This window comes from Rhinoderma darwinii, unplaced genomic scaffold, assembly GCF_050947455.1.
Source record: "Rhinoderma darwinii isolate aRhiDar2 unplaced genomic scaffold, aRhiDar2.hap1 Scaffold_514, whole genome shotgun sequence".
NCBI classification, from domain to species: domain Eukaryota; kingdom Metazoa; phylum Chordata; class Amphibia; order Anura; family Rhinodermatidae; genus Rhinoderma; species Rhinoderma darwinii.
This window is the reverse complement of record NW_027464062.1, coordinates 169141-305006: the sequence shown is the minus strand read 5'-3', so window position 1 is coordinate 305006 and position 135866 is coordinate 169141. Positions and strand designations below refer to the sequence as shown.

The following is a 135866-nucleotide window of genomic DNA, read 5'->3' as shown; positions in this document are numbered from 1 at the left end:
GTTATTGACTGTACTTTGGCCAACTGCTACTCCGTTATAGCAGAGCGGCCTAGTGGGTTCACATACCCCACAGGTGTGACAGACTGTTGACCCAGGAATTCTATGTGGACTACTTTACATAGTTACATAGTTACATAGTTAGTACGGCTGAAAAAAGACACATGTCCATCAAGTTCAACCAAGGGAAGGGAAAAGGGAAGGAAAAATTTCTACACATAGGAGCTAATATTTTTTTGTTCTAGGAAATTATCTAACCCTTTTTTAAAGCCATCTACTGTCCCTGCTGTGACCAGCTCCTGGGGTAGACTATTCCATAAATTCACCGTTCTTACTGTAAAGAAGCCTTGTCGCCTCTGCAGCTTGAACCTTTTTTTCTCCAGACGGAGGGAGTGCCCCCTTGTTTTTTGAGCGGGTTTTACAAGGAACAGGATATCACCATATTTTTTGTATGTGCCATTAATATATTTATATAAGTTAATCATGTCCCCCCTTAGTCGTCTTTTTTCAAGGCTAAATAGGTTTAATTCTTTCAATCTTTCCTCATAACTTAAATTCTCCATGCCCCTTATTAGCTTCGTTGCTCTTCTTTGTATTTTTTCCAACTCCAGGGCATCCTTTCTATGAACTGGAGCCCAGAACTGAACTGCATATTCTAGATGAGGCCTCACTAATGCTTTGTAAAGTGGCATTATTACATCCCTGTCCCGCGAGTCCATGCCTCTTTTAATACACGACAATATCCTGCTGGCCTTTGAAGCAGCTGATTGACACTGCATGCTGTTATTGAGTTTATGATTTACAAGTACACCCAGATCCTTCTCAACAAGTGAATCCGCCAGTGTAGCGCCCCCTAGGACATATGATGCATGCAGGTTGTTGGTACCCAGATGCATAACTTTACATTTATCTACATTAAACTTCATTTAATGGACTTTGTGTCCTCTGCTGGGGCAGTTCCTTGAAAGATGGATGCAATCCACGGCGGTAGATAGTTTGATATGGACAGTTGTCATTCGTGTGTTGGTTCTGGACTGTTTATTTTGTTATCTAGTTAGTTGCTCCTGGTTTTAGTTATTAGTTAGGGACTCGCAAGAGAATGAGGACCGTTGACGTGGGTTGCGAGCTCATGTATTTCTACCAAAATCTATATATATATATATTTCTTCTTTGTTCTTAACTTTATGCTTTGTTTTTTGCTAAAGGTATTGTGTGCAGAAATACATACCAATACCTCATGACATAAGTGATACGAGAGCTTTTATTATATAAAAAATTTGGAACACAATAAAAGATGCAATAAGAGATGATCAAATAAACTGTAAATAAAATGCACGTACACTATGATTAAAATTTTTTACTGCGTAGTGTAATTTTCATGTCTACATACATTCGGCATACAGTACACAACCATACATTCCATGTAAAACGCACGTACCCATACAGTCCACATAAAGCATACATAGTGTCACGATGGCTGTGTGGACCCACTGGGTCGTACTGCTGCAGCGGGATAGCAGCTGGCCAACGGGATAACAAGTCAATGTCTATAGTTCGAATAAGGGTACCTGTGGAATTTCAGAGAGTAGCGATGGTTAGGCTCGGATGGGACCTTGGCAGCAAGCAGACACCAGGCGTGGTGTAACACAGCAGGCGTAGTATACAGCACAGCACAACTCCAACTCTAAGGCACAAGAACAAGGTAGCACGGGATACAGGATACAGGTAGCAGGTACAGGAACACTGGGAACCGGAAAACACTAAGGCACTATTTACAAAGACTAACATGGGTAAACACAAAAACGCTGAGGCAATGAAGGAAGGAGCAGGGCCCTTCTTATAGTTCAGGGTGATCATGGGCTAATTTCACATACTGTTCAGGTGCGCGCGCTGGCCCTTTAAGGCTGGGCACGAGCGTGCGCGCGCACCCTATGGGACACAGCAGAGTGAAGTGGAAGTGAGCGCTGGCGTCTCCTGAGCAGATGCGGACCAGCGCTCACAGATCCATGGCTGCGGCCGTCGGAGGGCGAGTAATCTCGACGGTCCGTGGCCATGGGCGCTACAGTATCCCCCCTCTTCTTGGGGCCAGAGCGGGAGAGAAACTTCTTCACGAGAGTAGAAGCATTGAGGTTCTCCTTCGGCTCCCAGGACCTCTCTTCTGGACCAAACCCCCTCCAATCCACCAAGTAAAAGGCTTTTCCTCTTATCCTCTTAAAGTCCAAGATCTCCTTGACCTCAAATACATACGGCAGGACCACAGGCTTCAGAAGAGACACGTGAAAGGATTTGGGGATTCGGAGTGTAGCAGGCAACCTAAGCTTATAAGAGACCAGGTTGATCTGCTGGAGGATCTCAAAGGGTCAGAGGAACCTGGGAGCAAACTTGTATGACGCCACCCTCAGCCGGATATTTCTTGAGGACAGCCAGACCTTGGTACCCGGAAGAAACTGAGGCGGCTCTCTTCTCCTCGTGTCTGACTTTCGCTTCATGCGATTGACCGCCAGCAGAATAGAAGACCAGGTTTGCTGCCAGATCTGTAGAAAGTCCCGGAATGCAGAGTCAGCTGCAGGCACCTGGGACGTAGCAGAAACATGGAGTGGAATTTGTGGATTGGCCGTAAACAATAAATAATGGTTTGGAGGCGGTGGACTCGCTTGTGTGGTTGTTGTAGGAGAACTCAGCCCAGGGAAGTAGCTGTACTGTCATGTCCATGGCTGCGGGCCGTCAGGTTTACTCACCTCCTGACGGCTGCAGCCATGGGTCTGCGAGCTCTGGCCCCAGTCTCCTCCTCAGGAGACGCAATCGCTCACTTCCACTCACTTTGGCCGTGTCCCGTAGGGTGTGATCGTGCCCGCTCTTAAAGGGGCAGCGCGCGCACCGGACTTTAATATGAAATTAGCCCACGAGTGCCCTGGACTATAAGAAGGGCCCAGCCCCTTGCTTCCATGCCTGAGCGTTGTTTGTCGTAGCCTAGTTTTTCTAAGCAAATGGTCTCCTAGTGTTTTCCAGTTCCCATGGTTTCCTGTATCCTGTATCCGTGCTATCCTGGTCAAGTGCCAAGCTGAGCTGTAGTCGTGCTGTGCTGTATTCCACGCCTGTCCTACTACTCCACGCCTGATGTCTACCTGTTGCCTTGTCCAAGCCGAGCCTGTCTTACTACTGTCCGAGCTGCCACAGGTACCCTATACGAACTATAGACTTTGACCTGCACGCTGTTGGCCAGCTGCCACACCGCCAAGGCGGTACGCCCCAGTGGGGCCACGGACCCTATGTGACAGTACGCTCAAGCCATGTACCCCGCTGGTAGATCCAAGACAAAGATGGCGTCACAAGAGATGCGGACGGATATGCTAGACCTCCGGTCTTGACAGGACCAACTGCTCCAGGCCTTGAACATTCTCGCACGTTGGCAGGAGGCACAAGCTGCCGTTCCTCCTACTACACCTGACAGAGTTTATCCTCAGACTAAACCTACTGGCAGTGTTGAACCTCGTTCGGCCTGTATTCAAGGGCATTTTCGTCTGATGGCGCAAGGGTCACTTTCATCATCTCTCTTCTTACTGGCAATGCCCTTGCATGGACGAATCCTATCTGGGAGAGACAAGGACCAGAGACCCGTGACTTCCAGGTGTTCCTACGGAGATTTTCCACGGTGTTTGAGGAGCCTGGACGAGTCTCCTATGCAGTGGCTTCCTTGATGACCCTAGGCCAATGAGAGATCTCCGTGGGTGAGTACGCCATCCACTTCCGCACCCTGGCGGGAGAACTGTTGTGGAACAATGAGGCCCTGGTGGCTAAATTCTGGCATGGACTGTCTCCTAAAATTAAGGACGAACTTGCCACTCAAGACCTGCCATCTACCCTGGATGACCTCATCCTTCTGGCCGCCCGGATTGATAGAAGGCTCCGAGAACGGCTCCAAGAGGTTCGTCGGGAGGCAGGTCTTCCTAGTCCAGTCCCTACCTTGCTGCAACCCCTGCTTTCCTCAGATGCCGATCCTCCTAAGGAGTCTGTGAGGATGGACCAATGTAAGATATCTACCCAGGAGAGACAATGCAGACGCACTTCGGGACTGTCTTTATTGCGGCCTCGGAGGCCATCTTGTGCGTCTGTGTCCCCAAAGCCTAGAGTTGGTAGGGGAGACAACCTTGGGCAAAGAAGGACTCCCGTCTAAATTGTCCATACCCGTGACCATAGTTTCTGGTGAGAAAACGCATCACGTCTCTGCGTATCTGGATCCGCTGCTAATTTCATTTGTAGAGACCCGGTGGACCGTTTTCAATTACCTACTACCCCTCTGGTGAGACCATTGGTGGTTGCATCGGTAAATGGACTACCTCTGCCAGACCCAGTTATAGCTGTGACCAAGCCACTGAGGCTCCAAGTAGGGGCCCTCCACTCTGAACTTCTATCGTTTTATGTCCTATCCAAGGCCGTTAACCCCGTGCTGCTGGGCCTACCTTGGCTCCGACTACATGGCCCAGTCCTGGACTGGAACTCTGGAGAGGTTCTCCAGTGGGGCCCCCGAGTGTCACAGCCATTGCCTGGTGCAGATTAGTTAGGCTCAGCCTCCTCTGTCTCAGTTATTGTCAGGATTGCCTGGTCATTATGCTGCATTTTCGACGTCTTCAGCAAAAGGGAGGCGGAGACACTGCCCGCACACCGGGCGTATGACTGTCCCATCGAGCTGGTTTCTGGTGCATCCCTTCCCCGTGGTAGGGTATATCCTCTCTCCTTGCCAGAGAGTCTGTCCATGTCCGCCTATGTTAAAGAGAACTTGGAGAGGGGCTTCATACGGAAGTCTTCTTCCCCGGCAGGCGTCGGGTTCTTCTTCGTCAAAAAGAAGGATGGCGCCCTGCGTCCTTGTATTGACTACCGAGATCTCAACCAGATCACGGTGAAAAATAAGTATCCTCTGCCATTGATCTCAGAACTGTTTGATCGTATACGTGGTGCCAAGATTTTTTCCAAACTAGACCTGCGTGGGGCTTACAACCTAATCTGGATTCGCCGGGGTGACGAATGGAAGACTGCATTTAACACCCGTGATGGACACTATGAATATCTAGTAATGCCCTTCGGCCTGTGTAATGCTCCCGCGGTCTTCTAGGAGTTTGTTAATTACATTTTCCGTGACCTCCTCTATGTTTGTGTTGTGGTCTATCTTGATGACATCTTGATTTTGTTCTCCAGATCCTATGACGCATCAGAGACATGTCCGTCAAGTTTTGCCTGGGTAAAGGGAAAATCGTCTATACGCCAAGTTGGAGAAGTGCATGTTTTCTCTACCCTTCCTGGGTTACATTGTCTCGAATAGAGGTCTCAAGATGGATCCTGAAAAGGTAAAGTCCTTCCGGGAATGGCCACGCCCTCAAGGCTTGAAGGCCATACAGCGCTTTCTGGGATTCGCCAATTTTTACAGATAGTTTATTCCAAACTTCTCCTCACTGACATCTCCTATCTCTAACCTAAGAAGGGCATGAACGCCAAGGTGTGGACTCCTGAGGCCACATTCAATAGCCTCAAGAGTGCCTTCACTTCAGCCTCTATCCTCCATCACCCAGATGTTTCTCTACAGTTCTGGTTGGAGGTGGACGCATCCTCTGTCGGTGCTGGTGCACTCCTGTTCCAGAGAGGTTCCAAGGGCAAGTCAATGGGATGTGGATATTTCTCCAAGTTCTTCTCTTCCGCAGAACGCAACTACTCGATTGGGTATCGGGCGTTACTGGCCATCAAATTGGCCCTGGAGGAGTGGAGACATCTATTAGAGGGCGCAGCTCACCCCATCCTGATTTTTACGGACCGCAAGAACCTCACCTACCTTCAGACGGCCCAACGGCTGAACGCTCGTCAGGCCAGGTGGTCGCTGTTCTTTACCAGGTTCCAGTTTGAGCTCCATTATCGCCCGACCGACAAGAATGTGAGGGCCGATGCCTTGTCCAGGTCTTTCGAGACACCATGGAAATTCCACAGAACATTTTTGATCCGTCTTGTATGGTCTCTGTCAATCCCATGCAAGTTGGGGACATTCCCACAGGGAGGACTTTTGTGCGCCTGGCTGACAGAGGGAGAATCCTCCACTGGGGACACTCCTCTAGACTGGCAGGTCATGCGGGGACCAGTAAGACCCGGAATCTGATTGCCCGTCATTTCTGGTGGCCCACACTGCCCAAGGACATTATGGACTTTGTTTCTTCCTGCTCAGTGTGTGCAGCTAACAAGGTCGCTCATTCCAGACCTGCTGGCCTGCTCCAGCCATTGCCTGTGCCTGATGCTCTCTGCCAGCATATAGTTATGGACTTTATCACTGACCTGCCTCTCTCTGCTGAATGCAGTACTGTCTGGGTGATGGTGGATCGATTTTCATCCAACACATCTTCCGCCTGCACGGCTTGCCGCAGCATATTGTATCTGATTGGGGGGTTCAGTTCACCTTGAGTTCTGGAGAGCCCTCTGCGGACTCCTAGGTGTAACGTTGGACTTTTCCTTGGCCTACCATCCTCAGTCCAATGGTCAGGTCAAGAGGATCAATCAGATCTTGGAGAACCACTTACGCCCCTTCATCTCCAAGCAGCATGATGACTGGGTGCAGTTGCTCCCGTGGGCTGAATTCTCTTACAATAATCACACCAGTGAGTCCAAACAGAAGACACCGTTCTTTATTGTCTATGGCCAACACCCACGAACTCCTCTCCTAGTGCCTGATACGTCTGAGGTACCAGCTGCTGACACGGCTTTTAGGGACTTTCTGCAGATCTGGCAGCAGACTCGATCCTCCATCCTGCTGGCGGTCGACCGCATGAAACGGAAGGCGGACACAAGGAGAAAAGAACCTCCTCAGCTTCTTCCTTGCATGAAGGTCAGTCTGTCCTCCAGGAATATTCGACTGAGGGTGCCGTCGTACAAATTTGCTCCCAGGTTCCTCGGCCCCTTCGAGATCCTGCAGCAGATTAACCCTGTCGCCTACAAGCTTCGGCTGCCTCCTACCCTACCAACTCCTTCCATGTCTCTCTCCTGAAACCAGTGGTTCTGAATCGCTTTACCAAGACTCCTAGTCCTGCGGTTGCCTCCAGTGGCCCTTCAGACACCTTCGAGGTTAAGGAGATCTTGGACACCAAGAGAGTGAGAGGAAAGACTTTTTATTTGGTGGATTGGAGGGGGTTTGGTCCTGAAGAGAGGTCCTTGGAGCCAGAGGAGAACTTCAATACTCTTACCCTTCTGAAGAAGTTTCTCTCCCGCTCTGGCCCCAAGTAGAGGGGGTGTAAGAGGGGGGATACTGTCATGTCCATGGCTGCGGGTCGTCAGGTTCACTCACCTCCTGACAGCCGCAGCCACGGGTCTGCGAGCGCTGGCCACAGTCTCCTCCTCAGGAGACGCCAGCGCTCACTTCCACTCACCACGGCCGGGTCTCGTAGGGTGCGCGCGTACCTGCTCTTAAAGGGGCAGCACGCACCGGACTTTAATATGAAATCAGCCTATGAGTGCTCTGGACTATAAGAAGGCCCCAGCCCCTTGCTTCCATGCCTGAGCGTCGTTTGTCGTATCCTAGGTTTGTCTAAGCAAATGGTCTCCTAGTGTTTTCTAGTTCCCAGTGTTCCCTGTATCCTGTATCTGTGCTATCCTGGTCAAGTGCCGTACTGAGCTGTAGTCGTGCTGTGCTGTATTCCACGCCTGTCCTACTACTCCACGCCTGACGTCTACCTGCTGCCTAGTCCCAGCCGAGCCTGTTTTACTACTGTCCGAGCTGCCACAGGTACCCTATACGAACTATAGACTGTGACCTGCGCCCTGTTGGCCAGCTGCATTACCACCAAGGCGGTACGGTATGGCCCAGTAGATCCACGAACCCTACGTGACATGAACCCAGTCATCCTGCTGCCTGGAGATGAAATATCATAGATAGTTCTAAATGATCTGATTGATCCTCTTGACTTGGCCATTGGACTGAGGATGGTAGGCTGAGGAAAAGTCCAACGTTACACCTAGGAGTCCGCAGAGGGCTCTCCAGAACTCAAGGTGAACTGAACCCCCCGATCAGACACAATATGCTGTGGCAAGCCGTGCAGGCGGAAGATGTGTTGGATGAAAAGCTTGGCCAGTTGAGCAGAAGAAAGACGGGTAAGAGGAACGAAGTGGGCCATCTTCGAAAATCGATCCACCACCACCCAGACAGTACTGCATTCAGCAGAGAGAGGCATGTCAGTGATAAAGTCCATAACAATATGCTGCCAGAGAGCATCGGGCACAGGCAATGGCTGGAGCAGGCCAGCAGGTCTGGAGTGGGCGACCTTGTTAGCTGCACACACTGAGCAGGAAGAAACAAAGTCCATAATGTCCTTGGGTAGTGTGGGCAATCAGATTCCGGGTCCCCGCATGACCTGCCAGTCTAGAGGAGTGTCCCCAGTGGAGGATTCTCCCTCTGTCAGCCAGGCGCACAAAAGTCCTCCCTGGAGGAATGTCCCCAACTTGCAGGGGATTGACAGAGACCATGCAAGACGGATCAACAATGTTCTGTGGAATTTCCATGGTGTCTCGAAAGACCTGGACAAGGCATCGGTCCTCACATTCTTGTCGGTCGGGCGATAATGGAGCTCAAACTGGAACCTGGTAAAAAACAGCGACCACCTGGCCTGACGACCGTTCAGCCGTTGGGTCGTCTGAAGATAGGTGAGGTTCTTGCGGTCCGTAAAAATCAGGATGGGGTGAGCTGCGCCCTCTAATAGATGTCTCCACTCCTCCAGGGCCAATTTGATGGCAAGTAACGCCCGATCCCCAATCGAGTAGTTGCGTTCTGCGGAAGAGAAGAGCTTGGAGAAATATCCACATACCATTGACTTGCCCTTGGAACCTCTCTGGAGTTTATAGAGGGCTCTTCTTAGAATTTTGAGGTAAACTGAACCCCCCGATACGACACGATATGCAGAGGTAAGCCATGCAGGCGGAAGAGGTGTTGGATGTAGAGGTTGGCTAGTTGAGAAGCAGGAGGTAGGCCCGTCAGTGGAACAAAGTGAGCCATTTTCGGGAAGCGGTCCACCACCACCCAGACCGTATTGCATCCAGCAGAGGACGGAAGGTCTGTGACGTGGCCATTCCAGGATGGCCTTTACATTCTCAGGGTCCATCTTGACGCCTTGATCCGAGATGATGTAGCCCAGGAAGGGGAGATAATACTTCTTAAACACGCACTTCACCAGCTGGGCATACAGGCGATTCTCCCTTAGTCGCAGCAAACCTTAACGGACATGCCTCTGATGAGATGTCGGATCTGGGGAAAAAAATCAAAATGTCATCGAGGTGGACCACAACACAGACATAGAGATCTCGGAAGATGTAATTGACGAATTCCTGGAAGACCGCGGGAGCGTTACAGAGACTCGAAGGGCATCACCAGGTATTCGTAGTGCCCGTCTCGAGTGTTAAACGCCATCTTCCACTCATCACATTGATAAATTCAAATTAAATTGTAAGCCCCACGCAAGTCTAGTTTGGAGAAGATCTTGGCTTCTCGTATGCGGTCAAACAGTTCAGAAAGAAGTGGCAACGGATATTTATTTTTGACCGTGACTTGATTGAGGCCACGGTAATCAATGCAAGGTCGAAGAGATCCTGTAAAGGATCTGCCAGGCACAACTTCTGTGGATACGCCCATAGGTAATCAGTCTGCACCTGAGTCTCAGTCTCTGAGACTGACTCCATCTTCCACCACTCAGGATGGCAGGCTTAGGAGTGGGAGAGCCTATCGCAGCCTGGCCAGACGGAGCTAGCTCCCGCCCTCTGTCTATTTATACCTGCCTTTCCTGTTCCTCCTTTGCTTGTGATTCTTCTCGTGTGGTTTCCTGGCCCAGCTACAGCTTCTAACTATTTGATCCTTCTCCATACTGACCCTGGCTTACTGACTACTCCCCTGCTCTGCGTTTGGTACCTCGTGCACTCCTGGTTTGACTCGGCTCGTTCACCACTCTTGTTGCTCACGGTGTTGCGGTGGGCAACTGCCCCATTTCCCTTAGCTTTGTGTACCCTTGTCTGTTTGTCTCGTGCACTTACTGAGCGTAGGGACCGCCGCCCAGTTGTACCCCGTCACCTAGGGCGGGTCGTTGCAAGTAGGCAGGGACAGAGTGGCGGGTAGATTAGGGCTCACTTGTCCGTTTCCCTACCCCTATCATTACATAATCACAAGCCCATATACCTAGTCTACCCTGGTCCCTGACTCTACTATGGACCCCCTTGAGACCCTGGCCCAGCAAATGCAGGGTCTCTCCCTACAGGTCCAGGCCCTGGCTCAGAGGGTCAACCAGCCTGACGCTACCATGGTAGTGCCCCTCACCTCACCTCTTGAACCCCACCTCAAGTTGCCTGACCGATTCCCAGGGGACCGGAGGACTTTTCTCTCCTTTCGGGAGAGTTGTAGGCTCTACTTCCGCTTAAAGCCTCACTCCTCAGGTTCTGAGAGCCAGCGGGTGGGTATAATTATGTCCCGGCTCCAGGAAGGGCCCCAAGAGTGGGCCTTCTCCTTGGCTCCTGACGCCCCTGAACTTTCCTCCGTTGATCGTTTCTTTTCTGCTCTCTGACTCATTTATGACGAGACTGACAGGACTGCCTTTGCCGAGAGTCAGCTGGTGACCTTACGTCAGGGTAAGAGACCTGTTGAGGAGTATTGTTCTGACTTTAGGAAGTGGTGCGTAGCTTCTCGGTGGAATGACCCTGCCTTAAGGTGCCAGTTTAGGTTGGGTCTGTCGAACGCCCTGAAAGACCTGCTAGTTAGCTATCTCTCTTCTGACTCCCTAGACCAGGTTATGGCTTTAGCGGTACGACTTGACCGACGTCTCAGGGAACGACAACTTGAACGTTTTTGTGTTTTCCCCTCTGACTCCCCCATGATGCCTCCCGAGGTCCCGTTGCTTCGCTCTTCCACGGAAGACTCGGAGGTACCTATGCAACTCGGGGCCTCCGTGTCCCCCCGACAACGTAGAGAGTTCTGCAGGAAGAATGGTCTCTGCTTCTATTGTGGGGATGACAAGCATCAAGTGAACACCTGTCCTAGGCGTAAGAATAAGCAGCCGGAAAACTTCCGCGCCTAAGTGATCATCGGGGAGGTCACTTGGGCGCACAGGTATTTCCCGTAAATATGAAACCTAATAAAATCTTGCTTCCCTTTCAGGTCTCTTTTGATGGTAGGTCTGCTACCGGCAGTGCCTTCGTGGATTCAGGGTCTTCTGCTAATATCATGTCTGTGGAATTTGCTATGTCTCTAGCTATGCCTTTGATTGATTTGCCTAAACCTGTCCCGGTAGTGGGTATCGACTCCACTCCTCTTGCTAATGGTTATTTTACACAGCATACCCCTGTTTTTTAGCTCCTTGTTGGCTCCATGCATTTGGAGCAGTGCTCTGTACTGTTGATGCAGGGATTATCGTCCGATTTGGTTTTAGGCTTCCCTGGTTGCAGTTGCATAATCCCACGTTTGACTGGAATACTGTTAATTCTATTTCTCCCCCTGAGGAGGTGAACACGCTACCTGAGTTTGTTCAGGACTTCGCTGATGTTTTCTCTAAGGAGGCCTCCGAAGTGTTTCCTCCTCATAGAGAATACGATTGCGCTATCGAATTGGTTCCAGGAGCTAAGCTCCCTAAGGGTAGGATATTTAATCTTTCCTGTCCCGAACGTGAAGCCATGAGAGAGTATATCCAGGAATGCCTGGCCAAGGGTTACATTCGCCCCTCTACTTCTCCGGTAGGTGCTGGCTTCTACTTCGTAGGGAAGGACGGTGGTCTTAGGCCATGCATTGACTACCGTAACTTGAATAAGGTCACTGTAAGGAACCAGTATCCCCTTCCTTTGATTCCTGATCTCTTTAATCAGGTTCAGGGGGCCCAATGGTTCTCTAAGTTTGATCTACGGGGGGCGTATAACCTTATCCGCATCAAAGAGGGGGATGAGTGGAAGACTGCATTTAACCTGCCCGAGGGTCATTTTGAATACCTCGTCATGCCCTTTGGGTTGTGTAATGCTCCTGCGGTCTTCCAGAATTTCATAAATGAGATTTTAAGAGATTACTTGGGGGTATTTCTTGTAGTGTACCTTGATGACATACTGGTGTTTTCCAAGGACTTGTCCTCCCACATTGAGCATGTCAGGAAGGTGCTCCAGGTCCTTCGGGAAAACAAACTGTTTGCGAAAACCGAAAAATGTGTGTTTGGGGTACAGGAGATACCATTTTTGGGTCAAATCCTCACTCCTCATGAATTCTGCATGGACCCCGCCAAGGTCCAGGCTGTGGCGGAATGGGTCCAACCTGCCTCCCTGAAGGCGTTACAGTGTTTCTTGGGGTTCGCTAATTATTACAGGAGATTTATTGCTAACTTCTTGGTCATCGCTAAGCCTCTTACGGACCTCACTCGCAAAGGTGCTGATCTCCTCCACTGGCCTCCTGAGGCTGTCCAGGCTTTTGAGGTCCTTAAGAAGTGCTTTATCTCGGCCCCGGTGCTGGTTCAGCCCAACCAAATGGAGCCATTTATCGTGGAAGTTGACGCATCCGAGGTGGGAGTGGGGGCTGTCTTGTCCCAGGGTACCAGGTCCCTCACCCATCTCCGTCCCTGTGCCTACTTCTCCAGGAAGTTTTCGCCCACTGAGAGTAACTATGATATTGGCAACCGCGAACTCTTAGCCATTAAATGGGCATTTGAAGAGTGGCACCACTTCCTGGAGGGGGCTAGGCACCAGGTAACGGTCCTTACCGACCACAAGAATCTGGTTTTCCTAGAATCTGCCCGGAGGCTAAACCCGAGACAAGCTCGATGGGCGCTATTTTTTACCAGATTCAACTTTTTGGTTACCTATAGGGCTGGGTCTAAAAATATTAAGGCCGATGCACTGTCGCGTAGCTTCATGGCCAGCCCTCCTTCGGAGGAAGATCCTGCTTGTATTTTGCCTCCTGGTATAATCATTTCTTCTATTGATTCTGATTTAGACTCTGAAATTGCGGCTGATCAAGGTTCAGCTCCCGGGAACCTTCCTGAGGACAAGCTGTTTGTTCCCCTGCAATTCCGGCTAAGGGTACTTAGGGAAAATCATGACTCCGCACTATCTGGTCATCCAGGCGTCCTGGGTACCAAACACCTAATTGCCAGAAACTATTGGTGGCCTGGTTTGCCTAAAGACGTTAAGGCCTACGTCGCCGCTTGTGAGGTTTGTGCTAGGTCCAAGACTCCCAGGTCCTGACCAGCAGGCTTACTACGTTCTTTGCCCATTCCCCAGAGACCTTGGACCCATATCTCCATGGATTTTATCACCGATTTGCCTCCATCTCAAGGCAAGTCGGTGGTGTGGGTTGTAGTAGACCGCTTCAGTTAAATGTGCCACTTTGTGCCCCTCAAGAAACTATCCAATGCCAAGACGTTAGCTACCTTGTTTGTCAAACACATCCTGCGCCTCCATGGGGTTCCTGTCAATATTGTTTCGGACAGAGGGGTACAATTTGTTTCATTGTTTTAGAGAGCCTTCTGTAAAAAGTTGGAGATTGATCTGTCCTTCTCCTCTGCCTTCCATCCTGAAACTAATGGCCAAACTGAGAGAACTAATTAATCTCTAGAACAATATTTAAGGTGTTTTATCTCTGACTGTCAATATGAGTGGGTCTCATTCATTCCCCTCGCTGAATTTTCCCTGAATATCCGGGTCAGTAACTCGTCAGGGGTCTCCCCCTTTTTCTGTAATTTTGGGTTTAATCCACGGTTCTCCTCCGTTTCACCTGGTAGTTCCAACAATCCCGAGGTAGAGGTCGTTCATCGGGAACTGTGCACAGTCTGGGCCCAGGTTCAGAAGAACCTAGGGGCGTCCCAGAGCGTACAAAAAACTCAGGCTGATAGAAGACGTTCTTCTAACCCCTTGTTTATGGTCGGGGATCTGGTGTGGTTATCGTCTAGGAACTTGCACCTTATGGTCCCGTCCAAGAAGTTTGCTCCCCGGTTTATTGGGCCGTATAAGGTCATTGAAGTCCTCAATCCTGTCTCCTTCCGACTGGAGTTGCCCCCATCTTTTCGTATACACGACGTGTTTCATGCCTCCCTCCTTAAACGCTGCTCCCCGTCCTTGGCTCCCTCGAGGAAACCTCCTGTTCCCATTCTCACCCCTGAGGGGGTGGAATTCGAGGTGGCCAAGATTGTGGACAGCAAGATGGTCCAAGGCTCCCTCCAGTACCTGGTCCATTGGAGAGGATACGGGCCTGAGGAGAGGACTTGGGTACCCGCCCGGGATGTTCACGCTGGGGTATTGGTCAGGAAGTTCCACCTTCGTTTCCCCAATAAACCAGGTCCACTTAGAAAGGGTCCGGTGGCCCCTCATAAAAGGGGGGGTACTGTAAAGGATCTGCCAGGCACAACTTCTGTGGATACGCCCATAGGTAATCAGTCTGCACCTGAGTCTCAGTCTCTGAGACTGACTCCATCTTCCACCACTCAGGATGGCAGGCTTAGGAGTGGGAGAGCCTATCACAGCCTATCACAGCCTGGCCAGACGGAGCTAGCTCCCGCCCTCTGTCTATTTATACCTGCCTTTCCTGTTCCTCCTTTGCTTGTGATTCTTCTCGTGTGGTTTCCTGGCCCAGCTACAGCTTCTAACTATTTGATCCTTCTCCATACTGACCCTGGCTTACTGACTACTCTCCTGCTCTGCGTTTGGTACCTCGTGCACTCCTGGTTTGACTCGGCTCGTTCAACTGCCCCCTTTCCCTTACCTTTGTGTACCCTTGTCTGTTTGTCTCGTGCACTTACTGAGCGTAGGGACTGCCGCCCAGTTGTACCCCGTCGCCTAGGGCGGGTCGTTGCAAGTAGGCAGGGACAGAGTGGCGGGTAGATTAGGGCTCACTTGTCTGTTTCCCTACCCCTATCATTACAGATCCATCTTTTTTCTTGACAAAAAAGAACCCGGCCTCGGCCAGGGGAGGAGGACTTTTGTATGAAACCCCTCTCCAGATTCTCCTTGATGTAGGTCAACATGGAGTCTCTGGCAAGGAGAAAGGGTATACCCGACCACGGAAACAGGGCGATTTTTGTTACATAAAACGTTTATTTATTTTTCTAAATCATTTTTTTTTTACACTTACTTGGGGACTTGAAGATCTGATCTTCTGATCCCTTATACAATACACTGTACTACTTATGTAGTACAGTTCATTTTTCAACTGACAGTTAGCCTATTAGGTCCTTCCTTTGGGCAGGTCCTAATAGGCTTCCGTACATGGCCGACCAGGAAGCCATCTGATCTTCTGATTCCCGGTACAATACACTGCACTAGCCATTCCTAGGCTTCCTGGTTGCCATAGCAACAATCGGCACTCCGCGATTGCTCGTGGGGGACCGACCGGGTACAGAGGGAGCCCCAAATTAGGCCTAGCAACATCATATTGTGTGGCGGTTGGAGGTATGCTATGTCCCACAGGTATCTGGGGGACGTAACATAGCCCCATCTGTCTAAATTAGGCCTAGCAACATCAAATTGTGTGACGGATGGAGGTATGCTATGTCCCACAGCTATGTGGGGGACATAGCTTAGCCCCATGTGTCTAAATTATCCCTAGCTACACCCCTACCACAATTGTGTGATGGTTGGAAATATGCTATGTCCCACAGGTATCTGGATGACATAGCAAATGTTTTACAAAATTACAAAGTGATATACCTACGGCCCAATCTCCATCACATCACTTAGGAACCGAAGGTGCTTAGTGTACATGTAGGGCTTCTTCTTGGATCGCCCATCGCTGCTCCGACCCTTCACCATTAGTTCCCGTCTGTACTGTATCTTCCTTTTACGTCTGAAAAGACAGACTGTTTTCAGGAGAAAACAGCTGCGTCGTTTCAGACATAAAAGCTCCTCCTCGCATTTTGCGAGGCGTCTTTGACGCCTGTAATCTTGAGCTGCTCTTCATTGACTTCAATGAAGAATGGCTCAAATTACGTTGCAAAGAAGTGTCCTGCACTTCTTTGCCGAGGCAGTCATTTTACGCGTCGTCGTTTGACAGCTGTCAAACGACGACGCGTAAATGACAGGTCGTCTGCACAGTACGTCGGCAAACCCATTCAAATTATACGCCTCGTTTACGTCTGAAAATAGGTCATGTGAACCCACCCTTAGGATCGTGTCCTTGTAGTCCTCCCTTCGCTTGTCCCATATTGCTGGTTGGTGTTGGATACTCTGGATGAGGGTCTCTACCTGTAATCTCGTCAAAGACATCTTTCCTGCTCTCGTTTGAATAATCTGGCTCTGGTCTGCACCTTGGGGAATCCCCTGACGTTGCAACGGTTCCTTAATTACGGATGCACATCCGTAGCTGTCCGCAATTGCGGAAGCGCCCATAGACTTCTATAAAGAGTCTGTGCCGCAATTGCAGACAAAAATAGGACATGTTCTATCATTTGCGGATCATTTCTATGGCAGGGACGCACATCCGTAAATATATGGAAAGGTGTCCATGGTCCATAGAAATTAATTTGTTCGCAATTTCATGCGTAATTATGGATGAAAACTACGGTTGTGTGCATGGGGCCTTAGTCGATTGTGGTAAAATCTTAAAAAATAGACCACAACTTCAATGGCAAAGTCATAAGTAACCGATGTTTCTGATCAATGTTTTCCGAACAAGCTGATACTGCTGCGTCAGTGTGACAGGAAAGAATAAGATATGGGAGTTGGAATTTTGGAATGATAAAAAGAAGGAAATATCCCTCTAGTACTGGCACTGCATTATGCTGACTATAGCTTTTCTGTATGTTTACAGCTAAAACTGACAGGACACATCCCTATTAGCTGCACAGGAGACCAGTGACTTCTAGCTGGGTGATAAAAGACGTCCATTCTCTCCTCACACGAGCCTGGTTAAAGTGCAACCTGGCCCAACAGCGCCCTCCATCTGTTACAGATCGCACTTACATGACCACGCCCACCCCTTCTCCCTTGCGCAGCTCCGGCATGGCAAAAAAAGGAGTGGACAACACGCATGCGTAGTTGCTTGTGTTTTCCCCCCTCCTGCTGCTACTCCCAACAGCGGTGGTTGCTGTGGTACCGGGCGGAGGGAAGTAGGCGGAAACCCTCCGGAAAGACACCGGTAAACAAATTCCCTGGCGCAGGGGGTGAGCGGCACGTACGGGCATGATGGACCGGCTGACCGAGTTGTCAGCGGTAAGTTTTGGAGTGAAGCCCGCTATGAAGTAACGGTTCTGGGAGTGCTGTGTAATGGAAGTGCCTGGGAGACATTTGTTGATATTGTCGCTATTATGTCCGCGCACTGGGTTCCATGATCTATTGACTAGTGCGGCTATGCAGCTTGTATGTGGTGTTATCTTTTACAGCAATAAGTAGTGGTCCCCCCCCCCCCCCCTCACTGAACAATGGGGGGGGGGGGGTGTCACCTCTATAATGTGACTTTATAACTGAACTAGTCTGCACCCGGTTGTCTCAGGTCTCCGCTGCTCTACCACGTTGTTGGGAGACTTGTTTGATATTCTGCATTTACATATACAAAGTCCATGTGTAGCCCGATGTGTGTGACGTAGATGTGACTGTCCCAGGATCTTCTTATCGGAGATCTGAACAGGGCGGAGGAGGCAGCGGTTATGTGATGGATTTCTAGTCTTATTATATTCCAGATGACGTGACTGGAATAGCTTCACATGAATCTGGGAGAACGCTCCATGTTCCAGCATCTGCCGAAAATGAGGTGTGGCTGGTGCTACATTTCCCAAACCTAGTCTAATAGTGGAATGTGCTGCTTGTGAACATGCAGGGGTTTGTGATTCTCTTCAATAGGCTGTGGACTATTACTAATAATATGTAGTTTTTATAATTTCATCCTCATTACTTCCATCCTATGTATATCTGCAGCTTGCTGCAGGAAAGTCTTCTGACGTTCTAGAGCAGACATGGGCAAACTACGGCCCGCGGGCCACATACGGCCCGTTAGGCTTTTTAATCCGGCCCGCCGAACTTGTCCAAATCATAGTAAAAACCTCCTTTTTTTTCCCCTTTCCCTGCAATGCCCACGTTTTCCCAATAGATGGCGCACTCAAAACACATTGACCGTTGTCCTTAACGCCGAAGGACGGATATATCCGTCCTCAGCAGCTGCTAGTTCGCGCAGGAGGACGGATATATCCGTCCTGTGATGGCGCGGGTACTGCCAGTGTACCCACGCGATCAGCGGCAGGAGAACGGCTGTTATACACAGCCTGGCTCCTGCTGCAACTGCCGGAATCGAAGCGCTCCGATTCCGGCAGTTTAACCCATTAAATGCCGCTGTCAATAGTGACAGCGGCATCTAATGTGTTTGACAGAGGGAGGGAGCTCCCTCTGTCACCCGATCGGCGCCCCCGCAAACAAAACGCGGGTCGTCGTCGGGTTTCCATGACAGCCGGGGGTCTAACAAAGACCCCCAGGTCTGTCTTCCGCAACTGCCTGTTTGGCGATGCCGGAGGCATGACCTAACAGGTTGCCTGTCAGTTTTACACTGACAGGCAATAATGCTTTGGTATACTAAGTATACCAAAGCATTATATATGCGATCGGCACATCGCATAGTGAAGTCCCCTGGTGGGACTTAAAAAAAAAATGTCAATCAGTTAAATAAAGTTTGTTGAAAAAAAATAAAATAATTACAGTCAAAATCAAATAAAACTACTTTTTTTGCCCAAAAAGTGGTTTTATTCAGTAAAAGTGTCAAAACAAATAACACATACACATATATGGTATCCCCGCGATCGTGACAACTTGACCAATAAAATGAACACATTAATGAAACCGCCGGATGTACGGCGTCCAAAAAACCCGCAAAAAACAACGGCAAAATTCTCTCTTTTCTCCCATTCCCCCCATAAAAAATAAAATAAAAGTTAATCTATAAGTCCTATGTACCCCAAAATAGTACTAATGAAAACTACGCATTGGCCCGCAAAAATCAAGCCCACATACGGTCACATCGACGGAAAAATAAAAAAATGACGGCTCTTGGAACGCGGCGATGCAAAAACAAGTAATTTTTTTCTAAAAGGGTTTTTATTGTGCAAACATAGGAAAACATATAAAACCTTTACATATTTGGTATCCTCGTAATCGTGCCGACCCGTAGAATAAAGGTAACATGTTATTTATGCTGCATAGTAAAGGGCATAAATTTATAACGTGAAAATTAATGCTGGAATAGCTGCTTATTTTCAATTCTCTCCTAAAATAAAGTTAATAAAAGTTAATCAATATATTGTAAGCATCTAAAAATGGTGCAATTACAAAATACAACTCGTCCCGCAAAAAACAAGCCCTTATACGGCTATGTCGACGTAATAAAAAAAAAGTTACGACTCTTGGAATGCGACCATGAAAAAACAAAAAATAATCCTTGGTCATTAACGTGCAAAATGGCCCGGTCATTAAGGGGTTAATGTGGCGCGTATTTCTCTTTATTTCACTTTAATTTTCACTTCGTTTCACGTCACCATTAAGCCCTTCGGTTTTCAAAGAGTACAATATCAGCCGTCACTTTGCCACGAAGCATGCAAACTATGCTAGCAAGCAGTCAACACAAGAACGGGCGGCTACTGCTCAGAGGTTGGCAGCTAATTTACAGAGTCAACAGAACTTTTTTCTTGATAAATCACAGTGCGTATGTTATTTTAATCTATTTACATTTCCTCCTCCCAGTATCTGCGAAATAGTATGTAAATGCCATATCTTGCATATTCCTTGAGACAAATTTATTAACTGATAAGGGCTATTTTTCACATTTGAAAGACAGTTAATAAATTGGGTTGTAGTGTTCTTACTGTGCTATGAGGTTTGCACACACTCCATTTAATGCTTTAGTATATCCGGCCCAAACACTCCCTCCAAATGCTCCTGGCCCGGCCCCTCTGTCAAATTTTAGAACCCATTGTGGCCCGCGAGTCAAAAAGTTTGCCCACCCCTGTTCTAGAGCGATGGTATTATTGGGGGTCTGGGCGCTGAGACCACAACCATTCGCTGTTCCTGTACCCTCTTCTGCTGTCATTCTAGTCTTTGGCCTGACCTCATCTCCTACCAGTAATGCAGATGGGAACCAAAGTGGCACAGCGCTGTCCGTAACACTACAACCCCATTATTTCTATAGGATAGTGGGAGTGAGCGCTCGGACCTCCACTAATGCTATCTTCTGACATGTCCATATGATAACTTAGAAGATTATTACCAACGTTCACTTATATTGTGTTTACAGATGAGAGAAAAAAATAAAGTAAGATATATATATATATATATATATATATATATATATATATATATTTTACACTAACACTCTAGTATGTATCCAGCCAATTTTCATTTTTTCCTTTGACAGAAATGGAAACTGACCTGAGTTGAGTAAAGAAGGAAATATTTTGCTAGAGGAAATTGTTTCCTTCTTCCCTCTTGTAGGAACCAAACCTTTTTTTTGGCGGGAGATGGAGAAAGGAGTTACTTGTCGAAAGCGGTCTGCTGATAATCTAATGTTCATGGCGACCGCTGACAGTGGATGAGGATTGGGCATATAGACTTTCAACATGCCTGATCCTTTCTTGTGTCGGGCAGTGGCTTGTCTCCCTATAAACATGCATGTTTAGGCCAGGGCTATAGCTAGACTTTGTAGAGCTACTGATTTTGGTTTTAGCTATTGAGTTGCAGTCAAAATCAATACATTGAGTTACATGCAGTCTTGGACTGCAGCTGTCACTCAATAGTTAAAATCAATCAATAGCACTACAAAAAATCTCGGTGTAGCACTGGCTTTGTGGGAGGTCAGGGGAGACAGCTATATTATGTGTATAGCCGCATATTTTTTGTATAAACCAATCAGCCATAACACAAAAAAAAACCCGCTTATAGGCGAAGTAAATAACGTTAATTTTCTCGTTACAATGGCACCTGTCAAGGGGAGGGATATATTGAGATTCAGACGTTGCAATTGAAACCACATTAAAAAACTGCATACGGTTTACTGTGTTTTTAGATGAGTTTGCGGTTTTTACTGGTGAAACATGTTAAATAAACGTTTTCACCTTTAAAAAAACTTTATTATGTTAATACATATCGACTTTACCGCACTGCATGAATAAGCTGTGCAAATCTTCTTTCTCCCCCACCCCTCCCAATAGACTTCTATGGACAGTTGTAATCTGATCTCTAGGTGAAGCTTAGAATTCGTCTCCTCTCTGCTCTAGGGATTCTATGAGTGAATTCTTAGTGAGTGAACAGTTAGGGTATGTTCACACGGGTCGGATATACTGCATAAAATACACAGCGTATTCAACCTAGAACCTGCAGGGAATTCCGGATGAAAAACCGCACCGATTTGTGGTTCAGGTTTTCGTCCGGAGCAACCATTGCAGAAAACAGAGCTCAAATAATAATAATAAAAAAAAAAAAAGCAGATACTTAACTTCGCTTGCGTTGCCATAGCGATGCATCCCTCTGTTTTCCGTTCATCCCAGAAGGCCAGGCTGCACAGAAAACAGGAGCCATCACTACAGTGAATCCAAAAGGGGGGGGGGGGGTAGGTTTAGAATTTTTTTTTATTAAATTGAAAAAAAATAGAAGGGTTTTCTATTACATTTGCAATTTTTTGCGGCAGAATTGCAGCTTTTCTACAGCAAAGATCTCAACACACTTGCTATTTCTTGCGGCTTTTACCTCCCTGTTGAATTAAATTGGTAAAAACTGCAACAAAAGTGCAACGATTCTACAACATGAATTCTCAGCAGATTTTTTTGCTGAGAAAATCTGTAGCGGAAAATCCACAGCTAATCCGCTCAGTGTGAACATACCCTTCATAAAACGGGGGTACGACGACTCATAATTGGAATTAGAGGCATCTTTCTCTAATAAAGCCTCGTTCACATCTGCGTGGAGGCTCCATTAGGGGCCTCCGATTCAGATCTGGCCAAGATTACCGGAGACTATAGCGCGGCGTGCTGTTCTATCGTCTCTGGTAAAATCACGGACTTGCCAACGCAGAACGAAACACACTGACGCAGGTGTGAACATAGGCTTATATAGATTACAAAGTTTCTTATCTTCGCTTGTACTATTGGTTTATGGAGAGTTGTTTTATAATCAGAAGTACAGGGTAGTGCAGCTTCCTATTGCTATGCCTGCACTGTCACTGGTTCCTGTATTTGTGCTGTTTCTGGGTAGCTGCAGCCTACCAGCACCTATTACTAACTAGAATTGCTGATAATTAATTTAAAATTATCTGTAATTCTAGTTAATAATAGTTGCTGGTTAACACTCAGCCTCCCTGACGTGATTCACCGACTAGAGGCGTTGTCGACTGTTTAGGGGCTAATGGCTTGATGAAAGACTCATTAATGTGCGTGTGGAGCAAAAGCTACTGTAACACCAATTGCTGAAAAAGTTAATGCTGTCTATGATAGAAAGCTGTCCGAACACCCCATGCATCGCAGTTTGGGGCTTCTTAGCCGCAGACTGGCCAAACTATCCATGCTGACCCCTATCTGCCGTCAAAAGTGCATACAATATGCCCAGGAGCATCAGAACTGTACCATGGCGCAATGAAAAAAGATTTCCCTGTTTTAACTGGTTCCCGACCGCTGGCTGTGTTTTTACGGGTTCTACGAGCCATAGACTTAGACTTTTTACGGCTCGGGTTTTAACTTGCTGCCCGCGCGATCGGGCAGCTGAATGTCGGGTCTCCGGCTGTCAGTGACTGCCGGGGACCCTGAGGAGAGGATAGAAGCAGCTTTCGCTGATTCTGCCTTCTCCAATGTCTTTTTACACAGCGCTCAATGAACGCTGTGTATATGAATAGAGACAGCAGCAGCGGCGCTGTCTCTATTCCTCCCGGTGATCATGTGACTGGTCACATGATCGCCGGGTGCCGTTACTGACAGACTGCTGCTGGGTCTAACTAGACCCAGCACAGCTCTATTAGTGACAATCGTCACTATGAGAGGGCTGATTTCCCCTGGGGCTGCTGTGCAGCTCCAGTTACAGTGGAAAAACATGGTGTAAAAGAAAGAGAAAATATATATATAAAGTTCCACAAAGGTCTTTTTTGACCTTTTGAGGGACAGACCATAGTAATAAAAAAATTTAAGTAAAGTGCAAACAAAATTAATAATAAATACACATAAAATACTCACCCCAAAAAAAAACATTCCCCCCCGCCAATCATTGTCGTAACGCTAGCGCTGACCCAATTACCCTAATATAGACATGTAATATATTAAAATTTACGGTAGACAATGACTATCACAAATAAAAGGTATATTTTAGGGTAAAACTATGTTATTACCAAAAAAAATAGCTGAAACATAAAAAAGTTTATTTTTTTTACTATTATTTTCAAACTTTATGAATAAAAATTCTAAAATCGCGAAAAAGGTGTGTATAAAAACGATAAAAAAAGAAACCTGCATGGTCTACGGAAAAAAACGTCGCAAAAATCACGTCGTTAGCCCAACAAATAAAAAAGTTCTAGCCATTTAACTAACACGTGCTAAAAAGGGCTAAAGGCGCAAAATAGCCCGGTCCTGAACTGGTTAATAAATAAGACATAATTTTACAACATATGGACAGCCTGTTGTGTGTGTCTCGTTTACCTGGGGAAGTGATGGCACCAGGATGCACTGGGTAAGCTGGCGGAGGCAGTGTAATGCTTCTGGCAATGATCTTCTGGGAATCCTAGGGTCTTGGCGTTCATCTAGATGTTGTTTTGACGTGTACCACCTACCTAAACATTATTGCAGAAGTACACCCAGTCATGGCAACGGTATACCCTAATCGCAGTGTCCTCTTTCAGAAGGATAATGCTCCCTGCCACAAAGCAAAAATTGTTCAGTAAGGGTATGTTAACATGGCCTAATTTCAGCCGTTTTTCGGCCAGTAAACGCCCAGAAAAACGGATAAAAATACGGAAAAATTGGAAAAATGGCGATTCTTTTCCACTGGGCGTTTCCTTACGCGCCGTTTGTAAAACGCCCCGCAAAAAAAAAAAAAGTGCATGGCACTTCTTGAGCCGTTTTTGGAGCAGTTTTTCATTCTCAATAGAAAAACGGCCGTAAAAAAACGCATCAAAAAACGCTTGATGCATAAAAAAAAAAAGCTGAAAATCAGAGGCTGTTTTTCCTTGAAAACAGCTCCGCATTTTACAGCCGCTTTTAGTTTGCTGTGTGAACATACCCTAATGGTTTGAGGAACATGAGAAAGATTTCAATTTGTTGAACACAATATTAGGCCTTATTTAGACGAACGTTGAATATGTCCGGGTGACAGCAGTTCATTTAATGGCCGTCACACGGACGTATTCAACGTTCGTCTAAGTAAGGCCTAATATTGTACGCATGTATTTCAATGGGGCCGTTTACACGGCCATTGTTTCAACGGGCCATGTGAAGGGTCCGTTGAAAAATACAACATGTCCTTATTTTCTTCCATTGTCACAGGTCCCTCCATAGACTCCAGTCTATGGGGACCCGTGAAAATGGGACCCGCGCAACGTGGAAGTGAAAAACTGCTGTTTTTTTATGTCTGCGTTTCCCCACATTCATCCGAATAAGGCCTTAGGGTATGTTCACACGCAGAGTTTTTAGGTGTATTTCGGGGCATAAACACCTGAAAACACTGCGTGTGAACATACCATAAGGCCGGGTTCCCACGTAGCGTAAACGCTTTGGAATTTCCACAACGGAGTTCTGTGTGGAAATTCCGCAGCATTTACAGGAGCAGCAAAGTGGAAGAGATTAAGAAAATCTCATGCACACGCTGCGAGGAAAAACTGCAGCATAAACGTTAATAAATTGGCCTGCGGTGCGGAATTTAATTCCACAGCATGTCTATTTATGCTGCTTTTCTGTTGATTTTCTGTTGCGGGCTTTGCCCTTTGAATTCAATGGGGACTTTTGCGGCATATTCGCAGCAATTAGGCCGCAAAAATTGCAACCACGGAAAATAAAAATCATACTTACCCAGAACGCCTTCCTGCAGTCTGGCCTCCAGAGATGACGTTGCATCCCATGAGACCACTGCAGCGAATCGCAGACTGCAGCGGTAGTCACATGGGATGATACATCATCCCAGAAGACCGGCCTGGATGATGTCAGAGGCCGGCCTCCTGGGATGGTGTTACATCCCATGTGACGGCAGCTGCCACCAATCACAGGCTGCAGGGGTCACATGGGCTGCAGCGTCATCCAGGGAGGCCAGACCGGACTGCGATGGAGGGACGCGTCGCCTTAACAACGACCTACGTGAGTATTAGCATTTTTTACCGCTGCTTTCCGCAGAGAAAACTCCACCTGAAGAAACGCACCACAATGTAGTGCGGTTTTCGGACGGAATGTATTGCGGGTTCCAGGTCGTACGCTGCATGATTTTTACGCAGCGTATGTCCTAAAATCTCCACTCCAAAAACCAAATTGCGCCCTTGCCTCAGGAGAAATTACGTAACCAATTTTGGGGTGCCTTTTCTCCTGTAATCCTCGTAAAAATAAAAAATGTTGAGCTAAAACTTCATCTTATTAGAAAAAATGTAGTTTAAAATGTTCACGGCCCAATTCTATTGAAATCTATAGAACAGTTGTGGGGTCAAAATACACCCTTAATTTTATTCCTTAGGGGTAAAGTTTCGAAAATGGGGTCACATCTGGGGAATTTCTACTGTACTGGTACCTCGGGATGCTCTGCAAATGCGACATCGCTCCCAAAAACCAATTCAGCAAAATATGCGCTTTAAAATACCAAATGGCGCGTCTTCCGTTCTGAGCCCTGTACTGTGTCAAAACCACACATGAGGTATTTACGTACTTCGGAGAAAGTGCTTTACAGATGTTGGGGTGCTTTTTCTCTATTTGTTGAGAAAATTAAAAATTTTGAGCTAAAGCTACTTCTTATTAGGAAAAATTTTAATTTTTCTTTTTCACATCCCAATTCTAATAAAATCTATAGAACTGTGGGGTCAAAATGCTCACTACACCCCTAGATGAATTCCTCGTGAGGTGTAGTTTCCAAAATGGGGTATGTTTTAAGGTGTTTCCTGTTTTTTTGGCACCACAAGACCTAACACAGTGCCTAAAATATATTCTAATAATAAGGGTATGTTCACACGCCCTATTTACGGATGTAATTTGGGCGCTTTACGCCTCGAATTACGTCCGAAAATACGGCTCCAAACCGCCTGCAAACATCTGCCCATTGAAATCAATGGGGTTACGATGTTCTGTGCACACAGGCTACTTTTTTAACGCGCCGCTGTCAAAAGACGGCGCGTAAAAAGACGGCCGCCTCAAAGTAGTGCATGTCACTTCTTGGGACGTAATTGGAGCCGTTTTTCATGGACTCCATTGAAAAACAGCTCCAATTACGTCCGTAATGGACGCCGCGAAAAACTCGAGTATGAGCAATTACATCTGAAATTCAGGAGCTGTTTTCGCCTGAAAACAGCTCCGTAATTTCAGACGTATATTACGTTTGCGTGTGAACATACCCTAAGAAGGCCCCAAAATCCTGAGGTGCTCCTTTGCTTCTGAGGCCTGTGTTTCAGTCCAGTAGCACACTAAGGCCACATGCGGGAGGTTTCTAAAAACTGCAGAATTTGGGCAATAAGTACCGTATTTTCCGGACTATAAGGCGCACATAAAATGTTGAGAATTTCTCAGAAATAGAAAGTGCGCCTTATAATCCGGTGCGCCTTATATATGAACCCGACAGTAAAGAGAGGGGTTCATACAGGATCCTTTACCTCTATCGTGGGCGGCAGGGGTCGGCGGCGGCATACCACAGCACACACCATGCTCCTCCCCCCCGTGCGCCTATGAATTTATTCTTCACTTGGGTTTTTACAGTATCCATAAATGGATTGAGCATTACGGCCACCGTAGTCAGGAGCCACACTGAGTGATACTTACAGCTCTGTAGGATCCTTGCAATATATCTTTGCTTTAGCGTTAACTATACCCACTACCCCAAAAAATGCCTCCTGTTAAGAGACATGCTTATGATGCAGGTTTCAAGCTTAAAGCTATAAGTTATGCAGTAGAGCATGGAAATAGGGCAGCTGCAAGAGAATTCAACATTAATGAATCCATGGTGCGTAAGTGGAGAAAACAAGAAGATGCCCTCCGCCAAGTAAAGAAGACCAAACTGAGTTTCCGAGGAAACAAAGCAAGGTGGCCACAGTTGGAGGACAAAATAGAACAGTGGGTTATGGAACAGAGAAACGCAGGTAGAAGCGTCTCCACTGTCTCTATTCGACTCAAAGCCACTGCTTTAGCACGTGACATGGAGATCAAGGACTTTCGAGGAGGTCCTTCATGGTGCTTTCGTTTCATGCAAAGGCGTCATCTCTCCATTCGCACCAGAACTACTGTGTGCCAGCAATTACCAAAGGATTATGAAGAGAAGCTGGCCATTTTCCGCACCTACTGCATAACCAAGATAAATGAAAAGAATATCCAGCCAGAACACATTATTAACATGGATGAGGTTCCCCTCACTTTCGATATCCCCGTAAACCGTACTGTTGAGAAAACAGGGACCAGTACGATATCTATACGTACCACAGGAAATGAGAAGTCATCTTTCACTGTAGTTCTCGCTTGTCAGGCTAATGGCCAGAAACTACCACCCATGGTAATTTTCAAGAGGAAGACTTTGCCTAAAGAAAATTTTCCTGCTGGTGTCATCATTAAGGCTAACCCAAAGGGCTGGATGGATGAGGAGAAGATGAGTGAGTGGCTGAGGGAGGTCTACGTCAAGAGACCGGGTGGCTTTTTTCACAAATCCCCATCCCTATTGGTCTGTGACTCGATGCGCGCCCACTTGACCGATACTGTCAAAGCCCAAGTGAAGAAAACTAATTCGGAGCTTGCTGTCATCCCTGGTGAATTAACCAAAGAGCTCCAGCCGCTAGATATCAGCATCAACAGGTCATTTAAAGTTAAATTGCGAGCTGCATGGGAGCATTGGATGACAGAAGGTGACCACACATTCACCAAAACAGGGAGGCAACGCCGTGCGAGTTATGCCACTATGTGCCAGTGGATCGTGGATGCCTGGAAGAATGTATCAGTCTCCAGTGTCATCCGAGCTTTCAGGAAGGCTGGAATCACCACTGAAGAGCCTAGCAGCAGCAACGAGACCGACTCGGATAATGAAGAGGAGGACCCCATGCTTGATGCCGAAATCGCCCAACTGTTCAACTCCGACACTGAAGATGACGGATTTGATGGATTTCTGGTGGAGGAATGAACTGAAAAAGTACGGTAAGGGTATGTGCACACACACTAATTACGTCCGTAATTGACGGACGTATTTCGGCCGCAAGTCCCGGACCGAACACAGTGCAAGGAGCCGGGCTCCTAGCATCATACTTATGTACGACGCTAGGAGTCCCTGCCTCGCTGCAGGACAACTGTCCCGTAGTATAATCATGTTTACAGTACGGGACAGTTGTCCTGCAGCGAGGCAGGGACTCCTAGCGTCGTACATAAGTATGATGCTAGGAGCCCGGCTCCTTGCACTGTTCGGTCCGGGACTTGCGGCCGAAATACGTCCGTCAATTACGGACGTAATTAGTGTGTGTGCACATACCCTTAACGTTTTGATTTGCAATTACAGCTGAACCAGTTGCAAGTTATTGTTAAAAAGTGTAATAAATTTTGACTTGCAGTCTGAGCAATGGTTTATTTAACGGTAATGTGCTGCGCCTTATAATCCAGTGCGCCTTATATATGAAACATGATTGCTTACAAGGCGCTCATAGAAAGTGCGCCTTATAATCCGGTGCGCCTTATAGTCCGGAAAATACGGTACTGAGTTGCGTTTTTCTGGTAGCACTTGAGGTGTTATAGAAAGAAATTAATTCAAATTGAATATCTGCAAAAAAAACACATTTTTTTAATTTCTTCAATTTGCTTCCATTCCTGTGGAACGTCTAAAGGGTTAAGAAACTTTCTAAATGCTGTTTTGTACACTTTGAGGGATGCCGTTTTTAAAATGGGGTATCCCAAAATAAAGGCCCCTTAAAACCAATTCAGAACTGAACTGTACTCTGTAAAAATAGCCTTTTGAATTTTTCTTGAAAATGTGAGAAATTGCTGCTAAAGTTCTAAGTCTTGTAACGTCCTAGAAAAATAAAAATACTTTAAAAAAACGATGCAAACATAAAGTAGACATATGGGAAATATTAACGATTTTGTGTGGTATTACTATCTGTCTTACAAGCCAATACATTTAGGCCTCATGCACACGACCGTGACTCATCCAGACGAGTGACACCCACGAGCCCCCGCAAATCGCGGGCCGTGCACATGGCCGCGTCCATTATTTCCTATGAGCCTGGACCGCAGAACGCGGCCGTAATAAGACATGTCCGTTCTTTCTGCGGTCCAGGCTCATGGGCCATGCAAGGACTGTGAGAACCACGGTCGTGTGCATGGGCCCATAGGAATGAATGGGGTCGCAATTCTCTCGTTGATTTTCGGGGGAATTGCGGCCGCAAAAGCACTTTTGTGTACGTGGGGCCTTACATTTTAGAAAAATGCAAATGTAATAAAAATTATTATTTATTTTTTACAAATAAGCCATGAATTTATCGACCAAATTTTACCCCTGATGCAAAGTACAATTTGTCACAAGCCAACAGTCTCAGAATCGCTTGGATAGGTAAAAGCATTCCCAGTTATTACCACATAAAGTAACACGTCAGATTTGAAGAATGGAGCTCTGTCATTTAGCCCAAAAGTGGCTACGGCGGGAAAGGGTTAAACCTAAGCCATGTGAACATACCCTGAAACATATGCCCAGTAAACCTACCAGGCTAAGGCCGCCTTCACCCTTTTTTTTTTTTTCTCTTCTGCGCTTTTAAATGCATTAAAAGAATCTCATGCGCTTCAAGCGATTTTAATGGCGTTTTTTTACAGCCGTTTTTCGTGTTGCTATTTTTCACTTTTTCTTCTGTGCCTGTTTTTTTTTTTGTCCTGTTTCAAATCTTACAGAGGAGTCTATGGAAAAAAGCCACTAACCCCAAAACCGCTACAAACCGGAAACTTGTGTATGTAGGCTTTCTCATTTGTTACCATAGGCTTCAAAATAGCATCAGGACGCAGTATATTTGGGCAAAAGAGAAAAAAAACTAGCAAAGAAACACAACTGAAAACACACGTTAATGCTTTGTGTGAATCCAGCATTAAAATGACAGCACTTGCTAATGCCTAGTTCTGGGGAACCCCTGAGCGAGGCCCGGGGAACCCCTGAACAAGGCCCAAGAAACCCCAGGGTTCCAGGGAAACACTGCTATACAGTATATCATGTCTTTAATGCACACAGAACAATAGTGACAAGACAAGTTTTCCTGGACTCAGCAGTGTTAGTCTCTGCCCAGAACAAACCTTGGAGTAATTTGTACCATGAGCGATGGAAATAATAGCCTAATACTGTTATTTGATTGTACAGTAATTCTTTGCTGTTCTTTCCAGCTGTATAAATTTTGAATGCTGCAGATTGTGGAAGAAAATGTTTTACGGCTCAGACACTTATCTACCAAGACTCCTCTGCCTGCTGGAGAACAAAGTTCTGTCTCTCTGTTCCCAGAGTGTGGGGGGAAGGGCAGTAATCGATCCTGTTTCACTCCTAGACTGTAGGATTCCTCTTTGGGAGGCACTGATCTCTCTTCAGATGTCACTGAATGTAGCATGTGGTGTAACGTGTGAATCAAAAGGAAAGTGTAAATATACAATGGACTTTTTTTTTTTTTTTTTGCCTTTTATTTTATTTTTAAAAACATATTGTTTATACGCCTGTAAAAAATATAGAGACACTGTTTTAACGGGGCGTTATAAGAGCTGAGCTGCAGTACTAGACACAGCTGCATGAAGTGGTTGCTGAACTGCAGTGAAAGGGCGATGGAGCTTCAGCAAGCATTGAGGCCCTTTCATTCTGCTAAAGACCTAAATTACTCAGCAAAATATTACATAGTTAGGCCTAGTTCACATCTGCATTGGGGACCTAACATATATAGTAACTAGTACGGTTGAAAAAAGACAAATATCCATCAAGTCCAACCAAGGGATGGGAAAAGGGAAGGGAAAAATTTCTACACATAGGAGGATATTATCTAAGCCTTTTTTAACCCCTTAAAGAGGCTCTGTCACCACATTATAAGTGCCCTATCTCCTACATAAGGAGATTGGCGCTATAATGTAGGTGACAGCAGTTCTTTTTATTTAATAAAACAATCTGTTTTCACCACTTTATTAGCGATTTTAGATTTATGCTAATGAGTTTCTTAATGCCCAAGTGGGCGTATTTTTACTTTAGACCAAGTGGGCGTTGCACAGAGGAGTGTATGACGCTGACCAATCAGTCATGCACTCCTCTTCATTCATTTAGGCAGCGCATAGGGATCCTTTTAGATCAGTATGTGCTGTCTTATACTAACACATTAACCGCTTCCCGACCGCCCACTGTATATTCACGTCGGCAGTTGCTGGGCTCTGTGCAGCGCCGACGTGAATTCACGGTGGGTGTTAAAAGCACGATCCGGGTGTCTCAGAGTAGCGCTGACACCCGGATCGCGCTGTTAACCGCTGCCTCTGGTCCCGGAGACTCGACCGAGACCTAATTGGTTCAGGTCCCGGTCATGTGATCGCAGGGAAAGCTTGTTGTAGCAACGAACTGGAAAGTTTGTTGCTACAACAAACTTTCCCGGGGACCGATTGCGGGTGCTGCAGTCGGTTATAAGGCAGAACCGGGGGCCATGCACGGCAGCCTATGAGAACCAGCCGGAGGCCGGTCCTCATAAGCTTCCTGTCAGTGTGACTCTCAGCGTCACACTGACAGTTTATAATACGTTACACTACCTATGTAGTGCAATGTATTATAGCAGCCATCAGTGCTGCAGGTCTTCAAGTAAAAAGTAAAAAATAAAGTAATAAAAATGTTTATAAAAGTGTAAAAACAAGTTACAAAAACAAAAATGCTTTTTTTCCTATAATAAGTCTTTTATTATAGGAAAAAAATGAAAATGTTAAAAAAAAAAAGTACACATATTTGGTATCACCGCGTTCGTAACGACCCAAACTATAATATTATTTTTCCCGCACGGTGAACAGCACAAAAAAAAATAATTAAAAAACAATGTCAGAATCACTATTTTTTTGGTCATCAACCCTCCAAAAATATAGAATAAAAAGTGATCAAAAAGTCGCACGTACCCCAAAATAGTACCAATAAAAACTACAACCCGTCCCGCAAAAAACAAGCCCTTACACAGCTTTTTTGACTGAAAAATAAAAAAGTTATGACTCTCAGAATATGGTGACACAAAAAATAAATAATTTTATCAGAGATTTTATTGCGCAAATGCCACAAAACATAAAAAAAACTATATACATCTGGTATCGCCGTAATCGTATCGACTCGCATAATAAAGTAAAATGTAATTTATAGCGTACGGTGAAAAGTGTAAACTAAAAAAACATTGTTAGAATTTACTTTTTTGTCACTTTGCTTGCCCAAAAAAATCTAATAAAAAGTGATAAAAAAAATCACATGTACCCTAAAATGGTACCAATGAAAACTACAGATTGTCCCGCAACAAATTAGTCCTTGCACGGCTCCGGTGAAGAAAAAAGAAAAAAAGTTCTGGCTCTCAGAATATACCGACAGAAATTGTGCAGTTACCAAGCAAAATCTGCGCTCCAAAAGCCAAATGGCGCTCCCTCCCTTCTGAGCTCCACAGCGTGCCCAAACACCAGCTTACGTCCACATATATGATATTTTATATCCGGGAGAACCCGCTCAACATTGTATGAGGTATTTGTCTTCAGTGGCACAAACTGGGCACAACATATTGTATGGCATATCAGTGGAAAATTTTAATTTTCACTTTGCACCATCCGCTGCGCATTAACGCCTTCGCGCACCACGACTTAATAGCGTGTCGTGGTGTGGGGGGTTCTATATGGAGCAGGCTCATGCGCTGCGCCCGCTCCATATTCTGCAGGTGTCCGCTGTGTATTACAGCTGACACCCGGGACTAATGGACAGGAACAGCGATCGCGCTGTTACAGGAGCCTATAAAAATGATATTATACTGCAATACATTAGTACTGCAGTGTATTGTACCAGCGACCTAATGATCGCTCGTTCCAGTCCCCTAAAGGGACTTTTGGGAGGTTTCCACTGTTTTGGTACCTCAGGGGCTTTGCAAATGCGACATGACACCCGAAAACCATTCCAGCTAAATTTGAGCTCCAAAAGCCAAATATTGGTCCTTCCCTTCTGAGTCTTGCCGTGGGTCCAAACAGCAGTTTATTACCACATATGGCGTATTGCTGTAATCAGGGCAAATTGCTTTACAAATTTTGGGGTGATTTTTCTCCTTTATTCATTGTAAAAATGAAACATTAATATGTTTTTTCAGAAAAAAGTAGATTTTCATTTTCATGGCCTAATGCCACTAGATTCAGCAAAAAAACTGTGGGGTCAAAATGCTAACTATACCCCTAGAAACATTCCTTGAGGGGTGTAGTCTACAAAATGGGGTCACTTTTGGGGGTTTCCACCATTTTTCTCCCTCCAGGGTGTTTCAAACGCGACATGGCACTGAAAACCAATCCAGCAAAATCTGCGCTTCAAAATCCAAATGGCGCTCCCTCCCTTCTGAGCTCTGCCGTGGGTCCAAACAGCAGTTTAGTACCACATATGGGGTATTGCTGTAATCGGGAGAAGTAGCTTTACAAGTTTTGGGGTGTTTTTTATTCTTTATTCCTTGCAAATATTTTTTTTTTTAATATTTTTTCAGAAAAAAAGTAGATTTTCACTTTCACAGGCAAACTCCAATAAATATAGCAGAAGGCCTGTGGGGTCAAGATGCTAACTATACCCCTAGAAAAAATCCTTGAGGGGTGCAGTTTCCAAAACCATGTCACTTTTGGGGGATTTCCACTGTTTTGGCACTTTAAAACCTCTTCAAACCTGACATTGTGCCTAAAATATATTCTAAAAAAAGGAGGCCACAAAATCCACTAGGTGCTCCTTTTGAATTGCAGCAAAAAAAATAAAATTTGTCAATTTCCCCTCTACATTGCTTTAATTCCTGTGAAACACCTAAAGGGTTAAGAAACTTTCTGAATGCTGTTTTGAATACTTTGAGGGGTGCAGTTTTTAATATGGGGTGATTTATGGGGTCTATCTAGTACATAAGGCCCTCAAAGCCGCTTTAGAACTGAACTGGTCCCTGTAAAAATCGCCTTTTGAAATTTTCTTGAAAATGTGAGAAATTGCTGCTAAAGTACTAAGCCTTGTAACGTCCTAGAAAAATAAAATAATGTTCAAAAAACTATGCAAATATAAAGTAGACATATGGCATATGTGAAATAGTAATACCACACAAAATAGTTACTATCTGTTTTACAAGCAGATACATTTAAAATTAGAAAAATCATAATTTTTTTCACATTTTCTCTAAATTTGGGTGTTTTTCATAAATAAGCAATGAATTTATTGACCAAATTTTTCCACTAATATAACGTACAATATGTCACGAGAAAACAATCTCAGAATCGCTTGGATAGGCAAAAGCATTCCGGAGCGCATTCCGGAGTTATTACCACATAAAGTAACACATGTCAGATTTGAAAAAATGGGGCTGGTCCTGAAGGCCAAAATGAGCTCGGTCTTGAAAGGGTTAAGGCTGGGTTCATACGACCTATTTTCAGACGTAATGGAGGCGTTTTACGCCTCGAATTACGTCTGAAAAAACGTCTACAATACGTCTGCAAACATCTGCCCATTACTTTCAATGGGCTTTACGATGTACTGTGCCGACGACCTGTCATTTTACGCGTCGCTGTCAAGACGGCACGTAAAAATACAGCCTTGTCAAAAGAAGTGCAGGACACTTCTTGGGACGTAATTGGAGCCGTTTTTCATTGACTCTATTGAAAACAGCTCCAAAAACGCCTCAAGAAACGCCTCAAAAGAAGCTCCAAATTTCATTTTCAGCTTAAAAAACGCCTGAAAATCAGAGGCTGTTTTCTCTGAAATACGCTTCGTATTTTCAGACGTTTTTGTTAAGCGTGTGAACGTACCCTTACAATAGTGAAGTGTTAAGACCGTGAATAGACATTCCACGGGATGTCTATTCACAATCCCTGCACTTCGTTACTCTGTCTGTGGTAGTTACAGCAGAGGAAGCGTAAATAAAAAGCATTACTGTCACCTAGATCATAGCACCCATCTCCTTCTGTAGGAGATAGGGCACTTATAATGTGGTGACGCAGCCTGTTTTGGCCTTCAGGACACAGCCAATTTTTCAAATCTGACATGTTTCACTTTGTGTGGTAATAACTTTGGAATGCTTTTATCTATCCAAGCGATTAGGAGATTGTTTTCTCGTGACACATTGGACTTTATGTTACTGGCAAAATTTGCTCGATACATTCAGTATTTAAATGTGAAAAACACCAAAATTTAGCGAAAAAATTGCCAAAATTAGCACTTTTCTAAATTTAAACGTGTCTGCTTGTAAGACAGATAGTAATACCACACAAAATTGTTGCTAATTAACATATCCCATATGTCTACTTTAGATTGGCATTGTTTTTTGAACATCCTTTTATTTTTCTAGGACGTTACAAGGCTTAGAACTTTAGCAGCAATTTCTCACATGTTCAAGAAAATTTCAAAAGGCTATTTTTACAAGGACCAGTTCAGTTGTGATGCGGATTTTTGGGCTTTATATATTAGAAACCCCCGATAAGTCACCCCATTTTAAAAACGTTACCCCTCAAAGTATTCAAAACAGCATTTAGAAAGATTCTTAACCCTTTAGACATTTTACAGGAATTAAGTCAAAGTAGATGTGAAATTTTTTTTTTTTTTTTTTGCAGAAATTCATTTTTCATCAATTTTTTTTTTTTTGTAACACAAAGTTTTACCAGAGAAACGCAACTCAATATCTATTGCCCAGATTCTGCAGTTTTTAGAAATACCCCACATGTGGCCCTAGTGTGATAATGGACTGAAGCACAGGCCTCAGAAGCAAAGGAGCACCCAGAGGATTTTGGGGCCTCCTTTTTATTATAAAATATTTTAGGCACCATGTCAGGTTTGAAAGGCTCTTGCGGTGCCAAAACAGTATAAATCCCCCAATTTTGGAAACAATACCCCTTGAGGAAATTATCTAGGGGTATAATGAGCATTTTGACCCCGCAGGTTTTTTGCAGAAATTATTGGAAGTAGGCCGTGAAAATGAAAATCTACATTCTTTCAAAGAAAATGTAGGTTTAGCTAATTTTTTCTAATTTCTACAAGAACTAAAGGCGAAAATGCACCACTACATTTGTAAAGCCATTTCTCCCGAGTAAAAAAATACCCCGCATGTGGTCATAAACGGCTGTTTGGACACACGGCAGGGCTTAGAAGGGAAAGAGCGCCATTTGGCTTTTGGAGCTCAAGTTTAGCAGGAATGGTTTGCCGAGACCACGTCTCAGTTGCAAAGCCCCTAAGGGACCAAAACCGTGAAAACGCCAAAAAAGTGATTCCATTTAGGAAACTACACCCCTTGAAGAATCCATCTAGGGGTGTAGTGAGCATTTTGACCCCACAGGGGTTTCATAGATTTTATTAAAATTGGGCAGTGAAAATAAAAAAAATCCTTTTTTTTGCCAATAAGACGTAGCTTTAGCTCAAAATTTTTCATTTTCTCAACAAATATAGGAATAAAAGAACCCCAACATTTGTAAAGCAACTTCTCTGGAGTACGGCAATACCCCATATGTTGACATAAACTGCTGTTTGGGCACAGAGTAGGGCTCAGAAGGGAAGGAGCGCCATTTGTCTTTTGGAGTACACATTTTGCTGGATTGGTTTCTTGGGCGCTATGTCGCATTTGCAAGTCCCTGTGGGACCAAAACAGTGGATCCCCCCAGAAGTGACCCAATTTTGGAAACTCCACCCCTAAAGGTATTCACCTAGGGGTGTAGTGAGCATATTAACCCCACAGGTGATTGGCAGAAATTGGTGTGCACTCGATGTTGCAGAGTGAAAATGGGATTTTTTCCATAGATATGCCAATATCTGGTGCCCAGCTTGTGCCACCATAACAAGACCGCTCTTTAATTATTATGCTGTTTCCCGGTTTTAGAAACACCCTACATGCGGCCCTAATCTGTTGCCTGGACATTCGACCAGGCTCAGGAGTGAAAGAGTAAAATTAAGGCCTAATTTGGCAATTTACAAAGTATTGGATCACAATTGCAGAGGCTCTGATGTGAAATAATAAAAGAAACTTCTAAGTGACCCCATTTTGGAAACTGCACTCCTCAAGGCATTTATTAAGGGGTGTAGTGAGCATTTTCACCCCACAGGTCTTTTCCATGAATGATTGCGCTACGGAAGGTGCAAAGTAAAAATTTCAATTTTTCCCTAGATATGCTATTTCAGTGGCAAATATGTCGTGCCCAGCTTATGTCACTGGAAACACCCCAAAAATTGTTAAAAGGGTTCTCCCGGGTATGGCGATGCCATTTATGTGGAAGTAAACTGCTGTTTGGGCACACTGTAGGGTTCAGAAGGGATGTAGCGCCATTTGGCTTTTGGAGCGTGGATTTTGCTTGGTAGTAGTATTGTTTGGCGTCTTACTGGTGTTTCCGTTTAGAATGTGGGGGTACATGTAAGCCGGGCGGAGTATATAAGGGGCATAGTCAGGTGGTATAATAATGGGGTAAAAAAAACAATAAAATAATCCCATAGATGTGTGTTACGCTGTGACACAATCCTTTCTGCACAGGCTGGTGTCTCACTAATAAATGGTCCTTACTTATTCCCCTTTTGGTCCACACTCTGCACCTTTGCAGTTTGGGGAATTTTGCTGGGAAAGTGTTGTCCTGGTATAATACGGGCACCCTCGCTTCCAGCAGATATGTTTGGGCCCTCCGCTTCCGGGTTCCCTAATTTTAGGGGCCTTGATAATTCGCCACTTGAAACAGAAGAAATGTTCCCCTCGGGTCGGCACATCTGCATATTTTTTCTTTCCTGATTTATTGGAGCCTTCACTAATTTTATTTTTTCATAGACGTAGTGGTATGAGGGCTGTTTTTTTTTTGTGGGACGAGCTGTAGTTTTTATTGGTAGCATTTTGGGGTACATGTGACTTTTTGATCACTTGTTATCCTTTTTTTTTTTTTGGAAGGCAAGCTGACCAAAAAACAGCAATTCAGGCATATTTTCTTTAGTTCTTTTTATACAGCGTTCACCACGCATTATAAATTACATGTTACCTTTATTCTGCGGGTCAGTCCGATTCTGGCGATACCTAATTTATAGAACTTTTTTATGTTTTATAACTTTTTGCACAATAAAATAACTTTTGTGAAGAGAATGGATTTTCTGTCGCCAAGTTGTGAGAGCCATAACGGTTTTAATTTTTTCGTCGACAGAGCTGTATGAGGGCTTGATTTTTGTGAGACTAGTTATAGGTACCATTTTTGGGTACATGTGACTTTTTGATCACTTTTTTTATTTCAATTTTTGGAAGACAAAGTGACCAAAAAAATAGCAATTATGTCCGTATCTTTTAGATTGTTTTTTTTTTACGGTGTTCACTGTGCGGATTAAATAACATAATATTTTTATAGTTCAGGTCGTTACGGTTGCAGCGATACCAAATATGTATGGCTTTATTATTTTTTCCAATAATGACTTGATAAGGGAAAAACGGTGATTGTGTTTTATGTTATTACTTATGTTATTACTTATGTTATTACTTATGTTATTACTTATGTTATTACTTATGTTATTACTTATTACAACTTTTATTGTATTTTTTACAACTTTTATTTTTTACTTTTTTTTACACTTTTCTTTAGTCCCACTAGGGGACTTGAAGGTCCAACTGTTCGTTTGATGTTTTAATACATTGCACTACCTATGTAGTGCAATGTATTAGAACTGTCAGTTGTTCACTGACGGCAAGCCGATCAGGCTCCGCCTCCGGACGGGGCCTAATGTGCTTCCGTAATGGCAGATAGGAAGCAATTGTTAGGCCTCCTGTTGCCATAGTAGCAGTTGCCAGCCTTGCCATCGCATGGCAGGCTGCTGATTTCATACAAACCACATTGATGCAGCGATTGCATTGAAGGGGTTAATGGCAGGAATCTGAGCTCGCTCCGGTTCCTGCCTTTACAGTGGGATATCTGCTGTAACATACAGCGGACACCCACTGCTGATGACGCCGGCTCAGCTTCTGAGCCGGAAGCTGAGCCGGCGCCATCTTGCCGATGGTACCGGAAGCCTTTTGGGCCCCGCCGACGACGGGGCATAGGAGGATTTCGTTGCTGGCAAACCGGGAGGTAAGTATTAGGCCTCTGATCGCCTTTGCAGCCACCTGCAACCCAGCGATCACGTTGCTGGTGTGCCGGTGTCTATAAACTCTTCATATGCTGCGATCTCTCTTGAATGTAGCATGTGAGGGGTTAATCTGTCGGATCGAAGGCTAGCTCCGGTCCTGGCCGATACCTCAGGGTGCCAGCTGTAACATACAGCTGTCACCCGGCGGTGATGTCGCTGGCTCAGCTCCATCTCCTTCGCGTACAGTTACGTGGAATTGCGGAAAAACACCAGCTCCCATCACGTAACTGTCCGTGAAAATGCGGGAAGGGGTTAAAGCCATGTACTGTCCCTGCTTTGACCAGCTCCTGCGGTAGATTATTCCATAGATTCACAGTAAAGACTTGTCGCCTCCTGCAGATGGAACCTTTTTTTCTCAAGACGGCGGGAGTGCCCCCTTGTTTTTTTTAAGGGGGTTTTTCACCATATTTTTTTGTATGTGCCATTAATATATTTATATAAGTTAATCATGTCGTCCCATCCCCCGTCCCCCCCCCCCCCCCCCTTAGTTGCCTTTTTTTTTCAGGGCTAAATAGGTTTAATTCTTTTAATCTTTCCTCATAACTTACATTCTCCATGCTGCTTATTAGCTTTGTTGCTCTTCTATATTGCTGCGTGACCTCTTCATTGAAAAGACACTCACTGGTGGTTTAGGGGATATCCCTAGTCAGACATGACTAATTCAACTCAAAGCTGTGCTAGCACTATGATGGCCGCAGGGAAAGGGGCAGAGTAGCCTTCCAACAGTCAAATTATGTTATCAGCATGGCTTAAGTAAGGATCTATGGTATATCCTACTCGACCCTCGTTGATTCGGAGAATGAGTATCTAAACACTTGTCATTTATCAGCCACTGAATACTCCATACACTTCAACGGAGAGGTGTGGGCAGCTGTCTCACTGGAAGTCTGTGGGAATTAAAGAATTAGCCGAATGTGGCCACCTCTTAGTTTAAAATTCATGGAGAATGCGGCATCTGTAAATTGGCGAACGGGGGTCACTGGACTTCAGTTCATCTAAAGGCATCCACGGTGTGCCCCTTTAAAGGGAATCTAGTCAGAGAATAACCTATTGGTTAAATCAAGTTTTTATGTTCATATTTCAAGAAATTTTGGTGATTGAAGTTTTTTTTTTTTTTTTTTTAAGTTTCCATGTGATTTATATTAAAAAATAATCCTAAATTCTTGCAGTATTCACTCTGGCCACTGAGCCTTACAATAGACCAGGGGTTAGCAACCTTTGGCACTCCAGCTGTTGTGGAACAATTCCCAGCATGCCCTGTCAGCGTTTCTTGCAATAGACTGACACTTCCTGTTCTATAGAGATCACTTCTCAGCAGTCCTCTAATTATCATCACAGGCAGGATTACAATAAAAGGTAAGGCTAAGTTCACATTAGCGTTTTCTCCCATTTAGGTCACTTCTGTCAGAGGAAGAGATGATAAATCCAAACGGGAAGCATCGCTTCTGTTTGGAATTACTATTGATCTCAATGGTAATTCTTTTGTTTCAGTTGGATTCTATTTGCGTCCGTTCCGCTAGATTTCAGGTTTTTTTTCACGGAAACAAAGGTTCTGCAGACTTCACTTTTGCTTCCATGAAAAAAAATCTGACCTAGCGGAACGGAGGCAAACAGAATCCAACTGAAGCAAAAGAATATCCATTTGAAATCAATGGTGAATCAAACGGAAGCGATGCTTTCCATTTGGATTTTCGTCATCTCTTCTTCTGACAGAGACCTAAACGGGAGACAATGGTACTGTGAACCTTGCCTAACACCTATATAGATGACACCGAATCCACCATTGACAATAGATGATGGACATAGCTCCACTCCTTTCCTGCACAATGTCCTCTGCACAGGTCACAGAGCATGCCTAGAAAACTCTTCTATAGAAATCAATGGACCCCCTCCTGTTCACCGATTCCTATGGTCCATGTGGCTGCTGTAAACATATCTCTAAATGCTGTTAAGGCTTCATGCACACGACCATATTTTTTTTTTATCCGTAATTGCGGATAAAAATATTGATCCATTAATTTCTGTCGACCACAGACACCTTTCCGTGTATTTATGGTTGTGTGTCCCGGCCGTAGAAATGAACTGCAAAAAATAGGACATGTTTACCGACCGTGCTCCTATACTTTTTAATGTGAGCACGACCCGCAAATGCGGATGGTAGTCCGCAGCCCAGCTGTGCAGCATGTAATGACCGTAAATACTGCACGGCCGTGCGCATGAGGCCTAACTGTTGCTCAGGCAAAACGGCTGCCCTTGTGATCCTGTACAGAGAATAAAATAAGATCTACAATTAGAAAAGAAAAATACACAAAAAAATAACTAAATGAATGTCTCACTAGCTGGTTTTAACTCCTTCCCTCTTTAGCCACTTTTGACCTTCCTGACAGAGCCTCATTTTTCAAATCTGACATGTTTCACTTTATGTGGTAATAACTACGGAATGCTTTCATCTATCCAAGCGATTCTGAGATTGTTTTCTCGTGACACATTGCACTTTAAGTTACTGGCAAAATTTGCTCAATATGTTCAGTATTTAATTGTGAAAAACACCAAAATGTAGCGAAAAATTGCAATAATTAGCATTTTTCTCAATTTAAATGTATCTGCTTGTAAGACAGGCAGTTATAATACACAAAATTCTTGCTAATTAACATCCCCCATGTGTCTACTTTAGATTGGCATCGTTTTTTGAACATCCTTTTATTTTTCTATGACATCACAAGGCTTAGAACTTTAGCAGCAATTTCTCACATTTTCAAGAAAATTTCAAAAGGCTATTTTTACAGGGGTCAGGTCAGTTGTGAAGTTGCTTTGAGGGCCTTATATATTAGAAACCCCCAAAAAGTCACCCCATTTTAAAAACTTCACCCCTCAAAGTATTCAAAACAGCATTTAGAAAATGTCTTAACCCTTTACACATTTCACAGGAATTAAAGCAAAGTAGAGGTGAAATTTGCAAATTTCATATTTTTTTGCAGAAATACATTTTTAATACAATTTTTTTTTTTTTATAACACAGAAGGTTTTACCAGAGAAATGCAACTCAATATTTGTTGCCCAGTTTCTGCAGTTTTAGGAAATATCCCACCTGTGGCTCTAGCGTGCTAATGGACTGAAGCACCGGCATCCGAAGCAAAGGATCAACCTAGTGGATTTTGGAGCCTTATTATTGTTAGAATATATTTTAGGCACCATGTCAGGTTTGAAGGGCTCTTGCGGTGCCAAAACAGTGAAAATCCCCCAAAAGTGACCCCATCTGGGAAACTACACACCTCAAGGAAATTATCTAGAGGTGTAGTGAGCATTTTGACCGCACAGGTTTTTTACAGAAATTATTGGAAGTAGGCCGTGAAAATTAAAATCTAAATTTTTTCAAAGAAAATGTAGGTTTAGCTAATTTTTTATCATTTCCACAAGGACTGAAGGAGAAAAAGCACCGCAAAATTTGTAAAGCAATTTCTGCCGAGTAAAACAATACCCCACATGTGGTAATAACCGGCTGTTTGAACACACGGCGAGGCTTCGAAGGGAAAGAGCGCCATTTGGCTTTTGGAGATCACATTTAGCAGGAATGATTTCCGGAGGCCATGTCACATTTGCAAAGCCCCTGAGGGGACCAAACAATGAAAACGCCCAAAAAGTGACTCCATTTAGGAAACTATACCTCTTGAGGAATTCATCTAGGGGTGTAGTGAGCGTTTTGACCCCACAGATGTTTCATAGAACTTATTAGAATTGGGCAGTGAAAATAAAAACAATCCTTTTTCTTCAATAAGACGTAGCTTTAGCGCAAATTTTTTCATTTTCTCAAATAAAGGAAAAAAAGAAACCAACATTTGTAAAGCAATTTCTCCCGAGTACGGCAATACCCCATATGTGGTCATAAACTGCTATTTGGGCAAACGGCAGGGCTCAGAAGGGAAGGACCGCCATTTGGAGTGCAGATGTTGCTGGATTGGTTTCTGGGCGCCTGTGGGCCCAAAACAGTGGAAACCCCCCAGAAGTGACCCCATTTTGTAAACTACACCCCTCAATGCATTTACCAAGGGGTGTAGTAAGCATTTTAACCCTGCAGGTGTTTTGTAGAAATTAGTGTGCACTCGATGTTGATGTTGCAGAGTGAAAATGGGATTTTTTTCCATAGATATGCCAATATGTGGTGCCCGGCTTGTGCCACCATAACAAGACAGCTCTCTAATTATTATGCGGTGTTTCCCGGTTTTAGACACACCCTACATGTGGCCCTAATCTTTTGCCTGGAGATATGACAGGGCTCAGGAGTGAAGAGTACCATGCGGAGTGGAGGCCTAATTTGGCGATTTACAAAGTATTGGTTCACAACTGCAGAGGCTCAGATGTGAAATAATAAAAAGAAACCCCTGAGAAGTGACCCCATTATGGAAACTGCACCCCTCAAGGCATTTATGAAGGGGTTTAGTGAGCATTTTCACCCCACAGGTCTTTTCCATAAATGAATGCACTGCGGATGGTGCAAATGAAAAATTGATAGTTTTCCCTAGATATACCATTCAGTGGCATATATGTCATGCCCAGCTTATGACGCTGGAGACACACACCCCAAAAATTGTTAAAAGGGTTCTCCCGGGTATGACGATGCCATATATGTTGAAGGAAACTGCTGTTTGGGCACGCTGTAGGGTTCAGAGCCGAGGGAGCACCATTTGGCTTTTGGAGAGCGGATTTTGCTTGGTACTATATTTGTTTGAGTATTGCTGGTGTTTCCATTTATAATGTGGGGGTACATGTAAGCGGGGCGGAGTATATAAGGGGCATAGTCAGGTGGTATAATAAAGGAGTAATAAAAAAAAATCCATTGATGTGTGTTACGCTGTGAAGCAATCCTTTCTGCACAGGCCGGTGTCGCACTGATAAATGGTGTCATTTCTTATCCCCCTTTTGGTCCACACTCTGCACCTTTGTAGTTTGGGGAATTTTGCTGGGAAGTATTGTCCTGGTATAATACGGGCACTGTCGCTTCCAGCGGATATGTTTGGGCTCTCCCCTTCCTGGTTCCCTAATTTTAGGTCCTTGATAAATCGCCTCTTGAAACAGAAGAAATGTTCCCCTCGGGCACAACTGCATATTTTTTTATTTCCTGACTTATTGGAGACATAACTATTTTTTTTTTTTTTCATAGACGTAGCGGTATGGGGCTGGTTTGTTTCGGCACGAGCTGTAGTTATTATTGGTACCATTTTGGGGTACATGCATCTTTTTGATCACCTTTTTATCCTATTTTTTGGGATGCCAGGTAAACGATAAAACGCAATTCTGGCACAGATTTTTTCTTTTTTTTTATACAGCGTTCACCATGCGTTATAAATTACATGTTAACTTTATTCTGCGGGTCAGTACGATTCCGGCGATACCTATTTTATAGGACTTTTTTATGTTTTACAACTTTTTGCACAATAAAATTACTTTTGTAAAAATGTATTTTTTCTGTCGCCAAATTGTGAGAACCATAACTTTTTAATTTTTTTGTCGACGGAGGTGTATGAGGGCTTGTTTTTTGCGGGACGAGCTATAGTTTTTATAGGTACCATTTTTGGATACGTGCGACTTTTTGATCACTTTTTATTCTAATATTTGTAGGGCAAAGTGACCAAAAAACAGAAACTCTGGTAAAGTTTTTTTACGTTTTTTTTTTAAGCTGTTCATCGCGTGCAATAAATAATATAATATTTTGATACCTCAGGTCATTACGGTCGTGGCGATACCAAATACATATGGTTTATTATTATTTTTCAATAATAAAGGACTTGATAAGAGTAAAAGGGGGATTGTTTTATTTGATTACTTGAAACTTTTATTGTTTTCAAAGTTTTATTTTTTGCACTTTTTTTATACTTTTTTTACACTTTTTTTATACTTTTTTTACACTTTTTCTCAAGTCTCACTAGGGGACTTGAAGGTCTAACGGTCAGATTTTTTTTTTTCCTAATACCTTGCACTACCTATGTAGTGCAATGTATTAGATCTGTCAGTCATTCACTGACAGCAAGCCGATTAGGCTTCGCCTCCCGGCGGGGCCTAAATCGGCTTCCGTAATGGCAGAGCAGGAGACCATTGTGTCTCCTGTTGCCATAGCAGCAGTCGCCAGTCCTGATTGCCTGACAGGGCTGGCGATCTGCTAGTAACCGCTACGATGCAGCAATCGCTTTCGATTGCTGCATCGAAGGGGTTAATGGCAGGGATCGGAGCTAGCTCCGGTTCCTGCCGTTACAGGTGGATGTCAGCTGTACAGTGCAGCTGACTTCCACCGCTGATGATGCCGGATCAGGTCCTGACCCGGCGCCATCTTGCCGGCAGCTACGGAAGCCGATCAGGCTCCGCCGCCGGGCGGATCTTGACCGGCTACGGTGCTAGGCAGACCGGGAGGCCAGCATTAGGCCTCCGGTTGCCATTGCAGCCACTGGAACCCCGGCAATTTCATTGCTGGGGTTCCGATGAGCTGCAAACACCTTAAGTGCAGCGATCGTGTTTGAGCGCTGCACTTAAGGGGTTAATGGCGGGGATCGAAGCTAATTTCGGTCCCCGCCGTTACAGTCGGATGTCAGCTGTAAGATACAGCTGAGATCCGACGATGATGGCACCGGCTCAGCTTCTGAGCCGGTGCCAAACATTTGGCGTAAATATACGACATTTTGCGGGAAGCACTGGCTTTCCATGACGTATATTTACGGCAAATGTCGGGAAGGGGTTAATTAGTAAAAAAGGGGAATTTACTTTTTATAGGTTTTGCTGATTTAACACGATTCACTAACACACTTTGGAACGCTCACTTATCTATATCAGGTGTTTCGTTTTTGTTTTTTGTTAAATTTTAACCATACCTCAACTGCAACATGTGAATGCTACAATGTCAATTTGCGGTTTTTGCAAAAACCGCAAGTTGACTGGTGTGTGAACACAGCCTAAGGCTGGATTTACACGAGCGTGTGCGTTTTGCGCGCGCAAAAGGTACTTAACAGCTCCGTGTGTCAGACGTGTATTATGCGTGGCTGCGTGATTTTCGCGCAGCTGCCATCATTTTGAGGGCGGATTTACATGAACTCGATATACGTCCGTGCCACTCGCGTGTTTTTCACGCGGACCTATGCAAGTCTATGGGGCAGTGCAGACTGTCAGTGATTTTTTGCGTAGCGTGAGTCCGCTGCGTAAAACTCACGACAGGTCCTATATTTCTGCGTTTTTCGCGCATCACGCACCTATTGAAGTCAATGGCTGCGTGAAAATCACGCGCACCACACGGTAGCACTTCCGTGGGACGCGCGTTTATCGCACAACAGCAGTCAAAAGTATGTTTGGAAAGAGAAAAACACCACGTGCTTTTCTGTTTACAAACCTCCAAACGGAGTGTCATATTGATGGCGGCTGCGCGAAAATCACGCAGCCGCACATCCTATCCGATGACACACGGAGCTGTTAAGTGCCTTTTGCGCACGCAAAACACTGCGTTTTTTGCGTGCGCAGAAACGCACACGCGCGTGAAAATCCACCCTAACACTCTGTATGTTTGTAAACAGAAAAGCATGTCTGTTTTCATTCATACTTTTTACTGCTGATGCATGATTTTCACGCACCCATTGACTTCAATGGGTGCGTGATGCGCGAACAATGCACAAATATCGGACATGTCGTGAGTTTTACGCAGTGGACGCACGCTGCGTGAAACTCACGGACAGTCTGCATGGCCCCATAGACTAGCATAGGTCCGTGCGAGGCGCGTGAAAATCACGCACGTTGCACGGACGTATTACACGTTCGTCTAAATAAGCCCTAATGAATATAGTTTTTTTTGCATGTGCAGCAATATCTTCGCTGCTCATTGTGGGGGTTCTACCTATTGGTCCTCCACCAACCATACATTTATGGCATAAGCTATGCCATGAAAGACGGTGAAAACATTGAAAATGTTCACTGCAGAATAAAACCATTTTCTGTGATTATTCATGAATTCCAATGTATGACATACTAGTCCTCAATTAGAATATCATCAAAAAATTAATTTATTTCAGTAATTCAATTGAAAAAGTGAAACTCCTATATTATATAGATTCATTACACACAGAGTGATCTAGTTCCAGCATTTTTTTACTTTTAACACCTTCCCGACCGCCCACTGTCTTTTGACGTCAGGCGGTGCGGGTGCTTAATCTACAAAGACGTCTTTTGGCGTCGCTGCAGATCAGGCTGATGAGCGCTCGTGAGAGCGCTCATCCTCTAAGCAGGAGCTGTAACTAACAGCTCCTGATCTTAGAGCAGCCTCCTGAACACAGCTGGGGTCGGCAAACATTCGGACCCCAGCTGTTTAACCCTCTGATTACTGCGGTCCGTGACCGCGGCATGATCAAAGAGAATTCCCCTCTTTGATTGCATCACCGGGATTCCAGTGATGCGATCAAACACTGGGGAATCCCTCTGCAGTCAGCCTTGGGGACCTACAAAGGACCCCAGGGCTGTCTGTTCCGTGTGCCTGCTGTTCGGGCACACTATGTGCTGCCCGATCAGCAGCCTGTGTCATAGTGACACAGTGTAATGTATTGGCGTACAGAAGTATGCTAATACATTACAAGTAAAAAATAAAGTTATAAATAAAGTTATCCCTTGATGGGATTTAAATAAATAAATAAAACCATTCAATAAATGAAAAAAGTCCCAAAAAGAGTCTTTATTTTGCATTAAATACATTTTATTGCCCCTACACTAAATAAAAACAAAAAACCTACGCATATTAGGTATCTACACGACCGTAATAACCTGAAGAATTAATCGAATGGGTTATTTAGCGTAAAACGTGAACGGGATGAAAAATAAACAAAAAAAACTATTCCGAGAATCGCTTTTTCCTATATTCACGCTGTAAAATTTTTTTTTTTTACCCCCAAACTGTGGGAAAAAAATATATACTGTTTCTCTCGCATAAAACAAGGCCTCATACAGCCACGTAAGTGAAAAAATAAAAAAGTTATGGCTGCTGAAATGCAGAGAGGCAAAAACAGAAAAATTGAGCTGGTCATTAATGTCTTTTCAGGCCCGGTCATTAAGGGGTTAATGTTGATAATTATGGAACAGTTAATGAAAACCCAACATTTTCTCTCAGAAAATTTTAATATTGGGTAAAAGTTGAAGATTGTAGACTCATAGTGTCACACTCTAATGAGCTGATCAACACAAAACGCCTGCAAAGGTTTCCTAAGCCTTTAAATGGTGCACTAGCAACACGGATAACCGCAGCCTTGAAAGGATTGTCAAGAAAAGGCCATTCAAGAATCTGGGGGAGATTCACAATGAGTGAACTGTGGCTGGTGTCAGTGCTTCAAGAGCCACCACCCACAGACGTATCCAGGACATGGGCTACAACTGTCGCATTCCTTGTGTGAAGTCACTCATGACCCAGAGACCACATCAGAAGCATCTTACATGGGCTAAGGAGAAAAAGGACTGGTCTGTTGCTGAGTGGTCCAAAGTCCTGTTTTCAGATCAAAGTAAATTTTGCATTTCATTTGGAAATCTTGGTCCCAGAGTCTGGAGGAAGAGTGGAGAGGCATCAATCCAAGTGTCTTGCGTTCCAGTGTGAAGTTTCCACAGTCAGTGATGGTTTGGGGTGCCATGTTATCTGCTGGTGTTGGTCCACTGTGTTATATCAAGTCCAGAGTCAATGCAGCCATCTAACAGGAAATTTTCGAGCACTTCATTCTTTCATCTGCTGACAAGCTTTATGGAAATGCTGATTTCATTTTCCAGCAGGACTTGGCACCTGCCCACACTGCCAAATTACCAATAACTGGTTTAATAACCACAGTATCACTGAGCTTGATTGGCCAGCAAACTCGCCCGACCTAAACCCCATAGAGAAACTATGGTGTATTGTCAAGAGGAAGATGAGACACCAGACCCAACAATGCAGGCGAGCTGAAGGCCGCTACCAAAGCAACCTGGGCTTCCATAACACCTCAGCAGTGCCACAGGCTGATCGCCTCCATGCCACGCCGCATTGATGCAGTAATTCATGCAAAAGGAGCCCGACCAAGTAATGTACATACTCTTCTTTAGGCCAACGTTTCGGTGTTAATTTTTTTTTTTAAAATTGGTCTTATTTAATATTCTAATTTTCTGAGTGACTAAATTTGGGGTTTTCATTAACTGTTAGGCTGGGTTCACATGACCATGTTACGTCCGTAATGGACGGAAGGTATTTTGGCCGCAAGTCCCGGACCGAACACAGTGCAGGGAGCCGGGCTCCTAGCATCATAGTTATGTACGATGCTAGGAGTCCCTGCCTCTCCATGGAACTACTGTCCCATACTGAAAACATGATTACAGTACGGGACAGTTGTCCGGCAGCGAGGCAGGGACTCCTAGCATCGTACGTAACTATGATTTCTAGGAGCCCGGCTCCCTGCACTGTGTTCGGTCCGGGACTTGCGGCCGAAATACGTTCCGTCCTTTACGGACGTAACATGCTCGTGTGAATCCAGCCTTAGCCATAATCATCAACATTAAAAGAAAAAAATGCTGGAAATAGATCACTGTGTGTAATGAATCTCTGTAATATAGGAGTTTCACTTTTTTAATTGAATTACTGAAATTAACTTTTTGATTTAATTCATTGAGAAGGACTAGTATATTTTCTTATCTCTGTGTGAGCTAGAGTTCCTTCACATTCTGATGTCCTTTTATATTAATAACTTAAATTACATGCAGTATCTAGTTTCATCTTTGTGATTTCTGGCACATGAGTAAAATATAGGCAGTTATCGCCCGTGTTTACCACCTTTAAAATGGGCACCGATCGACACTACATCTTGACGATCAGCGCTAGTTTGCTCTCCAAGTGGAGCAATGATTGTTAGTATGGGAATGAACGATTGTTACTATGATGGTTCGTCCCCATGCATTTGCATCATGTCGGCAGCACATCTCCCTGGTGATGATCGGTATGAATGCTCGTTCACCCAATAATTGGCCTGTGTATAACCCCTTAAGGACGCAGCCTAGTTTGGGCCTTAAGGCTCAGAGCCCATTTTTTTAAATCTGACATATTTCACTTTATGTGGTAATAACGTCGGATTTCTTAAACCTATCCAAGCGATTCTGAGATTTTCTCGTGAGACATTGGGCTTTATGTTAGTGGTAAAATTTGGTCGATATATTCAGTGTTTATTTGTGAAAAATTGCAAAATTTAGAGAAAAATTTGAAAAAATAGAATTTTTCCGAATTTAAATGCATGTGCTTGTAAAACAGACGGTTATACCACCCAAAATAGTTACTAGTTCACATTTCCCATAAGTCTACTTTAGATCTGCATAGTTTTTAGAGCATTATTTTATTTTTCTTGGACGTTACAAGGCTTAGAACATAAACTGCAATTTCTCATATTTTTAAGAAAATTTCAAAAGCCCTTTTTTTTAAGGTACCTGTTCAGTTCTGAAGGGGCTTTGAGGGGCCTATGTATTAGAAACCCCCCATAAAACACCCCATTTTAAAAACTAGACCCCTCAAAGTATTCAAAATAGCATTTAGAAAGTTTTTTAACCCTTCAGCCATTTCACAGGAATTAAAGCAACGTGGAGGTGAAATTTGCAAATTTCATTTTTCTTGCTGAATTTCAATTTTATTCTATTTTTTTTTTCTGTAACAAAGAAGGTTTTACCAGAGAAACACTACTAAATATGTATTGCAGTTTTTAGAAATGTCCCACATGTGGCTCTAGTGCGCTCGTGGACTAAAACACAAGCCCTAGAAGCACCTAGTGCATTTTGGTGCTTCTTTTTTATTAGCATATATTTTAGGCAGCATGCCAGGTTTGGAGAGGTGTTGAGGTGCCAAAACAGTAGGAATCCCCCCCAAAACTGACCATTTTGGAAACTGCACCCCTCAAGGAATTCACTTATGGTTATTGTTACCATTTTGACCACGTAGTTTTTTCACAGCGCGTATTTGAATTGGGCTGTGAAATTAAGAGTGACAATTTTTCCAATAAGATGTCATTTTTGATCAGAATTTCTTATTTTCACAGGCAACAAAATGCCCCATTTTGTTGCCCAATTTGTCCTGAGTGCGGCAATACCCCATTTGTGGTGATAAACTGCCGTTTGGGCCCATGGGAGGGCTCAGAAGGAAAGGAGCGCTATGTGTTCTTAGGAGTCCAGATTTTGCTGGATTGGTTTTCGGGTGCCATGTCGCATTTGCAGAGCCTCAGAGGTATCAAAGCAATGGAAACCCACCAAAAGTGACCCCATTTTGGAAACAAAACCCCTCAAGGAATTTATGGGTGTTGTGACCATTTAGACACCACAGTTTTTTCACAGAACTTATTTGAATTGGGCTGTGAATGAAAAAAAAAACAACTTTTTTCCAATAAGATGTAGTTTTGGCTCAAAATGTCTTATTTTCACAAGGATTAAAATACCCCATTTTGTTGCCCAATTTGTCCTGAGTGCAGTAATACCCTATTTGTGGTGATAAACTGCCGTTTTGGCCCATGGGAGGGCTCAGAAGGAAAAGACCACCATGTGGCCTACTGGGAATTTTCTGGTGCTAAGTCATGTGTTCAGAAGCCCCTGAGGTATCAGTACAGTTGAAACCCATGAGAAGTGACCCCTTTTTAAAAACGACACCCCTTAAGGAATTAATCTAGAGGTGTAGTGAGCATTTTGACCCCACAGGTATTGTGTAAAAGATAATGTGCAGCAATTGGTGCAGAGTGAAATTTGCAATTTTCTATACATATATGCCAATTCAGTGTCCGATATATTGTGCCCAGTATGCGCCACCGGAGATATACACCTCATAAACTGTAATGTTGGTTCTCCCGGGTACGGCAATACCCTACATGTGGCTGTTATCAGCTTCCTGGGCACGCAGCAGGGCCCAGAGGGGAAAGATGAGGAGGGGTAAGCTGTGCGAAGTGGATCAGAGCGAGTAAAACTGGGGTAATTTAAAAATAAAGGGATGGATGATAAATTTTAAAACACTCTTTCATACAGAGCCCTGGTTTTTCGGGACACGCGTCACATTGGTATATGGTGTCCTTCCTTATCCCCCTCTTATAGCAGACTTTGCACCTCTTTTGACTTTTTCCCTTCTTGCCAGTTTGGGGAACTTCTCCTAAAAAGTGTTGCCCTGGTACGATGCCTGTGGCCTCGCTTCCAGAAGTACTGTAGGGCTTCAGGACTTGATCTGACAAGTCCACCCCTCCCATGTACCTATTGTAGTCCAGGATGCAGTCTGGTTTGGGGGTCTCTGTACTGGTACCTCGTACAGGTACATGGGTACTGGTGTGGCATCTCCCTTGTCTTGTACTTAACACACACTATGTTGCTGCTAGAATGTGCCCTTCTCTCACCCCTTCTTGTTTGCCCAAGCAGAGTCTTAGGGAGGCCTGTCAGATTTCTTCTAGCAGTGCCGCATGCCGCAGGACTTCTGGAAGCGAGGCAGTTGAAGAGTGGGACGCTGGTATAACAATTATCCAGGTAGAGGTGGTAACCCTGGTCCAGCAGTGGGTGCAACAAATCCCACACAATTTTTGTATTAACTCCCAGTAAGGGGGGGCATTCTGGGGGCTGAATACTGCTGTCCTTCCCTTCATATATCCTAAATTTGTAGGTATACCCTGATGCACTCTGGCACAACTTATACATCTTCACGCCATACCTTGCCCTCCTACCCGGCAGGTACTGGTGGAATTGAACCCTCCCTTTAAAATGTACCAAGGACTCATCAATAGAAATACACTTCTCTGGGGTGTATGCTTGGAAAACCGGGCACTGAAACGGTCTAAATGGTTTCTCCGTTTATACAAACTGTCAAAACTGGGGTCATCTCGGGGTGGGCACGGCTCATTATGAGTATAATGTAAGAAGCGAAGTATTGCCTCATTTTTATTTTATTTTTTAGTTTCCAGCTCAGTTCTGAAGTTGCTTTGAGGGGCCCATATATTAGACACCCTTATCAAACACCCCATTTCAGAAACTAGACCCCTCAAAGTATTCACAACAGCATTTAGAAAGTTTATTAACCCTTTAGGTGTTTCACAGGAATTTTAGAGAATAGAGGTGACATTTAATTAATTTAATTTATTAGGCACCATGTCCGGTTTGAAGAGGTCTTGTGGTGCTAAAACAGTGGAAACCCCCCAAAAGTGACCCCTTTTTGGAAACTAGAGACCTTGAGGAATTCATTGTAGTTTTCATGGGGTGCATGCGACTTTTTGATCAGTTTTTATTCTATTTTTAAGAGGCGTGGTGACTAAAAAACAGCAATTTTACTATTGTGTTTTTTTATTCTATTTTTTTTTTACAGCGTTCACCGTGCGCTATAAATGACATATTCACTTTATTCTGCGGGGCGATACGATTACGGCGATACCAGATGTTTATAGTTTTATTTTATGTCTTATGGCGTTTGCACAATAAAATACATTTTGTAAAGTATAATTTATTTTTTGTGTTACCTTATTCTAAGAGCCAGAACTGTTTTATTTTTCCATCAGGAAAGTCGTGCGAGGACTTATTTTTTGCGTAACGAACTGTAGTTTCGATCAGTACCATTTTTAGGTACATGCGACTTTTTGATCTCTTTTTATTCCATTTTTTGGGAGATGAAGTGACCAAACAATTGTGATTGTGGTTCGGTTTATTATTTTATTTTACGGCGTTCACCGCGCGGGATAAATAACGACATAGTTTTGTAGTTCAGGACGTTACGGACGCGGCAATATCAATTATGTATAGTTTATTTATTTATATATTTTTATTAATAATAAGGGAAAAAGGGGGATTTTTACTTTTAGCACTTTTAAAACTTTTATTTTCTTATTTTTACACAACCTTTTTTTTTTTAACTTTTTTACACTTTTTTTTTTTACTTGGGGACATGAGGGCAGGAGGCTCTGATCGCTATTCTAATACACTGCACTACATACGTAGTGCAGTGTATTAGAGCTGTCAGCTGTTCGCTGACAGCAAGCCTAGTGGGTCCTGACTTTGTCAGGACCCACTAGGCTTCCGTCGATGGCGAAGCCAGAGTCCATTGTTAGGATTCTGGTTGCCATAGTAGCCATCGCGGCCCGCTATCGTGTAGCAGGCCGGCGATGGCAGCTTAACCCCTAAGAAGCTGCGATCGCTATTGAACGCGGCTTCTAAGGGGTTAATCGGCGGGGACCACCGCGATCGGTCCCTGCACACTAAGCTGTGATAGCCTGCTGTCGGAAACAGCAGTTATCACAGCTCAAGCACGCGCCGGGGAAAGATGGTGCCGTGTTAACGCGAACAATGCGCTCAGCACGACGTAATAGTACTGACCTGAGCGCGAAGTGGTTAAGGGCTTTAATATAGTTGGTGTATTGGTAAGAGGGCAAAAGGTATGAGATAACAGGGATAAGACATGACAGGGAGCCAGGGCTGCTTGTACTGAGCTGATTTAGTAATACTCCTGACTCCCCTATACACATGCAAGCTGGGCTGAGTCTGCATGTGTTTTCAATAAGCTGCTGTCAGATACCTGTGGGAACAAAGGATCGGGCATGTTGCAATCCAACATGCCCTATCCTTCTCCCTTCTGTCGGAGGAGAATTCGGACACACCCATATACAATATATAGTCGACCGGTCCATCAAGGGATATGCTATCACTTTATAAGCTGACAATACCCGTTTAATTAAAAATAAGTTTCATGAGGAAGGAATAAAGCCACTAGGTCAAATTTTTCAAGTGTTTTTTTTACTTTTTTTTTGTTTTTTAAAAAATAGGACCGATGTTATTGCACCTGCGCGATGTTAAATATTGTGAAATTAATTGAGAGTTTGAATTAACACTATATATTGGCATAAACCCACCCCTTTTGAGTTATAGGACAAGAGGCATTGCAGTTTTGGCCCACAACAGTGTGTGGGAGGTGTGTGTGTGGGGGGGGGGAGGGAGGTGTGTGTGGAGGCGTGTGTGGCTTTGTGATTTATTTTTTATTTTTTTGCTTTGACAACAAATCTCTACAACTGTTTATTTGGTTTAAAAATCTTTAAACCCTAAGGGCCTGTTCACACGGAGTATTTTGTCTAGCTTTTTGGAGCGGAAACCGCGCCGCAAAAAGTCAAAAACCGTCCGAAAATGGCATCCGTTGATTTCAATGGCAGGCGGGGGCGGTTTTCTCCTGCGAGCGGTAAAACCACCTCGCGGGAGAAATAAGGGACATGCCATATCTTTGCGCGTTTACGCCTCTGACCTCCCATTGACATCAATGGGAGGCAGAGAGAGCGTATTTCGCTGAGTTTTTTGCCCGTAGCACTCAATGGGCGCGAGCGAAAATCGCTGCAAACGACGTGCAGGAAGGACAAAATCTGCCTCAAAATCCCAAACTGAATTTTGAGGCAGAATTTTCCTCCTGCAAAAAACACAGCCTAAGGCCTCAGGCACACAAACGTATTTTTTTCCTCCCGTAAATACGGGTACTTTGTCACTCGTATTCGACCCGTATTCCACCAGTATTTACGGACCCGTGCCCATTGTCACCAGTATTCCACCCGTATTTATGGACCTGTTTTCTCTACAAAATTGCATTGCACTAATCGGCAGCCCCTTCTCTATCAGTGGTGGATAGAGAGAAGGGGCAGCTATTTCGGGCAGAGTTTCCGCAGCGATTGTAAGTAAAAGAAGTTCATACGTACCCCGGCCGTTGTCTTGGTGACGCGTCCCTCTTTTGACATCCAGTCCGACATCCCTGGATGACGCTGTAGTCCATGTGACCGCTGCAGCCTGTGATTGGCTGCAGCGGTCACATGGGATGAAACATCATCCCGGTAGGCCGGACTGGAGGAAGAAGCAGGTAAGTTAACTTTTAATACTTTTAACTCCAGCGGTAGTCACTGTCCTGGGTGCTGAAAGAGTTACTGCCGATCAGTTAACTCTTTCAGCACCCTGGACAATGAATATCCCTGACGTCGCCTAGCAACGCTCCCGTAATTACGGGTGCACACACGTAGCCACCCATAATTTATTTTTTTTTTGTTGTATTTTTTTTTTTACAAGAAGTCACCAAAAACTATCATTACTGTCCATTTTTTTTTTTTTTATTCATTTTTTTTGTCACCATATTCTGAGAGCCATAAGTTATTTTTTTTCAGTCAGATGCTCTGTTAGGCCCCGTGCACACGACTGTAAAAACAACTCTGTAATTGCGGACCGCAATACGGTCTGCAATTACGGACTCGCCCGGTTCTATTGGCCGCTGACACCTTTCTGTAGCACTACGGATAGTTGTCCGTGCCGTAGAAACGTGCCGGGAATTCTGGAGCATGTCCTACTTTTCGATTTTTACGGGCCGTGCTCCCATAGTTTGTATGGGAGCACGGCCCAAAAATGCTGCCCGCTGCCGGCTGTGCTCACAATCGCGGGCCGTGATTACGGGTACGGCCATGTGCATGAGGCCTAAGGGCTTATTTTTTGCGGGACCGGTTGTAGTTTTTATATGATTTAGGCTGGATTCACACGAACGTGTATTGCGGCAGTGCGGGCCGCGTGGTTTTCACGCGCCACGCACAGACCAATACAAGTCTATGGGGCAGTACAGACAGTCCGTGCTTTTTGCGCATCGTTTGTCTGCTGCGCAAAAAACGCGACACGGTCAATATCTCCGCGTATGGGTGCGTGAAAACATGCATGCCGCACGGAAGCATTTCCGTGCGAACTGCTTGTTTCGCGCACCAGCTGTCAAAAGGATGAATGTAAACCGAAAAGCACCACGTGCTTTTCTGTTTACAAACATCCGAATGGCGTGTCATAATGATGGCGGCTGCGTGAAAAGCATGCAGCCGCGCATCATATGATGCCTCACGGAGCAGGTAAGTGGCTTTTGCGCAGGCAAAACGCTGCGTGTATTGCGTGCGCAAAAATGCCACGCACGTCTGAATCAGCCCTTATAGTTTGGGTCGTTACGGACGCGGCGATAACAAATATGTGTGTTGTGTTTTTGTTTTTTTAACGGTTTTATTTTTTTCCTATAATAAAAGCCTTATTATAGGAAAAAAAGGTGGTGTTTGTTTTTATTAACTTTGAAACTTCTTTTCATTTTGCTTTTCTTTTTTCTTTTTTTTTTTTTAATGCAACTTATTTATTACTTTTTTTCAACTTTTTTTTTTTTTTTTTTTTGTCCTACTAGGGGACTCGAAGGCCTGCATTTCTGATCTTTACTCTAATTCCTTTCACTACCCACGTAGTTGGTCAGTCATTCACTGACAGCAAGCCTATTCGGTCTCCGCCTCCGATTGCCATAGTAACGATCGGCATCCTCACGATCACATCATGTTAATGCCGATCACCACAAACCACTGAGATGCCATGATCGCTTTTGATTGTGGCATCTAAGGGGTTAATGGCAGAGATCGGAGCTAGCTACGTTACCTGCCGTTACTGCATGAGGTAATCTGCATCTGACACCCGCTGGCGATGGTGCGGACTCGGCTTCTGAGCCCGCATCAGCAATACAACGTACCAGTACGTTGTGTTGTGCAAAGTACTAGTATGTTGGATGTTGTTAAGGGGTTAATAAAGATTTCCCTTAATAGCAGCCTTTGTTTTTCACCGACTAATTTCACATTGTCAGAATTTTTTATTTTTTTTTGCTTGACAAAAAAATCGAATAAAAAGTGATGAAAAAACACATGTACCCTAAAATTGTACCAATGAAAACTACAGATTGTAACTCGACGAATAAGCCCTCACAAAGCTCCGGTGAAGAAAAAAAGTTCTGGCTCTCAGAATATAGCGACAGAAATTGTGCAGAGCGTTCTAAAAGCGGATAAGATTGGGCACCATTTATCAGTGCCACACTGGCCACATATCGATGAATAATTTTTTTTTTTACCACATTATTATACCCTCTTATGCCCAGCTTACATCCATTAGGTGCTCCTTTGCTTCGGAGGCCTGTGTTTGTCTATTAGCCCACTAGGGCCACATGTGGGATGTTTCTAAAAACTGCAGAATCTGGGCAATAAATATTGAGTTGTGTTTCTCTGGTAAAACCTTCTGTATTACAGAAAAAAATGTATTACAAATGAATTTAGCCCAAAAAAATTAAATTTGTAAATTACCCTTCCTACTTTGCTTTAATTCCTGTGAAATGCCTAAAGGGTTAAAAAATACTTTCTGAATGTGGTTTTGAATACTTTGAGGGGTGCAGTTTTTAAAATGTGGTTTTATGGGGGTTTGTATTTGTATGGACCCCTCAAAGCCACTGCATAACTGAACTGGCCCTTGAAAAATAGCCTTTTGAAATTTTCTTGAAAATGTGAGAAATTGCTGCTAAAGTCCTGAGCCTCGTAACGTCCAAGAAAAATAAAATATTGTTAAAAGAATTATGCAAATATAAAGTAGACGTATGGAATATGTGAAATAGTAACTATTTTGCATGGTATTACTATCTGTTTTACAAGCAGCTACATTTAAAGTTAGAAAAATCATAATTTTTGCAAATGGTCTTTTACATTTTGGTGTTTTTCACAAATAAGCAATGAATTTATTGACAAATTTTTTCCGCTAACAAAGTACAATATGTCATGAGAAAACAATCTCCAAATCGCTTGGATAGGCAAAAGCATTCCAGAGTTATTACCACTTAACATGACACCTGTCAGATTTGAAAAAATGCGGCTGGTCCTGAAAGCCAAAATGAGCTTGGTCCTGAAAGGGTTAAGAAACTTTCTGAATGCGGTTTTGAATACTTTGAGGGGTGCAGTTTTTAAAATTGGGTGGTTCATTGGGACTTTCTAATAAGGCCTTCAAAGCCACTTCAGAACTGTACTGGTCCATAACAAAAAATATTTTTTTTTAATTAATTTTCTTGAAAATGTGAAAAATGCTGCTAAAGTTTTAATGTCCTAAAAAAATTTAAAGGATGTTCAAAAAATGATGCAAACATAAAGTAGACCTATGGGAAATGTGAATGGTTTTTACTATCTGTCTTACAAGCAGATACATTTAAATTTAGAAAAATGCTAATTTTTGCAAATTTTTCTTTTTTTCTTTTTTTTTTTCACAAAAAAAAAAAATACTGAATTTATCGACCACATTTTTCCACTAACATAAAGTACAATATGTCACAAGAAAACAATCTCTGACTCACTTGGATAGGTAAAAGCATTCCAAAGTTATTACGACATATTGTAACACATGTCAGATTTGCAAAAATCGTCGGTGCCCTCAAGGCCAAAGCGGGCTTAGTTCTGAAGGGATCAAGCGGGCTCACAGGCTGTGCCTGCTCCGTACCCTGTGGTTGTCAACTGTTTATTATAGCTGACACCCTTGTCAAATGGCTAGGATTGGACATAACTCTGATCCCACATGTTTAACCACTTAGATGCTTAAAGAGGCTCTGTCACCAGATTTTGCAACCCCTATCTGCTATTGCAGCAGATAGGCGCTGCAATGTAGATTACAGTAACGTTTTTATTTTTAAAAAACGAGCATTTTTGGCCAAGTTATGACCATTTTTGTATTTATGCAAATGAGGCTTGCAAAAGTCCAAGTGGGCGTGTATTATGTGCGTACATCGGGGCGTTTTTACTACTTTTACTAGCTGGGCGTTCTGACGAGAAGTATCAGCCACTTCTCTTCAGAACGCCCAGCTTCTGGCAGTGCAGACACACAGCGTGTTCTCGAGAGATCACGCTGTGACGTCACTCACTTCCTGCCCCAGGTCCTGCATCGTGTCGGACGAGCGAGGACACATCGGCACCAGAGGCTACAGTTGATTCTGCAGCAGCATCGGCGTTTGCAGGTAAGTCGATGTAGCTACTTACCTGCAAACGCTGAGCTGCTGCAGAATCAACGTTAGCCTCTGGTGTCGATGTGTCCTCGCTCGTCTGACACGATGCAGGACCTGTGAGTGACGACACAGCGTGATCTCTCGAGAACACGCTGTGTGTCTGCACTGCCAGAAGCTGGGCGTTCTGAAGAGAAGTGGATGATACTTCTCGTCAGAACGCCCAGCTAGTAAAAGTAGTAAAAACGCCCCGATGTACACACATAATACACACCCACTTGGACTTTTGCAAGCCTCATTTGCATAAATACAAAAATGGTCATAACTTGGCCAAAAATGCTCGTTTTTTAAAAATAAAAACATTACTGTACTCTACATTGCAGCGCCGATCTGCTGCAATAGCAGATAGGGGTTGCAAAATCTGGTGACAGAGCCTCTTTAAGTCAATAGTGACATCTAAGCCATTTGACAGGGGGGGAGGACAATGGGTTTCATGGCAGCCGAAGTCAGGGCTTAATAGGAAACCGTTGAAAATACCATACACTGCAATACATAGGTATTGCAGTGTATGGTATCAGCAACCTAAAGATCGCATGTTCAAGTCCCCCTAGGGGGAATAATTTTTTTTTATTTTTTTCAAATAAACGTGAAAATGTATTGAGTTTTTTTTTTACCAGATTATGGTGACGCCAAACTTGTTTTTTTTGTAACAAATTGTTTTTATTTTTAAAAAGTAGAAAAACAGAAACATAACTATATAAATTTGATATCACCGTAATCACATTGAACTGCAGAATAAGGGTATGTTCACATGGGCTATTTTCAGCCGTTTTTCTGGCCGTAAACGTCCTGAAAACAGGACCTACAGGCCTACAAACATCTGCCCATTGATTTCAATGGGAAATACGGCGTTCTGTTCCGACGGGGCCTTTTTTTACGCCTTACTTTCAGAAAATGGTGCGTAAGGCGACGCCCCGCGAAAAGAAGTTCATGTCACTTCTTGAGCTGGTTTTAACATTGTTTTTCATTGACTCAATAGAAAGACCGCTTCAAAAAATGGCCGCGAAAAACGTTAGTTTGATTAAAAAACGTCTGAAAATCAGGAGCCGGTTTCCCTTGAAAACAGCTCTGTATTTTTAGCCGTGTTTTGTTAACCATGTGAACGTACCCAAAAGGTTAATATGTCATTTTTAGCACGCAGTAAAAGCAACCCCCCCCCCCTTAAAAAAAAAAACAATTGAGAATTTTGTCCATTTCACCCCATAAAATAATTTAAAAAAGTTTCTCCGTACATTATATGGAACATTAAATTCTCCCATTAGAGAATACAACTCCTCTTGCAAAAAAACAAGCCTTCATATGACTGTTGACAAAAAGATAGAAAAGCTATGGCTCCTGGAAGACTGGCAGCGAAAAAGTAAAAAAACGAAAATAGGCTTTTGTAGTCAAGTGGTTAAGGAACGAGCATTTATTTTTTTTATTTATTTTTAACCCCTTGCATTCTGGGCCCTAATGACTAAGCCATTTTTTACGTTTTTCCATTGTCACATTCGAAGAGCTATAACTTTTTTTTTTTTTTTTTGCGTCGACATAGCTGTATAAGGACTTGTTTTTTGCGGGACAAGATGTACATTTTAATAGCACCATTTTGGGTTACATATAATTTATTGATTACGTTTTATTAACTATTTTGGGGGGATAGAAGAAAACCTGAAATTTCACCACTCTGCGCCCTAAATCTACGTCGTTTACCGTGTGGTATAAATAACACTAACTTTATTCAACGGGTTGTTACGATTGCAACAATACTAAATTTGTATAGATTTTGTATGTTTTACTACTTACACAGTAAACACTTTTTTTCAAAATTATTTGTTCTTGCGTCTCCATATTTGAAGAGCCATAACTGTTTTATTGTTCCGCCGATGCAGTTGTATGAGAGCTTTTTTTTTTTTGAGAGACGACTTGTAGTTTTTATTGGTACCATTTGAGAGTAGATTCGACTTTTTGATCACTTTTTATCAATTTTTTTTTAAGTCCGGATTAACAGAAAACAGCAATTTTTCCATTGTTTTTTATTTTATTTTTTACGCCGTTCACCGTGTGGGTTAAATAATGTAACCGCTTTATAGTTGGGGTCGTTACGGACGCTGCGATACCAAATATGTGTAACTTTTTTGCTTTATTGTGGGTTTTTTTTAATAGTAAAGCATTTTGTAAGGGGAAAAAGTGGGTTTTTTATTATTTTTTTCACTTTTTTTTTAAATTAACTTTATTCAACTTTTTTTTACTTTTATACTAGTCCCACTAGGGGACTTCACTATGCGATCATACGATCGCTATTATAATATACTGCAATACTTTTGTATTGCAGTGTATTACTGCCTGTCTGTTTAAAACGGACAGGCATCTGCTAGGACATGCCTCTGGCATGACCTAGCAGGCCTTTATTAGGCCCCCGGCTGCCATCGGAGACACAGACACTCGGCGATTTTATCACCGGGTGACTGTGGGGGAGAGAGGGAACTCCCTCCCTCTCTCCATAACCACTCAGACGCGGTGCTCGCTATTCAGCACCGCATCTGAGGGGTTGAACGGGTGAGATTAATACTTATTTCGATCTCACCCGGTCGAGCAGGGATCCCCCCAGCCCTCAGCTACTTCTGGCAGCTGAGAGCAGGGAGATTTCAGGGCTCCCTGCTCTGTTTACTTTATTCTAATGCAGCGCCGTGGAATGGCGGCGCTGTAGAATAAAGCCCATTAGTGGCCGCCGTGAAAAGGCTTATCGGCGGTCATTAAGGGGTTAATCTTTTCACTACAAGTGCCATAACATTTATTTTATTTATTTTTCTTTGAAGTAGCCATATAATGCCTTGCACCATTAATAAATATAAGTTATTGATTGGGTACCCAGAGTTGACAATTATCACCTATCCACAGGATGGGGTGTAATTGTCTGATTGCTGGGACCTCCAGCGAGAATGGGGGTCCTGAACACCCCCCTCGTTTCATTCAATCGCAGTGAGGAGAACTTTGAATGAAGCAACGGTCGAGCATGCGCGCCGTCGCTCGATTTAAAGTTTATGGGACTAGCGGAATCAGCGGAGTATAGTACTCGGGTGTCTGTCAGTCCCATAGACATTAGATGAAGCGGAGGTCGAATTTGCGCCTGCCGCTCAATTAAATCTCCACATTAAGGGAGTGCAGTAAGGAAGAACTGGGGGTTTGGGTCCCCATTTGCTGTGATGGGTAAGGGTCCCAGCAGCGGAGCCCCCAGCAATCAGACCATTCTCGCCTACGGTGCTTCACGGAGGCTCCATTCGGTGGCATTAAAGGCCTTGGCCATGAAAAAGAATAAATAGGATGTCGAGTTGCCACCACCCACATCGATATTAACACATACCTTATATGCACATATCTGCTATTAGTTAAGCCAGGTATGATGGAGCTATTGAGGCCCACATGAGATTTCCATAATGCCTGCATCTAACTAAAATCTGTATAGGAAATGTTTTACAAACATTTCAAAATCTCAGTACTGCTTTGGGCCTTTAACTTCAATTGTATAGATGAGGTTAGAGTTGTTGTTCAACGTTTTTGTGTATGATAATTTGACTTTATACAGTCTGATTTTCTTCGGGTTGGTCTCCTGTAATATCTGCATAAGGTGTTAAAAAAAAGCAGGTTTTTTTTTGTACTTCGCTAGTTCTACAACAAACCTGGTGTAGGATTTAGAACTAAAAATAACTGTACAAACCTAGTATAAGACAAAATATTTCAATTTTTCTGCAAATTTTTGGTAATTAAAGGGTTAATGTTTTATGAAAATCTACATGGTGTTTTATATGGCATCTTCTGAGATATTTTTTTCCATTTTGGCGTTCTCCGTTCCTCATGGAATAAATCACCACCTCAGCAATTGTGACGGTATAAGATTTTCCATGTCTTCTTATCTTTTCATACACCAATACTCAAAGGTATTTTCTTTCTGTCATGATTTCCACTTTGCTGACTAAGTTAGATTCAGTATTTAGCTTGCACAGACACGACTTGCATCTGTATTTCCTAGTGACACATTTAGATGAGGCCTTGGGGGGGGGGGCGGGGAAGTACATTCTATTTAGTAGTGTGTGTGTGTGTATGTGTGTATATATAATATATATATATATACACACACACACACTACCGTTCAAAAGTTTGGGGTCACCCAGACAATTTTGTGTTTTCCATGAAAACTCATCCTTATATTTATCAAATAAGTTGCAAAATGACTCGAAAATATAGTCAAGACATTGACAAGGTTAGAAATAATGATTTTTATTTGAAATAATAATTTTCTCCTTCAAACTTTGCTTTCGTCAAAGAATGCTCCATTTGCAGCAATTCCAGCATTGCAGACCTTTGGCATTCTAGCTGTTAATTTGCTGAGGTAATCGGGAGAAATTTCACCCCCATGCTTCCAGAAGCCCCTCCCACAAGTTGGATTGGCTTGATGGGCACTTCTTGCGTACCATACGGTCAAGCTGCTCCCACAACAGCTCTATAGGGTTGAGATCTGGTGACTGCGCTGGCCACTCCATTACAGATAGAATACCAGCTGCCTGCTTCTTCCCTAAATAGTTCTTGCATAATTTGGAGGTGTGCTTTGGGTCATTGTCCTGTTGTAGGATGAAATTGGCTCCAATCAAGCGCTGTCCACAGGGTATGGCATGGCGTTGCAAAATGGAGTGATAGCCTTCCTTATTCAAAATCCCTTTTACCTTGTACAAATCTCCCACTTTACCAGCACCAAAGCAACCCCAGACCATCACATTACCTCCACCATGCTTAACAGATGGTGTCAGGCACTCTTCCAGCATCTTTTCAGTTGTTCTGTGTCTCACAAATGTTCTTCTGTGTGATCCAAACACCTCAAACTTCGATTCGTCTGTCCATAACACTTTTTTCCAATCTTCCTCTGTCCAATGTCTGTGTGCTTTTGCCCATATTCATCTTTTCCTTTTATTATCCAGTCTCAGATATAGCTTTTTCTTTGCCACTCTGCCCTGAAGGCCAGCATTCCGGAGTCGCCTCTTCACTGTAGAGGTTGACACTGGCGTTTTGCGGGTACTATTTAATGAAGCTGCCAGTTGAGGACCTGTGAGGTGTCTATTTCTCAAACTAGAGACTCTAATGTACTTGTCTTGTTGCTCAGTTGTGCAGCGGGGCCTCCCACTTCTCTTTCTACTCTGGTTAGAGCCTGTTTGTGCTGTCCTCTGAAGGGAGTAGTACACACCGTTGCAGGAAATCTTCAGTTTCTTGGCAATTTCTCGCATGGAATAGCCTTAATTTCTAAGAACAAGAATTGACTGTCGAGTTTCACATGAAAGCTCTCTTTTTCTAGCCATTTTGAGAGTTTAATCGAACCCACAAATGTAATGCTCCAGATTCTCAACTAGCTCAAAGGAAGGTCAGTTTTATAGCTCCTCTAAACAGCAAAACTGTTTACAGCAGTGCTAACATAATTGCACAAGGGTTTTCAAGTGTTTTCTAATCATCCATTAGCCTTCTAACACAGTTAGCAAACACAATGTACCATTAGAACACTGGAGTGATGGTTGCTGGAAATGGGCCTCTATACACCTAGGTAGATATTGCATTAAAAACCAGACGTTTGCAGCTAGAATAGTCATTTAGCACATTAACAATGTATAGAGTGTATTTCTGATTAATGTTATCTTCATTGAAAAAAAAACGGTGCGTTTCTTTCAAAAATAAGGAAATTTCTAAGTGACCCTAAACTTTTGAACGGTTGTTTGTGTGTGTGTGTGTGTATATATATATATATATATATATATATATATATATATATATATATATATAAAATATATATATATAGAGTGTGTGTGTGTGTGTGTATATATATATATAATTTTTTTTTTTTAAAGCGCTACAGTCTCAGGATAAGAGGACACAAGTGGCAAGCTTATGAACAATTAGGTTCCTGCTGGAATTTTATGTACTATAGTCACTTGAGACACAGCCTTTATAGTACCTCGGTATGATGTTTTCAGCTTTTTTATGTTTTGTTTTTTTACACAGGCTAAAGCATCTGAAGAAGATGGGGACTCAGTTGTTATTGAGAAGGAACAGTTTATGGATGACTTTTTCCATCAGGTAAGAAGAGCTTTTATCTTTAATCCTATGGTTGTATTAAAAATTTTTCAATATATTTGCCAATGGTAATACTTCCTGTGCATGGATCAATTCATGCTGCTGTAGATTGGTGGGGGACCAGGCAAGCATCGCCACAAGAGCGCCAGGGGATTAGTAAGGTGAGTACACTATTTTTTTTTCTTTGTTTTTTTAACAATTATCCACAACACAAGATTTCATTGAGGATTTCTTCTTTCTCATTGAATTTTATGAACAGTGCCCGCAACAAGTCCGTGCTTATTCGGTGTCAAATTGACGTGCAGCGGATTTTACATTTTTGTGAATGAGATTTGTTAAAATCTGATCCACATGACTGGTACTGTAATCTGCTGAGAATGTTCCATGTGCAAATCCACATGGAAAATCTGCTTAATTTCTTCTATGTATGATTTACCTGTATTGCTGGGCTTCCAGTTTTTCTTGACCGCATGTATGGCGTGGTCTGCATCCCATATATATGATTAGGATCCACTTCACAACGGATATGTCAGGACTGTCACGGCTCTGGTAATAGCGGGAGCCGTGACACTGTGTCAACGGAACCTTAACCCTTTCGCTGTTGCGACAGAGTTCATTCTTTTGACATATGCAAATTAAAATTGAGTATACCCCATATATTTTATAAAAATAGACGCCTTACTCGTACAAAATATGTACCAGATTGTAAAATAATTCTTGTCTTTATTCCATTAAAATTTGCCAATACGTCAAGCCTTTATTGGTAACTTTTGATGGAATAAAGACGAGGGTTGTTTTACAATCTGGTGCAGTAAATATACATTTTGTGGACTTTGATTTCTGGGATACCGTGAAGCCTGGAGCCAATTTTGCACAGAAAAAAACCACGAGGGGTGCTGAGGATTATTTTCTAATTGTCTTCAAACGTGCACATTGTAAAAATGCCACCCAGCACTTTACACTCATGAGTGACTTTATGCAATTTTGCATCAAGACATAACATTTTGTGGAAAATTCTCAAAAGAAGTCATGTTTGTGGCTAAAAGTTTGACCCAAGTAGAGCCTGAGATGCACAATACCTTATACTAGGGCTGAGCGATAATCAAAATCACTATTAATTGAACATGTAAACTCTATTACAATTCATTTTTAGGCTAAATGGTATTTACCTATGATGCACGTTGTATACAGGGATCATGGCCTGGTATATACGGGGATAATGGGGGGCCCCTGCATATTACCCCCATCATCCTGGAAACCGGAAAAAAAACGAAATTCATATGATGACCTCTTATCTGCGCTGAATTTCATTTTTTTAATATTAATTGTCCAGTCCTACCTCCTACCACTAAAAAGTACTCTTCCCCGGGTAAGCAACGCACCCGCACCCAGCCAGTCCACATGATGTAAAAGAAAACGTAATTAATCAGATCAGGCTCTTTCATTGCTATATTGACCAGTTCTTATGCTCACTGTATGATGCCCATTGTAGGCGATTTCGGCAGATGACAGGGGTCCGCATGGGCACTCTGACACGTCTGCGATTATGCAGGCCCAAACGCAGCAAGCTGCAATACTGTGTTCTGATACCTTTCTATTTTAGCCAGCATTAACTTTTTCAGCTTTTTTTTTTTTCCAACAGTAGATCTTCTGTGACATCAGACCAGATGGGCTAGCCTTTGTTCCCCACGCACATCAATAAGCCTGTGGTGCCCCTCAACCCTGTTGACCACTTTCCCTTCCTTGCACCACTTTTGGTAGGGCAGGGCGATTATGATCAAAATCACAATTAATTGAACATGTAACCTCTATTACGATTAATAAACAGTTTTTAGGCCACACAGCTTTTTGCGTTCCACGCCATTTAATTAATATAGATCCCCTGAGCCTGCTGTATATTACTGTATATGATATCTCCGACACGGCCCCTCACACAGTATAATGTCCCTATAGCTGCCCTCAGCGCAGTATAATGCCCCAATAGTGCCTACTAAAAATAATAAAATACATATTCACCTAACCCCGTTCCAATGACGAGTGGTCGGAGATCCCTCTGCACCTCCGGTCTTTATGGCTCGGCACATCTTTTCAGGTTCCGCTGCACTTTTGGCATATACAGGCGTTTCAGGAATCCTTTTGGTCCACAGTGTCCTCAATGCCCACCCCATTTACTTTTTGTTTAGTCTCAATGCCCATCCGCCAAGGCGAGTGGACACTGCCTGTCCCAATGGTATATACAGGGCCGATGGGGGTTATATACAGGGCCGATGGGGGTTATATACAGGGCCGATGGCGGGCTGGTGTATACAGGGCCGATGGCGGGCTGGTGTATACAGGGCAGGGATGCGGAGGGTTCTATACAGGGCAGGGATGCGGAGGGTTCTATACAGGGCAGGGATGCGGAGGGTTCTATACAGGGCAGGGATGCGGAGGGTTCTATACAGGGCAGGGATGAGGAGGGTTCTATACAGGGCAGGGATGAGGAGGGTTCTATACAGGGATGATGGGAGTCCCTGTATATAACGTCCATCATCGTCCCTGTTTATACCATTGGGGCGGGCATTGTGGCTAAACGGAATGAATGGGGCGAGCATTGCCTAAAACGCCGGCATATGGCAGAAGTGCAGCAGACTCTGAATACATGCAAACGGCTCAGCACAGATAGGCGCGAGACAGTTACGTAATTGCGCCTGTCTGCACTAAGCCGTAAGTGGCCAACGTTATACATTGAATGGTAGAGCAGGGAACTGACGGTTCCCTTCTCTACTATGGGGTTCAACTGTATCTGCATCCTGAGGACACAGATACTGTTGAATATGGGAGGAAAAAACAAACCGAAATGCGCAAAATGTCCTCGGTTATCTGCGCTGAATCTCGGTTTGTTTGTTTTTTATCCTATTAATTGTCCAGCCCTAGTACTAACCATTGAATACTGGTAACACCCCACAAAACCTGCCCCTTTGGAGATACGCTGACCCACTAATTTAGCCATCACAGTTTGACACTTGTCAAAGTTGCTCAGATCATTCGGCTTAGTTTAACCGGTGGATTTTGCGTGGCGGGTCCTGCTACAAAATCCACCGCGGAATTATTTCTACCGTTGGCAAGAAGATTCCTCTTCCCATTGTCTTCAATGGGAGTTGCTGCCGAAATCCGCCCAAAGATCGAGCAGGACGTTTCTTTTTCGCCTGACTACCATTGAAATGATAGAGGCGCAGAATTTTGCGGCGTGTTTCACCGCTAAAATTCCGCCGTGTGAACAGGGCCTTTAGGCTTGCCCATTTTTCCTGCATCCAAAACACAGACTTCAAGAACTGACTGTTCCCTTCCTGCTTAATATATCTCACCCAGTAGCGGATTATTAGGGGGCCCATGGCTGCCCGAACCGCACATCATTTTAAAAATCACTTAAGAGACTCTAGGATCTCTCGGCATGCTAGCACTTCTAATGGCTGCTGCTGAGAGGGAGGGAAGGGAGGGGCGCACTGGAACGGAATAGAGCCGCCAGCGCAGTACTGATGGGGAGGAAGGGGAGAGATAGTAATAGCAGGGACTGGATAGGACTAGCAGACGTGCGTCTGCTAGGTGGAGAACACTCCCCTCTTTGACACTGCGCGTACCGCCAGTGAGGAACAGAAGAGAAGGGCGATGGTCGAGCGGTGGGGAAGAAGGTTAGTCTGCTGTTCGCCTTCTGCCCCAAGCAATAATCGGCAGACGCTAAGGGGGGATTAATTATACTGCAGGGGGGGGGGGATTTCCATCTGACTCATTGCAGAGGACTCTATGAAGGGGGGGAATAATCCCCCCCCCCCCCCCCCCCCCCCATCGAGCCCTCAGTATTTCACTATTTATTATACAGCAGGGGGTGAGAGATTTCCATCTAACTCGCTGCAGAGGTATCCAAGGAGGGATAACAGTTTCCCCCCCATTGACACTCCGCAGTCAGTTACACACCCAACCCCCCCCCTCCCCTGCTGTATAATAAATACTGAGGGCTCTATGGGGGATGGGGGGGATTATTCCCCCCTTCATAGAGTCCTCTGGAGTCACTTAGATGGTCAGACCCCCCCCCCCCATTCAGTATAATTCCCCCCCCCCCTTTCCCATAGAGCCCTCACTAGTTAGTAATATATTGCATGGGGAAGTCAAATTGTCTGACTGCTGGGGGGGTCTGAGCGGCGGGCTCTATCCCCATGCAATATAATCCCCCCCCCCCCCCCCATACAGCCCTCCGTTTTCCCATAAGGGAAATGTATGACCCATCCACCTGTTTTTGCTCTTGCGGTCTCCTGGCCACATCCTGATTACATGGTTGGGAGTTAAGAAAACAGCATAGCTTGCTGAGCTACGCTGTTTCTATAAGGCCGGATTCAAACGAGCGTGTGCGTTTTGCAAAAAGCACTTAACAGCTCCGTGTGTCAGCCCTGTATGATGCGCGGCTGCATGATTTTCGCGCAGCTGCCATCATTATGACACTCCGATTGGATGTTTGTAAACAGAAAAGCACGTGGTGCTTTTCTCTTTACATTCATAGTTTTACTGCTGTTGCGCGAATCACGTGCGTCCCAAGGAAGTGCTTCCGTGTGGTGCGCGTGATTTTCACGCAACCATTGACTTCAATGGGTGCGTGATGCGCGAAATACGCACAAAGAACGGACATGTCGTGAGTTTTACGCAGCGGACTCACTCTGCGTAAAAATCACGGACTGTCTGCACGGCCCCATAGACTAATATAGGTCCGTGCGAGGTGCGTGAAAATCACGCGCGTTGCACGGATGTAGATCACGTTCGTCTGAATAAGCCCCAAGTCCCATAAAACTGAATGAAAGTTATGGAAGCAGCGTCGCTAAAAGCTGAGCCGCTTGGTTTCTGTTTCCGGAAAGCCGAGCAGTTTGTGTACGGGCTCATAGAAAGTCAATGAGCCGTACACCGCTACTTTGGCTTTCCGGAAAAAGCTGAACAGAAACGAAGTGGCTCAGCGCTCACATGAGCGCTTCTGCTGCTTAGTTTTAGTGATCGGTGGGGGTCTCGGCACCCGGACCCCCACCCAACAAAAGTTCTGACATGTCACTATGAAAGCGATTCTGAGATTGTTTTCTCGTGAGACATTGGACTTTATGTTACTGCCAAAATTTGCTCGATATGTTCAGTATTTAATTGTGAAAAACATCAAAATTTGGTGAAAAATTGCAAAAATTTGAATTTTTCTCAACTTAAATGTATCTGCTTGTAAGACAGACAGTTATAACACACACAATTGTTGCTTATTAACATCTCCCATATGTCTACATTAGATTGGCATCGTTTTTTGAGCATCCTTTTATTTTTCTAGGACATTACAAGCCTTTGAACTTTAGCAGCAATTTCTCACATTTTCAAGAAAATTTCAAAAGGCTATTTTTACAGGGGTCAGTTCAGTTGTGAAGTGGCTTTGAGGTCCTTATATATTAGAAACCCCCAAAAAGTCACCCCATTTTAAAAACTTCACCCCTCAATGTATTCAAAACAGCATTTAGAAAATTTCTTAACCCTTTAGACTTATCACAGGAATTAAAGCAAAGTAGAGGTGAAATGTACAAATTTCATATTTTTTTGCAGAGATTAATTTTTAATCCAATTTTCTTTATAACACAAAGTTTTACCAGAGAAATGCAACTCAATATTTTATTGCCCAGGTTCTGCAGTTTTAGGAAATATCCCACATGTGGCCCTAGCGTGCTACTGGACTGAAGCACCGGCCTCAGAAGCAATGAAGCACCGGCCTCAGAAGCAAAGGAGCACCTAGTGGATTTTGGGGCCTTATTTTTATTACAATATATTTTGGGCACCATGTCAGGTTTGAAGGGCTCTTGCGGTGCCAAAACAGTGGAAATCCCCCAAAAGTGACCCCATTTGGGAAACTGCACACCAAGGAAATTATCTAGAGGTGTAGTGAGCATTTTGACCGCACAGGTTTTTTACAGAAATTATTGGAAGTAGGCCGTGAAAATTAATATCTACATTTTTTCAAAGAAAATGTAGGTTTAGCATTTTTTTTTCTCATTTCCACAAGGACTAAAGGAGAAAAAGCACCACCAAATTTGTAAAGCAATTTCTCCCGAGTAAAGCAATACCCCACATGTGGTAATAAATGGCTGTTTGGACACACGGCAGGGCTTAGAAGGGATGGAGCACCATTTGGCTTTTGGAGTTCACATTTATCAGGAATGGTTTGCGGAGGCCATGTCACATTTGCAAAGCCCCTGAGGGGACAAAACAATGAAAATGCCCAAAAAGTGATTCCATTTCGGAAACTAGACCCCTTGAGGAATTCATCTAGGGTATAGTAAGCATTTAGACCCCATAGATGTTTCATAGAATTTATTAGAATTAGGCAGTGAAAATAAAAACAATCCTTTTTCTTCAATAAGATGTAGCTTTAGCGCAAAATGTTAAATTTTCTCCACAAATAAAGGAAAAAAAAGAACCCAACATTTGTAAAACAATTTCTCCTGAGTATGGCAATACCCCATATGTGGTCAGAAACTGCTATTTGGGCATTTGGCAGGGCTCAGAAGAGAAGGAGCGCCATTTGGAGTGCAGATTTTGCTGGATTGGTTTCTGGGCGCCTGTGGGACCAAAACAGTGGAAACCCCCCAGAAGTGACCCCATTTTGGAAACTACACCCCTCAGTGCATTTACCTAGTGGTGTAGTGAGCATGTTAACCCCGCAGGTGTTTTGTAGAAATTAGTGTGCACTCCATGTTGCAGAGTGAAAATGGGATTTTTTTCCATAGATATGCCAATATGTGGTGCCCGGCTTGTGCCACCATAACAAGACAGCCCTCTAATTATTATGCGGTGTTTCCCAGTTTTAGAAACACCCTACATGTGAGCCTAATCTTTTTCCTGGACATTTGACCAGGCTCAGGAGAGAGAATACCATGCGAAATTGAGGCCTAATTTGGCGATTTACAAAGTATTGGTTCACAATTGCAGAGGCTCAGATGTGAAATAATAAAAAGAAACCCCTGAGAAGTGACCCCATTTGGAAACTGCACCTCTCAAGGCATTTATTAAGGGGTGTAGTGAGCATTTCACCCCACAGGTCTTTTCCATAAATGAATGCGCTGCTGATGGTGAAAATTAAAAATTTATATTTTTCCCTAGATATACCATTCAGTGGCAAATATGTCATGCCCAGTTTGACACTGGAGACACACACCCCAAAAATTGTTAAAAGGGTTCTCCCGGGTATGACGATGCCATATATGTGGAAGGAAACTGCTGTTTGGGCACGCTGTAGGGTTCAGAGCGGAGGGAGCGCCATTTGGCTTTTGGAGAGCGGATTTTGCTTGGTAGTAGTTTTGTTTGAGTATTGCTGGTGTTTCCGTTTATAATGTGGGGGTAAATGTAAGCTGGGCAGAGTACATCAGGGGCGTAGTCAGGTGGTATAATAATGGGGTAAAAAAAAAACAATAAAATGATCCATAGATGTGTGTTACGCTGATGCTTTCTGCACAGGCCCGTGTCGCTCTGATATATGGCGTCCTTTCTTATCCCCCTTTTGGTCCACACTCCGCACCTTTGCAGTTTGGGGAATTTTGCTGGGAAAGTGTTGACCTGGTATAATACGGGCACCCTCGCTTCCAGCGGATATGTTTGGGCCCTCCCTTTCCTGGATCCCTAATTTTAGGTCCTTGATAAATCGCCTCCTCTAACAACTGCATATTTTTATTTCCTGACTTATTGGAGCCATAACTAATTTTATTTTTTCATAGACGTGGTTGTATGAGGGCTTTTTTTTGCGGGACGTGCTGTAGTTGTTATTTGTACCATTTTGGGGTACATGGGACTTTTTGATCACCTTTTATCCTATTTTTTGGGAGGCCAGGTAAACAAAAAAACGCAATTCTGGCATAGTTTTATTTCGTTTTTTTTTATACAGCGTTCACCAAGCATTATAAATTACATGTTAACTTTATTCTGCGTGTTAGTACGATTCCGGCGATACCTATTTTATAGCACTTTTTTATGTTTTACAACTTTTTGCACAATAAAACTACTTTTGTAAATAATGTATTTTTTCTGTCGCCAAGTTGTGAGAACCATAACTTTTTAATTTTTTTGTCGACGCAGCTGTATGAGGGTTTGTTTTTTACGAGACGAGCTATAGTTTTTATAGGTACCATTTTTGGAATACGTGTGACTTTGATAATTTTTTATTCCTTTATTTATAGGTCAAAGTGACCAAAAAACAAACTGGTATAGTTTTTTACGTTCTTTTTTTTTTATGCGGTTCACCGCGTGCAATAAATAATATAATATTTTGATACCTCAGGTCATTACGGTCGTGGCGATACCAAATACGTATGGTTTTATTTTTTTTCAATAATAAAGGACTTGATAAAACACAATCCCCCTTTTACTACTTGCAACTTTTATTGTTTTAAAAATTTTATTTTTTTATGCTTTTTTTTTTTTTTACACTTTTTGTCAAGTCTCACTAGGGGACTTGAAGGTCCAGCTGTCAGATTTATTTTTTTTCTAATACATTGCACTACGTAGGTAGTGCAATGTATTAGATCTGTCAGTTATTCACTGACCGCAAGCCGATTAGGCTTCGCCTCCCGGCGGGGCCTACTCGGCTTCCGTAATGGCAGAGCAGGAGACCATTGTGTCTCCTTTTGCCATAGCAGCAGTCGCCAGTCCCGATTACCTGTCAGGGCTGGCAATCTGCTAGTAACCGCTACGATACAGCAATCGCTTTCGATTGCCTCATCGAAGGGGTTAATGGCAGGGATCGGCGCTAGCTCCGGTTCCTGCCGTTACAGGTGGATGTCAGCTGTAACATACAGCTGACTTCCATCGCTGATGATGCCGGATAAGCTCCTGACCCGGCGCCATCTTGCCGGCGGCTCCGGGCGGATCTTGACCGGTTTCCATGCTAGGCAGACCGGGAGGCCATAATAGGCCTCCGGTTGCCATTGCAGCCACCGGAACCCCGGCAATTTCATTGCTGGGGTTCCGATTAGCTGCAAACACCTTAAGTGCAGCACTCGCGTTTGAGCGCTGCACTTAAGGGGTTAATGGCGGGGATCGAAGCTAATTTCGGTCCCCGCCGTTACAGTTGGATGTCAGCTGTAAGATACAGCTGAGATCCGGCGACGATGGCACCGGCTCAGCTTCTGAGCTGGTGCCAAACATTTGGCGTATGGGTACGGCAATTTGGGGGAAGTCCATGCTTTCCATGGCGTACCCATACGGCAAATGTCGGCAAGGGGTTAAAAAGAGGTGTTACAATTTGTTTTTATTTGATGTGTTAAAGGCTATGTAAACCTTTTAAAAAAATATATATTTTTTTTAAATAAAATAGTGTATGGTGTTTGGTGCAACCTTTCTAAATGCTTATTAAAAATTATTTTTACTTTTTGAGATACAGCTGCTTTTATATCCTGAATACGGAGCAGCTGTATCTAGTGTAGGGATGTCACGATACCAGAATTTGGACTTCGATACCGATACTTGGTTTAGTATTGCGATTTCGATACCAATTTCGATACTTTTGGCAACAGTAATAAAAAAAAAAATTCTTCAGTTTTCTGAGGTGAGGCGCGTGGTGTGATGATGAATTTTGAACGCGCCTCAAATTAATAGTAATTAATCCCATCATGTTTCTCAGTCATAATGGGTTAATGTGCGAGGTACATGATGGGGTTAAAGAGGCTCTGTCACCAGATTTTGCAACCCCTATCTGCTATTGCAGCAGATCGGCGCTGCAATGTAGATTACAGTAACGTTTTTATTTTTAAAAAACGAGCATTTTTGGCCAAGTTATGACCATTTTTGTATTTATGCAAATGAGGCTTGCAAAAGTACAACTGGGCGTGTTGAAAAGTAAAAGTACAACTGGGCGTGTATTATGTGCGTACATCGGGGCGTTTTTACTAGCTGGGCGTTCTGACGAGAAGTATCATCCACTTCTCTTCAGAACGCCCAGCTTCTGGCAGATCACGCTGTGACGTCACTTCCCCAGGTCCTGCATCGTGTCGGCCACATCGGCACCAGAGGCTACAGTTGATTCTGCAGCAGCATCAGCGTTTGCAGGTAAATAGCTACATCGACTTACCTGCAAACGCCGATGCTGCTGCAGAATCAAATGTAGCCTCTGGTGCCGATGTGTCCTCGCTCGTCCGACACGATACAGGACCTGTGAGTGACGTCACAGCGTGATCTCTCGAGAACACGCTGTCTGCACTGCCAGAAGCTGGGCGTTGTGAAGAGAAGTGGATGATACTTCTCGTCAGAACGCCCAGCTAGTAAAAGTAGTAAAAACGCCCCGATGTACGCACATAATACACACCCAGTTGTACTTTTACTTTTCAACACGCCCAGTTGGACTTTAGCAAGCCTCATTTGCATAAATACAAAAATGGTCATAACTTGGCCAAAAATGCTCGTTTTTAAAAAATAAAAACGTTACTCTTATCTACATTGCAGCGCCGATCTGCTGCAATAGCAGATAGGGGTTGCAAAATCTGGTGACCGAGCCTCTTTAATTACTATTAATGTGAGGAACATGGAGGTTAAATTCATCGCACCTCGTGCCCCACATTAATAAGTGAATGAAAGCCATGTTTACTTCATTTTTTTTTACAGCGTACACATCATAAATGATGCAAAAAAATTGTTGTGCGCGCCATTACTGAATGTGTGTTTTTTTTTTTTTTACATTTAACAATACTTTGTTTTTACTTTATTTTTACTTTATTTTTAAACTTTAATGTACTGACATATATCAGATATGTGCCAGTACATTAGCCTGTGGACAGATAGCACACAGGCAGTTGTTAGGACATACTTGGGTATGTCCTAACAACATGAAATCTGGTAAGACAGCCCTGGGGTCCGTCAATAGACCCTGGGCTGTCTGCCCATATATGGTATGGCCCTCGGACGCGTCACAGGAATTCCCTGTGATGCTATCCAGGGGCATCCCCCCTGCTCATTTTCTCCTGAATGCTGCAGTCCGCTGTGATCGCAGCATTCAGGGGAATAACGGCGGAGATGAGAGGTTTCTCTGATCTCCGCCGTTATAGAGCGGGGCTGCGGCTGTGTAATACAGCCATTGCCCCGCTCCTGACAGGAAGTGCGCGCGCGGTCAGCATGAGGTGATGCGGCCGGCGCTGCACTAATGAGCAGCAGTTCAGGTACTGGAGACAGAACATGGGGGTGTTTTGCAGCGCGCCCGCCATGTTCTGTCTTCAGTGCCGCCGCTCATTAGTGCAGCGCCGGCCGCATCACATCATCCTGACCCCGCAAACTTATCATGACTCAGGAGCGGGGCTGTGGCTGAATTACACAGCCGCAGCCGCGCTCCCATACATTCATGTATTACTATACTGAGCTGTGCGGCTGCGCAGCTCAGTATCGAAATACAGGAAATAGCGGTATCGAACCGTTTAGGGATGCACAGTATCGAAACAGTATCGAAGTTTCGATGCACCGTGCATCCCTAATCTAGTGCTAAAACCTATATCCGTCAGGTCAGTGGCACTGACTGGTACAGTGTCAGTGGGTTTCGGGGGTTGAATTGCGTGTGAGGGGGAAGGAGGGGGCCCAAGTTGTGTGAACAGCCCAGGGCCCATGGTACACTTCACCACTGATCTCACCCCTTGTCAGATGCCATTGTAACAAGATAATCACTGGTATTCCCTTCACCCGTCAGTGATAAGTGTGTATGAATAGGCATAACTATAGCCATAGCAGCTGCTATGGGGCCCATAGGTTGAGAGGGACAATTCAGATGCACGAACATTGTTCCTTTTTGTGGGGGGAGTAAAAACGGGAGGCTTTCTGCTATCTAGCACTGATATATGGGGCTGTTATCCACACCTTTTTATTCATTGCTACTTCCATTTCGGTTTAATTTTCCTGTCGCTAGGTAGTAGGGGCCCACCTCCGCTTTCTAAGGGGCCCTATGGGTTGTATTTATTCCTGTATGTATATGTACTATGTTATATACATATGATTTAAAGTCATTTGTGTTTTATTTGATTCAAATTTTGAAATGGCTTTCTTCCCGATAAATGTGGCAAATCAATCAATGACTCCACTGCTGAATGTCAAAAGCGGTACAGCATAATTCATTTATTTTGGGTTATTCTCTTTTTTTCCTTAGGTAGAAGAAATAAGGAACTACATTGCTAAAATATCAGAAAATGTTGACGAGGTGAAAAAGAAGCACAGCACTATTTTGTCGGCACCAAACCCAGAAGAAAGTAAGCTTATTTATATATATATTTCTCATGTTTGAAAAAGAAACTTCACTTTTTATTAGGATAATGTCTTTAGGTCCAAATTTCCCTGCTGATTTCTTATATATTTATTGTGGTTGGATTTCCTTTTTCTAATACAGAGCTCCAAATTCCTTGTATTTACATAGAATTATAAGATAACACGCTGTCCGCCTACAGCTGCCACTAGAGGGAACCTGGGTCTTACTGCATTCTGTGTTTTTATTTTATTTTTTATGGAGTTCAATGTGTGGCTGTCGCCAGTTAGCATCTAAGCTCCCTTCAGTCGTGGCTGTAGGCAGGCAGTCCCCCTTTTACATGGGCAGATATCCTGCATGGTAAACAAGCAGCGATCAGGAAATACAGAATTAAGCGGAGCAGCGAGTGGGGATGAACGATTGTTAAAGAAGCCCATATGCCATAATATTTGTTAAACAACCCCTGGGTTCCAATCGCTACTTTCACTTCAATGCCTAGGGAAATTTTGTACAAATAAAGATAAAGGACAAAGAGAATTTGAAAGTGGGACCTTGACCGAAAAAGGAAATTGCTGAATAAAGCCTTGAAGAATATCTGTAACCAGATTGTCTGCTTTTGTCACTTTTACTAGTTCTCCAGGATCCAGAATGTCCCTGCAACAACTTTTACCTTGTGTGGCTTAGTTGCTTGAAGTCTTATGTTTGTTTATATAGAGCGGCCCAACTGCACAAACAAAGCAATAGTTTTAAAGCATGGTGGATAGCGCAGTAGTCTGGGCCTTTGATGAGACAGGAGGAGTATTTCAGGCTGCCTCAAACTCCAATAAGACCATGTAGCTAAGCTGCAGTCGCAGATCAAGTGTGCCTTTTAAAGAGGACCTGTCATCTCTCCAGACATGTTCATTAATGGGGAATACAAGCATTTAGGCCTCATGCACACGACCGTAAGGGCTTTTACTGTCTGCAATTACGGATGCACATCTGTAGCCGTCCACAATTGCAGAAGCGTCCATAGACTTCTATGGGCGAGTCTGTGCTGCGATTGTGGACAAGAATAGGACATTCGGATAATTTCTAAGACCCGGACACACATCCGCAAATATACTGAAAGGTGTCCGTGGGGAATATACTGAATCGGTCCGTAATTATCTGACCCGTAATTACAGATGACTACTACGATCGTGCGCATGGGGTTTTACTAAAATGTACAGTTCTAAAGCACCTTGTCTTACAATTCTTCATTGTGCTGTTCCCCTGTTATACCTCCTGGAAGCTTTTGAATAAATTGATAACTGGGCGTTTCCATTTCCTCTGTCAATAGGGAGTGTTCCTACATACACACAAACTGTCCTGTCAGCGTTGACAATTCCAGACTGTGTAGGGACACTCACTATTGACTAGGGGAATGGTAACATCCAGTTCTCAATTTGTTCATACGTTTGGAGGAATAACAGAGGAAGAAAACCGAGTCCTAAGAAAAGATTATTCTGAATTGTTATTTTAGGGGAAATACAAATATTTATTAAAACAGACGTGTCAGGAGAGATGACGGCTACTCTTTTTAACGCACAAGATAAATAACCGGTAAACATTACCTACTGAACATTATATATATTCCCATGCATCTACGACAGAAATGGTAGTTTCCCTTTACTTCCATATAGTGTAAGTTTAAAATATTATTTTTTTTCCCCTGTATCTTGCATCCTAGAACTAAAAGTGCAGACATGGCGTGCCATTAACGTGCCGTTAATTTCTATGGGACTGCTAAGTGCTATCTTCAGCAGCCCCAGAGAAATGAATGGAGCGATGGCCGAGCACGTGCACTACCGCTTCATTCCTATGGCGCTCCCAGGAGCGCTAAGGTAAGTCTGTTTTTATGATCAGTGAGGGTGTCAGCGGTCGCACCCCCCCCCCCCCCACCAATCAGTTATCACCCATCCTATCTATGGGTGATAAATATTGATAGTGGGGAAACCACTTTAAGAGAATTTGATTTATTTCATGGTGCACAACATATTACCAGTTCTGCAGCTCCTTAGAGTGATATTACTAATATTCTTCATCTTCTGTTATTTCAGGAACAAAGGATGAACTTGAAAGTCTTAACAAAGAAATAAAGAGTATTGCCAATAAAGTACGAACAAAGTTAAAGTGTAAGTGTGTCTGACAATCTGTATATTGTTCCTTCAATCCATCTAATAATCCTGCTCAGATCGAAGGATGAGTAAATTCTATAATGTCAGTCTTAATTTCTATCAGGCAAAAAAAAAAAATACATTGTGGTTTGGTAAGATAAACCCCCCCCCCCCCTCAAAGAACCCTCCCCCCTGGCAACCGCCGTCGAACCGCTAGCCCTGAACCAATTGCCCCAAATTGGACATGCAATATATCAAAATTAACTGTAGACAATCCGAAAAATAAATATAAAGTCTATCTCAGGGTAACACTATATTATGAAAAAAAAAAATTAACTAGAACGTCAAAAAGCTTTTTTTATACTATAAGCTTAAAAATTCGAAAAAAAAAAAAAAAAGTATAGAAATATGATTAAAAAAACGCAGCAAAAATCACGTAGATGAAAATCTTGGTTTTCAATTACATTAAGCGTATGTGCCGGGAGCTATTACGCTAAACATATTCATAGGGCCCCATGCAAGTAGTGTATGCATAAAAAAGTCCTTTTAGCATAGGCTGGGCCGTTATGTGTGACATACCTTTTTTATTTAATTTTTTTCACTGTATGGGAAAGCTTAGTCTTTTGTGTGTCGGTATAGGTTTTTTTTGTTTTTTTAAATGGAGGCCTATTGACATTTGCCACTGAATGCTTATCCTCCTAACGTTTATTTCAGACCAAGGCAAAAATGAAGTGTGCACAGAGCTTTATAGCCGTTAAACTGATTCGTTCTAAAAATTTTGCATTCCTCATTAAAGAGGCTCTGTCACCAGATTTTGCAACCCCAATCTCCTATTGCAGCAGATCGGCGCTGCAATGTAGATAAGAGTAAAGTTTTTTGTTTTTTTTAAAAACGAGCATTTTTGGCCAAGTTATGACCATTTTTGTATTTATGCAAATGAGGCTTGCAAAAGTACAACTGGGCGTGTTTACAGTAAAAGTACAACTGGGCGTGTATTATGTGCGTACATCGGGGCGTTTTTTACTTCTTTTACTAGCTGGGCGTTAGGAATGGGAGTGTATGATGCTGACGAATCAGCATCATCCACTTCTCTTCGTTAACACCCAGCTTCTGGCAGTGCAGACACACAGCGTGTTCTCGAGAGATCACGCTGTGACGTCACTTTATGCCCCAGGTCCTGCATCGTGTCGGACGAGCGAGGACACATCGGCACCAGAGGCTACATTTGATTCTGCAGCAGCATCAGCGTTTGCAGGTAAGTCGATGTAGCGACTTACCTGCAAACGCTGATGCTGCTGCTGAATCAACTGTAGCCTCTGGTGCCGATGTGGCCGACACGATGCAGGACCTGGGGCAGGAAGTGAGTGACGTCACAGCGTGATCTCTCGAGAACACGCTGTGTGTCTGCACTGCCAGAAGCTGGGTGTTAACGAACAGAAGTGGATGATGCTGATTCGTCAGCATCATACACTCCCATTCCTAACGCCCAGCTAGTAAAAGAAGTAAAAACTCCCAGATGTACATACACAATACACGCCCAGTTGTACTTTAGAAAGCCTCATTTGCATAAATATAAAAATGGTCATAACTTGGCAAAAAATGCTCGTTTTAAAAAAAAAAAAAATGTTACTCTTATCTACATTGCAGCGCCGATCTGCTGCAATAGCAGATAGGGATTGCAAAATCTGGTGACAGAGCCTCTTTAATATTTGACGTTACTTTGCGACTGCCATCTTGTGCTGAATGAATTGTTAGAACAGGAGCAATGCAAACATGGTTATAAATAAAAACATTTTGGGTCTCGTATAAAAAGTCAGTATTGCCCATAGCAACCAGTAAGACTCCATCTGTAAAGCGTACCTGCACTTTCACAAAACGTATGATCTCTCATAGAGACCTATCAGCAGGTCAAAGCACCCAAATCCCCGCCATCGGTGAAACTAAGGGGCAGAATTGCTCAGCCTGACGGGGAGAGCCAAGAAGGTGCAGAGAAACTTCCAGTTTCTGCCCCTTCGTTGTAGCCATGGTTTCGTCGCCCTGACCCTCCACTGATCAAAACTTCTGATCTCTGAGCTATCAAAAGTTTTGTTAAAGTGCAGTTCTGCTCCTACTGGAAAAAGTGACCTGATTGGTTATATGGACAATGCTGACACAATTTGTTGTTTTGTTTCATGCTGGGGTATTTCTTGTAAAGTTTACGTTGCGTCTTATTTCTCTACTCTGAGCATTATAGACTTAAAATAAAAAATGTATTTAAGGAGCTGAACTGACTTCATAAGGATAAATAAATCACAAAAATGTTGCCATACAGATTCTATAAAAAACAAAAACGTAGTGCATCTCCAATTTTGTATTGTTACGCCTCTTCTAATTGGGTGAAACTGTTGCCAAGGTAACCATACATCAGATGCCGCTCATAAAAAGCTCCCATGTTTTATTCTAAGAGTTCTCTGCGAAGCTTCTATTCAGTATAATAGGAGCTCTTGCAGGAAAGGCTTTTGCCATTGACTTGGCAATAGTACCGTCCTATCAGCTGGCTTCATCCCCACCCTTAAAGGGGTTTTCCGAGTTCAAACTTGTGTGTCAGTGCTTTTAACCTCGGCATATGATTACATTTGTAACGCACTTACTGCATCAAAATTGACCCCGTTTCCCGATGCTGCCATGGGGCACATGGCTAGTGACGTCACTCTCTTTGCCTGCTGTGTTTACCAGCCGTATACCTATCACATGGTCAAACCGTAACATTTCTGCCTGGTATACGGCACGTCACTAATGACGTGCCGCGTATGGGCTGTTCTGTTATACAGCCAGGAACGCGCAAGTGCAGTCCCTGCTGTTCTCTCACTTGTCCGCTTGTCAAGCGAGAGAACAGCAGGGTCCACGCATGCACGTTCCTGGCTCTAGAACAGAATAGCCCATACGCGGAACGTCACTAGCCGTGTACATGCCGTATACCAGGCAGAAACTTGTTTAACAGTTTGACCACGTGATAGGTTAACACAGTGGGCAAAGAGTAACGTCACCAGTCATGTGCCCCATGGCAGCTTTGGGTAACGGGGCCAATTTTGATACAGTAAGTGCATTACAAATGTAGTGACATTCCAAGGTTAAAAGCACTGACAAACAAGTTTTAACTAGGAAAACCACTTTTGATTTTTAATTTCTTGGTGGTACATGGCCATGGTTACGTTATCCCAGTGGTGGTCTAACTGTAGCGCTCTAACCGCTGCGAAACTATGAATCCAAAACTTAAAACTGTCAAGGCATGCTGGAAATTGTAGTTTTGCAACAGTTGGAGATCACTGCCCTGCATATTTAGGGAAAACTTCAAACTTCTTAATTTGGAGGAATTATTTGAAAACCTATTTCGAAATACAAATTGTGTTAATGTAATGTATATCTTAAATTAAGAACATTTATTGTCCTGTTTAAGGCAATGGACAGTGTTTCCTGTGTTCTTATAGCATATATAAATCCTGCATGAAGTGTTTGCTTAGTAGTGGAGACGCCGTATACTATCTTTTTTTTTTTTTTTTTTTTTTTTTTTTAAGTTTTGATTTCTGAATGAATAACATATATATGTATCATTTTGTTGTAGCAACAATTGACCAAGATGAGCATGCCAACAGATCTTCTGTGAATTTAAGAATAAGAAAATCTCAGGTAACCTTAATACTTAATTTGTATTCGTCTCTGTTTTGGAGCTTTCCATTAACCTCATTTACAATTAATGAGCAGTTTGAAAATGTAACGTTTGGGGCAGATCTACTGCTACTGTCCAATACCCCATGCACCTAACCGTGCCTGTAATTACAGTCCGTGATTACGGGCACGTCCGGCTGCAGACCGTCATCCTCATTTGCGGACCATGCTCCCATTATAAAGTATGGGAGAACGGTCCGTAAAATAAAAAAAATAAGTACATGTCCTATTTTTTACGGAAAGTTTCTACAGCACAGACACCTTCCTGTAATTCAGGGGTGGGGAACCTTTTTTTCTGCCAAGGGCCATTTGGATATTTATAACCTCATTCGTGGGCTGTACAGTATTATCAACTTAAAAAATTAGCCTGTTATATTTGGTCAAACATTTATTTTTATTTTTTTTTTGTAAACAAATTTTATTGAGTTTTTAAAGCTGTATTACAAAATAGAAAATGGAACATATCAAAAGAGATACATGTGAAAAGAGAATGTACAATAGCTGGTCAAACATTTTAATTGACTCACCCCTGATGTGTTGGCTGGAACTGCTTCTCTTTGGTGAGGCGTGCGATGTTAGGCCCCATGCACACGAACGTAAAAACGGCTGTAATTACGGGCCCATAGATTTATGTTGGCCACGGGTACCTCCCCGTATTCTTACGGGAAGGTGCCCGGGCCGTTGAAAAATATAGAACATGTCCTATTTTAGGCCGTAATTACGGCACGGGCAGGCCCATAGAAGTCTATGGGGCTCCCGTAATTACGGGTGACTACGTGTGTGCACCCGTAATTACGGGAGCGTTGCTAGGCGATTTCAGTGGATAGTCACTGTCCAGGGTGCTGAAAGAGTTAACTGATCGGCAGTAACTCTTTCAGCACCCTGGACAGAAACTACCGATCACAATATGGATCAAACTGTAAAAAAAAATAGAAGTTCATACTTGCCCAGAACTCCCTGCTTCTTCCTCCAGTCCGGCCTCCCGGGATGATGTTTCAGCTCATGTGACCGCTGCAGCCAATAACAGGCTGCAGCGGTCACATGGACTGCCGCGTCATCTAGGGAGGTCGGGCTGGATGTCAAAAGAGGGACGCGTCACCAAGACGACGGCCGGGTAAGTATGAATTTCTTATACTTTTACCTCGGAAAGGCTGCCCCTTCTCTCTATCCTGCACTGATAGGGAGAAGGGGCTGCCGATTTAGTGCAGTGCAATTTTGCAGCGAAAACGTGCCCGTAAATACGGGTGGAATACTGGTGACACCGGACCCATATTTACGGGCACGGGTCCGTAAATACGGGTCGAATACGTGTGACCAAGGACCCTTATTTACGCCAGTATTTACGGGAGGGAAAAAATACGTTCGTGTGCGTGAGGCCTTAGCCGGTAGTGGTGATGTGTCGGTCAGTCTGGAGTGCAGTCGACTCTTTGGTAAGTTTTGAAAAGCACTCGCAGCAGTAAGTTGTTCTGTCTTAAAGGGAAATTTCCATCAGGGACATTTGACATATCCACAGGACACATCCCACCTTTGGCCTCCTAAACCCCGTTCTACCTCTCTGTGTTCCTGCTGATTTCGGACCATGAAGAAGAAAACCGCGTAGCTCGCTGAGCTGCACTGTTTCCGGAACTCCCATAGTAGTGAATGGCCGTTGTGGAAGCAGCGCAGCATGCGAGTTACGCTGTTTCCGTAACTACTACTCAGATCTATGGGACTTAAGGAAACCGCGTAGCTCGCTGAGCTACGCGCTTTCCTTCTTTATGTTCTGAACTCACCTGCTTCAGCATAATACAAAGAGGTAGAACAGTGTTTAGGCGCCCCGTTCTAGAGATAGATGCGGGTCCCAGATCTATCGGACATTTGACATATCCTATGGATATATCATAAATGTCCTTGGTGAGAAAAAAAATATATAACTTTTTAAGTCACTCGGACCTCACTTTGAGTAAGGTGGGCGCACGGACAGAGCCAAGGAGGGAATGACGTGGCGGTCCGAGTGAGGTCAGGGTGTACTGTGACGGGAGTGGACCAGTCCAGTCACCTGACCTCACGTCACTGACCCGGGTCAGGTGACCGGACTGATCCACTCTCTGGCCGGCACACACAGACCTCACTCAAACCACCACTGACGGAGCCAAGTAGCGAATGACGCGGCGGCAGCGCTGTCTGAGTGAAGCCAGGCCGGACCAAATGATCCCGCCGGCCTGACATTTCCCATCCCTGCTGTAAATATACGGGAAGGTGTCCATAGGCCATAGCAATGAATGGGTCTGTAATTATAGACGATATCTATGGTCGTGTGCATGGGGCCTAAGTGTTAGACAGTGTAAGCTTCGATAATGCAGTCAGAACATGTATCATACAGCATGCAACACTGATAAGTTTGTCACATTTTGAGAAACTAGCTAGACATTTTAAACACTTTTCTCTTCATTATACCACCTATTGGTTGGCTTAGTTTACCGCAGGTTATTTGGCGCCAAAACTTTGACAATTTTTCTCCACAGCGTAACATTTTAAACCACGCCTCTTTCCCGCTAAGCCAAGTCCCCTTGTAGAGCAGGGCACAAAAAGTGTCTAAGACCATTAATAAATGTGGCGCACAGCATGTACATCAACTCAATTAGAGCCAGAAATCTGGGGGTTTTAAATAGCAGATCTATGAGTATAGTTTGGATTTGCTGTATTGGTTTGCCGAATCCGATATGGATCCAAGATATGCATCTTATTAATAGTCTGATTTCAATATTCTTCCAAACATATCCCAGTTTAAAGCAGCTCTGTCACCAGATTAGAAGTGCCCTGTCTCCTACATAATCTGATTGGCGCTGTAATGTAGAGAACAGCAGTGGTTTTTATTTTGAAAAACGATCATTTTTGAGCAAGTTATGAGCTAGTTTAGATTTATGCTAATGAGTTTCTCAATGGACAACTGGGCGTGTTTTTACTTTTTACCAACTGGGTGTTGTACAGAGGAGTGTATGAGGCTGACCAATCAGTGACCAATCCGCTTCATACACTTCTCATTGTTCCAGCCCAGCTTCTTTCACTGCACAGTCACACTGTGCTGTGGATCACACTGGGCTGGAACAATGAGAAGTGTATGATGCTGATTGGTCAGCCTCATACACTCCTCTTTACTTTTTACCAACTGGGTGTTGTACAAACACGCCCAGTTGTCCATTGAGAAACTCATTAGCATAAATCTAAACTAGCTCATAACTTGCTCAAAAATGATCGTTTTTCAAAATAAAAACCACTGTTATCTACATTACAGCGCCAATCAGATTATGTAGGAGATGGGGCACTTATAATCTGGTGACAGAGACTCTTTAAACAGGGGCTCGTAACTTCTTACATGGGACTGACTAACTCATTCCTCATTTTCCTTCCAGCACCATTTTCACAGCAGACAGAATAAGTTGGCGACACAAGTTCATATTACTACTGAGATGATGAACAATATTGTGATTCCTAATTAGTTTTTTTTAAAGGAACACTAAACCTAGAAAAGAATTCTAACTGTAAATCGAAGATAACTTTGCTTACAGTATTTGTCAGTCTGTTTGTTTCAGGAACATGCAGAAGATCCAGCAGTCTTGTAAAATACGAGTCTTGTAAAATACGTGCACAGAAAACGCACGCACGCACCTTTCCTGACATTTTTTTGGCTGGTGAACGGCTGAGGGGGCGTAGCTTAACATTCTCTCTCACTGCAGACAGGTCAGGTGGGAGACTTATGCTGCAGCCAATTGTCTAAAGGTGCTCATACCACATCAAATGTCAGTCAAACGAAGCAGAGACCGACCAATGATGGGGTTATATATTTATATATTTTTTTATATATATTATATTTTACAAGGAAAAATACTAAATGTAAAAAATAAAATAGCCATAGCTTTTTTTTTTTTTTTTTTTTGTCGATTGGGTGGCATGAGGGCATATTTTTATGCGGGACAAGCTGTGGTTTTTAATAGTACCATTTTGGGGTACATGCGAGATTTTGATCACTTTTTATTGCATTTTTTTGAGGGAGATGAGGTGATGAAAAAAACAGCGATTCTGGTGTTTTGTGTTTTTTTTACGGCATACACCGTGAGGGGTAAATAATTATATATTGTAATAGTTCAGGCTTTTACGGACATGGCGATACCAATTATGTATTTGTGGGTTTTTCTTTTTTACAAATCTAAGGGGAAAAAGGGTTTCTTGAATCATTTTTTTATTTATTTTTTTTGTACATAATTTTTTTTAATAATATAACAGATTTTTACTTGTTAGTCCCCCTAGGGGACTTGAACCAGCAATCGTTGGATCGCTTGCACTATATACAGCAATATTAATGTATTTCTGTCTTTCCGATAGGCTAGGCAGGGCTTAAGGAGCACAAAGATGGCAGACCTGGGGACCTTCATTATGCCCCCACGCTGTCAAAACAACCATCAGCACCCTGCTATCGCGTTGTGGAGGGGCGATAGGAAGTTTGTCTAAGCTTGTTCGGTAGCTCAGTTTTCACAGCTTTTCTAGAACTGGCAGCACAGCCCTTCTATATCCAACTAATAACTATCCAAGTTATGAACTTGGATGTGATCATTATTAGCTGGATCCTGTGGGTCAAAGACACGCGTGGAACAACTTTCCGCAGAGTCTTCAGTTCAGCTGAACTGAGTAAATGGCTTTGACTGACTGAACAATACAGATTCTGCGTATACAGGATACATGGTAGCTGCATCTTTACAAGTATTATTATTATTTATTATTATTATTAATAATATAGTAAATTTAAAAGTTCTTTTAAATTACTGAAACATTGATTTATTGAAAAAAATAAAATAAATTTTTGGGTTCAAAGGTGTACACAGCCTTTACGGGGTTAATAGAAAATAAATTATTTGTGTAGTAAAATGCTAGATTTTACTTAGTGGAATTGTTAAATTCAAGACTTGGCAAATGTTTTTCCTGTCCACTGTAATATAATTACAGAAAATTATTTAGCAAAATCAGTGTTCAGGCTGGAGGGGACATATGCAGATCTGCCTTCCCTTTTGTGGAGGGGGTAGGCTGGTGATTTAGGAGTGGATGAGAGTTCTCACTGCCATGGTTTTTCGTTTAAAGCTCAAACATAATAGTTCAGTCCCAGAAAACAGAATTTCCCTCCTACAGTATAAAGGATTAATGGAAAAAAGTTAGAGGTCCAGCACACGATATATGAAAAAAATACAAAACTGTTTAAGTCCAAATTAAAACAAGAAATTAAAAAATCCCAGGATAGCGCCTACGCGTTTCAAACTTTTCAGTTAATCATAGCTATGATTAAGAACTGAAAAGTTCAAAACGCGTAGGCGTTCTCTCCCGGGATTTTTTAATTTCTTGTTTAATTTTGACTTAAATAAACAGTTTTTTATTTTTTCATATCCTATCGTGTGCTGGACCTCTAACTTTTTTTTTCATTGGATTTCTACCTACTCGTGACGTAGCTCTCTTGCCCGTGCACCGAATAATCATGGTATGTTGCATCCCACTTCGAATGAGTGGTGAGCGGATTAATTTTTCTTGTATATTTTCTACATAAATGATTTACACCGTAACTTAAAACATAATTGTATTGGTCAAAGTCTCCAGTCTTGTAAAGAAAATACTTGTTTCTTTAAAGGTATTATGTGGGGACCGAGAAGTATTAGCAGTGTACTCACTGGTATGTGAGTACACTAGCTAATATACATTCCGGTCCCCCGTCGCGCGGATTATGAGATTTTAATAGATCTTTATAGTGCTGGCGGGGGACCGGAAGTCTAGTTGCACAACTCTTCGTCATGTGACAGGCCCCGCTGTACTCTATGTACAAGCAGTAGAAGTAGTACAGCGAGTACATTGTGTACAGCGGCCTCTGTCACATGACGAAGAGCTGTGTTGTCATGAAGGAAGACTGTGCAACTAGACTTCCGGTCCCCCGCCAGCACTATAAAAATCTATTAAAATCTCATAATCCGCGCGATGGGGGACCGGACTGTATGTTGGCAAGTGTACTCTCATACTGTAATGATACACTGCTTATACTTTTTGGACACCACATAACCGCTTTTAACCTAATCATTTTGAGCTACACCATGAAAAGTATTTTTTTGTTTGTTTTTCAGCATACAGTATTGTCCAGAAAATTTTGGGAAGTTATGATTGCATATAATGAAACCCAGATTCAGTTTCGAGAACGAAGTAAAGGACGAATACAACGTCAGCTGGAAATAAGTATGATGCAACCTAACCCTTTATCAAAATGCTCATAAAATGGTTAAAAATAAAGCAAAAGGATTGGTTAAGCTTATATTTGGGCAGTAGATGATTGTCCCATCCAATTTGACATTACAATACTACTTTTTTGTAAAACTTATTTTTGATTGCAGTTAAATAGTCACTGTGGTTTCAACAAGAAAATGCCTCTCTCTCTCCCCCCACACACACACACACACACCCTCTGCTTCCTGCACTGGTCATTGACTCTCAATTTACTGCTAAACTCCTTCTTGAGAGATGAGATGCATTATAAGCTCACTTAGGGATCAGGTTACATGATACCCATAGAAGTCTATGGGGAGGGGGGGGGGTGCTGGAAGAAGCGGGAGGCAAAGGTACACATAGACCCTGCTGCAGCTTCTAGTAAGTGTTCTATCGCACCCCAGCGTTGGATTCGCAGCTACACTGCTCAGTACCGCTGTATAATGTCTTCCATGCAACTGCTGCCTCTGAGCATGTGCTGCAGAGCAAATCTCCTTTTCTCTGTGTGCAGTGTATGGAAAACAATAGAGCAGCCAGTCTCCACCTCCTCTGTAGCTGAGCTCGGGAAAACTGACAAATAGGGTGAAGTCGTACACGACAGATTTTGTTGCAGAAATTTCTGCGGCTGAAAATCGGTTCAATACTTCGTATGCACCTTCTGCAGAAACCACCCCATACAGGAGTGGAAAACTGGTGAAAAATCCTATATACAAGTCATATAATCTGCAGAATTATTGTTAATGCGTAACTAAACGTTCGATCAACTTTTTATTTACTAGCAGCATGTGTAATATAAATATATTTTGTAATATACTTTATTAATGAATTTGGGCTCCTTTTTGTGTTATATGCGTTTTAAATGGCCACTCTGACTCTCTCTTTTTTTTACTACATTTTATTTCTTGTATTTCTCCTGTTGCTAGCAGAAATCCGTACACCGTTTGAATGTATCGGTGTACCTGTGGGTGGTGGCCCCATCCTGACGTCAGATGTGCACGCCCCTATCGTGACGTCAGGAAGGTCTCTCTGCTTCTATACACTACACAATTCTCTTTAGTGTAACCTGCAGCAGCAGAGCGTCTGGAAGAGACTGTGATGAGCTCTGCTGCTGTCTGGACTATAGTGGGTATGAGAGGCGCTCCAGTAGCAGAAGTGCAGGTCTGGCCCCCCCACCCTGTCCCCTCTTTCCCCTGTGCACTGTACTGTAACCGGCAGTAGCAGAGCGCAGGGAGAAGAATGACCGCTCTGCTACTGTCTGGTCTCTGGTATGTGTGAGTGGCACTTCTGTAGCTGAAGCGCAGGTCTAGCGGCGGCTCCCTTGCTAGACCTGCACTTCTGCTACGGAAGAATGTCAGAAGCAAAAGACAACTGTGCTGCAAAAGGACCTTTTGGTTTTCCTGATTGGCTTGCTGTTTAGGTGCATGATGGGAACTATGGGTTGATAGAATATTGCATACAGTACTGGCAAACATCACACACGGTAAGACACGCCCCTAGCAACTGGCCAGAATCAGGAAGTGTGAGAAAATAGATGCTAGGAGTAATTTATTCACCAGTTAAAATTTATGTATTTATTTTCTTCGAAAGTTGAGCTAGGCTTTAATCTACATTAACCCCTTCAGGACTGTTCCTGTTTTGGCTTTCAGAACGAAGCCGATTTATTTATTTTTTTTCAAATCTGACGTGTTACTTTATGTGGTAATAACTTGGGAATGCTTTTGCCTTTCCAAGTAATTCTGAGATTGTTTTCTCATGACATATTGTACTTTATGTTAGTGAAAAAATTTGGTTGATAAATTCAATATTTATTGGTAAAAAAAAAACAAGATTTAGAGAAAATTTGCAAAAATTAGCATTTTTCAAAATTTAAATGTATCTGCTTGCAGGACAGATAGTTATAACACACAAAATAGCTACTAGTTTACATTTCCCATATGTCTACTTTATATTCATCGTTTTTTGAACATTCTTTTCGTTTTCTAAGACGTTACAAGGCTTAGAACTTTAGCAGCAATTTCTCACATTTTCAAGAAAATTACGAAAGGTTATTTTTTTTCAGGGACCGGTTCAGTTGTGAAGTTACTTTGAGGGCCTTATATATTAGAAAGTCCCCATAAATCACCCCATTTTGAAAACTGCACCCCTAAAAGTATTCAAAACAAAATTCAGAAAGTGTTTTAACCCTTTAGGCGTTTCCCAGGAATTAAAGCAAAGTAGAGGTGAGATTTACAATGTTCAATTTTTTATTTTTTTTTACAAAATTCATTTGTAATACTTTTTTTTTTTTCTGTACCACAGAAGGTTTTACCCAAGAAATGCAACTCCATATTTATTGCCCAGATTCTGCAGTTTTTAGAAATATCCCACATGTGGCCTTAGTGTGCTACAGGCCTCAGAAGCAAAGGAGCACCTGGTGGATATTGGGGCCTTCTTTTTTTTTTTTTTTTTTCTCGAATATTTTCTAGGCACCATGTCAGGTTTGAAGAGAACTTGTGGTGCCAAAACAGTAAAGACCCCCGCCCAAAAGTGGCCCCATTTTGGAAACTACACCCCTCGAGGAAATTATCTAGGGGTATAGTTAGCATTTTGAACCCAGTTTGTTTGTTTTTTTGCTAAATTTATTTGAATTAGTATGTGAAGATGAAAATCTACTTTTTTTTCTGAAAAAAACGTAGAAATTTTTACAAGGAATGAAGGAGAAAAAACAGCCCAACATATGTAAAGCAATTTCTCCCTGTTATAGGAAAAACCCATATGTGGTATTAAACTGCTGTTTGGACCCCCAGCAGGGCTCAGAAGAGAAGGAGCAACATTAGGATTTCTGCCGTGCCGTGTCGCGTTTGCAATGCACTGGAGGGACCAAAACAGTGGAAACCCCCCAAAAGTGACCCCATTTTGGAAACTACACCCCTCAAGGAATTTTTCTAGGGATAAAGTTAGCATTTTTATCCCACAGTTGTTTTGCTCAATTCATTGGAATTCGTCTGTAAAGGTGAAAAACACCTCAACATTAGTAAAACAATTTCTCTCGATTACGGGAATACGCCATGTGTGGTAATTGTTTTTTGGACCCACAGCGGGGCTTAGAAGGGAGGCAGCGCTAATTTGCTTTTGGGTGCCATGTCGAATTTGCAAAGCCCCTGGGAGGCCAAAACAGTGGAAACCCCCCATTTGGGAAACTACACCACTTAAGGGAACTATCTAGGGGTATAGTGAGCATTTAGACCCCACAGGTCTTTTGCAGAATTGATTAGAATTAGGCCGTGAAAATGAATATCAACATTATTTCCACTAAAATGTTGCATTTTTTCAATTTCATAAAGGAGGAAAAAGCACCCCAATATTTGTAAAGCAATTTTTCCCCGAGTACAGCAATACCCCACGTGGTCAAAAATTTTCTTTTTCGTTTTTCCTTCCCCGTTTCCAAGAGCCATAAGTTTTTTTTCATTTTTCCGTCAATAGAGTAGTGTGAGGGCTTATTTTATGCGGGACAAGCTGTAGTTTTTATTAATACCGTTTTTTGGTACATACAACTTTTTGAGCACTTTTATTACATTTTTTGGTAGAGGCAAGGTGACCAGAAAACAGCGATTTTGCAGTTTTAAATTATTTATTTTTCATTGCGTTCACCATGCGAGTTAAATAATGGTATATTGTAATAGTTCAGACTTTTACAGACACAGTGATGCCAATTTTGTGTATTTTTTTACATTGCTTTAGAGAAAAAATGGGAAAGTTTTTTTTTTTTTTTTTTTTTTTTTTGTACTTTAAATATTTATTTAATTTTTTTTCTCTAATAACCATTTACTTTTTGCTTTTACACATTTTATTAGTCCCCCTAGGAGACTTGAACCAGCAATCCGTAGATAGCTGGTACAATGCACTATTGTAATTTTTACAGGCTCCTGTAACAGCGCGATTGCTGTTCCTGTCCCATTAGTCCCGGGTGTCAGCTGTAATACACAGCTGACACCCGCAGCGTATGGCGCGGGCTCAGCGCGTGAGCTTGCTCCATACTTCACCCCCCACACCACGACATGCTATTAAGTCGTGGTGCGCAAAGGGGTTAATGCGCAGCGGATGGTGCAGAGTGAAAATTACAATTTTCCACTGAGATGCCATTTTAGTGCACTATATGTTATGCCCAGCTTGTGCCACTGAAGACTAATACCTCGTAAAATATTAATCGGGTTCTCCTTGGTATGGCGATGCCATATCTGTGGACGTAAACTGCTGTTTGGGCATTCTGTAGGGCTCAGAATGGAGGGAGCGCCATTTGGTTTTTAGAGCGCAGATTTTACTTGGTGGTAGTTCTGTTTGCTGTTTTACTGGTATTTCAGTTTATATCTTGGGGGCACATCTAATCTGTGAGGAATTTATTAGGGCATAATAAGAGGGTATAATAATGGGGTAAATAAATAATAATCCGCAGATATGTGGCCAGTGTCGCACTGACAAATGGTGCCAGATGTTATCCGCTTTTGGGACACTTTGCCCATTTTGCATTGTCCTATTCTGGGAGCCAGAACTTTTTTAATTTTTCTCCACCGGAGCTGTCTGAGGGCATATTTGTTGCAGGACAATCTGTTGTTTTCATTGGTACCATTTTGGGGTGCATGCGTTTTTTTTTATCACTACTTTTTTTATTCTATTTTTTTGTCAAGCAAGGTGGCCAAAAACCATAAATGTTTTTTTGTTTTTTTTAAACATCCTTTTATTTTTCTAGGACGATACAAGGCTTAGAACTTTAGCAGCAATTTCTCACATTTTCAAGATAATTTCCAAAACCTATCTTTATAGGTACCAGTTCAGTTCTGAAGTGGCTTTGAGGGCCTTATATGTTAGAAAACCCCATATGTCACCCAATTTTAAAAACTAGACCCCTCAAAGTATCCAAAACGGCATTTAGAAAGTTTCTTAACCCTTTAGGTGTTTCACAGGAATTAAAGCAAAGTAAAGGGGATATTTACAAATTTCTTTTTTTTTTTTTGTCGGAAAATCCATTTTAATCCATTTTTTTCTGTAACACAAAAGGTTTTACCAGAGAAACGCAACTCAATATATATTGCCCAGATACGGCAGTTTTTAGAAATGTCCCACATGTGGCCCTAGTGTGCTAATGGACTGAAGCACCGGCCTCAGAAGCAAAGGCGCACCTAGAGGATTTTGGGGCCTCCTTTTTATTAGAATATATTTTAGGCACAATGTCAGGTTTGAAGAGGTCTTGTAGTGCCAAAATAGTGGAAACACCCCCAAAAAAGACACCATTTGGCAAACTAAACCCCTCAAGGAATTCATCAAGGGGTATAGTGAGCATTTTAACCCCCACAGGGTTTTTGCTGAATTTAGTGGAATTAGTCGGTAAAAATGAAAATCTCAATTTTTTTCCAATAAAACTTAGAAATTATAAATTTTTACAAGGAATAAAGAAAAGAGCGCCCCAAGATTTGTAAAGCAATTTCTCCTGATTATGGCATTACCCCATATGTGGTAATAAACGGCTGTTTGGACACACGGCAGGGCTCAGAAGGGAAGGAGCACTATTTGGCTTTTGGAGCTCAAGTTTACTCAATTGGTTTTTGGGTGTCATGTCGCATTTGCAAAGCCCCTGAGGGACCAAAACAGTGGACACCCCCCAGAAGTGACCCCATTTGGGAAACTACAGCCCTAAAAAGAATTTGTCTAGGGGTATAGTGAGCATTTTGATCCCATAGGTTTTTTGCTGAATTTAGTGTAATTAGGCTGTCAAAACTTTTTTTTTTTTTTTACGGCGTTCACCATGTGCTATAAATGACATATTTAATTTATTCTGTGGGTCTATGCGAGTACGGCGATACCATATGTATATAGTTTTTTTTTATGTTTTGCACAATAAAATCACGGTTTTAAAAAAAATATTTCGTTTTTGTGTCGCCATATTCTAAGAGACACAACTTTTTGAGGGCTTGTTTTTTGTGGAACAAACTGTAGTTTTTATTGGTACAAATTTTGGGTTCATGCGACTTTTTGATCCCTATTTATGCAATTTTTTGGGAGCTGAAGTGACTAAAAATAGCTTTTTTTTTTTTTTTTTTATGGCGGTCCCCGTGTGGGATAAATTACATTATATTTTTATAGCTCAGGCCGTTACGGACGCGGCGATACCAATTTTATGCATAGTTTATTTTATTTCTAATAAAGGACTTTATAAGGGAAAAAGTTTTTTGTTTTTTTTGTCCCACTAGGGACTTGAAGATCCAATTGTTGGATCGTTGTTATAATACCCTGCAATACTTGTGTATTGCAGGGTATTATACCTGTCAGTTACACACTGACAGGAGGCATATTAGGTCCTGCCTCTGGACCTAATCACCTTCCATAGATGGCAGACTGGAAGCCTTTGATAGGCTTCCGGTTGCCATAGCAATCACCCCCGCAAAAACAATCGCCCCCCGCAATCGCGTAGCGGCATGCCGATGTTGCTATAACAAATTAAATGCGGCAGTCGCTATTGACTGCCGCATTTAAGGGGTTAATCGGTTCGTATCACCGCTGTGATCCGACCCTATGTTTTCCCCCACTACTAAGGCTGCTAGTAGCAGCCCTTACTGGGAGATGCCGGGCTGCGGGGAACGCCTGTGCTCTGTTAGGAGCACACGCAGATTAACGGCTGCAGGCACATTGACCAGTGCTGCAGCCCGTTAATCTACGTGGGGTGGTCGGGAAGGGGTTCAACGTGTTCATTTTTTTTCCTATAATAAAAGACTTCTAGGAAAAAAAGCATTTTTTGTTTATGCAAGGGGGGTATGTTCACACGGGCTATTTTCGGCCGTTTTTCGGGCTATAAACAACCAAAGTACGACCAAAAAATCAGAAGCAGAACGCCTCCAAACATCTGCCCATTGATTTCAATGGGAAAAATGGCGTTCCTTTTGCGACAGTCCGTTGTTTTTTACGTGGCTGTTTTGAAGAACGGGCGCGTAAAAAATAAAACCGCGCTGAAAAAGTGCATGTCACTTCTTGAGCTGTTTTTGGAGCCGTTTTTCATTGACTCTATAGAAAAAACGCTCCAAAAACGGCTGTAGAAAATGCGAGTTTGATAAAAAAAAAAATGGCTGAAAATGAGGAGCTGGTTTTTCCCTTGAAAACAGCTCCGTATTTTCAGACGTTTTTTAGTAAGTGTGTGAACATGGCCTAACTTGACTCTTATTTTTACACTGTTATAAAACATTTTTATTCACTTTTTTTTTTAACTTTTCCTACTAGGGGACTACAAGACTTGCAGCTCTGATCGCTGCTGCAATACATTACACTACCTACGTAGTGTAATGTATTTTAACTGTCCTTGTGACGTTAGAACGTCTGGTCCTCATAGGCTTCTGTACATGGCAGCCCGGAAGCCGTTGTCTGGCTTCCGCTTGCATGGCAACCATCGCCAGCCCCAGTGGTTTCATGTGGGGTTGGACTATCTGCTCTAAACGCCTTAAATGCGGCGATCGCAATCGACCTCCGCATTTAAGGGGTTAACAGCCAAAATCAGTGGCGATAGGCTGCTGATCGGCAACAGGGAATGCAGGGCAGACGCCCTGCACAGTTAACCGCTGTGGTGTAGCGCCGCGCGGCGGTTAACTGTCAAAGTACAGACGTAACTGCACGTCAAGGTGTGCAAAGTTAGCATTAATGGGAAGGGGTTAAATGTCTCGTGGATACCTTTTTGTATTTTTTAGAAGCTTCTATATGCATCTTTTCAGTATTATCCTGGGTTCACACTGAGTTTTTTGCAGGCAGAAAATCTGCCTCAAAATTCAGTTTAGAATTTTGAGGCAGATTTTGCTTTGCCTGCACCCCGATTTTCGTGGCGTTTTTCACCCGCGGGCAAAAACCACTGCAAAATATGCTTTCTCTGCCTCCCATTGATGTCAATGGGAGGTCAGACGTAAATTCCTGAAGATAAGGCATGTCCCTTTTTCCCGCGAGCTGTTTTTTCCGCTCGCGGGATAAAAAAAGACTCCGCCTCCCATTAAAATCAATGGGAGGCATTTTCGGCCATTTTTTGACGCTGTTTCCACGTCAAACGTGTCAAAAAACTCAGTGTGAACTGACCATTAGATGTTTGTATTTGCAGCTGGAAAAACAACCACAGATGATGAACTGGAAGAGATGCTGGAGAGTGGGAACCCCTCAATCTTCACATCAGATGTAAGTATTATGACTGTGAAACGAAATCCATATAACAAGGAAGGGTACAAGTTTGTCTTCTACTACCGTTTCTCTGTTTAGATTATTTTGGATTCCCAGATCACGAGGCAGGCTTTGAATGAGATTGAAGCAAGATACAAGGACATCATTAAGTTGGAATCGAGCATACGGGAGTTACATGACATGTTTATGGACATTGCAACGTTGGTGGAGACTCAGGTGACTCTCATATTTTAGCTTATGATGATATTCCTCTATGCATTCAGAGCAATGAAGAAGAAGAGTTGCCCATGGCAACTATTCAGGTTGCTGTTTTTTAATTTATGCCCCTAAAAAATAAGAGCTAGAAACTTACTGGTTGCTCGGAGCAGCTCCTTGTTTTCCCCCATGCGTTCACTTTGACAAATCTTCCCCACGATGATATGTATATTTATGAGGCACATGCTTTTTATGTAGTTAGAAATATACAGATTGAATGTAAATGTACAGTGTCATCTTTGTCATTCAATGCTCTTTATACTTGGGGGGAGGGGGGGGTATCGTGTAAAGACTTGTTTATAGATGATATTGCTAAGATGTTGGACACATTTTACAATTCGGTGGAAGACTTTTCCAGGATAAATATAAAATGTATTTTTAATTAGTGTCATATTTGCCTGTTTTCACACACGTGCTTATTGTTCCTATGCTAGATTATGGAATTAGTCACTCTCTTCCCCCTTTAGCACGTTGTTGTTTTTTTTTAACTTAACTTTTGAAGACAAAAAACTCTTGTACATACAAAAGAGTGATATAGAATTTGTTAGCGCTATATAATAGATAGCATTACCAGAAAAATAGCTGGCTTTCCATAACCAATCTTAACAAGTTGTTTAATGCTCTATTATTTGCTGCTGGTTTTATCTCCTGAAGGACCGAAATCGAGGTAAAAGATTCACGTTGTCATCTGTCGGCATTTTCATTCCAGCACGTCCAAGTTACATAAGTGTTTCTACTTATATTTGGTTGATACAGTCACTGCCATTTCTATGCATGTATCAATTCTATTCAAGCTCTTTACATACCGGTCATCCATAACATGAAGTTCTGAAGGTTCAAAGCCCAATTCAGACACGTTGTTGTTTTATTTTTTTTTGCCCGCTGCTTTTGAGTTATGTCATGTATGTGGTGGTAGTGCTGGACCTTTCTACCATTTTGACACTGAGATTAATCCCCATCACTCTTGAGTTCCTTTTCTCCATAACAGAATTTGTCCAGGATTCATTCATATTTACAAAAACGACCGATCAGGAGAGATTGCACATGCAATGGTTTGGTGTACAGAAATCTAAAATGGCTGTGGACGGAGCCTTTTATTTATAGGTTCATGCTTTCACTTAACACACATTAACCAATCAGATGATGCCAAGTACATATAGGTATACACCCAAAAATACTTCCATGTAAGGTAATGACTTTCTTCCTAATATATATGAATCCTGGTACTCATCAGTTTGGAATCAGATGATTTAAGAGACTATTAAAAACATATCTAATACATATCTCCAACAATATAATGCAGTCATTTTGATAATATTTATACATTATAAATCTAACAGTTATTAGATTTATAGAATTACTCTGACAACACCATCACAAGGTGTAGGGAACATCGCCTTAATACCACATTTTAATGCAACTGTTAGGAGCTATTACGGAAAATGCAGCAATAACCAGAATATGACCACAACTTGCAAATATATCCTTTTTTTGTGCTTGCTTTAGATAATGTTTATTTGTATGTGAATTATTTATTTATTTATTTTTTAACGCTGAGCTAATGGACAATGAGGACAGGCGTATACATGAGTGAGAATGGGGTTGGTTCTGTTGCTCATTGCAATCAGACCTCTACTGGGAGTTTCGAATGAACGTTATAAAATTATAGCAAGCCTATGGGAAAAATAATCGTCATGTTAGTAATGCCTTGTAGTCAAATTTGCACAAGTTTGAATAGAACAAAAGCTGTATTAAGATTTAGTCCGGAGGCCCGTTTACGGTTAGTCAATTTGGTCTAAGGCTGCTTTTACAGGTGTCATTTTGATGTAGTTTTGTAAGGCACCAACGGGTGGATTCCAAGAAAGGTGAAATAGAATCTTTCTGCTTTTCCTCCATTTACAATCCACTCCTTGCATTGACTTAAAGAACTACATAAACTGTATCAAAATGGCACGTGTGCAATCGCCCTAAGGCAGGACTCACACACAACGTTTTGCTACATTTTTAGTGTCGTTTTAATTGGTGTTTTGCTGCGTTTTTTTTTAGTAAGGGCAGATGGTTTGTAGAGTTTTTGAGGCAATTTTGTGGTCCGTGGCGGTTTTTCTAAACGCAGCATTTTCTGGGTATGATGCTTTTTCAGGCATTTTCACCATAGGCTTCTCTATAGGACTTCAAGAACACCAGAAAAAAAAAGCACGTAGAGAATTACATCAAATTAAAAACTCCTTAGCCCCTTAGTGACCAGCCTCTTTTAAACCTTAACCCCTTAAGGACGCAGCCTAGTTTGGGCCTTAAGGCTCAGAGCCCATTTTTTTTAATAAATTTGGAGTGCTTTGACCTATCCAAACGATTCTGAGATTGTTTTCTTGGGACACATTGGGCTTTATGTTAGCGATAAAATTTGGTCAATACATTGAGTGTTTTTGTGAAAAATATCAAAAAATGTAAAAAATTTGCATATTAATTTAAATGTATCTGCTTGTAAGGCAGACTGTTATACCACACAAATAGTCTCCAATTAACATTTCCCATATGTCTACTTTAGATTGGCATCATTTTTTGAACATTATTTTATTTTTGTCGGACGTTATAAGGCTTAGAACACAATTTTCTTGAAAATATGAGAAATTTTCAAAATACTTTTTTTTTTTTCCAGCTACCAGTTCAGTTCTGAAGTGGCTTTGAGGGACCTATGTATTATAAACCACCATAAAACACCCCATTTTAAAAAATCTGAATCGATTTTTTTTTTTTTTTTTTTCTTCTGTAACACAGAAGGTTTTACCAGAGAAACACAACTAAATATGTATTGGCCGGATTCTGCAGTTTTTAGAAATGTCCCACATGTGGCTCTAGTGTGCTCGTGGACTGAAACAAGCCCCAGAAGCAAAGAAGCACCCAGTGCATTTTGGGGCCTGTTTTTTATTAGAATATATTTTAGGCACCATGCTAGGTTTGAAGAGGTCTTGTGGTGCCAAAATAGTAGAAATACCACAAAACTGACCCCATTTTGGAAACTAAACACCTCAAGGAATTTATTTTTGGGTGTTTTGACCATTTAGACCCCACAGTTTTTTCACAGGACTTATTTGAATTGGGCTGTGAATTAAAAAAAAAAATTTGGATCAAAATTTCTTAGTTTCACAAGAAATAAAATACACCATTTTGTTGCCCAATTTGTCCTGAGTGCGGCAAAACCCATTTGTGGTGATAAACTGCTGTTTGGGCCCATGGGAGGGCTCAGAAGGAAAGGAGCGCTATGTGTTCTTCGGAGTCCAGATTTTGCTGGATTGGTTTTCGGGTGTCATGTCACATTTGCAGAGCCCCAGAGGTATCAAAGCAATGGAAACCCCCAAGAAGCGACCCTATTTTAAAATCTACATCCCTTATGGCATTAATCTAGAGGTGTAGTGAGCATTTTGCCCCCACAGGTATTCTCTAAGGCCTCATTCACACGGCAGGGTTTCCCGGCCCGGTGCCGGCCGTTCATAAATCGGCCGGCACCCGGCTGCATTAGGAATGATAGACCCCTAATGGGGCTATTCACACGACCGTTTTTTTTGACGGCCGGGAAATCCGGCCGTCAAAAAATAGGACATGCTCTATCTTCGCCCGGGCACCCGGCCGCCCGGCTCCCATAGAAGTCTATGGGGCCGGGTATTACACGGCCATCACCGGAATGTGTTCCGAGTGATGGCCGGGTTTCCCGGCGCTTGCGCTCTATCTCCTCCTCACAACGCAGAGTGCATGTGAGGAGGAGGAGTTGCTGCCATTCTGACGAATGGCATCGCTGTACACGGTGTGGCAGGGCCGGGGTGTACAGCAGGTGGGGGGAGCGCTGCCCTGGCTCCCTTCCCCTGCTTGTTAAAAGCACCCTGGCTCAGCGACACCTTCGATGGTGCCACTAGTAGCAGCAGCTGCTGCTGCTGCGGCTGCTACTACTGTAGCGACGCCACTATAGCAGAGCGGGGAGGTATCTCCCCGCTCTGCTATGTGCTAGCCGCACTTTAGCTCCTTGAAGGAGCGGAATCCCCGTGTTTTCGGGGATTCCGCTCCTGGACAGAGCGCTTGATGTCTCTGTCCATATCTGGGCAGTGACATCAGGGGAAACTCCTGAAGCGGAATCCCCGAACACATGGGGATTCCCCTTCAGGATCTGCCGCTGATGTCACTGTCCGGATCTGCCCGGCCTGGCACGGATGCATAACTTTATGCAAACCGGCCGGGCAAAATGGCCGATTTTACCGGCCGACACTCTGGCTCGGGAACGACCCGGTCGTGTGAATCCCGCCTAAAAGGTAATGCGCAGCAGATGGTGCAGTGGAGCAGAGATTTGCCATTTTCTATATATGTATGCCATTTCATTGTCCAATATATTGTGCCCAGCATGCGCCACCGGAGATATACACCCTATAAACTGTAATGTCGGTTCTCCTGGGTACGGCAATACCCTACATCTGGCTGTCATCAGCTGCCTGGGCACACAGCAGGGCTCAGAAGGGAAAGATGAGGGGGATAAGCTGTGCGGAGTGCATCAGGGTAAGTAAAACTGGGGTAGATTAAAAATCAAGGCATGTATGATCAATTTTAAAACACTTTCATACAGAGCCCTGGTTTTTCGGGACACATGTCACATTGATATATTGTGTCCTTCCTTATCTCCTTTTTATAGCAGACTTTGCACCCCTTTTGACTTTTTTCCCTTTTTGCCTGTTTGGGGAACTTCTCCTGGAAAGTGTTGCCCTGGTACGATGCGTGTGGCCCCGCTTCCAGAAGTACTGGGTGCCCCCCCCTTCTTTGTCTTTAAAGATTAGGTTCTTGATTACCACCTCTAGAAATTCCAGGAAAGTTCCCGTCTGGCCTGTACATCGACGTAGCACGTACGCATTGTACAATGCCAACTGTATGATGTGCACGGCCAGCTTCTTATACCACACGCTCGATTTCCGCATGGCGCTGTAGGGCTTCAGGACTTGATCTGACAAGTCCACCCCTCTCGTACCTATTGTAGTCCAGGATGCAGTCTGGTTTGGGAGTCTCTGTACTGGTACCTCGTACAGGTACATGGGTACTGGTGTGGCATCTCTCGTCTTGTATTTGACACACAATGTGTTGCTGCTGGATTGTGCCCTGCTCTCACCCCTTCTGAGTGTTTGCCCAAGCAGTGTCTTAGGGAGGCCTCTCAGATTTCTTCTATCCATGCCGCAGTACTACCGGAAGCGAGGCACTTGGAGTGGGACGCTGGTATAAAAATTATCCAGGTAGCGGTGGTAACCCTGGTCCAGCAGTGGGTGCACCAAATCCCACACAATTTTTGCATTAACTCCCAGTAAGGGGGTGCATTCTGGGGGCTGAATACTGGTGTCCTTCCCTTCATATATCCTAAATTTGTAGGTATACCCTGATGCACTCTCGCACAGCTTATACATCTTCACGCCATACCTTGGCCTCTTACTCGGCAGGTACTGGCAGAATTGAAGCCTCCCTTTAAAATGTACCAAGGACCATGTAGTTTTGATCAGTACCATTTTTAGGTACATGCGACTTTTTGATCTTTTTTTATTTCATTTTTTGGGAAGTAAAGTGACCAAAATATTGTGATTCTGGTAAGGTTTATTTTTTTTTTTTTTACGGCGTTCACCGTGCGGAATAAATAACGAAATACTTTTGTAGTTCGGGCCGTTACGGACGTGCCGATACCAATTATGTATAGTTTATTATTAATAAAAAAAAATAAAAATAAAGGAGTGATGAGGGAAAAAGTAGGATTTTTACTTTTATTACTTTTAAAACGTTTTTATTTTTTACACAACACTTTTTTTGTAACTTTTTTTTTTTTTTTTTTTTTTTACTTTGTTCCACTAGGGAACTTGAGGGCAGAAGGCTCTGATAGCTATTCTTATAAACTGCACTACATGCGTAGTGCAGTGTATTAGCGCTGTCAGTTACTCGTTGACAGCAAGCACTAGGCTTCCGTAGATGGCATAGCCATTATTAGGCGTCTGGTTGCCATAGCAACCATCGCCGCCCGCCATCATGTAGCGGGCCGACGATGGTAGTTTAACCCCTAAGAAGCCGTGATCGCTATTGAACGCGGCTTCCAAGGGGTTAATCAGCGGGGCACAGCGATCGGTCCCCGCTGAAGGTGCTGTATGAGACCGCAGCTGAGCACGAACGATTTACTTAACACGGCGGAATAGTACGTCGCTGAGCGCGAAGGGGTTAATGACCAAGCGATCTATTTGTTTTTCCAGCTTCGCATTTAAAGAGCTCTAACTTTTTTTTTTTTTTTTTTGCTTCGAAACAGCTGTATAAGGACTTGTTTTTTGCGGGAAAAGTTTCTATTTTTTTAATAGCACCATTTTGAGGTACGTATAATTAACTTTATTAAAAATTTTTGTGGGGAAATAGAAAAAAAAAAAAACAGCAATTTCGCAACTCTTTTTTTGCGTACTTATTTTACGCTGCTTACAATGTGATTTGGGTTATGATTGCGACGATACCAAATTTATATAGATTTTATATGTTTTACTTCTTTTACACACAAAGATGTCAAAATTATTACCGTATATTTCGCGATCGCACTGTTCCTGGTCGTTTAGTTAAATGCCACGGTCAATAGGGACCGCGGCATTTAGTGTTTTTCCCATTAAGGACATTTATGACATATCCACAGGATATGTCATAAATGTCAGATAGATGCGGGACCCGCATCGATCTTACCCGGCTCCGCTGTCTTCCGGCCACTTCACTACCTGGTTACATGGTCGAGTTACGCAGTTTCTGTAACTCCCATACAACTGAATGGTAGTTACGGAAACAGCGTAGCATACTACGCTGCTTATGTAACAGCTATTCACTACTATGGGAGTTACGGAAACAGCGTAGCTCCGCGAGTTACGCTGTTTCCGTGACTCATCCGTGTATTGCAGTGTATTGTACCAGCGATCTAATGATCGCTGGTTAAAGTCCCCTAGGGGAACTAATAAAATGTCTAAAAAAAATAAATAAAAAAATTAGATCAATTTTCAGGAGTGTAAAAAAAAAAATGTAACATTTAAAAAAAAAAAAAAAAAAAACCTTTTCCCATTTTTCCCCTAGCGCACTGTAAAAATAAAAAAATTGGTATCGCTGCGTCCGTAAAAGTCTGAAACTATTACAATATAGCATTATTTGACTCGCACAGTGAACAGCGTAAAAAAAGAAATTAAAAACCCCAGAATCGTTATCTTTTGGTCACCATAGCGCTAAAAAGAATGAAATAAAAAGTGATAAAAAAAAATTGTATATACCAAACTAATAAAAACGACAGCGCGTCTGGCAAAAAATAAGCCCTCACACCGCTCAAACGATGGAAAAATATAAGTTATGGCTCTCAGAATGCGGTGAAACTGAACTAATTATTTTTTTTCACCAATAGTATTTTCTTTGTAAAATTTCTATTGCTGAGAGCAGGGAGTTTTAACTGCTCCCGGTGAAAATTTATTCTGATGCAGCACCGTGAAAAGGAGTATGCATCAGAATAAAGCCCGTTAGTGGCCGCTGTGAAAAGGTGTATTGGCTGTCGCTAACTGGTTAAACGCATGTTACATTTTAACCGGTTAAGGACTAGGCTGTTTTACAGCTAAATGACCAGAACAAATGTCACAATTTTGCTATGCGCTTCTTTAGATGACTATAACTCTGCAGGTGAATAAAGTTCATCTTTGAATTTTACACTCTTTTTAAAGGACAGATAGGGCTTTGTTTTAGTGGCATTTGTCGGTATACATCATTTTTATTTTTTTCTCTAAAGTGGGCAAAATTGGAAAAAAATTCAAGAATTTAGCAATTGCGTCAGTTTATGCTAGCATTTTTCACACACAGTATGGACCACGGACAAAATTAATCTCTTTTCACATTCTTCCACTTCTCCCGTGCATGGGGATACCAAATATGTGTGCCTTATTCACCATGCGGGCATGTGCCAGGGCTTGGCATAAAAGGAGGCTTTTTGGCCTTTTCGGTCCAGGAATTCTGCATTGGATTTTATAGCCACATACTATTTTCTGGGGGGCCTAATGCTGCTGAAACATTAGAAACCCCTCATAAATGACTTCATTCACACAAGTAGACCCCACAAGGTTTCCTTCAAGGAGTTTATCATATTTTTAGACAGTCCAGTTTTCCTCTGAAAGTTTCTTGAATAAGATGGAACAAAATAAAATCAGCGCTTTTTTAGCAAATGCGTCAGTTTATGATAGCATTTTTCACACACGGTATAGACCACGGACAAAATTCATCTCCTTTCACATTCTTCCACTTCTCCCGTGCATGGGGATACCAAATATGTGTGCCTTATTCACTGTGCGGGCATGTGCCAGGGCTTGGCATAAAAGGAGGGTTTTCGGTCCAGGAATTCTGCACTTGATTTTAGAGCCGCATACTGTTTTCTGGGGGGCCTAATGCTGCTGAAAGATTAGAATCACCCCATAAATGACTTCATTCACACAAGTAGACCCCACAAGGTTTCCTTCAAGGGGTTTATCATATTTTTAGACAGTCCAGTTTTCTTCTGAATGTTTTTTGAATAAGATGGATCAAAATAAAATTAGCAATTTTTTAGCAAATGTGTCAGTTTATACCAGCATTTTTCACACACGGCATAGACCACGGCCAAAATTAATCTCCTTTCACATTCTGCCTCTTCTCCCGTGCACGGGGATACCAAATATGTGGCCTTATTTATCACATAGAGATGTAGGAGGGCGGAGGATAGAAGAAGCTTATTTCACAAATCGCTTTTTTTCAAAGCTGGTTTTACAAAACTCAACAGAGTTTCTATAACACCCAAAATATCTGCTCTTGAAGCAGAAATCCCAAAATATTCATCTAGGGGTATAATGGGAATTTATTTTTCTGGGTTTTCTAAAATAAGAAATTGCAGGTTTATGCAAATGGGGCTCTCCAGCAGATGAACTTTAGAAAACATCAAACATGACATCCACCCCCCACCCATTCCCTCACTCACCCTTGGAGTAAAATCATGGGAAAAATAAAAACGTAATGTAGGGCAAATATATTTTCAACGAATTAACTAAAATCTAATAATTCAGAACAGTGTGGTATTTTTTATAACATGGCTCAATGCACAGGCCTGGTTGCGAGGGACATGATGGACAGAAATATCGGGAATCTTTACGGTGCCCGTCTTTTCTGCAGACGCGGCACTTTTTCTGGGGGTTGCTTCTAGTTGGTGTTGGGGGAATGCGAGTGATGAAATGTCTTTCAGTCAGTCGCGTGACATCCTCAGACTGGGGGCATTCTCGGGTGTCCTGAACATCAAAAATGAGGCCTTCAATAATTTTCTCCTGGAAATCCAGGTATGTGTCTCTGCCTCTGTTTTTTTTTGTAGAGCGCAGATGAGTTGTGGATTTGCCACCTGTAACAGATAAATGGCCACTTTTTTGTACCAGGTTTTTTTTTTTCGCTTCACTAAATAGGGCTGTAAAACCTGGTCGCTTAAATCCACCCCCCCCCCCCCCCATGTACTTGTTATATTCGGACACGCTCACTGGTTTGTGCTTGTCCGATGTTGCCCCCCTTTCCCTCACTGCCACTGTTCCTGCGGTATGAATCGTGCTTAGCACATACACGTCTTTGCGATCCCTGAACTTGACCGCCAGCAATTCCTCGGATGCATAAGCACAGGAGTCCCCCTTTACCATGCGCTTCCCCACTAATTGCTGTGGAAAACCAATTCGGTTTTTGCGCATGGTACCACATGCCCCAGTCCTTGCAGCATGCAAATGCCTAAACAGGGGCACACTAGAATAAAAATTGTCGCAGTACAGGTGGTACCCCTTGTGAAGCAGAGGCTGCATTATCTCCCACACAATTTTGCTGCTGGTGGAAAGATCAGGGGGGGCATCCAGGAACATTTATTGAGCGGTCCCGCCCGTCATAAATCCTGAAGGCGGTGGTATATCCTGACCCGCTTTCGCAGAGTTTATAAAGCTTTACGCCATATTTTGCCCTTTTGGAAGGTAGATATTGGCGAAAGCTAAGTCTGCCATGGAAGTTGAGGAGGGATTCGTCCACAATTACATTCTGCTCAGGGGTGTAGAGTTGCAGAAATAAATTATTCAGGGAATTTATTAGCGGTCTTATTTTGAACAACCGATCCCGGTTTGCATCGGTACTTGGGGGGGCCTGTGCGTTGTCATTGAAGTGGAGGAACCTCATTATTGTCTCATAACGAGACCTGGGCATTACTGCAGAATATACTGGGGTGGCTTGGGCGGGTCTTGTTGACCAGTAAGACCTAATGGAGGGCTTTTGTGACAATACCCATATTTAGGGTGAGCCCCAATTTTTTTTTTCATTCCAGCAAATTGGTGGGCGTCCAATCTCTGGCATGGGTGGATGAAGGTTTCTGCCTTATATATTGAGTGGCATATAAATTTGTTTCGTGGACAATCTGATTTAGGATGTCGTCCGTTATAAATAAATGGAAGTAATCCATTTGGACAAAATTTGTATTGTCCACGGTTATGCCAGGAGTGGCCGTAAATCCGTGGATTCTAGGCCCAAAAGATGGGGCAGGTGCCCATACAAGAGCCTGGACTGAAGGGACCAGGCTGTCCTGTGCTACAGCGCTACTTGGCCCTGCGCTTTCAAGTTCTGCAGTTTCAACTGCATCAGGGACAACGTCCCCTGAAGATGAACCTGAAGTGACGCTGTCATCGTCACTGCCCAAAACAAGTTCCATCTCGGACGCCATCTCTGATGCGGTCTCCGACTCAGACCACAGCATGGCGTATGCCTCCTCGGCGCTAAACAACTTCCTCGCCATAACGTAACTAACACTAACGAAACAAATTGTTTTTTTTTTTTATATAAAACACACAAACTAACTGCTATATATATCTACACTACCGCTAACAAAAAAATAAACCGCTATTGCTATGTATATTATATATATGTGGATATATATATAATTATATACTCCCTACCTGCCTATTCTAATAGAATAAAAGAAAGAAAGGTAGATAGAAAAAAAGATAGATGGATAGATAGATTGTATAGATAGATAGAAATCTATCTATACAGAGAATGTTTTATGAGTGTAACTGTATTTTTTTGTAACTGTAACTGTAATCTTCTGGCAGCAATTCTCTCGAGTCTCTTCTTCTTCTCCTCAAACTGAAACAATGTTTGAGAAGAAGAAAAGAGGCAGGAGATTTGCTGCCAGAAAAGTCAAAATAAAACAAATGTGGTCGCTGTGATAGGTTTTCACAGCGACCACATGTTCAGGGACCATCAGATTGGTCCCTGATACTCTGCCCAGAGCTGTTGATAACAGCGTGGGCACAGGGCTGTGTGCATGCGATCGCGTGCACACTGTTTTATACGCAGAAATGGATGTGATCGCTGTGATTGGTTGTCACAGCGATCAAAGATTGGCCCCTGACATTCTGCCCAGTGCCCATGGCTGTTAGCAACAGCCAGGGCATAGAGCTGTGTGCACGCGATCGCACGTGCACAGTCTCTGAAGTGCCGCCGTAATTAGTCTATACGGCAAACTTCAGAGACCCTGACCGCTGCCCGTATAAATACAGCCAGCGGTCGGGAACCTGTTAATAACGCTAGCGTTTTTAGATTTGGTTTTTCATAGTTAAAATTCACAGAAAATTATTTGTGATAAGGAGGCCTTATGCTGACTTAGTAAAAAAAAGTCATATCATTGCCCTGTTTGTCCACATTTCTTTAACCCCTTCAGGACACAGCCTGTTTTGCCTTCAGGACACAGCCGATTTTTTTCAAATCTGACGTGTTACTTTTTGTAGTAATAACTCTGGAATGCTTTTACCTATCCAAGCGTTTGAGATTGTTTTCTCGTGACGTGTTGTACTTTGTTAGTAAATTTGGTATTTATTTCTGAAAAACACCAAAATTTAGAGCATTTTAAATTTGCATTTTTCTAAATTTAACCTTCACACGCTGCGCCGCAACTACGTCCTGCAGAGGGGTTGCTTCCCGCATCAGGACGTACAGTTGCGGAGTAGTTCCCGGCGCACACTGCCTAAACGAACAGTGTCCGGGAACCGGGAGGTCAGCTGTCGCCGACAGCTGAAGCTCCAGTCTTGCCGGTCAGCGGACCATCGCCGCTGATTTCGGCAATTAACCCCATAAATGCGGCAACAGATTGCCTTCGCCGCATTTAAGGGGTTTGAAGCACATCAGCAGCCCCCACGAAGTGATTGTGGGGGCTGCCAATGCTTGTCGTGGCAATCGGAGGCCAGACAATGTCCTCCGGGTTGCCATGTACGGAAGCCTCAGAGGAGCAGCCTCCGCCGGTCCTCCGAGGCTTCCTGTCAGTGTGACTGTCAGGTCACAATGGCAGTTAGAACACATTGCACTACATGTGTAGTGTAATGTACTCTAGCAGCGATCAAAGCTGCAAGTCTAAATGTCCCCTAGTGGGATAAGTGAAAAAAAGTAATAAAAATGTTTTTAAAAAAAAGTGTAAAAATAAGTTATAAGTTATATAAACAAAAAATGCTTTTTTTCCTATAAGATTTTCATTATAGGAAAAAAAATTAACACACATTTGGTATTGCCGCGTTCGTAACGACCCAAACTATAATACTATAATGTTGTTTTTCCCGCACAATGAACACCCCAACAAAAAATGAATAAAAAACTACACCAGAATCGCTATTTTTTTGGTCACCACCCCTCCCAAAATAGAGAATAAAAAGTGATCAAAAAGTCGTATGTACCTGAATATACTACCGATAAAAACTACAACCCGTCCCACAAAAAAAAGCCCTTACACAGCTTTTTTGACTAAAAAAATAAAAAAGTTACGGCTCTCCGAATATGGTGACACAGAAAATAAATTATTTTTATAAAAAAAAGTGATTTTGTTGTGCAAACGCTGCAAAACATAAAAAAACCTATATACATTTGGTATCGCCGTAATCGTACCGACCCGCAAAATAAAGTAAAACTGTCATTTATAGCACACGGTGAACGCTGCAAAAAATAAACTAAAAAACATTGCCAGAATTGATGGTTTTTGGTCACCCGGCTTGCAAAAAAATTGAATAAAAAGTGATAAAAAAAAATTGCATGTACCCCAAAATGGTACCAATGAAAACTATGGATTGTCCCGCAACAAATAAGCCCTCACACGGCTCCAGTGGAGAAAAAATAAAAAAAGTTCTGACTCTCAGAATATGGCGATGCAAAATGTGCAGTGTGTTCCAAAATCTGATAAGATCGGGGCCATTTATCAGTGCGACACCGGCCACACATCTATGAATTATTATTTATTTACCGCATTATTATACCCTCTTATGTACTCCGCTCATATTTCATATGCCCCCACATTATAAACTGAAATACCAGCAAAACCCCAAACAGAACTACTACCAAGCAAAATCTGAACTCCAAAAGCAAAATGGCGCTCCCTCCCTTCTGAGTCCTGCAGCGTGCCCAAACAGCAGTTTGCGCCCACATATATGGCATTGCCATACCCGAGAGAACCCGCTTAACGTTTTGAGTTATTTGTCTTCAGTGGCACAAACTGGGCACGACATTATGCACTAAAATGGCATACCAGTGGAAAATTGCAATATTTACACCATCCGCTGTGCATTAACCCCTTTGCGCACTAAGACTTAATAGCACGTCATGGTGCGGGGGTTGATGTATGGAGCGGGCTCACGTGCTGAGCCCGCTCCATACGCTGCAGGTGTCAGCTGTGTATTACAGCTGACACCCAGGACTAACGGACAGTTACTGTGATCGTGCGGTTACAGAAGCCAGTAAAAATAACAATATACTGCAATACATTAGTATTGCTGTATATTGTACCAGCGATCCAATGATCGCTGGTTCAAGTCCCCTAAGGGAACTAATAAAATGTGTAGAAGAATTAAACTTCTTAGTAGTGAGAGGGCAAAATAAGGGCACTTATAATCTGGTGACAGAGCCTCTTTAAAGTTAATAAAAGTAATGTAAAAAAAAATAAACAAAACTGGTATCGCTACGTCCGTAAAAGGCTGAACTATTACAATATACCATTATTTAACTCGCACGGCGAACACCGTAAAAAACGTAAATAACTTAAACCGCCAAAATCGCTGTTTTTTTGTCACCTTAGCTCTCAAAAAAAATACAACTTTTGGATCTTTTTTTATGTACCAAAAAATGGTACCAATAAAAACGACGGCTCGTCCCGCAAAAAATAAGACCTCCAACCGCTCAATCAACCGAAAAATAAAAAAGTTACGTCTCTCGGAATGTGGTGAAACAAAACCATTTAGATTTTTCTTTGTAAAAGTAGTATAATATAAAAAAAACTATAGAAATTTGGTATCACCGTAATTGTATTGAGCCGCAGAATAAAGTAAACTTTTTGTTCCGCACGGTGAAAGCTGTAAAAACGAAAACCCCAAAAAATAGAATCAGATTTTTTTCCTATGTCAGCCCGCAAATAAATTTTTTTCAGTTTCCCAGTACATTTTATGGCACTTTAAATGGTGTCAATAGAAACTACAACTCCTTCCGCAAGAAATAAGCCCTCAGACCGCTCTATTGACTGAAAAAGAAAAAAGTTATGGCTCTTGGAAGGCGGGGCGTGAAAAACGAAAATAAGAAAGCAAAAAATGGATCATGAAAGGGTTAATTCATTTCTAATGAAAAACCTGTATTAATTTTTTTTTCTCCTTTCTCCGTTGTGAAAATGAGAGAATTCAAAATTTTTAATGGGAAAAAAATTGTGATATTCATTTTCGCGGCCTAATTCTAATAAAGTCTGCAAAAGACCCGTAGGGTCTAAATGCTCACTATACCCCTAGAAAAATTCCTTGAGGGGAAACCCTTTAGGCGTTTCACAGGAATTAAAGTAGAGGTGAAATTTACAAATTATTTTCTTTTTGCCGAAATTCATTTCTAATAAAAAAAATTGTAACAACGAAGGTTTTACCAGAAAAATGCAACTCCATATTTTATTGCCCAGATTCTGCAGTTTTTAGAAATATCCCACATGTGGCCCTAGTGCGCTAATGGACTGAGGCATCGGCCTCGGAAGCAAAGCAGCACCTAGTGGATTTTGGGCCTCCTTTTTTTTTTAGAGTATATTTTTTAGTATATATGGTTTGAAGAGGTCTTGTGGTGCCAAAACAGTGGAAACACCCCAAAAGTTACCCCATTTTGGAAACTACACCTCTCAAGAAATTTATCTAAGGTATAGTTAGCACTTTGACTGCACAAGTTTTTTGTTAAATATATTGGAATTCGTCTGTAAAAATGAAAATCTACTTTTTTTTTTTCTGAAAAAAACATAGAAATTTTTACATGGAATAAAGGAAAATAAGAACCACAACATTTGTAAAGCATTTTCTCCTGATTACGGAAATACCCTATATGTGGTAATAAACTGCTGATTAGACCCATGGCAGCGCTCAGAAGGGAAGGAGCGCCATTTGGATTTTGGAGCACGGATTTTGCTGGAATGGTTTTCGGTGCCATGTCATGTTTGCAATGCCCTTGAGGGAACAAAACAGTGGAAATCCCCCAAAAGTTACCCGATTTTGGAAACTACACCCTTCAAGGAATTTTTCACACTACTAATAAGTTTAATTCTTCTACGCATTTTATTAGTCCCCTTAGGGGACTTGATCCAGTGATCATTGGATCGCTGGTACAATATACTGCAATACTAATGTATTGCAGTGTATTGTCATTTTTACAGGCTTCTGTACCCGCATGATCGCAGTTCCTGTCTGTTAGTCCCGGGTGTCAGCTGTAATACACACGCACGTGAGCCCGCTCCATACATCAACCCCCGCTCCATGACGTGCTATTTTTATTTTATTTTTTTTATTTTAAATTTATTTATTTATTTTTATTTTTATTTTTGCAAGTCGGGTGACCAAAAACAAGCAATTCTGACAAAGTTTTTTTTAGTTTTTGATTTTTTTGCGGCGTTCACCGTGTGCTATGAATGACAATTTTACTTTTATTTTGCGGGTCGGTGCGATTACGGCGATACCATATGTAGATAGTTTTATGTTTTGCAGCGTTTGTGCAATCAATCACTTTTTCATAAAAATAATTTATTTTCTGTGTCACCATATTCTGAGAGCCATAACTTTTTAATTTTTTTAGTCAAAGCGGTGTAAGGGCTTGTTTTTTGCGGGACGGGTTGTAGTTTTTATCGGTACTATTTTTGGGTACATGCGACTTTTTCATCACTTTTTATTTATTTTGGGAGGGTTGGTAACCGAAAAATAGCGAATAGTTTTTTGTTTTTTTTTGGGGTGTTCATTTTTCGGGAAAAATAACATTATAGCTTTGTAGTTGGTGATACCAGATGTGTACTTTGTTTAACGTGTTCATTTTTTTCCTCTAAATGAAAGTCTTATAGGAAAAAATTCATTTTTGGTTTATATAACTTATCTTTTATTTTTACACTTTTTTTTTTTTTTTTTAAAACCTTTTTATTACCTTTTTTTTTCACTTATCCCACTAGGGGACATTTAGACTTGCAGCTTTGATCGCTGCTAGAGTACATTACACTACACAGGTAGTGCAATGTGTTCTAACTGCCATTGTGACCTGACAGTCACACTGACAGGAAGCCTCGGAGGACCGGCGGAGGCTGCTCCTCTGAGGCTTCCGTACATGGCAACCCGGAGGTCATTGTCTGGCCTCCGATTGCCACGACAAGCATCGGCAGCCCCCACAATTACTTTGTGGTGGCTGATGATGTGCTTCAAACCCCTTAAATGCGGCGAAGGCAATCTGTCGCCGCATTTATGGGGTTAATTGCCGAAATCAGCGGCGATGGTCCGCTGACCGGCAAGACTGGAATGTCTGCTGTCCGGGACAGCTGACCTCCTGGTTCCCGGACACTGTCCGTTAAGACGGTGTGCGGCGCAGCGTGTGAAGAGGTTAAATAAATTTTAGTTTCAGGTTGTAAGATTAGAAAAAAAATTATTCCCACCCCCCTTCCCCAGAAACGGTACCATTGTGAATAGGGCCAGACTGTAATAGCAAACACAACCTATGAGCAAGAGTGGCACTTTTTCTGGGGGAAATAAATAAAACAGCTTTTTTTTCTTATGCTCTTCTTCTTCTTTTTTTTTTTTTTTTTTTTTTTTTTTTATTGAATACTTTGTCATATTGGTTTGACATTTTATTAATCTCTTTAAATTTGGACATTGACTCTTGTCATAGGGTGAAATGATTAACAATATCGAGAAGATTGTTGAAAATGCTACTGATTACATTGAACATGCCAAAGAAGAAACCAAGAAGGCTACAAAATATCAAAGCAAATCACGCAGGGTAAGCGTTCTAAAAAATATTGCATAGAACATTGCACTTTTGTTAAAATCAGTGCAGCCAAACAGTGGAAATTTTATCCATTTCAAGCAGTCAGATTCTAGATTTAATATTTGGTTTTTTTCTTTTTATGTGAAGATTAGAAATAAAAAAAGCATGCTTACATGTTAATAAAGAAATCTCCTGACTGGGCTGTTATAAACGTTATATTAATTCACTTTTTTATTTTTGGTTACAGAAAGGATGGATCGTTGCCATTTTAGTGTTCGTGGTGATTGGCACAATTGCCTTGATCATAGGTTTATCAGTTGGCCTTAAGTAAGCCTTTGGTTATCTTTTTTTAATTCGTCATCTGCCCATGAGGTAGTAAGTAACCCATATTTACTTTTTGTGTTCTCTTGTTATACCATCAACTTGGAAGTGGGTTTGTCAGTTTGCTGACTGCAATAGTATTATGGTTTACTTCGAGGGGTGTCCTTACTAAATTATGTAATCGAGTCAATTTAAAGTTTTTGTTTTTTTTTTGGTAAACCAGGTTGATTGTATAAAGAGTGAACATTATAGGTGCTGGGCACACTATGTAAATGTCAGCACTGCTTGTACACAGTGGGTTGGGACAAATAAGTGCACATCCTTCAGGTTAGAACTACATTTAAGGACCTTTTACATGGGCCAATTATCGGGATAACGAGCGTTCAGAGAACGCTCGTTCCCAATCATTGCTCCGTGTGAACAGGGCAACAATCAGCAGATAAACGAGCAAATGCTCGTTAATTGGCCGATCGTATAGTTTCTACAGCAGAAATTATTCTCGTTGGCAGCACATCTACCTGTGTAAACAGGGAGATGTACTGCCGACCTGATAGAAATGTATAGGGACGAGCGTAATAACGAGCGCTCGTCCCCATACATTATTGATAATAGTTTATTGTGAAAGGAGCAAACTAGCACCTATCAACAAGCTGTCTCGTTGATTGGCGCTCGTTGCTACGGCCGAAATGAGCCGGTGTAAAAGGAGTCTTTTTTTTTTTTTTTTTTTTTAAACACATACTTTACGATGTTACATTAGTTTGACACTGCAAATTCCCTCTTTGGTAATCTAACTTAACACATAAGGCCCTTTTTACATGCGAACGCTCGTTCCAGTTCATTGCCCTGTGTAAACAGGTCCGCTGCAAGAAATATCGTTGTCGGCACACATCTCCTGCCGATGTGATAGAAATGTATGAGGACGAGCGATCGTAGTAATGATCACTTGTCCCCAAACATAGCTCCTTGTGAACTAAGCAAATTTGTTTACATTGTCCATGACGGGCTGTGTAAGAGGAGCCTACAAGGACACTGATCGTAAGGTTTATCTGATCTCCTTTCGCTGTACAATTGAAAAAAATGTTCCCTGTTATCAGGCTTAAAGGGAATGTGTTGGCAGCAAAACATGTTTTTTTTTTTTTTAATTAAACAGTTCGTGTATAGGTGATTAAACATTGTTCTAATTTTTTTTTTTTTTTTCACGAGTCAGGAAATATTATAAATTGGATTCAATTTATAATATTTCCCAGCACTGGTCACTAGATGGAGCCATTCCCAAAATTGCAGCATTGCATGTGGTAAAGCAACCACATTGCTTTATGCTGCAAAATTGGGTAAAAAGCCCTCGCTCTAGTGAGCTCTCAGAATCCCCCCCTCCTTTATCCTGGCTAGTGCCGGGAGAAACGAGGGGTTTGAACGGTCTAACCTCCTACACTGTGTGTCGCCATTTTTTGAGCTAACACACAGTGTAGTAGGTTTACATACAGTAGTAAACACACACTGAAACACAAACATACATAGAAATAACTTACCTGCTCCAGTCGCCGCCGCTCCCTCCGGTCCATCCGCTCCGTCTGCTGCCGCTGCTCCATGTGCACAAGTCCGGAAGCCTCGACCGGAAGTAGTAATCTTACTGTCCGGCCACGACTTCCGGTCCACAGGAAAATGGCGCCGGACGGCGCGCATTTCAAATTGAACTGTGTGGGAGCGGCGCATGCGCCGTTCCCACACAGCGGCGTACACGAAAGTGGATGGAACGGGCCCCGTTCGCAGTCCCTATGGGACTGGAGCTGCCGTATTCCATGTCTGTATGTGTCGTTAATCGACACATACAGAAATGGAAAAAAAAATGGCAGCCCCCATAGGGAAGAAAAAGTGTAAAAATAAAAAAAAGTAACACACAAACACACAAATTAATCCAAACATTTTTAATAAAGCACTAACATCTTTAACATATTAAAAAAAAAATTGTGGTGACACTGTTCCTTTTAAAGTGGTTCGCTATAGGTTCCTGAATGACATTACAGGCAGGAAGTCTAGAACCGTGTTTGCTCCTGTGATCATGATTTTATCTTTAATATCTCTAGTCCTGAGAACCTCCAGAAACACTTGGGGTACGGACAGACACAGGGTAAACACTGCAGATAATTTCGGAAAATCCTTAGCGTTTTACAGTAGCATGTTGGATTTCGACATGCCCCATCCTTTGGTTTCGCAGTAGATAAGCTGGCAGTGGCTTATTCCTCTCTCCCTACTAAACTACATAGGCGTGCTCGGCCGATCATGCGTGTTTAATGGGAATAGGGAGGACATGCTGTCTTTGCCCAGCCTAAGAAAATATCATTACACTTTAGTAGACCTAGATTGCTAGACACAAATGCATCTATACACAAAGCTACTTGCCTATGTTACTGGTGAATGGTTCTATGAGTGCTATACTACTGGTGAAGGGTCCACGTGGCTACAAACTTACACCGTAAATCTGAGAATTATATCTTTTCACTGTCTGCTTTTCCATTTTCACGTTGTGCAAGGTAAAAATCTCCTATTAATGATCTGATTGCTCTTTTATGTAGCCAGCAAGCTGTGGTAAATTGAGGTTTTGTTGTGTGTATGTATGTGTATATATATATGTGTGTATGTGTATATATATATATATATATATATATATATATATACACACACGCACACCTGAAACCAACAACATAAAAAGGTAAATGCTTCCCACTTTCTAAAACCAGAAAGATTACTATTTAAAAACTTGCTGGCCTGTGAAGATGTGAAAGCAGTTTCTTCGAATCAGATAATGGGGCAGATTTATTAATACGGTCTAACTTTTTGCCGGCATAAACTTTCATAAATTTAGTGCATTTTTTGACTGTCTTGTCTAAGTATTGCATACCATATGATATATTTGCCGCATCTTGCTAGACACTTTGATGTCTTCTTTATACCACCTTTTAGTTGACTTAGTTGTTGGTAGTTTTTAGTGGCAACATTTTGGCACAGTTACATTTAAGGAGACCCCACCCTTTTCCTCACTAAGCCACACCCTTGTTTAGAGCTGGTTAAAAATTGTCCAAAACTGTTAATATGTGTTTGCCAGGGTGTATGCCAGAATTCTGGCTCAATTTTGAATAGTAAATCTGCCCCATGTCTTTACACTCTTGAGTTAGATTAAGGCTGTCCAACATTGAAAAAGCATCACGTTTTCATGTCTCCTCTGTTTTCCCCCCACCAGCCTCCTTGAATTCCCACCACTCTGCTTTTTTTCTTCCTGGTGCGATGATGTCTTTCAACCTCTGTGGTTCGCATTGTTGTTTCGTCCATAGTGATGTAATATTCCATGGTGCCATCCCGGTTATGTAATGTTGTAGAGTACAGGTCATCGCATTACAGTGTAAACATCAGAGTGGTGGGAAACCACTGAGGCCCACAGAAGTGGAACAAAAGAGAAGTTGAAGGGCGAGTATATTACAGTTTATTTTTCAATGGGGGGCAGCTATTGTTCGACAAGTTTAACCAACATTTTTTTCCATTTTCACTTTTGTGCTAATGTGTGTGTGTGTATATTCATTTTGTTTTTCCTTTCCAGAAAATTATCTTCATTATCATCTGTGTAGCCATCTTGCTGCTAATTCTTGTAATCATCCTGGCTACAACATTATCATAATGACTCCACCAAGAAAAGCATCTTCCATATCACCTCGTCGCTTCAGCTTTGACCAGAGCCCATATTTAGATACTTGGCTGCCTTAGTAATAAAACACCTGTAGTTTTCTTTGTATTTTCTATGCGGTATATAGGTATTCTCCACAAAACCGGAGTGGAGTACATGGCTGGAGACCGAAACAAATGTGAGCCTTTCATTATGAGAGAAATTGAATTCAGGGTGCAAAACCGGAACGTCCTCTGTATGGAAGCAGCGCAGGATATTCTCACCAGTTCACCTACTAAAGAAAGTTTTAGCTTAACCCCTTCCCGCCGGATCACGTATATATACGTCATTAAAATCGGTGGCTTACCGCATTTTCACGTAAATATACGTCATGGAGATGAAGCTGGCTCAGGAGCTGAGCCAGCGACATCACCACCGGGTGACAGCTGTATGTTACAGCTGGCACCCTAAGGTATCGGCCAGGACCGGAGCTAGCCTCCGATCGGACCGATTAACCCCTCACATGCTGCGTTCAATAGAGATCGCAGCATGTGAGGAGTTTATAGCCACCGGCACCCCAGCAACGTGATCGCTGGGTTGCCGGTGGCTGCAAAGGCGATCGGAGGGCTAATGCTTACCTCCCGATCAGCCTGTAACGGAATCCTCTTATGCCCCGTCGTCGGCGGGGCCCAGGAGGCTTCCGGTAACATCGGCAAGATGGCGCCGGCTCAGCTTCCGGCTCAGAAGCTGAGCCGGCGTCATCAGCAGTGGGTGTCCGCTGTATGTTACAGCGGACACCCCGATCTATCGCCAGGAACCGGAGCTAGCTCCGATTCCTGGCATTAACCCCTTCGATGCAGCGATCCATTGTGATCGCTGCATCCTAGAGGTTTGTAGAAAATCGGCAGCCTTGCCATGCGATGGCAAGGCTGGCGACTGCTACCATGGCAACAGGAGCCCTAACAATGGACTCCTGTCTGCCATTACGTAAGCTGATTAGGCCCCGCCCAGAGGCGGAGCCTGATCGGCTTGCTGTCAGTGAACAACTGACAGTTCCAATACATTGCACTACATAGGTAGTGCAATGTATTAGAACATCAAACAAATAGTTGGACATTCAAGTCCCCTAGTGGGACTAAAGAAAAGTGTAAAAAAAAGTGTAAAAAAAGTAAAAATAAAAGTTGGAAAACATACAATAAAAGTTTCAAATAATAACACAAAACACAATCGCCCTTTTTCCCTTATAAGTCATTTATTATTGAAAAAAAATAATAAAGCCATACATATTTGGTATCGCAGCGACCGTAACGACCTGAACTATAAAAATATTATGTTATTTATCCAGCGCAGTGAACGCCGTAAAAAAAAACCTCAAAAACACTGCCATAATTACTGTTTTTTTGGTCACTGTCTTCCAAAAATTGAAATAAAAAGTGATCAAAAAGTCGCATGTATCCAAAAATGGTACCGATAAAATCTATACCTCGTCTCGCAAAAAAAACAAGCCCTCACACAGCTCCATCGACGAAAAAATGTAAAAGTTATGGCTCTCACAACTTGGCGACAGAAAAAATACATTCTCTTTCCAAAAGTAATTTTATTGTGCAAAAAGTTATAAAAAAGTTCTATAAATTTGGTATCGCCGGAATCGTACTGACCCGCAGAATAAAGGTAACATGTAGTTTATAACGTACGGTGAACGCTGTATATAAAAAAAAAAGTGGCACAAGCTAGGCATGACATTTGACACTGAATTGGCATATCTAGGGAAACTATTTAATTTGTACCTTCCGCAGCGCAATCATTTATGGAAAAGATACGTGGGGTGAAAATGCTCACTACACCTCTTAATAAATGCCTTGAGGGGTGCAGTTTCCAAAATGGGGTCACTTCTCAGGGGTTTCTTTTATTATTTCACATCAAAGCCTCTGCAATTGTGAACCAATACTTTATAAGTCGCCAAATTAGGCCTCAATTTTACATGGTACTCTTTCACTCCTGAGCCCTGTCGAATGTCCAGGCAAAAGATTAGGGCCACATGTAGGGTGATTCTAAAACAGGGAAACACCGCATAATAATTGAGAGCTGTCTTGTTATGGTGGCACAAGCTGGGCACCACATATTGGCGTATCTAAGGAAAAATTCCCATTTTCATTCTCCCACATCGTGTGCACACGAATTTCTGCAAAACACCTGTGGGGTTAACATGCTCACTACACCCCTAGGTGAATACCTTGAGGGTGTTGTTTCCAAAATGGGGTCACTTCTGGGGGGGATCCACTGTTTTGGTCCCACATGGACTTTGCAAATGCAACATAGCGACCAGAAACCAAATGCAGCAAAATCTGTACACCAAAAGCAAATGGCGCTCCTTCCCTTCTGAGCCCTGCCGTGTGCCCAAACAGCATTTTACGACCACGTGTGGGGTATTGCCGTACTCCAGAGAAGTTGCTTTACAAACGTTGGGGTTCTTTTTTTCCTTTATTTGTTGAGAAAATTAAAAATTTGGAGCTAAAGCTACGTCTTATTGAAGAAAAAGGATTTTTTTTATTTTCACTGCCCAATTCTAATAAAATCTATGAAACACCTGTGGGGGCAAAATGCTCACTACACCCCTAGATGGATTCCTCAAGGGGTGTAGTTTTCTCAATGGAGTCACTTTTTTGGTGTTTTCACTGTTTTGGTCCCTCAGGGGCTTTGCAAATGCGACATGGCCTGCGCAAACCATTCCTGCTAAATTTGAGCTCCAAAAGCCAAATGGCGCTCTTTCCCTTCTAAGCTCCGCCGTGTGTCCAAACATCCGTTTATTACCACATGTGAGGTATTGTTTTACTCGGGAGAAATTGCTTTACAAATGTTGTGGTGCTTTTTCTCCTTTAGTCCTCGTGGAAATTAGAAAAAATTAGCTAAACCTACATAATCTTTGAAAGAATGACGATTTTTATTTTCACGGCCTACTTCCAATAATTTCTGCAAAAAACCTGCGGGGTCAAAATGCTCACTATACCCCTAGATAATTTCCTCAAGGGGTGTAGTTTCCAAAATGGGGTCACTTTTGGTGGATTTCCACTGTTTTGGCACCGAAAGAGCCCTTGAAACCTGACATGGAGCCTAAAATATTTTCTAATAAAAAGGAGGCCCAAAATCCACTGGGTGCTCCTTTGCTTCTGAGGCCGGTGCTTCAGTCCATTACCACACTAGGGCCACATGTGGGATATTTCTAAAAACTGCAGAATCTGGGCAATAAATATTGAGTTGCGTTTCTCTGGTAAAAACTTCTGTGTTACAAAAAAAATAGAATAAAAATGAATTTCTGCAAAAAAAAATGAAATTTGAAAATTTCACCTCTACGTTGCTTTAATTCCTGTGAAACGTTTAAAGGGTTAAGAAACTTTCTAAATGCTGTTTTGAATACTTTGAGGGGTGAAGATTTTAAAATGGGGTGACTTTTTGGCGGTTTCTAATATATAAGGCCCTAAAAGCCGCTTCACAACTGAACTGGCCCCTGTAAAAATAGCCTTTTGAAATTTTCTTGAAAATGTGAGAAATTGCTGCTAAAGTTCTAAGCCTTGTGATGTCATAGAACAATAAAAGGATGTTCAAAAAACGATGCCAATCTAAAGTAGACATATGGGGGATGTTAATTAGCAACAATTTTGTGTGGTATAACTGCCTGTCTTACAAGCAGATACATTTACATTTAGAAAAATGCAAATTTTTGCAATTTTTCACCAAATTTTGGTGTTTTTCACTGGTAAATATTGAATTTATCGACCACATTTTTCCACTATCATAAAGTCCAATGTGTCACGAGAAAACAATCTCAGAATCACTTTGATAGGTAAAAGCGTTCCGGAGTTATTACCACATAAAGTGACACATGTCAGATTTGAAAAAATGGGTCTGGTCCTGAAGGCCAAAATGAGCTTGGTCCTGAAGGGGTTAATCCTTACTACATCTTTATGATTAAATATATTTTTTTTTTTTTTTACTTGCTGCTACAGAGTAGATTTAACAATGTTGTTTCTCAAGTACCCATGTAATGTTTTGTTATTTTACACTTTACAGTCTATTGCAACTGCAAACCTCAAATGCACCCAGTGTTAATTTTGTGTCTCTCACAGTACTGTATGTTAAGGAATAATTATGAGCTTATGTGCCCTCCCAAACTGTGTTTTGGTGGAAAGGCAGACATGTTTGTTTTTTAAAATTTCTTGAAATGAGGATAGTTTTTGCTCATGCAGCGATTCCCAAGAGCAGATCTTCGCTGTGCTACCGCTCTGGTTAAAAATACAATATGCTCAGAGCTTGTATGTATGCCATATCCATGCATATACTGGATGTAAACATAGAGATGTATTGCCAGTATCCTATGGATTTGTAGGTCTCTACCAGGGACTGATTCATTTCACTTAGTAAAATTAAAACATTTTAACAAGCTATTTTGAACTATGACACTGCTCATTTTTGTTTTTCCCCTTTTGGAATACATTTCAGTCCATGGTTTTTCAAGGTCTTAAATGATTGAATTGATACTACATCTGTACTCCACTTATCAATGCTTTTTATTGTTTGCCTATGGTATGAGCAGATATATGGTAACTAAACGTTCTACAAACTTCTGACATGTCATAGTGACATGTCAGAAGCCTTGATTGGTGGGGGACCGAGCATTGAGACCCCCACCAATCGCTAAAATGAAACGGCAGAAGCGCTCGTGTGAGCGCTGAGCCGCTTAGTTTCTATTGGCTTCTTCCGTAAATCGATGTAGCGATGTACAGGACTGTAGACTTTCTATTGAGCCCGTACACCACTACATCGATTTCCGGAAAAAGTTCAACAGAAACGAAGCGGCTCAGCGCTCACACGAGCGCTTCTGCTGCTACGTTTTAGCGATTGGTGGGGGTCTCCGTGCTCGGACCCCCACCAATCAAGACTTCTGACATGTTACTATGACATGTCAGAAGTTTGTTTGAACATTTAGTTACCCTTTAAAGGGAGTCTAGCACCAGATGTCCGTATTCAACTACCCACAGGCTATTATAGATTAGGCTTACCGGATTCTGACGTGTATTATGTCTTTCCACAGAGCGCCTCCTTTGAAGAGAAAAAGCTTTTATTACATTTATGCAAATTAGCATTTTGGAGCAACGAGGACGTCACCATTGCGTCAAACTGCTCTCTCGGCGTCCCCCAGTTCAACCCCCTCCCTCCCTGCTTTCTTTGATTAACGGGCCAGGCAGCGAACTAGGCGAGTTCACGCCCGGCCCCATAGTGTAGAGAACGCGCGCGCGTCCCTACTTCCTAATTGGCGTATACGCAGTGTTGTCTTTATGCTCATTGTACTACTGCCAATCAAAGGAAGCAGGGAGGGGTTGAACTGGGGAATAACGAGAGGATTTTGAAGCAACGGTGACACCCTCGTTGCTCCAAAATTCTCATTTGCATAAATGTAATAAAAACTTTTTCTCTTCAAAGGAGTTGCTCCCTGGAAAGATGATAATACATGTCAGAATCCGGTAAGCCTAATCTATAATAGCCTGTGGGTAGTTCAATACGGACATCTGGTGACAGACTCCCTTTAAATGCTTCTAGGACTGATTTAAACTACATTATAACTTTCAGTGTTAACATTATTTGTTTATTTGCACTCTTTTCTATTTCTCTGCTGTAGGTAGATTGTTGTTGCTTTTGTTTTCATATTTGATTGTGCAGCCAAAAGGCTCCTGTGAAAAAAATGCGTTGCAAGACTCTTCTCAGTAATTGATGGTTTTAGCACCAGGATATATTAACCACCGTCCTTGCGTTGTATCATAGGCCTGTCGCTACCTTGTTTTTTCAGCTGCTGCCTCGGTCGAACCAGCCTAGCTGTATGGTTGCACTACAGATTTATATTCTATATCCTTACATCTTAGTCTAAGTTGGTGTACAGTCTCGGTGTCTGCTGCTGGGGGGGGGGGGCATAAACAAAACCGGTTGATTTTATTAGTTTGAGCTCATTGCAGTACCTGGAGCCAGATACTATAAAGATTGTATGCTTAACCAAGCGTCCAATGTTAATTAGGTAGATTTAAGGCCTGGTAGCGGCTTCGCCATAATGTCTATAACCTGCTTTACTGACCGAGACCTATGGTCCTTTACAATTCTATGTAAGTACATTTGGTAGTGTAGCAGTAGAGATTATCCTGTGGTTTATCTACTATTCTGCGTACTGGCAATGGAAACTATAATGCATTATGCTTGGTAATGACCTCGGCAGGTGTTTAATGTATAACCTACCATGGACAATTTGTGTCTGTGACGTAAAAGTAGACCATTTGCATCTGCGCTATTGAAATTGCAATATTTCCATAACTAGCATCCAACTTTTGTAAACTAATTGCCGTGTGTGTGTGTGTGTTTGTGTGTGTGTGTGTGTGTGTGTGTGTGTGTGTGTGTGTGTGTGTGTATAATATACATATACATACACATACATGCACGTGCTGGATTTCTAGCTTTCCACACTGAGACAAAATGGCAGATAGAGAAATGGGCCTGACATTAATGTCTTTTTATGTCTGATGGTACATGACCATAATAAGTCAAAGAGCCAGATTCATCCGTAATGTCTCCTGGGCAGGGCCTGGTGCTATTAAAATAAAATTCAAAAAGTTTAATATGTGCAAGATCTAGTGTTATTATTATGTAAATATTGCGTGGGTGGTGATAATGGCATGATTACACGTGGCCGAGTTTCTGCAGATATCTGTGTGACCGTTACATATGTCTGAATGAGGTTTGTAAGAATCCATGCACATACTGCAGATACAAGCCCTTTCACCTTGATGGAACAGACTTTGTCACCGAGATTTCTGCAACAAATGACCACATGTGAATACTGTCTCTAATGCTACAGACCGATCTAAAATGGGCACAAGCTCTGCACCAGGTCTGAGCTGACTTACGTTTGCTTCTGTGTTGCAAGACAAAATCTTTAGACATTAAGAAATGTATCACAGCTGAGATTAATAAACCACACACACATAAAGTTACTCGCACATATCGGAAGCGTACCACAGTTTTGTGATGTGATTTTTTTTTTGCTGCGTGGTTTCAAGAACCACGTGGTACGCTACCACTGTGTGCAGGCAGCCTAACACCCATGTCACAACCCTTTGAAAAAGGAAAGTAAAAAATGGTCTGTGCCAGCCACTACATATTGATAGAACTGCCCCAACCAGATTAACGCTAACTAACTTTTATTTGTGGCAAGTTTTATTTTTTTATTTTTAAAGATCCATTAGGATTTGTTTTTCTTTTTATAATGCACATATGATATTGTGTAAAGTAACTTTAGTTTGTTTTTTTTATGAGATATTTGATATGAAATGAAGTTTAGCTTAAATACTGCAGACCTGATGTCCAGGGAATTGACAGGTTACCCCTTTACCAGTATGAGATTTCCTTGGGTCAGCCGTGTAGTTTGCACCTTTTTTCTAAGCACTGCCTTTCTTACTCTAAAACCTTCTAAAGGCGCATAAACTGCAGTTGTAATTTAAAGTTTTTTTCCTTTTATTTAAAGTTATTCTTCTAGAGTTCAGTAAGATATATTTAAAATGTGAACGCAGTTGCATTCCTGTTTTTAATGAAGGATTATTCCAATGTTGAATGAAACCAAATCTACGTGCAATCCACTTATGGATGATGATCATTTTAACTGGTCTCCTATGGCTCTGTTCACATCTGCACTTTTGAGTTTTTTCCATTCTACTGTTCCATCATAGGAACCAAAGAACGGTAGTGCCGGAGCCACTGCATCACCGGCCCTAACGGTGCATGGAGAAACCCATTGACTTTAATAGGTTCCATTGGGTTTCTATTAGGGGTGGCCGTCGTTTTACCGGAAGAAGAACGGAGACCGAGGCCACTGACGCAGCTGTGAACAGAGCCGAAGTGATATTTATTTACTGCATTAAAAAAGCGTGGAAATTAGGGTGCTTTTAACACTAAAATAAAGTCTACATGTCTAATAATTGCCATGCCAAATTTTTTTAATTAATTTTTTTCAGATCTGGGTGTCACCAATGTCATTGAGCATGCTTAAGTGTACTGTTTGATTTTATATTCTTGTGCCTTGCTAAGTAACACGAAGGTGCACATATCCTATGTATTTCTGTAAGTACAGGCGTAATACATCTTAACCAATGTCACAAATACACTAAGCCTTATTCACCACAAGTGTTTTATAGATCTGATGACAGGACCTATAGCCTTGTGCCTCATGTAAATGGTGCCGCTACCAGCACTCAGAATGAATGTACACCAGAATCTTTCCAATGGCCTCAGAGCTTTACCTCCCTTGCATTAAATGGATGAGAAAATAGATTTCCGGTTTGTAATACAACATTCTCCTCACATTGAATGTGTCAGTTCTTCATGACATTCCAATATTATAAATAATTGTGCATTGACCTATTTAAAGTGAACCTATTACATAATGGTGTAGTGACCTCTCCGAGGTTCACTGTGAGACAAGTTGGTAATCTGCCTTGTCACGAGCTCTGGCTCGGCCTATCATTCAGCAGGTCCTTGTATATACAAATCATTTTAATCTTTCTTCATTTTATGAATACTTACTGGGAACAATTGCCACATTCATGTACATAGATTGATAGCTGTATTTGTAAAGGGCACGTGTGATCATGAGGAATTTATCTGTTTCACATGTAGTCCAGCCATTCATTGTCTGTGTATAATCTATCCCTGTTCTGGCTGTATTTTGCAGTGGCACCATGTTTTAAAATATTGTACACATTTAGTAATTGCCTAATTCTGTGACACGTGATGCTTTATAAACTGTGAGTTTTAGGGGATTAATACAATCGATTTATGTACTAATAAGTTTTCCTAATAAAAATGCACTTTACTTGCAAACAAAGCGTGTTCTGTTTACTTCAAAATGGAACACTTCTTTAAGTGACTACAATTATGGCACCTTGTTTTAAAATGTGCCAGCGTGTGGCATAAAGTTATAGACCTATTTTATGAAGAAAATGAGCCAAAAAGAACAGATTGCGCCATATGAGACACCCATTCAAAAGGGGCGTGGCTAAGCAAAAATGGGCGTATAAACCGGGACTCTTGTTGCGAGACGGCCCTTTAATTTGTCACTTTAATTAGTTGTCACTTTTCTCTTAAATGTTAGCGTTATAATGTTTTAAGTGTCCTGATCCAGTCAACCATTGCCTTTCAGCGGATTAATGCAAGTTAGACTGAAAAGCATCTGATTGGTCGTTTTTTTTTTTTTTTTGTTTTAATTTTGAAAGCTTTATTAAAATCTTAACTAATTGTAATAGATGGGCTATTCCATTCCTTTCCTGGGACACATCTGTGAGTTTGCATTGGATCAGTATTCCCGGACTCCTATATTTACAAGCCTCATAAGCCAGTGCTAAAATTAGAACTGGCAAGTTGTCACCTACAAAGGCAGCGGGTCAAACCTTGCACCTGTGATGTAGCTCAACCCTATGTCATTTACACTGACTGGACCTGAAGTCCGACAGCACTTAACCACTGTTCTAACAGACTCCTGGTTTGACGTGGTGGTCTACATATCTGGACTCCTGGGATACTGTATTCGAACATTACACAACTTGGATTAAGGGAGGTCAACAAAACAAAATTTTCTTTTCAGCAATGGACAGCAAGACAGAAGATCTGGTAAGTACTGGCAGTAAATGTCTAGTAAATAGCCTGGTGTTGTGGCCACATGCTTTAACAATGCGAAGACCCAGGCAGTTTTTGCTTGAGGATCTAAAGAATTGTATTTATTTTTTCCCTCTGGCAGCCATAACTTACGTAATAAAGCTGTGTGAGGCCTTTTTTTGACTGAAGACTTGTAAGGCCCCGCACAGCTTTATTATGCAAGTTCTAAATATAAGTGGTTTGGTTTGCTGTACACAGATCATTATCAATAACTTATACTTGAGGTTGCAGTTATGGGGATACCAAATATGTTTAATAAGCTAGTATTGTGACCGGTTTTTGTATTTTTTTTTTTTTTTATCAAGTATATTTCATACAATACTATTGCACTCTGGAATAATGATGTGAATACTAATTATGAGCTATTTTTTAATAATACTGAATCATTTTCAGCAGATGATCATTTCTAGTGCTGAGTTATTGCAGAGAATGAAGGCAAGTGTTTCTGTTCAGCAACGCTGGGAAATGACTTTGTATACCTGGATGGAGATAATCTGTATTAGCTGATGAAAGGGCACAGCTGAATCTTTTCTAATACGCGACTCCACCCCTTGGTAGGGATAATACCATACTGCATGTAACACTATGCAACATCTCCGGTTTAGGAATGGGTCATTAGATTACCTTCCTATAGAGCTTCCTTTGCTATAATGGTGGAAGCTAAAAGGAAAAAAAAAAGTTGAATCCTCAGCATCTGTACAGAGTCTCTTACCAGCAGAATAAGATGCATTGTACATCACAACTGTGAGTATTAGAAACCAGCAAAAGTATTTTGTGCAGTTAATATACATTACAAGGTGGATTCATTCCATTATGACCTCTAGGTATTTTGTACAGTGGATTTTTTTTAAATTAATATTCTTCATGTCATGTGGTACTTGATCAGTTAACTGGTACATTGGTTTACACTATATTTTAGTGTTTGTGCTATTGACCGTGATTTTTCTTTTTACGATTTTAGAAGTAATCGAATACTCCTAGCAGTTAGGGCTTGTCCACACGTAGCGGAACTGCTGTGTATTTTCTGTATCGAATTGCGGACGGAAAATATGCAGCAGAATACAGTAGCAGCAAAGTAGGTGAGATTCAACAAATCTCATCCACACGCTGCGTAAAATTTCCGACAAGAAATTGACATGCAGTGTGTATTTTACATACCACAGCCGTGTCCATTCCTGCTGCGGAAAGTGGCCTGTTTTTCAGCGGAGATGTCACTATCTCCCAGCATTGAAGAAAACGCGGGAAGTTCGAAATTTCCAGGTAGACGGCGGCGTTGACCCTGGACTTCATATAACACACTGGACCAACACTGTTGCTCCGTGGTCCAAAGTCCTGTTTTCAGGTGAAAGTCAATTTTGCATTTCATTTGGAAATCTCGGTACCAGAGTCTGGAGGAAGAGTCGAGGGGCACTCAATCCAAGTTGCTTGCGGTCCAGTGTGAAGTTTCCAGTCAGTAATCGTTTGGGGAGCCATGTTATCTGCTGGTGTTGGTCCACTGTGTTATATCAAGTCCAGAGTCAACGCAGCGTCTAGCAGGAAACTTTCCAGCACTTCATGCTTGCCTCTGCTGACCAGCTTTATGGAGATGCTGATTTCATTTTCCAGCAGTACTTGGCACCTGCACACACTGCCAAAAGTACCAATACCTGGTTTAATAACCACAGTATCACTGAGCTTGATTGGCCAACAAACTCGCCCGACCTAAACCCCATAGAGAATCTATAGGGTATTGTGAAGATGAAGATGAGAGACACCAGACCCAACAATGCAGGCGAGCTGAAGGCCGCTATCAAAGCAACCTGGGCTTCCAAAACACCTCAGCAGTGCCACAGGCTGATCGTCTCCATGCCACGCCGCATTGATGCAGTAATTCATGCAAAAGGAGCCACGACCAAGTATTGAGTGCATATACTGTACATGCTTTCCAGTAGGCCTACATTTCAGTATTAAAAATCATTTTTGAAATTGGGCTTATATAATCTAGTTTTCTGAGACACAAAATTTTGGGTTTTCAAAAACTGTTAGCCATAATCATCAGCATTAAAAGAAAAAAATGATGGAAAAAGATCACTCTGTGTAAAATGAATCTATATAATATGAGTTTCAGTTTTTTAATTGAATTACGCCTCAAGCACATGACTGAGTGTGCCGTTCGAGTCACTTCAGTGATCCGAGGAAAGATAGGACATGTTCTATCTTTCTTCGGATCGGAGACTCGGACCATTTTTCACAGACCCGATTCACCCATCAAAGTGAATGGGTCTGTGAAGACTATCGGGTGCCACTCGGGACGATTTTGACAGCATCCAAGTGGCACAACGGTCGTGTGCAAGAGGCATAGCTGAAATAAATTTTACTTTTTGATGTCAGTGTGTGTCCTTTTTATATAACCTTAGTGCTTTCAGGAATCCATAGTCTTTTTTTTTTTTTTTTTTTTTTTTTTTTCTCTTTCTCTAAACCACTCATAATTTTTTACATGACCGTTCTGATAATCCACTACATGACTTGGTAATTTAATTTTTTATTTCTATATATGTGTTTTGGGTTTTTTAAGAACACATTGTTCCAGTCCACTATATCTGCAGTATATAGAATGTCTTTTTTAGTTCTATTAAACAAATCCTTGGACTACACCAGTTTTCTCACATGACTGGATAGTTCTTAGGAATACAAGATATGCTGTCAGATTCCTTTTATTTGTTGACGCAGCGAGTTTTTCTGAAATTTGGAAAAACTTTACAACTTGATATCGTCATCTCACCACGGTCATAAATTACATTTCTAAGAGAAAAAGGATGAGTGGAAAAATAAATGCTGAATATTTTGTAACAAAGTTGGCGTAGGTCCATAAAGCCTCTTCTATACCCCTGAATGACTCAGGCAGGCAGTGGTTTTTTGTCTCTCGGATTCTGTATAAATTTGGAAACCATTATTAAATCATGCCATGCTCCAAAGGACTACCTGTGTACAGAAGTATAGAAGCACTGCTTCTAGGAGAGAATATTGCTGTACAAACTAAGTCTAAGGGAGGCCCTTTGGCTTCATACTAAGGCCTTATTCACACGAACGTGTCCGTTTTGCACGTACAAAAAAAACTACATTTGAGCGCGCAAAACTTTTGTCTGGCATGAGTATTTGGTGCGTGCCTGCGTGATTTCCACGCACATGGCAGCATGATGACACTGTTTTTATGTTTACAAACCTAAAAGCAGGAGGTGCTTTTCTTTGTTCATTCATTTATTTTCCTACTGTAGCGTGAATCACGTGCGTCATACGGAAGTGCTTCCGTGGGCCGTGCGCGATTTTCACACACCCATTGACTTCAATGGGTGCGTGATGCGCGAAAACCGGCCAAGTATAGGACATGTCGTGAGTTTTACGCAGCGCACATATGCTGCGTGAAAATCACGGACTGTCTGAATGGCCCCATTCACTAACATAGGGCCATGCGACGCGCGGGATTTTCACGCACATAATACACGTTCGTGTGAATAAGGCCTAAGAAGACGTACAGGCTCTGCCATGTGCATGAGCACGGAAAATCACACACAAGTTACTTGCATTATGTCACTACAATGATTAGTGTAGAACAGTCAAGGAAATGTAACATATGATTAAATAATACACTTTATATTATTCAGAGTATAAGGGCTTATTTACACAAGCGTGTTAAACATTCGTGGGGCGGCCATCCCACGGACCTATGTAATTCAATGTGGCCGTTCACACAGCCGTTGTTTCAACGGACCGTGTGAAGGGTCCGTGCGAAAATAGGACATGTCCGTTCTTTTCGCGCATCCCTTCATAGCCTCTCAACTATGGGGGATGCGTGACTTCGCATCCCGCAGCGCTGAGCATGGATGCACCTCGGACATGAAAACCGGCAGTTTTTCACGTCCGAGATGCGCAGCGCTCGTGTAAATAAGGCCTAACTGCAACTGGAAATACAGTGCCCTGCAACGGTTCTCGCCCCCATTGGTGTTTTTCCTGTTTTTGATGCATTCCAACTTGGAATTAAATCGATTTTTTTTTTTTTTTTTTATTTATTTTTTTTTATTTTTTTGTAATGGACCTGCCAAGATAGTCCAAATTTTTACAGCCCTTTTCCTATGACACCTCTTAGGGTAAGGCTACACAGTGTGTTGTTAACACGGTTTTGTTGCGGTTGAAAACTGCATGCGTTTTTTTTTTTGGTCTCTGTAATGCTGCAGTTCTGTTGCGTTTTTAAGGAAAATAATTGATGGATATAGTTTTCACCCGTGTTGAAGTTTGTTAGGTGCTTCCTGTACGTATATAGTTCAGTACAATGCATTGCAGAACTGTTTTCTCAAGAACGCAAGCAGTTCAGCAACAACATTGGCAGCGCGGTCATTAACCACATGTGGTTGGACATTATGAAGATGCGTTTAACCACATAAAAACATATTGTAATATAATAGCAGCAGTCTGTCCATAACACAAATATCACCATTGACTTCTATTGAAAAAAACCTTCTGCGGTTTAAAAACCCAACGTAGCCGCACCGTGTGGCCTTACCCTTAACCCCTACCCGCACGAGTAAGTAACTGTACGTCGTTGCATGAGGACATACAGTTACTGAGTTTTTTCTGGTGCACGCTGTCGGCGAAACTGAACAGCTGACACTCCACTCTTGCCGGCCAGCGGTCATTTGCCGCTGATTTCGGTGAATTAAACCCTTAAATTCGGCAATCGCCAAATTTTAAGGGTTTCTAGCATATCGGCAGACCCCGGTCCGAAATCGCGGGGTTTGCCGAGAGTTAGTATGCCATGGACGGAAGCCCATCAGGACCAACCTTCGGCTGGTCCTGATAGGCTTCCTGTGAGAGTGACAGGAAGTCACTGTGTCGTTCCCGATGCACACTGTCGGCGACAAGGTGTGCATCGGGAACTGGGAGATCAGCTGTCCCCGACAGCTGACACTCCAGTGTTGCCGATCAGCGGCTCATCGCCGCTGATTTCGGTAATTAACCCGATAAATGTGGTGCTCGATTGCGATCACCACATTCAGGAGATTTGTAGCACAACCGCAGCCCCCATGAAATTGTGGGGGCTGCTGTTGCTTGTGATGGCATCCGGAGGCCAGGCAATGGCCTCCGGGTCTGCCATGTATGGAAGCCTATGAGGACCAGACTCTGGCTGGCCCTCGTAGACTTACGCCAGATTCACACGAGCGTGTGCGTTTTGCACTTGACAGCTCCGTGTGTCACCGTATGGTGCGCGGCTGCGTGTTTTTCGCGCAGCCGCCATCATTATGACACTCCATTTGGATGTTTGTAAACGGAAAAGCACGTGGTGCTTTTCTGTTTTCATTCATGCTTTTCACAGTGTGATTTTCACGCACCCATTGACTTCAATGGGTGCGTGATGCGTGAAATACGCCCAAAGAACGGACATGTCGTGACCTTTTCGCAGCAGACTCACGCTGCGGAAAAATCACGCAACTGTCTGCACTGCCCCATAGACTACTATAGGTCCGTGCGACGCGCGTGAAAATCACGCGCGTTGCACGGACGTATATCCCGTTCGTCTGAATAAGCCCTTACTGTCATAGTGACCGTGATGTCACACTGACAATTGGAATACGTTACACTACCTAGGTAGTGTAATATATTCTAGCAGCGATCAGAGCT

General features: G+C 42.6%; 2 protein-coding genes across 2 annotated transcripts; both read left to right on the top strand.

Annotated features, from left to right (window-relative positions):
* The first annotated feature begins 17142 nt into the window (after nucleotides 1-17142).
* Nucleotides 17143-84486, top strand: LOC142721109 (syntaxin-2-like). Its single transcript, XM_075848826.1, has 6 exons — nucleotides 17143-17172; nucleotides 66290-66364; nucleotides 78522-78621; nucleotides 80696-80770; nucleotides 84354-84418; nucleotides 84460-84486. The coding sequence occupies exons 1-6, from the start codon at nucleotides 17143-17145 to the stop codon at nucleotides 84484-84486; spliced, it is 372 nt and encodes a 123-aa protein (XP_075704941.1).
* On the top strand, nucleotides 84361-120485 carry LOC142721110 (syntaxin-2-like). Its single transcript, XM_075848827.1, has 6 exons — nucleotides 84361-84418; nucleotides 90592-90700; nucleotides 98832-98905; nucleotides 98987-99124; nucleotides 116396-116506; nucleotides 120408-120485. The coding sequence occupies exons 2-6, from the start codon at nucleotides 90625-90627 to the stop codon at nucleotides 120483-120485; spliced, it is 477 nt and encodes a 158-aa protein (XP_075704942.1). The 5' UTR covers nucleotides 84361-84418; nucleotides 90592-90624.
* The last annotated feature ends 15381 nt before the right edge of the window (nucleotides 120486-135866 follow it).

Excerpts from the sequence above, each read along its gene's own strand:
- LOC142721110 (XM_075848827.1), top strand. The coding sequence starts at position 90,625 with ATGATTGCATATAATGAAACCCAGATTCAGTTTCGAGAACGAAGTAAA. Across the intron at positions 90,701-98,831 it reads ACAACGTCAGCTGGAAATAA|CTGGAAAAACAACCACAGAT; the intron begins GTATGATGCAAC and ends TTGTATTTGCAG. Across the intron at positions 99,125-116,395 it reads CAACGTTGGTGGAGACTCAG|GGTGAAATGATTAACAATAT; the intron begins GTGACTCTCATA and ends CTCTTGTCATAG.
- LOC142721109 (XM_075848826.1), top strand. The coding sequence starts at position 17,143 with ATGATGGACCGGCTGACCGAGTTGTCAGCG. Across the intron at positions 17,173-66,289 it reads GGCTGACCGAGTTGTCAGCG|GCTAAAGCATCTGAAGAAGA; the intron begins GTAAGTTTTGGA and ends TTTTTTACACAG. Across the intron at positions 66,365-78,521 it reads TGGATGACTTTTTCCATCAG|GTAGAAGAAATAAGGAACTA; the intron begins GTAAGAAGAGCT and ends TTTTTTCCTTAG.